Genomic DNA, 104,536 nt, shown 5'->3' on the forward strand with positions numbered 1-104,536 from the left:
AGACACTACAGGTCCCAGAACAGCAACCAGTGACAATGACAAAATACGAAATATGGACTACACACTGTTAACATCTGAAGTGTTACTAACATGGAGAGAGAGAGTTTGGGAAGTATTTGTACAATCGGTGCAAAAAAAATTAACTGGGATTAACTTTTTTGTAGATAACAAAGTGTGGAGCTGGATGAACACAGCAGGCCAAGCAGCATCTCAGGAGCACAAAAGCTGACTTTTCGGGCCTAGACCCTTCATCAGAGAGAACTTTTTTGTAGTTTTTTTTACATTTTAAACAAGTATATATGAATGATAGATATTGTTCTTATAATTTTTTTATTCCTCCATATATACGTGTGATTACCTTGTCAACTGTAGGAGAGGTCTCCAGACTGGGTCTCATAAAATTCTATCTGCAGTGTGTTTTGCATATACTTGTGGAGCAAACTGCTGATGTTATTCAATGAACAAATATTTCATGTAGGAACCACAGACTGAACACGGAACCACAGGTCCACTGATAGTAGTTATGAAGGCTGGTGTTTGTTATCACACACTCAGCTGAGACCTGGTCAAAGTTCGTAGGGTCTTTGGAAGTCCCTTGATTTGCAGGGAATTATTTATCGCCTGTTACTTCAAGATTATGCACTATGACAAGATTTTTCCTCAAAAGGTAGAAGTTCCTTTCATCATCCTCGGGAATATAGGGTGTTGGACAGCAAAAACATGCTAAAATCTTTGAGGGTCGACAAACCTGAACCCCTAACACACTTCACCCCCCAAATGGCAACCTGGTATTTGACTTGATCGATCTTATTGTCACATGTACAAAAATGCAGTGAAAAGCTTTGTTTATGACCCCGTACAGGCAGATCACAGCAAGCAAAGGATATACAGATCAAAAAGACTTAGAGACATGCAGGTTACATTGCAGGTTACATTATTTGAGGCGAGAGTCCATTCAACAGTTTGATAACAGCCCGAAAGATGCTGTTCCTGGACCTGCTTGTGCATGTGTTCAGGCTTTTGCCTCTTTTGCCTGAAGGATGAGGTTGTAGGAAAGCATTATCAGGCTGTGATGGGTCTTTGATGATATTGGCAGCCTTTCTGTGGCAACAAGCCTTGTAAATAAAGTACATGGACAGAAGGTTGGCTTCCTTGATGATCTGAGCAGTGCACACTACCTTCTGTAGTTTCTTACAGTCCTGGGCAGAGCAGTTGCCATTCCAGACCGTTATGTACCCGGACAGTATGCTTTCAATGGTGCATCTGTAGAAGTTGGTGAGGGATGTTATGGACATGCCAAATTTCCTGACCCACCTGAGGAGGAAGAGGTGTTTTTGTGCCTTCTTGACTGTCGCATTTACGTGTGAAGTCCAGGACAGGTTGTTGGTTACCATCATTCCAAGGAGCTTGATGATCTCCACCCTTGCAACCTCAACTCCGTTGATGTAGATGGGGACATGTTCTCTTCCTTTCTTTCTGAAGTCGATGATCAGTGCTTTAGTTTTGCCGATGTTGAGAGACAGATTGTTTTCATTGTAGCATGTCACCGAGCCCTCTATCTCCTTCTGTATTTTGCCTCATGTGTTCAGGCTTTTGCCTCTTTTGCCTGAGGGATGAGGTTGTAGGTAAGCATTATCAGGGTGTGATGGGTCCCACTAGGGTGACGTTGTCAGCAAACTTGTAGATGGTGTTCACTTGGAATTGGGGAACACAGTCGTAGGTGTAAAGGGAGTACAGTAGGGGGCTGAGGATGCATCTTTGGGGGCTCCAGTGTTCAGTGTTATTGTGCAGGAGGTACAGCTACCCATCATTTCTGATTGTGGCCTATGGGTCAGAAAGCTGAGGATCCAGTTGCAGAGGGTGGAGCCGAGACCAAGGTCACAGTGTTTTGAGATCAGTTTGGAGGGGCTTATGTTGTTGAAGGTGGAGCTGTAGTTAATGAGCAAGAGTCTGACATACATGTCTTTGGCGTCCAGATGTTCCAGGGATGAGTGCAGGGCTGTGGATATGGCATCTTCTGTGGATCTGTTACGTTGGTAGGCAATCTGCAGGGGATGAAGGCAGGTTGGGAGACTGGAGTTGATGTGACCCATGACCAGCCTCTCGAAGCACTTCATGATAATTGAGGTCAGAGCTATTAGGTGGTAGCCATTAAGACACACTGTATGTGTCTTCTTGGGTACGGGGATAATGGTGGTCTTCTTGAAGCAAGTGGGGACTTTGCTTTGTAGGAGGAGAGGTTTAAGATGTTGGTGCACAGTTGATCCGCACAGGATCTGAGTGCTCGACCAGAGACACCGTCTGGATGTATCACTTTCCTTGGGTTGACTCCAAGGGAGTCTAATCCGACTTCTGAAGCGTTGACAGAGGGAACAGGTGTGTCTGGGGCTGTTGGGGCAGGTGTTGCCATGCTGGTGGTATTTAGCCCCAAACAAGCATAGAAAGCATTGAGTGTATCAGGGAGGGATGTGTATCAGGGAAGGTGAGAGGGCAAGTTGAAGGAGATTGGACAATAGTCTCCTGAGACTACAAAGATAGTGAGGGGCTAACCACTTCCTGCTCAACAGCAAGCCATCCACTGTGGTCTGTGTCCTTAACTGAAGACACATTTTGATTTTTGTCCCCCTTGAATGAATAAGAATAGGGATTTTTTCTAAAAAGCCAGTTTCAACTCTTTTTGGAATATGCTGGTGGTACTGAACATTCTCTTGTGTACCAATGTGAGTTTAAACATTAGGTGCTATGAAGGGCACAGTTGAAGATCTGTACCCTGGTCATTCCAATGTTGCAGTTAAAAGAACAAAGCAACTCTCTCTCTCTCACTATTAACCTGAATACTGGAGTTCAGTTGAAAAAAAGTCAAAAGAACATAGAGCTACAGAATCCCAACCAATCTGTAAAATTAAGAATCTTGAAATGGACTGTTTGACTCAATGGCTGTTGCCAAACTCCACTACTATCACTGCAAAATTCAACCATCTACTCTTCACCAACAATTTATTCAAATTTCAGTTGGGTTTTTACCTTCAATTTTTTTGGATTTGCCACTTATTTCTATCCTGTATGATTGTGTGTTGAATCACTAATTCTTTCCATGTTTAGTAATTAATAAACTCACTCATGGTTAACTCAAGAAAGTATGGTTAAATTGTTTTAAAATATCTTTTAATTTGGATTGGGAGAAAAGCATCCACAAGTGAAGCAATTTGTATTTCACTTAACGGTTAACTGAAGGAAAGGTAAGTCAAGAAGAGGAGCCAATTCATCCCTCCTCACCTGATATGATATCCTATCTGGAACTGTATAATTAGAGGACCTTGCCTGGGACCTGGATAATGGCAAATATCCAGGCAAGGACATTGAAAGTCTACTTACATATCTTGTCTGTATTCTTCAGCTTTTCACTCCTTTTACTCAGTTCTCCTTTCATCACTCTTTCACCGTTACATTACTGTGGTTGCACTCAGTCCCTCTGTTGCATTTTAGAGCTCATTTCATATATTCCACCTGAGGAAGCCCCTTTGACTTGTTTCATGTCTGTTCACAATTTGGAAAAAATGTACAAAGTTTCTTATAACAAGGTGTGGAGTTGGATGAACACAGCAGGCCAAGCAGCATCGCAGGAGCAGGAAAGCTGATGTTTCGGGCCTAGACCCTTCTTCAGAAAATTTCTAGGCATAAAACGTCAGCTTTCCTGCTCCTATGACTCTGCTTGGCCTGTGGTGCTCATCCAGCTCTACATCCTTGTTATCTCAGATTCTCCCACATCTGCAGTTCCTACTATCTCTGAAAGATATTTTCTTATAATTTATCTTTTGGAATTTGAGCATTGTTAGCTAGGCCAGTATTAATTGCCAAATCTGATTGACCTAGAGAAGATGGTGGTGGGCTGCATCTGAGAAAAGTAATTACTCCTCAACTTTGTTTTAAATTTGCCAGCCCTGAGCCCAAAATTACAACCTTCTTCTAGATTGGCCCACAAAGGGAAACATCTGCACTATGTTTACTTTGTCAATTCTTTTTAGTATTCTACATACCACAGTTAGACTTGCTCTCATCCTTATAAATCCTACTAAATATAGACATAAATTGCTCAATTTCTCCCCAGAACTCAAGCTTTCATGTCTGGAATTAATCAAGTAAACATTCTCTGAACGGCCTCCAATGCAATTACATCTTTTCTCAAGTGAGGAGATTAAAAATGCATGCAGTACTACAAGTGCCGTCCCATAAATGCCTTGTACAGTTGCAGCAATACGTCCCTACTTTTATATGTTATCCTTGTAGGAATAAATGCCAAAATTTAATGTGTCTTCTTTATTTTCTGCTGCACCTGAATTTTAACTTGCTGAAATTCATGCCTGGGGACACCCAGAACCCTCTGAACTGATGCATTTTGAAGTTTCCCTCTATTTACATATTAAGTTGCCTTTTTAATTCATCCAACCAAAATGGATAACACCCAATTATCCACTTAAAACTTAAAATGCCAAATTTTGGCATTTTCAATTATCTACATCCATTCATAAATTCCTTACTTCTTCATTGGAACTTACTTCCCCACCTATTTTAGTGGCTTCTGCTAAACTGGCTATCATACATTCTATCCCTGCATCCAAGTCATTAATGTAGATTTTAAATCGTTGGAACCTGAGGACCAAATCATTTCGCATCACACTAGTTACAGCTTGTCAGCCAGAAAAAAAGACACATTTATCCCAACTCTCTCCTTTTGGCTGGTTAGCTCCTCCTTCCCAGTATATTGTCCCTAAGCTAGTGTCATTTTACCTGTGTACTAAGTTTGCGTTTCGTACCTTGTCAAATGTCTTCTGGAAATCCAGTATTTCTACATCTACAAGTCATCCATTATCCACTTTGCTAGTCGCAACTTTAAAGAAATCTAGCAAATTATTCAAAAACAGTTTACCTTTCATAGAAGCATTCCAACTCTGATGGATCATAGAACATAGAACAGTACAGCACAGAACAGGCCCTTCAGCCCACGATGCTGTGCCGACCATTGATCCTCATGTACGCACCCTCAAATTTCTGTGACCATATGCATGTCCAGCAGTCTCTTAAATGTCCCCAATGACTTTGCTTCCACAACTGCTGGCAACGCATTCCATGCTTTCACAACACTGTGTAAAGAACCCGCCTCTGACATCCCCTCTATACTTTCCTTCAACCAGCTTAAAATTATGACCCCTCGTTTTAGCCATTTCTGCCCTGGGAAATAGTCTCTGGCTATCAACTCTATCTATGCCTCTCATTATCTTGCATACCTCAATTAGGTCCCCTCTCGTCCTCCTTTCTTCCAATGAAAAAAGTCCGAGCTCAGTCAACCTCTTTTCATAAGATAAGCCCTCCAGTCCAGGCAGCATCCTGGTAAACCTCCTCTGAACCCTCTCCAAAGCATCCACATCTTTCCTATGATAGGGCGACCAGAACTGGACGCAGTATTCCAAGTGCGGTCTAACCAAAGTTTTATAGAGCTGCAACAAGATCTCACGACTCTTAAACTCAATCCCCCTGCTAATGAAAGCCAAAACACCATATACTTTCTTAACAACCCTGTCCACTTGGGTGGCCATTTTAAGGGATCTATGTATCTGCACGCCAAGATCCCTCTGTTCCTCCACACTGCCAAGAATCCTATCCTTAATCCTGTACTCAGCTTTCAAATTCGACCTTCCAAAATGCATCACCTCGCATTTATCCAGGTTGAACTCCATCTGCCACCTCTCAGCCCATCTCTGCATCATGTCAATGTCCCGCTGCAGCCTACAACAGCCCTCTATACTGTCAACGACACCTCCAACCTTCGTGTCATCTGCAAACCTGCTGACCCATCCTTCAATCCCCTCATCCAAGTCGTTAATAAAAATTACAAACAGTAGAGGCCCAAGGACAGAGCCCTGTGGAACACCACTCACCACTGACTTCCAGGCAGAATATTTTCCTTCTACTACCACTCGCTGTCTTCTGTTGGCCAGCCAATTCTGTATCCAGACAGCTAAGTTCCCCTGTATCCCATTCCTCCTGACCTTCTGAATGAGCCTACCATGGCGAACCTTATCAAATACCTTGCTGAAGTCCATATACACCACATCCACAGCTCGACCCTCATCAACTTTTCTAGTCACATCCTCAAAGAACTCGATAAGATTTGTGAGGCATGACCTGCCCCTCACAAAGCCGTGTTGACTGCATTTAATCAAGCCATGCTCTTCCAGATGGTCATAAATCCTATCCCTCAAAATCCTTTCTAACACCTTGCACACGACAGACGTGAGACTTACCGGTCTGTAATTGCCGGGGATTTCCCTATTTCCTTTCTTGAAGAGAGGAATTACATTTGCCTCTCTCCAGTCCTCAGGTACAACTCCAGTGGAGAGCGAGGATGCAAAGATCTTCGCAAGTGGCGAAGCAATTGCATTTCTCATTTCCCAAAGCAGCCGAGGACAAATCTGGTCCGGGCCTGGCGACTTGTCAATCTTGATGTTTGACAAAATTTTCAGCACATCAGCTTCCTCTATCTTTATCCATTCCAGCATGCCCACCTGCTCTTCAAAGGTTTCATTCACATGTTTTCACTTTACAAATGTCCCATCGCTACTTCATTAATAATGCATTCCAGCAATTTCCCAAAGATAGACATTAAAGTAACTAGTCTATAGTTTCCTACCTTTTGCCTCTCTCTCTTTTCAAACAAGAATATTACATCAGCATTGTGTTGTGTCTAGAATTGAAGCATTGATAGAGATGTTCTCGAGACAGTGGTAACTGCTAATGCTGGAGAATCTGAGATAACAAGGAGTAGAGCTGGATGAACAGAGAAGGCCAAGCAGCGTCAGAGGAGCAGGAAAGTTGACATTTCAGGTCTGGAACCTTCTTCAGAAAAGGGCGAGGGGAAGGAGATTCTGAAATAATTAGAGAGAGAGGGAAGGTGGATGGAAGATGCATGAAGGAGCAGATAGGTGGGGAGGAGACAGACAGGTCAAAGTGGTGGGGATGGAGCCAGTAAAGGTGAGTGTAGGTGGGGAGTTAGGGTGGGTATACATCAGTCCAGGGAGGACGGACAGGTCAAGGAAGCAGGATGAGGCTGTTAGGTAGGAGGTGGGGCTGGGGCTTGAGGTGGAAGGAGTGGGCTGGACAGGTTAGGGAGATGGGGATGAGCTGGGCTGGTTTTGGGATGAGGTTGGGGATGGGAAGATTTTGAAGCCTGTGAAGTCCTCATTGATACCATTGGGCTGCAGGGTTCCCAAGTGAAATATGAGGTGCTGTTCCTGCAACCTTCGGGTGGCATCATTTTGGCACTGGAGGAGGCCCAGGATAGACGTGTCTTCCAAGGAGTGGAAGGGGGAGTTGAAATGATTCGCAACTGGGAGGTGCAGTTGTTTATTGCATACCGAGCATAGGTGTTCCACAAAGCGGTCTCAAAGCCTCCAGCTGGTTCCCGATGTAGAGGAGGCCACAATGGGAACAGCAGATGCAGTATATCACATTAACAGATGGCAGGTCTTCTTGCAGCCCGGGATGGGATTGAGGGGGGGAGGTGTAGGGGCAGGTGTAGCACTTCCTGCGGTTGCAGGGAAAAGAGCCGGGTGTGGTGGGGCTGGTGGGGAGTGTGGAATCGACAAGGGAGTCCTGGAGAGAGTGGTCCCTCTAGAAAACAGATAAGGGTGGGGAGGGAAATGTCTTTGGTTGTGGGGTCAGATTGCAGATGGCAGAACTGCCAGAGGGTGATGCGTTGGATCTAGAGGTTGGTGGGGTGGTACGTGAGGACAAGGGGGATTCTGTTTTGGTTGTTATTGCAGGGAGTGGGTGTGAGGGATGAGTTGGGGGAAATGCGAGAGACATGGTTGAGGGTGTTTTCGACCACTGTGGAGGGGAAGTTGTGGTCCTAGAAAATGTGGTCATCTGGGATGTCCAGGAGTGGAATGCATCATCTCGGGAGCAGATGCGGCGGAGGCGAAGGAATTGGGAATAAGGGATGACATTTTTGCAAAAAGGTGGGTGAGAGGAAATGTATTCTTGGTAGCTGTGGGAGTTGGTAGGCTTGAAATGGGTATCAGTTTCCAGGTGGTTGCCAGAGATGGAAACAGAGAGGTCCGGGAAGGAGAGAGAGGAGATAACAAGGTGGAGAGTTGGATGAACACAGCAGACCAAGCAGCATCAGAGGAGCAGGAAAGCTGACGTTTCAGACGTAGTAGGAGCTGCAGATGCTGGAGAATCTGAGATAACAAGGTGTAGAGCTGGACTCCCCACTAGCCCCACCACCCCCAGCACTATTCTATACAACTGCAGGAAGTGCTACACCTGCCCCAACACCTCCCCACTCACCCCCATCCCAGGCCCCAAGAAGACCTTCCACATCAAACAGATGTTCAACTGCACATCTGCTAATGTGGTATACTGTATCTGCTGTTCCAGATGTGGCCTCCTCTACATCGGGGAAACCAAGCGGAGGCTTGGAGACCGCTTTGCGGAACAGCTATGCTTGGTTCACAACAAATGACTGCACCTCCCAGTCACAAACCATTTCAACTCCCCCGCCCACTCCTTGGACGACATGTCCATCCTGGGCCTCCTGCAGTGCCACAACAATGCCACCTGAAGGTTGCAGGAACAGCAATTCATATTTCACTTGAGAACCCTGGAGCCCAATGTTTACAATGTGGACTGCACAAGCTTCAAAATCCCCCCACCCCTGGCTACATCCCAAGACCAGCTCAGCTCATCCCTGCTTCCCTAGCCTGTCCTTCCTTCCGACCTATCCCCTCCTCCCACCTCAAGCCCCACCCCCAACTCCTACCTACTCATCTCCTCCTGCACTCTTGACCTGTCCTTCCTCCATGGACTGACCTATCCCCTCCCCACCTATACTCTCCTCTTCACCTATCTTCTTTTCTCTCCATCTTCAGTCCGCCTCCCCCTCTCTCCCTATTTATTCCAGAACCCTCACCCCGTACCCCTCTCTGATGAAGGGTCTAGGCCCGAAACGTCAGCTTTTGTGCTCCTGAGATGCTGCTGGGCCTGCTGTGTTCATCCAGCTTCACGCTTCCAGGAAATGATTGAGAGCAGAAGAAACTGAAACACCACAGAACAACACGTGTGCCTGACTGATCACTCATTGGTTTGTTTTCTTTTAAACAGCCAATGAAATAGCTAACAAAACAGAGTCTGAAAGGTTGTTGCGTTCGGTCTGTGAGGTAACTAATTTTGTTGATTTTGTTCAGTTACAATCGGACGTTGCTTTCCAGAGCTCCATAGTGTTGGCCTGGGCTGTCCGATGAGCTTTTGGCCACGTCATTGAGACTGAAGCAGTGAAATAGGACTATGGAAGATGTTCCAGAGAAGAGTTATGATCCCAGCGACAGCACTTTGAAATTTGTGAAGAGAAAGGACGAGATCACTGGTAAAATATTCATGAAATATTCATTAGAGTTACAAACTGAAAAGTAAAGACAGATTTTATTTGAAGCAATTACAGCATTAATGAACAACACTTTCGAATGGTGTAGCATCTTGAACAAAATGTAACATTTAACACAGAACAAACTCACGCGGCACTTTAAGGCACCGAGCCAGTCACGGAAGGAGAATTGAGTCAGAGTGTCAAAAGATTTGTCAAAAAGTTTTAACGTGTGCCTTAAGCGGAGGACATAAAAATTTTCGAGAGAGGCTGAAGTATTAGGGAGTATAGACCCTCGAGCCCGGCCAATTGAAACAATTAAAAACTAGATTGAACAAGAGGCCAGAATGAGAGAACGGAGTATTTCGGGGTAATACTGAAGGAGACTAAATAAAAACCGGCAGAACTGCGGACACTGTAAATCAGAAACAAAAACAGAAGTTGCTGGAAAAGTTTAGCAAGTCTGGCAGCATTTGTGCAGGGAAATCGTTTCGGGTTCGGTGACTCTGACTCAGAACTGCAGTTTCTGTTTTTGTTTGTGTTTAATACTGGAGGAGGTGAGCTGGTGATGCACTGGTTTTCTTTGCATTGGCAAAATAACATAGTTGCAAATGACAAAAAGATTATGGGTTACAATTATATTTTAGGTGATGATATTTTAAAGTGGTATTGCTTTCATGTAAAGTATTCGGCAGTTTTTGGTAGGATGTAAGACAGAGTGCGTTCATCATGATGATAGCTCCGACTATTTTCTGCCCCATTTACATCAAATTTGCAGCATTTCAGGCTTTAATTTGCTTTTTTTAAAAAAAAGTAGACTTTTAAAGAAATTCTGGGCAGTAATTACTTTGGTCCATATTTTGCAGTGAGAAATGGCAGGGAATCTAAAATAAAAACAGGAAGTGCTGGAAACATGCCGCCGAAAGAGTCATATCAGAGTTGAAACATTAACTGTTCTTTCTTACTTAAGTCATCATTCCTCCAGTAAAAGTAGCATTAATTTATAGAATCCACAGATGCTCACAATTCATGACGCAATCCAGAACATGCTATCACTGACTGTATGCTTCTCCGGAAGTTATCTGATTGAAGCACTGACACTCCACTAGCACTAGACTAACAATATTGGAAATTACTTAAATTAACAAGAACTTTTACATTGTTGGTCTTACCATGTCACAAACCTTAGAAAAGGTCACTCCTTAAAAGAGGGATAATGAGTTTTCAGCTATGCAGTAAGTTAATTATTACTTGAAAACCATTTACTAATCCTGACAGACTAATTTTATATTTATAAAATGTGAAATTTCCCATGATGACAAGGAAATCCACATTTAAAATCTTTTTCAGGATGTCTGCTTACTTAATTTTAGCTTTTATTGCAATCCAAGTATGATCGTTAGATTATCTGAAGATATGAATTAAAAGTGAACAATAATAAGTGCTTTTTAAAAATTTTATGCTCTGAATGAATATTTTAACATGATTGTACACTTCCCTGCTTGCTGACAACACTGCTGCTTCATTCCAAGGCATTAACTCTATCTGGCTCAAGATTAAACTTGCTGTCTGCACGGAGGAAAATCAAGTGACGGATAATACTACGTCTTTGTGGGAAGCTTTCTTTATGGTTAACAGTAATGTCCGTGTTTGGCAATTGACAGCAGAACTGGTCTTCTTTCGACTTTATTGGTCAGAATTTGAATCAAAGTTTTCCATTTCAGGAGATGACACCCCAGATGTTCTGAGAGTAGAAATGTCGTGTGGACATGCTGTGGACCCTAATTCACTTACTGCATGGTGTCGGAGCCTGATGGATCAGGTCAGCGCCTCAGACACTTCATTTGTACATATCTGTATGGACTATTTTCTAATTGGGGAGTCAGTTCATAAATGTGAAGTGCAAAGGGACTTGGGAGCCAGGTCCAGTTTTCTGTTAAGGTAAATTTGCAGCTTGAGTCGGTAGTTAAGGGGACAAATACAATGTTGGCATTTATCTCAAGAGGACTAGAATATGAAAGCAGGGATGTACTTCAGAGGCTTTATAAAGTTCTGGTCAGACCACATTTAGAATATTGTGAGCAATTTTGGTCCCCAAACCTCAGGAAGGATGTACTGCCCCTGGAGTGGGTCCAGGGGATGTTCACAAGAATAATCCTAGGAATGAGAAGTTTAACATATGAGGAACATTTAAGGACTCTGCGTCTATACTCAGTGGAATTTAGAAGGATGAGTTGGATCTAACTGAAACTTACAGATTACAGAATGGCCTGGACAGAGTGAACATTGGGAAGATTATTAGAAGAGACTAGGATCCTATGGCACAGCCTTATATTAACGGGAAGACCCTTTAGAACAGAGATAAAGAAGAAACGTCTTCAGCCAGAGAGTGGTGACTCATGGAATTCACTGCCATAGAAGGCTGTGGGGGCTAGCTTGTCATGAATGTTTAAGACAAAGATAGATAGGTTTCTTGATTGTCAAGACGATCAAGGGTTATAGGGAGAAAGCAGGAGAATGGGGTTATGGGGTTGAGAAATATATCAGCCATGATTGAATAGCAGACCAAACTCGATGGGCCAAATGGCCTAATTTCTGCTCTTATATCTTATGGTCTTATTTCTGTTTTATTTCACTTCTTGTTTGATTTATTTAACATTTTAAATCTCTCCTGTAGGGTCATTTCATATTTCACTGTCCTGCTGAGATGGAAGGCACTGAAGAGAAATGCAACAAGCAATGGTCTTATGTGGAGGTTCGCAGACATGCACTTCTGACTGATGAAGAACAGCAATATTTTGAAAAGAAAATTGCCATACTTGCTGCCCAACAGTATTGTGAATGCAAATGGGTAATTAAAATTCATACTTAGTATTTAATATGGAATATTACAGGAATGGAGACTATTCAAAAGCAGGGACCAACTTTTTTTCTTGAATGCCTGTCATATGTGCAAACTGGATTTGAAAGAATTAATCGTCACTCCTCCATTAACTCTTAACTTCTTAGACACTCACATTATGTAAATTGACACAAGACAACAGGGATAAGTTAACAATAAACTTGCTTCAAAATACTCAACACACATGTTTACACACAAAAAAAACACCCCTAAACACTCCTTCCATGAACTAGTGATGTTCCAGCTGATGGGATTGCATCATATACAAACAAAGCAGGAAGACTTATACAAGATAGTTAACATCATTTTTACTCAATGTTAATCGCAGATTTAAATTAAACAATTTACCTTACGTTGATTTTGATCAACATCAATTGCTTTTTGAAGAACAGTGTTTCAACCTTCTACCACTCTTTGTGTGGAAGATTTTCCTAATTTCTCACTTGAAAGATTGGATTCTAATTTTTAGCAAAATGCTCTGTTGTCTTGAATGTAGGTGGGGAGTCCTACATTCACCTTCACTGGGTCTAACCCCACCTCTTGGACCTGTCTATCTCCTCCCACCCTATCTTCTCCTTTATCCACCTTCTATCCACCTCCCCTTGTCTCCCTATTTATTTCAGAATCCCCTTCCCCTCCCCCCATTTCTGAAGAAGGGTCCCGACCTGAAACGTCAAGCTTTCCAGCTCCTCTGATGTTGCTTGTCCTGCTGTGTTCATCCACCTTCACACCGTGTTATCTAGGGTTTAGAGGGATATGGTCCAAATATGACAAATGGGACTAGATTTATTTAGGATATTTGGTTGGCAGGATGACTTGGACCGAAGCATCCGTTTCAATGCTGTATAGCTCTATGACTAAACTGTTCATTACTGTTGGGGATCTTAATAAATATAAAACGGTTATGTTTGCCTCAAACACAGTCACTACACCACATAATTCAGAGTGCATGAAATGCTTTGATACCCACAAATGCAAATCTTTCTTGTGAAATAAAACTGCTCAGTATTAAGTTATCCAATTAGCACGGTATTGATTACAACAGCATCCCAATACATTGTCCTCCATTTAGCAGCCCCTGAATTTATACAGCCTTAAGATAGAGATTCCAAATTAATTTATAAGCAATTCATTATTTTAAAGACTTAAAGGTCTCCTGGCTCCCACTTGCTAACATATTCCTCTGGTGACAGGTTTAAAAACTGTTCTCTCCCTTTTGCAGCCTGCCTCTCCCATTTTCAGTTTCTCACTTACCACCCAACATATACTGATTCCCCCATTCCAAGATAAATGTGGACTCACTTCCTCTCCTGGCCTGGCAGAGACTTGATTCACACTAGCCTTTCCAGCCTTCCTCATTGCCATCACTCACCTTCCACAGTTTATTGTTCCACATGGGAGAGAGGGAGAGAAACAGCCAGTGATTGATGGAACAGATTTGGTCAGTTCCCATACAGGCAGTGAGGTTGGTGGGGGGTGGGGATTTAGGCAGCAACCTTTTTCTGATTGGTAGCTCTCATGATTTCATTTTCCAGTTGGTTTGAGGTGTTTGAAAGCGAAATCACCTGCCACCTCTGTGTATTTTGAATACTGCCCAAAATTCAGAATGGGCTTGAATATGGAAGAGTAAGACAATCAGAATTTAACAAAAGAGAACTGTGGATGCTGAAGAACATAAATAAAAACAAATCGTTGGAGAAACTCAGTAGGTCTGGCAGCATTCCCTGCAGGGAGAAAGCAGAGTTAATATTTGAGTTCATAACTGTACTGAAGAAGGGTCGCTGGATTCTAAATGCTTTCTCTCCACAGATGCTGCCAGACCTGCTGAGTTTCTGCAGCACCTTCTGTTTTTATTTAAGGCATTTACCAATACTGATTCAATCATGATAGCAGCGTTATCTGATTTTAAGAATAGTTTTTTTTAAGGCAAAGGACTTAGCTTTATGCCCTTAAACCTTCATGTCAAGAAATTTGATGCTTAGATCTTCTAACATGGCCTTCACCTCTATGCACATTTATTTGGCAATGAATCCTGTTCTAGATCAGCAGACCCTTTCACCTGATCCCCAAAATTCTCCTTCTGCCTTGATCTTTTTTATCCACTTGTGGGATTTGGGCACTGCTGCTGGCCTGTATTTATTGCCCATCCTGAGTTGCCCTTGCCAAAGTGGTGAGCTGACTTTTTGCGCCAATGCAGTCAATATGCTGTAGGTAGACCCACATTAGCATTATGGAAAGAATTCCAGGATTTGACGCAGCAACAATGAAGGAATGGCAATTTATTTGCAAATCAGGGTGGTGAAGGGCTTGGAGGGGAACTTGCAGCTGGTGGTGATCCCATCTGTCTGTTGCCCTTGTCCTTCTAGATAGAATCAGTTGTGGATTTGGAAGGTGTTGTCTAAGGAACTTTAGTAAATTCCTGCAGTGCACCTTGTAGGTGGAACACACTGCTGCCACTGAGCATTGGTGGTGAAGGGAATGGACACTTGGGAATATAGTGTCAGTCAATGGGCTGCATCGACTTGGATGGTGTCAAGCTTGTTGAGTGGTGCTGGAACTACACCCATCCAAACAAGGGGGAAGTATTCCACCACACTTTTGATTTATGATTTGTAGATGGTGTGCAGGTTTTGGGAAGCCAGGAGGTGAGTTAATCACTGCGGTATTCCTAGTCCTTGACCTATTGTTAGCCTATTGTGTTGATGTGACAAGTCCAGCTGAGTTTCTGGTCAATGGTAACCATAAGGATGTAATGATGGGGATTCAGTGATGGTTACAACGTTTAATGTCAAAGATGGTAGTTCGACTGTCATTTATTGGAGACAGTCATTGCCTGGCATTTGTGGCACAAATGTTTTTTGCCACTTGTCAGCCCAAGGCTAGATATTGTCCCAACCTGATTGTATTTGTACATGGACTGCTTGAGTATCTCATGCTGAACATTGTGCAATCATTGGCAAACATCCCCACTTCTAATCTTATGATGTAGTGAAGGCTATTGATTTCTGATGTACCCGAATGTCAGACCAACAGTCTTCTGAACAATCTACAGCTTGTCTTTCTTTTCCCATGTAGAATTAAAACTATTGGACAATGTGTTCCTTTGCCAAAGTAACTATGCGTGCGTGTTTGTTTAAATGGATAACCAGTTATATTTTCAAACTTTCAAAACCAGTATGCAATTCCATCAAATAATTTTTAAATAAAAAAATGACTAATTTGAGTTTATTAAATGTATCAATGTATCCTTTCATCTTAAGCCTTAGAGGAGGCGTATAATTAGCCACGTCAGGAGCTGGACAAAACATTTAACTTTATGTTGTGTCTCATGGAGTAGTGAAACAGACAAAGGCAATGCACGCCTCCTATCTCAACCATAATATGAATGCAAAGATGTTTGTGATATCAAAGAATACTTGCAGCAGTATACTTGTTTAAGTGATCCTTTCATTATTTGTCTTTATTTAGTGTTCTAGATGTAAAAGTTACGTATTTTCAACACATTCTGTCTCAAAATTTATGTAATTATTTTTGTATTTCGTTTCTAAAGTGCCCTGGATGTGGAACTTGCGTTGAAAGAAACAATCTAACAAACCTGTGTGTTTTATGTACCATCTGTTTGAGAGAGAAAGGAAAATGTTATCAATTCTGCTGGCAATGTATGAAGGAATGGAAGGGACTTGCACCACGCTCTGATCGATGTGACAATGTAGGTTGCACCAACATCCAGCTGGAAACCCTGCAAAACTGTGACACCAAGACTTTACCCTTCAGCAATATTCCAAATTGTCCCAAAATTCGTGCCTGTCCTACATGTGGGGTTCTCATAGAGCATAAAGAAATGTGCAAATATGTCATCTGTACCAGATGTCATATAGAATTTTGTTTTGCTTGCCTGCAGGCTAAAAGAATTTGCAGCATAACATCCGGATATTCTCGGGCTTGTACTGTAGCTCCAAGACAAACAAGAATTCCTGTGTGGAGTCGTAGTTCAGATTCAAAATGATCAGACTCATCAAATTCTTCAAGTACTGATTCTTCTTCCGAGTGCATAATCATTTAAATAAATAATCAGAGTCTAAGATTGCGTGAAATATGAAAATAATAGTAAGTAAGTCAGTCACAGTGCCTGCCATTTACTTCTGCTGATCAACATAATTATATTCTACAAATTATCATGGTCAGGGTTAGGATTAGGATGTCTAAGTGTGTGACAGAACCCCCAGGCTTCTTGTGCTATTCTTCATTGATAAATATAAATAGATGCGGTTATAGCTTTATAGTTGTTTGACACCATTACATATGCAATTGAGGTATGTTTTTCAATTATGGCCTAGTTCTTACATGAAAACTTAATGTGTTTTTGTCACATCACTGTAAGTGATTCTTAATGTTTACTTAAAATAAATAATTCATTTCACAAGCAATAAGATGTACATTAAACAACTGAAGACCAGTTACTGTACAGCAATGTCTGAATAGTTTGTTGGTGTGCTTATTTATAAAAGGGATCACAATATATAGCAGTGGCTATCAATGTATTTGAAGACCAAAAAAAATCACATTGTTTTAGTATTCATGTAATATCTAAGCTGCTAAACATTTATCATTATATCGTTCTGACTTTTGTTCAATAATTTTTAAAAGTTTGATTTCTTGAAATAAAATATATTAGAGGAAGACATTTGATTCAAATATGCTAAATATTTTATATCAGCAGTTCCTATACTATAGATGAAGAACTTCGTTCTTTCTGGGAGAAATTGTGAATGTTGAGAGGAGACAGCGAGGCTGGTTGGCAGCAGAGACTTGTGATCAGTGTAGACAAACAGTAACTACTGGACAGTGATCCTAAAGTGCTGTTTAACCTCACTTCAGAATACACATGTTTGGTAGCAAGTGCTGAGTGAGCCCAGAACTGTTATATGCCAACTTTGTGTAGGCATAAGCTTGCAAGCACAACCTTGATAGAGAGTAAAACCGGGCCATGATAGAAAGGTGAGTGGCAGTTTCAAAATTTACAGTGGGCACAGTTTTCCAAAAATGTGGCTAAGTATCAATTTCAGGAAGTTTCATGAATACAAACAGACCTCCTCACTCAATTTTATGCTGCTCATGTCTATTATTACACGTCAATTGTGGTAGCTCACTGGAAATCAAGCCTTACTTTTCCCAAAGCCATCATGAAAGTTAAAGACTTTATCAACATCAGCAAAATTCCCCAATTTATCTGGCATTTCTGAACCAGGCTGAAAGAGCATATAGCAGGTTTCTATAATTAACAAGCACTACAATTTGTTGGAAATAAATAGATTCTAGTTCCAGGCCAACTATTGGTAGGTAATTCTATTTTTTAAATTTTTAACTACTTTATAAAACTCCCCTTACATACACATACAGAGTGACACAGACAAATAAGAAAAAAAAAATTGGTGTTGCAGATGGAAGGAAAATACTGTGCACAGTGCTTACTGAGATGATCCTCATTACTTGCCAGGATTTGCTATTCTGCGATTTCTCACTTCCTCAAGTTCTTAAACTGCAAGAAGCACACAGTAACTGGTTCACAAGTTTACAGTCTCTGACTTGTTGATTAAAAACAATAGCTTACAGGAGCTGGTGAGGGAAAATAAACTTACTTTCTTTAGACTGTATCAGTGATAATGGGAACTGCAGAACTCTGATGAAGGGTCTAGGTCCAAAACGTCAGCTTTTGTGCTCCCGAGATGCTACTTGGCCTGCTGTGTTCATCCAGCTCCACACTTTGTTATCTTCTTCAGACTAGGTGTTTTTTTAAATTCAGAGACAGAAACAGCACCTTCCACTCTGGAGATGCAAAAGACTTTTACCGTCTTGTTCACACTCATAAGCTATTCAGCTACCTCAGAGCCAATCATATAATTGTTGACAGGCAGCAGGCCTTTGTCATCATTCCACAAAGCAGAGAAGATGAGCAAACATGATAGAGGGAAGAGAAAAAAGAAATGTAGTTGTGATCAGGGATAGTATACTGAGGGGAAAGAGGCTGCCCTCTGTGATTAAAGAGGTAAAGTGTGGCTCAAAGATTGGTGTGGGAGAAACAGGTTCAAATTCATGGGGTATTGGTGCCTCTACTAGAGAAGGAGAGATTCAGGTGGAGCCCATCACAAAGGGACCACCGTCTTGGCAAATCGACCAAATGGGGTTGTGCATAGGGCTTTGAACTAAATTTTTGAGGGGGTCAGGTGAGATGGGGTATGCCTAGAGCTGCTCCTGGTACGCCTTCCTGCATTCTCTAGTGAACTACAGTTGAACCCCTGGTTTGATGGTAATGTTCAAGTGCCAGGCCATGAGGTTGCAGATTATACTGGAGAAAAATCCTGCTGCTGTTGATGGCCCACTGCACCTTATGCAGTTGGTAGATCTGTTTGAAGTCTGTCCCATTTAGCACGGCGATAGTACCTCCCCAATCCAAATGAAGTTATTCCCAATGTGAAGGCAGGACCACTTCTCCACAAGGACAGTGCAGTGGTCCCACTGACATTGTCATGGACAGTTGGCAGATTGGTAAGGAGGAAATCAAGTGTGTTTTCTCCTCTTGTTTGTTTCCTCACAACCAGCTGATAGACTGGGCCTACAGCAATGTACTTTAGGACTTGACGAGCTCAATCAGTGGTGCTGCTGCTGTTACACTCTTGGTGGTGGAATTTGAACTCTCCTACCCAGAGTACATTTTGTGCCATTGCCATTCTCAGTGCTTCCTCTGAGTGTTGTTCAAGACGGAGGAGTACTGATTCATCAGTATGGACGATGGTATGTGATAATCAGCAAGAGGTTTCCTTACTCATGTTTAACCTGAAGCCAAAAGATTTCATGGGGTCCAGCATCAAGATTGAGGACTCCCAGTGTAACACCTGCCAGACTGTATACCACCTCTGCTGGGCCTGTCCTGCTGATGAGACAGGACATATCCAGGGATGGTGATGGTGGTGTCTGGGCCATTATTGGTAGGGTATGATTCCGTGGCAATGACTATACAAGGTTGTTGCTTGAGTAGCCTGAGAGACAGCTCTCCAAATTTGGCACTAACTCCCAGATATTAGTAACATGGGCTTTGCAGGGTCAACAGGGCTGGTACAGCCATGATCTTTTCCAGTGACTGTGCTAATGCCAGGTGATCTATCTGGTTTCATTTCTTTGTTGAGACTTTTTAGCAATTGAACACAACTGAGCGGCTCGCTCGGACATTTCAGAGGGCAGTTGAGAGCCTTGGATGTGGAGTCAGATGTGAGGATGGCAGATTTCCTACCCTTAAGGGGATTAGTAAGCCTCATGGGTTAGTACCACATCCACAAGCATCCACTCCAGCCTCCACAAATGCTCAGTTGCAACATGTGCCATCTACAGATGTAGATGCAGAATTTCACCAAAGATCCTTAGACAGCATCTTCCAAACATGCAACCACCACCATTTAAAAGGACAAGGGCAGCAGACACATGAGAACACCACCTGCAAGTCTCCTCCAATCCATTCACCATTCTCACTTAGAAATATTTTGCCATTTGTTCATGGTCACTGGGTCACACTATCCTGGAATTTCTTCCCTAATGGCATTGCCAGTCTACCTACAGCAAATGGATTGTAATGCTTCAAAGGTCACCAGCACCAGTTCACAGCCACCACCTTCTCAAGGCCAACTAAGACAGGCCAGAAATGCTGGCCCAGCCACCAATGACCAGTTCCCATGAGTGAATGAAGTGACACTTCTTACACACATCAGCAGTATACTCACATGATACTGTATAGGAGAGCCTACTGCTCCAAGATGTACCATCAATTTACAACACTCATGGTTTTTGGTTTGGCTTTGCATCCTATGCACTTTGTCAGGCTGTGAAAGGTCAATGAAGTACTTTCTTCAATGGACCCAAGTACAGTTCACCACAACAACAAAAACAAAGTTGCTGGAAAAGCTCAGCAGGTCTGGCAGCATCTGTGAAGGAGAATACAGAGTTAACATTTCGGGTCTGGTGATCCTTCCTCAGACCCTCCCAGTTCACCGCGCTAGGGCTGCAGGCATCTTCAATGACCTCCAACGATGCCTTCATCGTTGGCCTGGTAGGCCTTATCATTCTCATTCCCAGAAAGAAAAATATGCATCTTGGCTTGGATTGCATTAATGTGGCTTATTATGGGAGGAATAGCTGAATTTTGGAGTTGCACTACCCACAACCAATTGCTATGTAAAACTGAAAATCTGCTGTCTGGGAATCACACTGTCTGATTGTATCTGCTTTGAAAGCTTTTTAAACAGAGCTGTTCAGTTTTTTTCCCTCATTGGTGGACAGAATCCGTTAATTGGTTTCCTCCCAAACGTTGAGACGGTTCACATTTAACCTCCAGCATGATGAGCTGCTGGAAGTGGTCCCAAAAACACATTGCCAACAATCTCAGGAAAATCCAGCCTCTTCGTAGACCTGGAATTAAAACTCTTCTCTACTCTGCTGGTAAATTTGATTGCTATATGAGTGCATGCCAAGAGAGAAAAGATGCTTTTATATTTGACTTTCTTCAAAAAAATTTGTGATCCCTTCCAAGGCAATCCAACTTTGTATCAGGACAGCGGACAAACAAAGTTCAGTTCCATGCCCACATGTCGGTTTCTAAATAACAGTGCAACAATTCCTTAGAGCTAAAACTTTTGTGGTTCAATATCTAAATTCGTTTGGTAATGCTCCTGCAATGTGCCTTACAACATTTTATTAATCTTATGACTGGGTGAGGAAGAATGAATCAATGTTCCTCTTTTCAAATGCCACAGATTTAACTTATTTTTGTCATGTGAATATACCTTTCTCCAAATAAAAAGGGGTTAATTGTTTCTACTGTAAGAAATAAGGTGTTTATGATTTCTTCTTAAAAGAAAGATCAATTTTGTCATTTGTTAACACTGAGAAAAATTATTAAAATGCGACACCAAGCATGCAGCCATCAAGCACAGACAAAGGACATACACAATTTCAAGACAGAATTGGAGCCTCCTATAAAGAAAGATAAATTTTTAAAAATCAGTTTGGGTTGCCTTTCGTCCAATTCACATTGGTCAAATTTCATAAAAACAGTCTGTGAGAGTCAGGCGATCATCATATAGAACCATAGAATCCCTACATTTTGGAAGCAGGCCATTTGGTCTATTGAGTCCACACCGACCCTTTGAAGAGCATCCTATCCAGGCCAGTTAACAGTGGAGCGGATACAGTGAGCTGAATGGCCTCCTCTGCTCCTACGTCTTTTATTCTGGTATTTCTTAAGTAATATAGCAATGAAAGACTAAGTACTTTACTGAAAGTGAGACAAGCAAGGAATCACATATGACTTTGTAAATATATTCATTTATGATTTTAGAAATAGTTTAAAATGTGTAGTCTTATCCTCGAAATGATTTAGTCAGCTCCTTAAATCATGCTTTCAAAGACATTCTATCAGCTTACTCCAAACAATGTTGTTAATTCAATTTTTATCCAATTTATGTAATGGAATCCATAAATCTTCCTCTTCTCTCCCCATTGAGTGGATGTCCTGCCTACTTGCACTTCAGATTGAAATTCCAGAGCCGTAGGCTGACAATATATAACCATGATGTGTCTCTCTCTCTCTCTGACATTGACACTGGCAATAAAACTATGTGAGATAATTTGTTTTATTGAAAGGAAAATTAAATAACTCAGCTCACAGTCATTTTACTGTTGAAGAAAAGTGTGATCACATTATTGCATCATTCTCGTTGTAGATGACATTGGTGACTTATTTTACGAAATAATTGCTTTCAAATTACATTGGCAATCCTCTACGCAATTTGTATATTCCGCTTCACAATCCAATTTTTACAAAAGATTATCTGCAGAATGGACAAAGCAGAACAATTCAAGGCAATTATTGATGATTTAAACATTTAAACTAAAAGATGATACACTCAAATCTGTTGCTGATGGCTCATTCCTGAATTATTGTGTAAATCCAGAAAGAAATAAACAGTGATTGACATAATTAATCTTAAGTCAACTCAAACACTACTTTTATATTTTTAATGTAATGATTGTTCAGGCTGGTTTTCCCTTTTGTCCACTGTTCCCAAAAAACAAAAATACTAAATTTCACTTGCTTATTATTTTTTAGATCTTTCATTCTGAACACATGCTAAACAAACAAGAAAAGCTGCCAGCAGTACTTTTTTTTAAACTAACTAACCTAACATCTTCTGTCTTAGTTGCTCTGAATCATTCTTCCATTTTAGCATTACTTTCATAAATGTTTGCTCTGGATATTTTGTCTTCCTTTAAGCCTGTTAAAAAATTGTTTAAGTGATGCACTTGGCTTTTGTTTTCACATATAATTTAATTCATTTCACTCTCTGAAAGGTATTCATTTCTTTCCTTATTTATTAGCTCCTCACAATGTTGGCATTAGGTGACATGTTGGCAACTTGTAGGCCATTGCTTTGATTTGTAAAATTCATCGACTTTTCTTGTGTGTTATTTTACCTCTTCTGTTTTTGTTCGTGAACTGTACTTTCATCTATTTTTTACTTTCACCTATGTTTCTGTTCCGTTCCATGTATCCCTTTAATATGTTTTGCATCTGCATTGATGTCGATTAACTCATCTGTTAATTTTTAATGATTTAACACAGATTCACCCAGGTTTGATTTATTTTCTTCTCGACTGCTATTTGAGTAAAATGCCAGTTTCACTTTCATCTTAACTATTATTTTATTCCATTGTTTCCACCTCACTGTTCCTTAGTTATTCAAAACGCTCTTATCTACTTTCCTTTCTGTCTAGTACTGGAATCTTTGTGTTTTCTTAGTTGCCAACATTTCAACAGTTCCAGCATCCTTTTCTTTTACAACTTGCACTCCATCTTTTCCAGTTGTTTCTGGCGTGCCCTTCCATTCAGTTGTGCCACCAGCCCACTGTCCATCATCGCCTTTCATTACTGTTGCAAAATCTTTTGGTGGATCTTCTATATTTTCGTTAAAAGGTGGATTGTTTTGTCCAAGATCTTGATTGTTCACTCCATTTTCATTTTCACTGAAATCTCTTCTTCTGATTGGTTCACTTGATTGATTTTTTTGATCTGTGGTCTCTCCTTTGATAATTTTTAAAAAAATACGATTATATGCAACATAGATAATCTGATGTATGACAGAAGCAGTTAAAAGTCTAAGTATGATGTATTTTTAAGGTTGTCAAAGAGAGAACACTGTTGATTTTGAACAATCTTGGCTTGCAAAATAAAGGACACCAGTCATAACCCCAGTGCTAACTGGGCAGATGGATAGGTAAATCTCAGCAGGATTCCTGGCTTTCTTTCTGCCTTTGCCATTAACTTGAAAATCTCTGCAGGCTTAATATACCTGTCTAAGGCAAGTTGGAGCAAGAATTTTAATTTAAATTGGTCCTATTGTTTCAATTTGTAAAGATTTCCCTCCATCCAAGTTAGGAAGAGGAATTCATAACAGTTGAAAACAGATTTGAATGTTGTCCGATAGAGTGAAGAGATCCTCTAAGGTAATGCAAATACTTGTAGAGGCCCAGCCTGAAGGAGCACAGAATCCTCTACTGAATCCTCTCATATTCATTTCCCGATGTCATAAGAGCTTTCTAATAGCCTTCCTTGCCAACTGATCATGTGAAGGCTCTCTCTAACCTGCAGGTCAGTAGTCACTTTGTACCATATGAGGACAAGTAGCTAATGGGTGTGTAGTGAGACCATATAACTGTCACACATGGCCAATGAATTTGGCTAATAATTACATTTTTCTTGCAAAACATTGTGGTTTGAAGTTAACCTCCGTCAGGAGATTAATAGCAGAAAAACTGAGTGAGATACTAAATCTCCCTGTACAATTGTACGTGTTATCATAATTAATAGGATGTCTAACAAATCATGATGCTGCTGTCTGTAAATGTTTCTCTCATAAAAACTACCTGGACCTGTTCTGCTGCTGAAAATATTAAGTGGAATGCTGAGGAATTGAAACAAACAATTCTCGATACTTCTGTTTACTCACTCCTTACAAACCAAAGTATTATTTTCTGATGATAAATGCCTATTTGTGTTCATTAACTCACCCTTTAAAAAAATCAATGATTTCTTCTGTAGATTAGCCCATTTTTGATCAGTTCTCCTCCATCCTATTGTATCTTTGAATGAAATGCCAATTTGCCTTTCTAATGCCTATTATTTTGTTTATAGTTTTCCACTTCATTCGACTTGATCCTTTCCCATATTTTCCTTCTTACCAGTGGTGTCTGCATTTTTTCCATTGTAAGCATTTCAACTACATCAGTTCTTCCTCATTTATAACCTACATACCTTCTTTCCAATCGGTTTCTTCTGCCTCTTTTCCGTTTTCATTCAGGTCACATGTTTTTTCAATGTTTTCCATTGTTGCATTTGTCTCTTTCCTTACTGCACCCACCCTATCAGAATAATATTCTACGTTTTGCTTAGAAGGTGGATTGTCTTGTCCAATGTCATGATTAATTGCTCCACTTCCAATTTCACTGGATTTTCTCATTTTCGTTTGTTCATTCCATTGCTCATCTGCAACTGCCTTCCAACCTTTATAAAAATGACAAAAGTAAGGTTGTAAATGATCTGATTGTTAACAGCTATCTTGGTCATAGGCATTTCAATCATGTCATTATCTTCCTCATTCATAAGCTACATGCCTTCTTTCCAGTCCATTTCCTCTGCCTGTGTTCTCTTGTCTTTCAGTTCACTTGTTTGTTCAATGTTTTCCATTGTACCAGTTTCCTCTTTCATTTCTGCATCAATCCTTTCTGAAGAATCTTCTGCATCTTGCTTAGAAGGTAGATTGGAATTTCCAATTCCACCAGATTTTCTCATTCTCTTTTGTTTATTCCATTGCTCATCTGCATCTGCATTCTCACCTTTGTCACGTTTTGTAAAAATGACAAAAATAAAACTATAAATTATCTGATTGTTAACAGCAATAGTTTAAATCAAAGTGCAGCGTTATGTTGAAAGCAAAATACTGCAGATGCTGGAAACAGGAATTAAAAACAGAAGATGCATGCTGGAAACAGGAATTAAAAACAGAAGATGCTCAAGAAATTAAGCAGATCTGGCAGCATCTGTGGACAGAGAAACAGAACTAACAGAATAGGAACATTAACGCTGAGGTTCTACTGCATTTTCTGCTGCTGTTATGGTGTTAATTTCAGTTGGTCAGCAAAATAGGGAATACTGTTAATTGTGAACTAATTCAGCTGGCTCAACGAAGGGCACCAGTTTCCATCCACAACATTGGCTGAGCAGATTGGTGTTCAAAATTGCTGATGAGCAGGTTTATACACCCAAAGCTCCTTTCTAAACATTGTTCTTTTAGCTTTCATCTCTGCGATATTCACACAAGTTTTCTCTTCTGTACCATTTGCCCCCTTAATGTTCTTTCAATCTGTTCTGCTGTCGATGATTTCCTCCTAAAACTGTTCATTATTTTCTATCACAGTGTCAAGTTCCATTGATCTTGTCCCAGTTTCTGTTTATTTAGGTCAAATGTCAGTGCTTTTGCGACACATCTTATCTTGTCAATACTCATTCTATGCTCTCACTGTTCCTTAGCTACTTCATATTGTCCTTTATCCTGTTTACCAACGGTGTCTTTGTGTTTTCTTGGCCGTTAGCATCAAAACTGCATCAGCAGCTTCATCATTTATAAGCTACATATCTTCTTTCTCATCTGTTTCTTCTGTCTGTCTTTCTTTTACTTTCACTTCATACCATTTAGTCATGCTTTCTCGTCAATGATTTCTCCCTCTCATTACTGCATCAACCCTTTCTGGAGAAACTTCTGTATTTTGGTCAGAAGGTGGACTGCTTTGTGCAAGGTCATGATCACTTGCTTTATTTCCACTGAATCCTCTCATTCTCATGGTGTTCATTCAGTTGTTTTTCTTGATTTGCAATCATTCATTGATTTGTTCATTTTGAACAATCTTTGCAAATTAAGGGACTCCAGTCACAAATTTCAAAACTAAATGCACAGGCTCAGAATTTATTGCTTTCTGTCTGCCTTTGGCCTTAACCTGAAATTCTCTGCCAGCTTAAAGTACCTGCCTAAGGCAATTTAGAGCTGAATTTTACTTGATGTTGGTACTGTTGCTTCAATTTTTAACGACTACCTTTCATCTAAGTCAGGAAGAGCTAAAACCTCTTACAATAATTTAAACCAGCTCTTTTTTGATTGTTGTAACAAAGACCTGTGATATCTCCCAAGGCAATGGAAATGCTTGCTTAGTCAGAGCCTCAACCAGAGGGAACACCCAAGAAGGACCTCTCATATCCATTTCCCTGTGTCACAACTGCTTTCTAATCAGCCTTCCTTGGCTACTGGCCATGTGAAGGTTCTCTCTAACCTCCAGGTCAGCACTCACTTTATACCATTGGAGGTTGGGTAGCTGATATGTGTGTCATGTAGTGGGACCATGTAATTGCTGTACATGGCCATTAAATTTGGGCCAGCAATTGCATGTTTCCTACAGAACATTGAGCTTCGAAATTAACCTCAACCACAAGATTACTAGCAGAATATCTAGACAAGTGCTAAATCTCCCTGTACAAATGTACAAGCTGCCATAATTTAATTGGCTGTTTAACACACCATGATGCTACTGTCTGTAAATATTTCCCTCACAAGAACCACATGTACCCGTTCTACTGCTGATAATGTCACGTGGAAGACATCTTCTAGGGCCAGAAAAATACTCACTTGCGTGCTGCCTAACGTTGCAAGTTTTCCTCATTTAATGTCCCATCTTATCCACTACCCTGTGTCATTGATTCTTTTTGATGAACCTCCCTTGGCTGTTGGCCCCCTGAAGGTCCTCTCCGAAGAACAGAAATCACTGTACACCATTTGACGTGGCTGTCAACTGGTGTGTAGATGAATCCACACAAATATCATATATGGGTGTTAAACCTGGGCCAACAATTACAATTTACATTTGCCCGTTGTCCAGCCATGGATTCAATTTAACCTCAATCCAGTGGCAGTGAACAGAATATCCGGTTACAAACCAGTCTTATTATACAGAGTTCAATTAAACAGAGACTTGGTAAAAACAAGTTGTTGGACTGGAAGTGGTGAAACAAATTCATACAGAGGGTTGATTTTATTTTATGAAATGACATGGCAGGTTCAAAAATATTAACCTCATCAAGGGTAGTAGAACAACCCAAGGAGGTAAAAGGAACTGAAATATTACAAGACTAACATCCTGGATTCTTTCCTGACTGTGTTGTGACTAGATCTCAGGCCCATAAAAGGAAGAAGAGGAGGATACTGGATACATTTTTTTGAAAGTTTAATGAAAATTGATGAGTCCTTTCACAACATAAGGAGAAGCTTGCTATATTTTCTAACTCAGTTCCAAACTTGGAGATGAGCGTCTTGCTCGGCAGCAGCAAGTTTTCTATTAATATGGACTATTACTTTTTATTGGATTGTTATTGGGCTCATTAACAGTACACCTTGCATTATTTATATATGGCTTCCTACTATACAATGCACTGAAAGGAAACAAGACACCAAATACTCTCAACAATATTTCAGGGCATGCTCCAATGCAATGGCGACACTTCCACCATGTCCACAATGTTAGCATCTGAGAGTTTTACAGAGATGGGGTGGGATGTTCTTTGGTGGCTCGAGGTGCACTTGATGGGACAAATGGCCTGCTTCCACACTGTATTCTATGACACTTTCCAGTTCTTAGGGCTCCATGTTACCTTTCCGATCCATTTATTTCTGCAATTTAAAACTGCACTTCAAAGCAATGGCTTCAAGCATTGAAACACTGCTGCTAGGATACTTGGGGCACAGACATGGACAAAGGCCCAGCTCATGGACTGGGCCAGGTTGCAATTCTGGAATGCATATATACACTCTTGGAGCTCACTTGCCTTGAGGCTTACCTCAATGTTTAACATCACTGCCTTGTCTTGCCTTTTTGCATCCACCAACGTGGCTGCCCACAATATGGTGCATCAATATCCACTTTTCTATTGTGAATATGACCTGCTACAAACCATGCAGGCTAGTCCAGATGGACAGTACTTTCCTGGGTGTACTACAGCCAGTTGAAGATGTCAGGCATTGCTAGGATGTCCAGGCAGCTGAAAATGCATAGCATCCCTTCAATATGGAAACAGGCCATTCAGCCCTACGAGTCCACACCAAATCTCAGAAGACCATCCCACGCAGAATCTACCTCCAACCCTATTCCTGTAACCCTGCATTTCCTACGGCTAATCCTCATACCCTACACATCCTGGGACTCAATGGGCAATTTAGCATGGCCAATCCACCTTACCTGCGTATCTTTGGATTGTGGGAGGAAACTGGAACACCCAGAGGGAATGCACACAGAGACAGGGAGAATGTGCAAACACCAGACAGACAGTTGCTCAAGGCTGGCATTGCACCCAGGTCCCTGGCATTGTGAGACAGCAGTGCAAACCACCAAGCCACCACGTCACCCCTTCTTCTGGTCACAGTGAGTGGTAGAATAGGGCTAGGATTGGACCTACTGGGTGGCGTAGGTAGTGAATGAGGTGAGTATGAGACGATAATATGAGAAATCTCACTGAGCATCTTGGAGATAAAACACCGTTGAAACTTATTATCATTGACACAAAGTCAAAAAAGTTTCAGCCACAATCCTTTAACAATAATGAATGTTTCATACGATTTCCTGAAGCAGTACTTCTAGTGAAAATTACTGTGAAAATGGTAATTGACAATTTAGTTCAATTTTTTTTTACAAGATATGGATTATCCTCGATTGAAATAATTACACTTCTAATCTATGTTTTGAATTTAAGGCTGAAGCTGAACAAAGCATGTAAATTGACTAAAAAGATTTGAAGGCAGTCCAGCAAACAAAAATTAAAACAGATAAAAAGGCCAAAATTTCAAAGTTCTGTTGTGCATGACTATGTGCTTCAGCAATTATCTGGCTCAGGGAACCACAAAAAGCATGGTTCACAGGACTTTACAAAATCAAAAAGAAACTCAATATTGTGAATCATGTTGTCAGTGCTCCAGACAGGAGAAAGAATCAGTGAGTGTGCCATGTTAACATGTTAAAGATATCATGACAGTGTTAACAATCAGGAAGAAAACATACTTACACCAGTGGAAGTAGCAAAATAGAAATATCAGAATAATTGGAGAATGAGAATAATTGGAGAATGTGATCATCCTGCAATCTGATTTGAAGGTATGGAGGTGCTCAAAAATTAGATAGTATCGATGTTTTATCTTCCAGAAAATTACTGAAGTGGCTTGTATTAAGTTAGGTTATTAAAGAGTTCTAAATCAACATGTGTGAATAAGCCAGGACAACACTTTGTCTGTTGATGATGTTAATATGGAGTAATATATTATCTCTCAAACGCCTTTACAGACTCAATCCAGACAGATTAGCTCAAGTGAGTGAAGGAATTAAATTTATGATGGACATTGTTGAACTGAGTCATAATAGATGGAGCTCACTACCATAATGGGGGTGAAACCAGATAGACCATAATGATTTTGCAACAATCAATACAGAGTCACTGTGGTTACAACAGTTGACTCATACTCTGTTCCAAGTTTGGAAAACTACATTGAACAGTTTGGGCATTGTCACAAAAAACAAAATTCAACAATAGTAAGAGGTAATGCAAAGGTTAAAGAAAGGGAGGAACTTAGAACAATTACCTTTGTCAATAGGGAGAAAGTACTGAACAGTTGAAGGCAATGAACATGTACAAGACCGCAGTGCCTGATGGCCTATATGATAGGATATTAAAAGTGGCAAGAAAGACAGTGGATCCGTTGGTTACAATGTTCCAAAATCCATGGATGTGGAAAGGGTTCCAGTGGATCAGAACTGCTAATATAATACCCTTGCTTAAGAAGACAGGGTAACAGAAATCAGGAAACTACAGACCAGTTAGTTTAACGTTTGTTGTCAGAAAATTGTCAGAATGTATTATGAAGGAATTAATGACAGGACATTTGGAAAGTCAAAATGCTATCCAACAGTGGTCAGCATAGTTTTATGAAGTGCAAATCATGTTTAACAATTTGCTAGAATTCTTCAAATATGTGTATTCGGACTTTCAGAAGACATTTGATAAGGTGTCACATCAAAAGTTAATACACGAGTTAACATCACATGTGTTTGGTGGGGGATAATTTATTAGCTTTGAGAGAGGATTGGCTAACCCAACAGAAAACAAAGTGTTGGGACGAATGGGTCTTTTTCTGGTTGGCAAGATGTAGCCAGTGGGTCCTTGGACTGCTCCTGCACACAATCTATGTTAATGACTTGGATGCGGGGATTGAAGCTATTATAGCCAATTTTCCAGAGGGCACAAAAATATGTGAAAATAAGTTGCAATAAACAAGAAATTTATGAATTGGTTCAGATAGGTGGAGTTTAACCTGGATAAATGTAAGGTTGCCCATTTTGGTGTGAAGATTTGATAAACAACTTATTATTACCTGAATGAAGAGAAACTTCAGAGTGCTTCAATACAGAGTACTTAAGCATGAATCTCATAAAACTAGTTTGCAAGCACAGCAGGTAATAAGGAAGGCAAATGGAAATGTGACATTTATCGCTAATGTATTAGCATATAAAAGTAGGAAGTATTGCTGTAATTGCATCATGCACTCATAAGAAAGCACATGGAGTATTACATTTAATTTTGGTTCCCTTGTTTGAGGTGGGATGCAGTTGCACTTGAAACATTTCAGGTGAGGCTCTCCAGATTAATTCCAGAGGTAAGGGGTTTGTTTGATAAAAAAATACTGTTTGGCTTTGGCCGATGTTTCCTTGGGTTGAGAAGAATGAGAGGAGTCCAATTGAGGTATGCAAGATGCTAAATGGGATTGACAAAGTAAAGAGGATGTTTCCTCTTGTGGGGCAATTTAAAATAAGTTTAGGATGTAGGGTAGCAGATTTGAAGTAGAAATGAAGAGAAATTACTTCTTTCAAATGATTGTGAAACCGAGGAATTCACTACCCCAGAGAGCCCTGGATATTGGAGCATTGAGTAAATTCAATGAGGAGATTGATTTTCTAATTCATAATGGTTGAAGGATTATGTGGGCAGGAAAGTGCAGTTGCGGGCAAACTGAGATCAGCCATGATTATTTTAACACTTGGAACAGGCTTGAGGGGCTGAATTGTTTATTTCTGTTCCAAGTACTTCTGTTTTTATGTTTAAAATATCAACCTTAAGTTTAACAACTGCACTTTGCCTGCTGCCCACCTGCATAAAATATGCTGTGGATTTAATTGATCCTCAGTGACTGGATCATGGCTGTTTTGTGTTATTTAAGGGCTTTAGGACCCTGTAGTAACAGTGCAATGATCCATTTCTCACAAGGCATCAATAGCACAATGTGGGCAGAGTTATGGGAGAGAGGAGAGAACTACATGGAGATCTAGCCAGGACCTTGACGTCTAGCCATGTTAAAGTTAAAAATATATATGCAGAGAAGCATTTCAACAACTAACATTTGGCAGTGGAGTTTGTGGATTAGTTTTTCAACAAGGTAACAATAAAATTATAGCCTGGTATATCGCTGAATACCATGTATTTTGTTATTTAGTCTTAACAGGTAATAATGACAATGATAAAGAAGACCAAGCCGAAAGATAAGTCTTGGCATTTCCTCTTCTTAGATCAGTCTGTCTTGAATCTAAACTGATGGGAGTGGGCATAAAACTACACAATTAAAGAATGAGCAGAATATCTGAGGAAGCACTAAATCTACATTTACAATAGAACATCCTGTCATAATTAAATAATTCAAAGTCTGTTTAACCAACTCCTATATAAATATGTGCAAATATTTTCCTCACACAAGGTACCTGGAATTTTTCTGCTGCTGATAATTCAAAGTGAAATGCTGAGCAACTGACATGATCAATTAAAGATACTTCTGTCTTTATTCATTCCTTTTAATCCCAAAGTGACAATTAAAGTCAAAATTATTCAAGTAACTCGGAAAATATCCTTTTGTAGTTTAATTCTTGCTGGCCAGTGTTGAATAATTTTACAAATTGCTAAAGATACATTTCATTTAGCCCACTCTATGGAAGATGTGTTATCAAAACCTTTAAAATCAACATTTTGAGGAAAGAAATTTTAAATGCAAAGCATGTAAATGGACCTAATTTACATTGTAGTTTGGATATTTAGCTTCTGTAAATATATTTCATGCATACAATTAAATACGAATAAATGGCTGCAAACTGCAGCATGTAAGCTGTCCACTGCATAACTAACAAAATATATTGGAGTAACACTTAACAGTACCTAGAATGCAAAGTGTAAATTATGTTTGTGCATAAATCATCCTCACTTTTAATCCATTATTTGAACAACACAAGCCTGGAGCTGTAATAGAGCAAGCATTTGAATGAAACACATCTTCAGGTTTGAAAATTTCTGAGAGAAGTATGGATGTACCTATTTGCTTGCTGAATATAAACTGATAGAAACAGAAAACAAGACAGGAATAGTCCATTCAGTCCTTTGAGCCTGCTGTGTCATTCAACATGATCATAGTTGATCATCCTACTCAATATCCTGTTCGTTTTCTCTAAAAATCCTATGATCACTTTAGCCCTAAGAACTATATCTACTTCTTTCTCGGAAACATTCAATGTCTTGTTTTCAATCACATTCTGTGCCGGAGAATCCCACAGGTTCACCACTCTCTGAGTGAAGAAGTTTCTTCTCATCTCAGTTGTAAATGTCTTTCCCCATATCCTTAGACTGTTCTGGAGACTCTGTCATCAGGAACATCCTTCCTGTTAATATTTTATAGCTTTCTGTGAGATCCTCCCTCTTATTCCTCTAAACTCTGGCAAACATAATCCTAATCAACTTGACCTCTTGTATGTCAGTCCTGCCATCCCAAGAGTCAGTCTGGAAAATTTTCATTCCACTCCCTCCATAGCCAGAACACTTTTTCTCAGATCAGGAGACCAAAACTGCACACAATACCCCAGGTGAGTCTCACCAAGGCACTGTACAATTGCAGCCCTACTCTTGTACTTAAGCCCTCTTGCCGTGAAGATCAATTTACCACTTGCTTCTTCACTGCCTGCTGCTCCTCCACACTCACTTCCAGCGACTAATGTACAAGGGCACCCAGTTCTAGTTGAACGTCCTGTTTTCCAAACTATCAGCATTCAGATAATAATCCACCTTCCTGCTTTTGCTACCAAAGTGGATAAACTCACATTCACCCACGTTGTATCAATTATTAATATCACATTAGAATGGAGGGCTTGATTTACCTTGAATACTGTTTACCTCCTCCTTCCTGTACATTAGCATGTATGCTGTGGACGATCTATAGTTAAAAGCATGGATATGATATCAAAAATTAGCTCTTTTCTTAAATTTGGCGTTCTGAAAGTTTTAGAATTAATTTAGCATTCAAACTAGAGAATAATCAAGAAGATTTAATTAGAAACTCAATTACATAACACAATTACCTGATAGATGGTATGTCTGAAGCGCTGCTAGCATCACAGGATTCTTCAGAAATGATGTCTGTCTGCTGTGAAATAAATAATTTGATGAAAGTCTGACTGAATTGAAGATAAAAGATATTGCATTTTGCTGAGAAAGAGATTTACAAAAAAGTGAAGCTTTGCTGTCTAATGTTATTAGCACAAACTGAAGAATGCCAAATTTCAAAAGGAACAGCAATCTTAGTGCCTGAGGAAAGAACTCTGGCAAGTTGACTCTCATTGATTAAGGTGTTGCCATGAAACTAACGCTCCCCAAGCTGGCACAAGGTCCTTTTGCCTGCAGATGATAGGTGCCTGCAATCAAAGATTAGTCATTTTGTGACCCTAACAAACAATTTTAAATTGATTGTTTGGTATAAGTCTTAGCACACCATGAAGAACTCACTTTCTCAATCTCTCTCCCTACCTAAGGCCTGATTACCCTCAGGTTAAACCACCACCAGTCATCTCTTTCTCTTATAAGAGCAACCCTATGGCCTGTCAAAACTGCAGTGACTTTACCTTTAATTCTTAGCATTATCGGAATGGAAATTATATTCTTGGCTTTGTAAGCACAGTTAGTATTCTACCTGCAGCAATTCGCAGCATGGGCATCGTCGATAACATAGCCAGCAAGTTGTTGGTTATATTGCCAACATACCTTTCATCATATCAGCTGCACCACAATTAAAAATTGTGCATAGGAAGGTTGTCTAACAAACAATGATGCAAATACTTACTTAACAAAAGGTACCTGGAACTATTCTGCTGCTCAAAATTCAAAACAAGGTGCTGAACAAATGAGACAACCAGTTAAAGATACTTATGTTTATTCATTCCTTTCAAATCCCATGTGACATTGTAAGCTAAAGTTATTCAAGTAGCTCAGAAAAGCTTTTTGATGTCTAATTTTTATAGCCCAGTAATTAATAAGTTTACAAATTGCTAAAGATATATTTAATTTAACTTGTTCTGAAGCTGTATTATCAAAACCTATATCATCAAGACTTCAAGCAAAGAGAAGAATCAGGCATCACACAAGCAAATCAGACAAATGGGGATGGTACATGGAAATTATGGCAGAATCTGAGACCTCAGTGCTTCGCAACCTTCCATGATGCCTTGACAAATTCTGAGCCAGAGTCTCTGGCACTTTTTCTGTCTGAAGTTATATCTTTTGGCAGCAATTTTGGAAAGCACCTAATGGCACACTCCTTGGAAATGTACCAAATATGCAGCTGAATTGTATAACAATCACCAAAAGTAGATGTAGGCTCCCTATTCAGAAGAATGAGGCCCATAGAAATATGTCTGTACTCAATAATTGAAGCCAGAGTGGTTAATTCTAATTGGAACGGTGACCCAACATCATAGGCAAAACGGTTCAGTGATCATTTTAACCCTGGTTCTAATTGGCCTGTTACTTCCTTTTTGTAATGGCAGGGTGGCATTCCAAGATTATACTATCTCCGATGGATATGAATAGCTGCTGCCCTCTGATAAAACCTAATTAGTGGACTTTGGAATTCAGAGCTGTGCCAAATTAAAACAAGAACGTGTATTTTCTCCCTCGAAATTAATCGTGATGCTTTCTGGAAATCATTTTGAAATGAAGTTTTACATTATATATAATTTATGATTAAAATTACAATTTTACCTACAGCATAATGTCTAGGAACTTATACAAGTGCATTTCTAAAATATATTTGGATTACGTAAAATATTTGACAAATTATCCTGGAAAATCTAAAACACATGCTCTGAAAGTCTCAGTAACGAGAATAATATTTACCTCACAGACAAGTGCATCATTAAAACAATACCATTTATGGGAAGAAATTGGTTTAATGTATGCAACATAATGGCCACTGTTATATACTCCAGTATGATCACAGATTGCAAACAGCTCATATGTAGCATAGACCTAGAAAGAAATTGAAACACAATATGAAAACATAACTACATCACCCTTTAAAATTAAGACAAAATACTTTATATAATCCTCATAAGGACTTTGAAATTTTCTACTAGTGTAATGCTGTAGTGTTGTCAAACCCGTTCGTAATGCTGAACATATTAAAAACTTTGAAAAATGAATGAAAATGATGTTTGACTCCATCTTTGTAAATCCAAGAGGAAACAGCTCTATAATCTGTGAAATTTTGTGCAACCAGTAAATTGGAAAAAGGAAATTAGCCATTTTTCCCTCCACAATTCACAGAGCAATTTCCTAATGAAAAGCTGAGTGATACACACATCAATCCATATATTTCCATTTGAACAAGAGGCAAAATAGTTTTTTTCTTATTTGTTCTTGGAATGGAGTAATTCAGCCTACAACCTTCCTTTAGAGATCCCCACCATTACAGCTGCTAGTCTTCAGCTAATTTGATTCGCACCTCATCATAGCTGGATCTTGCAAAGGTAATAAGCCCTGGTGTCTACCTAGCAATGTGGGAAAAATGGCAAGGTGTGGCCTTTATACAGAAATCAGGACAAATTCAGTCCAGCCATTAGTCTGCTGTCAATGATCAGTAAGGTGATGGAACGTGATGTCAGCAGTGCAATCAATCAGCACTTCTTAGCAATAGTCTGTCGCTGATGCCCAATTTAGGTTCCTCTATCATAAAGTCAGAAATGTGGAATTGTGCTGATGATTGCACATTGTTCAGACCATTTGTGACAACTCAGATAAAAAAAAATCCGTATCCAAATGCAGCAGGATCTGGGTATCATCTAGGTTTGAGCTGATAAGTAACAATCAAACTAATGTCAAGCAATAAGTATCGCCAACAAGAGAGAACCAAACCACCACCCCATGGCATAACTATCATTAAATCCCCTGCTATCAATATCCTGAGGGTTATTCTGTGCTAAGGGAGGCACTAAAACTTGGGGCAGCTGCCGCCAAGGCACAGAGGGGAAAGATCACAGTTTGAGGTCTTTCTGCCAATATACAATGGTGTCTGTTCAGTTATTAAACCCTCCCGATGCCTCAGATGCATGTAAATAGGTCCTAGTAACTAGCATAATTAAGAAATGTCTTTAGATTAATTGTAACAATTGAGAAAGCCAAACGCCAATGTTTGTTTTCTTCACTGAATGCAACAAACTATATAGATCTGAACTGTTTTAGTAGTTGCGTATGTGCATAAAGATTTCCACTTTTATGAATAAAGTACTTTTTTTTGCAAAATAAAATTAGTCAGAAACTGAACTGGACTAGCCATATAAATACAGCGGCTACAAGAGCAGGTCAGGGCCGAGGGGTCTTGCAGTGAGTAACTTAACTCCTGACTACTCAAAACCTGTTCCGCAAGTCAGGAATGTCATGGAGTATTCCACACTTGCCTGGATGAGAGCAATGAGATCACAGGAACATGAAACAGATATTTCTCATGTGTCTGTCTTTAAAGTAAAAAAGAAACAATATGACACGCCAACAATACAGGGTAAGATATACGGCTGAGATGTGATGGGGTAGGTGGCAGGATGGCAAATTCAGCAGGCAGGTTGGTACCAGAGATTAAAGACATTTAACAGACTATAAACTGGCAAATCCACAGGAGCAGATGGTACATATATGAAGATTCAAAAAGAACTAGTCACACAGACACTGGAAAAACAGACTATAATTTTTCAAAACACCTGGACTGTAGAATGGTCCCAGCAGATTAGAATTCAATATGTCTTAGGCTACTATTTGAAAAGGAAGAGAAAGAGCAAACAGTGAACGAGAGGCCAGTTAACCTGACCGTAATCATGAGAAGATGTTGCTATCTATTATTGAGGAAGTGTTACCTAAAAAAAGTTATATTTTCTCCAAGCTTTTCACGTTGCACTCATCAGGACATTTTACAAGAATACACATTCAAGGGGAAAACTACTATTTGTACTATGTGCTATCCTTGGGCAATGGGATTTTAAGGGACATTTGGTAGGGGTGTGCAAAATCCTGATAGGTCTATGCAGAGTCGTGGTTCTAAAGAAGGGTCACTGGATGCAAAACCTTAACTCTGCTTTGTCTCCACAGATGATATCAGGCCTGCTGAGTTTCTCCAGCAATTTCTGCTTTTGTTAGTACAAATGTATCCTGTTTATGGAAGGGTCAAATGAAAGCAGATATATGGTGAAATGTCAACATCCAAACAAAACAACTATTTTCGGAAGCAATAAGTTAGGATCTCTAGCATGGAGTCAGATTCAGTTGAGGCTTTCAATAAGTATTTGGATAATCTCCTGAAGGAAACTAATCTTCAGAGCTATGGGGAAACAATGTGGCAGAGTGAATTTTACAGAGATTCATCTGAGACTCTTGAGCTGAAAGGCTTCCTTTTGCATGCTCACTATTCTATAACTTACTGTTAAAAAATAGCAAGTGGTGTAATGGTCAGTGCGAGGGCCTCTGATATTCATAATCTACATGAGTGACTTGGACTAAGAATGACAATTATGAAAGAGGTGAAAATTTAAGCTGGATGAACAACATAAGATGCTGCAAAGAGAGATTGGCAGATAAGTAAGTGAGCAACAAGACAATCGAGTGGCAAAACATTAGCTTATTCACTTTGGTAGTAAAAACACAAAAGCAGAAGTTGTTTCAAAGGTATGAAACTTCTAAACATTAACAGTCAGATAACTTGTGAGTACTCATGCAAGAAACACTGAAAGTTTATATTAAATTGGGAAGGTCATAGAATTATACAGCATGGAAACAGACCCTTCATTCCAACTTGTCCACACTGACCTGATATCCAAGTCTGACCTAGTCCCATTTTCCATTAATTTTGCCCTTATTACTCTAAACTCTCCCTATTCATATACCCATCCAGATGCCTTTTAAATGTTACAATTGTGCCTGCTTCCACTAATTACTCTGGCAGCTTGTTTGATACATGCACCCCTCTGTGTTAAGAAATTACCCACTAGGTCTTCCATAAATCTCAAGTGATCACTAATTCAAATGTTGTGTTTTACATTTATGAAACTTTTATTATCCTTGTTCCCAGAAAACCCAAGTACAAAATACATCGTTTTAATATCTACCTTCATTTGCGCTAGCTGTTGTTGAGGCTGCGGTTGCTGTAAACATCTCAACGGTTCTTGTTGCTGTTGTTGTATGGACTCTTGTTTCTGCAGCTCTTTATCTCGTTCTACATCTTTGCATTTCTGTTTCTCCTCTTCTCGATGATTCTTCTTCTGCATTCGCAGGAGATCATCTTCTTCCATTTGACGCCAAGATCCTTCCACCTCCATCCCCAACTGCGCTGCCTCTTCATCTTTAGGCCATCGCTGCTCTTCTTCCTGTTTTTGAAGGGTCTTAAATGGCATGTTGACATTTATTGAAAGGTATTTGGAACTTAATGTTAATGGCATTTAAGATCGGGGTGTTGGGGAGACCAAACATGAAGCATTGCGCTTTCCATATCAAAGGAATGATTAACTAACTTTAGAAATAGTACTGCAAACGTTTACTAAATTGGTTTTTGGACTGAGAGAGTTATCCTTTGTTAAAAGATTTGAATAATTGTGTTTATGCTCTCTGGAGCTTCAAAGCAAGAGGCAAATAAGATACTGAAGAGACTTGACAGGATGTTCATTGAGTTGTTATTTCTCTGCACTGGGGCATCACCGGTATGATCTTCAATTTAGGGGGCCACCATTTAAGACTTAGATAAGCAAAATGCTCACAATTGAGAAAGAAAAACTATAAAAGAATCCAAAAGACTAAGTCATCTTAAAAGTTTTGATCCCTAAATTAAAGTTGACCTGACGAGGTTCCATCATTTTTAAGTATTCATTTTTAGCGCCGCAGAGTATGTTTTGTGCCAATTAACATAGAACATAGAACATTACAGCACAGTACAGGCCCTTCAGCCCTCGATGTGCCGACCTGTCATACCGATCTCAAGCCCATCTAACCTACACTATTCCGTGTATGTCCATATGCTTGTCCAATGACAACTTAAACGTACCTAAAGTTGGCGAATCTACTACCGTTGCAGGCAAAGCGTTCCATTCCATTACTACTCCCTGAGTAAAGAAACTACCTCTGACATCTGTCCTATATCTTTCATCCCTCAATTTAAAGCTATGCCCCCTCATGCTCGCCATCACCATCCTAGGAAAAAGGCTCTCCCTATCCACCCTATCTAACCCTCTGATTATTTTATATGTTTCAATTAAGTCACCTCTCAACCTTCTTCTCTCTAATGAAAACAGCCTCAAGTCCCTCAGCCTTTCCTCGTAAGACCTTCCCTCCATACCAGGCAACATCCTAGTAAATCCCCTCTGCACCCTTTCCAAAGCTTCCACATCCTTCTTATAATGCGGTGACCAGAACTGTACACAATACCCCAAGTGTGGCCGCACCAGAGTTTTGTACAGCTTCACCATAACCTCTTGGTTCCGGAACTCGATCCCTCTATTAATAAAAGCTAAAACACTGTATGCCTTCTTAAGAGCCCTGTCAACCTGGGTGGCAACTTTCAAGGATCTGTGTACATGGACACCGAGATCTCTCTGCTCATCTACACTACTAAGAATCTTACCATTAGCCCTGTACTTTGCCTTCCGGTTACTCCTACCAAAGTGCATCACCTCACACTTGTCTGCATTAAACTCCATTTGCCACCTCTCAGCCCAGCTCTGCAGCTTATCTATGTCTCTCTGCAACCTACAGCATCCTTTGTCACTATCCACAACTCCACCGACCTTAGTGTCGTCTGCAAATTTACTCACCCATCTTTCTACGCCCTCATCCAGGTCATTTATAAAAATGACAAACAGCAGTGGACCCAACACCGACCCTTGTGGTACACCACGAGTAACTGGTCTCCAGGATGAACATTTCCCATCAACTACCACCCTCTTTCAGGAAGCCAATTTCCAATCCAAACTGCTATATCTCCCACAATTCCATTAAGATTTATAATGTTGGTAAAAGAATACTTAAAGTGCATGGGTGTGCCCATTTTTTTAATGGTGAATTTGACACATTGCTAGGATGTCAGTACAGCAACTTCGTAGTATTCAATACATTTGACTGGGAAGCTAGAGACCAAGATAGAACTCATGGTCAACAAATTACAAGCTTTCACATTAAATTGCTCATCTGCACTCACCTGACTCTGTATTCAATTTTGCACATTAAAGATAATTAGCCATTAAACAAACTGTAATTTGTGAGATAAATTTGGCCCATTACAAATTGAAATCAACACAGCAATATTCAATCTATCTACAGTCTGACTTTTCCCGATTGACTATTTTACTTAAATTTCATTGGTACCATCCAAAGTCTCTGATTTAAATGTGTGGAGACACTGTCTAAAAGAAAATTCACTTTCGTGGGCAAATCCTTCAGATTCTGCTATGATGGGAAATGTGCAGGGGTCCAATTCACAACTCCAGTCAACACTGGAATAACAACTGTCAGGCCAATGGAAAATCTGGGCCAAAATGTGATGAGCACCAATGGATAACATTTGAACAAAGCAAAGAAACATTTCTCTCTTCTCGAATACTGGCTCATTATGAGCTAGATCTTCCTGACTTTGTGTCAGAAGATGCTTTGCACATTGGCCAATGGAAAATGCTGTTCCAGGCCGACAGAGATGATACTCACTGACCCAATTGCATTGATTTCTGGCACTGACAGAGATACAGGAGTATGTGGTGTATTCCACAGACACCTGCATAGTTCAAGGACAGGAAAACAGAAAGCAGATGCAGAGTGTCAGCAGGGGTAGGTGATGTCCTGGTGGTATTATCACTAGATAATCTAGCAATCCAAATAACATTCTGGGGACCTGGATTCAAATCCCACCAGGGCAGATCTTGAGAGGGAATCAGAAGAGATTCTGGTTGGATTTCTAAATTTTTGGAACACAGTTCATGACAGTGCGGCAGAATCTCCACACCATCGAAGAAAACACTTCCAATGCTGAACTGTCAAGATGCACAATGACAAAGAACAATGACAACAAAGTGCCAGTACACAGTGTTTTCCAACAGATCAAATTCCTAAATACTAATGTGCCTCAGACAGACCTTGATCCTGGTTTGATCTATCACGTTGAGCACTACATACCTCCTGGCCCTTATCTTTAAGTAGCTTCTCTCTTTCATCAGTTTCATCATTTCTGCCTGCTTGTGATGACTGTGGTTCCTGCTCTGTTACACTTGTCATTGTTGCATCCATGGTTTCCTATGGAAGAAGTTCAATTTAAATCTGTGCAGTGGACAGTAATGGTGCTTAACTTCCTTGGCAAGAACTTATGCCTGAAATATTCATAATCCACGTTAGAAATAAATCTGTGATTTGATTAATTGCCACATACATGTTGTTACGAAAACAATGAAAAGTGCTACTCAGTATCACCACAATCTGGTGCCATCTTAAAACACAGAAAAACAAAATAAAACACAGACTATAACGGCAGGAATACAAAGAAATAAAGTTGAACTTTACAGTCAGAGATAGCAAGAACTAAAGATGTTGGGGTCAGAGATAACAAAGTGTGGGGCTGGGGGATCACAGCAGGTTAGGTAGCATCAGAGCAGCAAGAAAGTTGACGTTTCGAGTCAGGACCCTTCTTCAGAAACGGAGGAGGGGGAAGGAAACTCAGAAATAAATAGTGAGAGGAGAGGTGGGGCTGGGAAAAGTAGGTGAGATGGTGATAGGTGAGTGCAGGTAGAGAGTGGTGGGGATTGGTCAGCGAGGTGGGAGGGATGGATAGGTGGAAGAGAAGATGGACAGGTTGTGTCAGGTCAAGCAGGCAGGAATGAGAGCGGGGATGGGAAGGTTTTGAAGTTGGTGACTTCCATGTTTAGGCCATCAGGCTGGAGGTATCCAAGGCACAATATAAGATGCGACTCCTCCAGTTTGCGGGTGGCATCACTGTGACACTGGAGGAGGCCCAGGATGGACATGTCACCCAGGGAATGACTGGGGGAGTTAAAATGGTTCGCGGATGGAAGATGTTGCCGTTTGTCATGTATGGAGTGCATGTGCTCGACAATACAGTCTCTGAGTCTCCAGTTGGTTTTACCAATGTAGAGGAGGCCACTTCGGGAGCAGTGGATGCAGTAGACCCAAGGAGGTGGATGTGCAGGTGAAGCCTTGTCTGATATAAAAGGTTTGTATTGCGCCTTGAATGGAGGTAAGTGGGAGGTGTAGGAGCAGGTGTCGCGGTTGCAGGGAAAGGTGCCGGGTGTGGTGGGGCTGGGGGGAGTGTGGAGCAGACAGGGAAGTCACAAAAAGTGCGGTTGCTACAAAAGGCAGATGGAGTGGGAAGGAAATATCTCTTGGTTGTGGAGTCAGATTGGAGGTGCGGAAGTGGCGGAGAACGATACACTGGAAGCAGATGTTGGTGTTGTGATAGGTGAGGCCACGGGGGATTCTGTCTTTAATTTTGTTGGTGGGAGGGGATGTGAGGGCAAAGGTGTGGGAAATGCAAGAGATACATTTGAGTGCATTTTCAATGACCAGAGGGGAATGTTACGGTCCTTGAAATAAGACGACATCTGGGATGTATGGGAATGGATTTCCCCATCTTGGAAGCAGACGTGGCAGAATCGGAGGAATTGGAAGTAGGAGATTGCATTTTTGCAGGAAGGTGAGTGAGTGGAGGTGTAGTCCAGGTAGCTGTGGGAGTCAATGGTCTTGAATTACAGTCCTTCCTGTTAAAAGCTCAGCTATGCAATGGCTAGCCACAAGTGGTCTCGTTGTGACTTTGGAACAAGAGTCAATGTACTGAATGTTCTGACAAATATATACGATGTTTGAAGTCATTCAGAGTTCTTTAGTGAATACACTGCTGGAGGACTGTCTGTTGAGAAGGCGCTGGGTGGGTTTTGATGCAGGAGCAAAGGGGGGCTCCTCACCAAAACGATGGACAAAGCTGGAGGGGGAAAAGCGGCAGCAATTGTTGAAGTGGGGATAAACTTAAAGATGGATGAAAAGTTAAGTTACAAGAAAGGGTGTCAGTGAAAAGGCAGCACAGGGCTTGGTAGGCCAAAGTAGCGGCAGGGGGGAGGATTATTTAGGAGAGACCATCGCTGGTGCCTCCATGGAGAGTGAAAGAAACAGTGGTCGGGGACATCAATGAGGTGTAATATCCCATGATAAGGAGGGCCATTGGAGACAAAGGTCAATGTGTTGTGTCTCCATATACAGGACTTTGTAGAAATGACTTGGCAGTGTAGTGTTATGATGTTAGCTGAAGTTATTACTAGACAAGTCAGATCTTTGAATGAAACTAGCTTGACTGATTATTGAAATCAAGGTGTAGAGTTGGATGTACACAGCAGGCCAAGCAGCATCAGAGGAGCAGGAAGGTAGGTAGGAAGAAGATAGGTGGAGAGGAGACAGACAGGTCAAAGAGGCAGGGTTGGAGCCAGTAAAGGTGAATGTATGTGGGGAGTTAGGGAGAGCTTAGGTCGGTCCAGGGAGGATGGACAGGTCTAGGAGGTGGGATGAGGCTTATAGGTAGGAGATGGGGATTGGGCTTAAGGTGGGAGGATCGGATAGGTGGGAGGACAGGTTAGGGAGGCGGGTACGAGCTGAGCTAGTTTTGGGATGTGGTCGGGGAGGGGAGATTTTGAAGCTTGTGAAGTTCACATTGATACCATTCCCAACTCCCCACCTACACTCAACTTTACTGGCTTCAACCCCACCTCCTTGACCAGTGTCTCCTCTCCACCTATCTTCTCCTTTATCCATCTTCTATCCACCCCCGCCCCCTTCCTTATTTATTTCAGAATCCTTTTCCCCTCCCCCATTGCAGAAGAAGGGTCTAGGCCTGAAAGGTCAGCCTTCCTGCTCCTCTGATGCTGCTTGGTCTGCTGTGTTCATCCAGCTCTACACCTTGTTATCTCCGATTCTCCAGCATCTGCAGTTCCTGCTATCTTTGATTGATTATATATTTTGTTTATTTTTGGCTTCAACAAGGTAGTCTCTCAATGAAACATAAGCATATGATGTTATAGAATTTGTTTTTACAATAAAGTTTTATAAACCTTATTAATGAAAAGAAGAAGATAAAATGGAATAAACCAAAATAATAATTTACAATAAAACTCAGTTTGAAACACACAGTAGAAGTATAATGCGGTAGTGTGGCTCAGTGGTTTACACTGATTCCTCACAGTTGCGGGGACTGTGGTTTGAATGCACCCTCAGGCAATACTCCATGTGGAGTTTGTGCATTCTTCCCGTGTGTGTGTGTGTTTCCTCCGGTGCTCTGGTTTCCTCCCACAGTCCAAAGATGTGCAGATTAGGTGGACTGGCCATGCTAAATTGCCGGTGGTGTCCAGAAATGTACAGATTTGGTAGGTTAGCCATGAGAAATGTAGGGTTACAGCAATAAGGCAGGGGAATGGATTAGGTTGGGATGATCTTCGGAGCGTGGGTGTGTCTTGATGGGCCAAATGGCTCACTACCTCAATGTAGGGATCCTATTTTAATATATAACTCTCCTTAACAATTTCCAATGCATCCCTTCAACAATACCCAAAGACATTCTTTTACAGAAGTCATACCAGAGGAAAATATCTTTTTCTGATACCCCACAGATGGACAGAAACCTCCTAAACTGGAAATGCTCATAGTTTCTTCCTAGCGCTATGATACACTTCATCTTAAACATACTCAGCTTCAAATCATGTGTTCAGGGTTTTATACCATTATTTCTCATTTGGGACTAACAAAAGCTCCTTACTCTAAAGAAAATCTAGATTGCACATTGTAAATAAGCCGACTCTGCTCTGTATAACATTCACCAACTAAAGACTTGACACAATGGCCCAAAATAAAGTAATCATGAAAAAACATCTCTCTCCGTTAAAGCTATTGGTATTTACCCGAGCTTAACAAAAATCTAAGTCCAGAAATTTCTAAATGATCCTGTAGCATTTTGATTTAACTTCTAGTGTTTAAAACATCCTCAGGCAACAAAATACAACAGCAGTTGCCAATGTCACTCTCACCAACTGCTTTAAAAGAAATCACAACAGCGACAGAATAGATAAAAACTTCAGGCACACAAAAAGTCCATGTCACACTAACTGAAAAACCAGAACAAAACTTAAAATAATTGTTATTAAAAATGTGTATAAATCAGAACGTTTACTTCACTGTACTGCAAGATAAACATGACATGGAGGTTCTGGGGAGATAACTGGTGATCAGGAGGGGCACAGTGTCCACAGCATGCACTGTGAGCAGTGGGCCTTTCCATCACTCACTATTCAGTAGATGCTTAGTGCAATTGGAAAATGTCTGGGACAGAACTCTGGTGGATACAGTCAGTACCAGTTTAATGGACGACAGCATGGGATCAATGTCTGCTGGATGCTAGGGCAATGAACGGGTTAATACATGAAGCATGCATTTGCAAAATGCACTTATATTTAATTTGTAATCATTTAACTTTCCATCCACAATGCATACAGTGTGAGCATGTGGTCAAAGACAATTTGCACCTTGCCATTGGTCCTTGTAAATTGAACATTGGCATCTCAATGATACAGCACAACTGATTTAAAAAAAAATAGCAAATGTTGGCAAAAACCATGGATAACGTGCGACACTAGCAAATATGCTGTGGAAAAAGGCAATGATCACTTCATCATCTATCATGCAGAAATTACGATGGGTCTACTGAATGTCACGAAAAATTTTGTAGTTGATGTGGGTTTGGGATGGGAAAGGATTGAAGCACAGCAGGCAGTCCCTTGTAAATGTAATATGTTGGTCACTTTATTGGCGCAGAACCTTCATGAGTTTGGTACACAATCGGAAGCTGAATGTGAATCAATGATGAAGACAATGACCTTGTTACTGCGATGCTGTACGTCTCACTGTCTGGAGGAGGAATGTGTGTAGTCTTCATCTGTAGGGTGTACCACCATTGACTGTTTTCAGAGCTAAGAATCTGCTTTGTTCCTTAAGTTCCCAACTTTGGTCATTACCAGCAAGATTCACGTGCCGTGTCACTGGTGGGATGTTGGTCACTGTGGCTGCCTACCTAAGGTGAACGGGATGCTGAATGACCAGGGCTGAAGCCAAACCCAGGAGCAGCAGCAAGCTGGCATGGAGGATGAGAAGCAAAATAACTGTCACAGGGTCTCTCAGGGGCTGAAGAGGGACCAGATTTATTCACCTTTGCTTCTATTGGTTGGAGATGAGCAAAGCACAGTATTGATACAAACTCCAGATGCCTCAGGATATAGTGATGGAACGGTGCCAGGTGCTGAGGTGGGACATATAGGTCTGGCTGACCATTCCCATCCCAGTGACTGAGAAAATCACAGCTCCATATCTACAACTAGTTCCTCCTAGGGAGTGGAGTGATCTGTGTCAAATCTTTCAGTCAGGCAGCCACAACTGAAATCAGGACATGGATCAATTTTATCTGCACCAGGTCACACTAGTTCATTTTGTTTCACTAATGATGAAGTCAGTTGCATTCCGGACAATGAGATTTGGAAACATGGCTGACTTCTGCCGAGGTGCAGGGTGCCATCACCTGCACTAAGGTGGCAGTGGGAAGGCTCTATCATAACACTGGGTTTTGGGTAATGCAAGATAGATGACAGGAAAAAACATTGTGAGATCTGCTCTGATCTGAGGCATTTTTCATGTTGGAGCTGAATTCCTCGAATAGTTGGAGCAGTAACTGCAGCTTTACAAACTGTTGTATTGTTCTGGAACTTCAGGAAAAAATGGTCAAACCAATGGTCCTTTAAAAAGGAGGAAGAGAGGCAAAGGTAGTGAACATATGGGAAGTGATTCAAACAAGAAAAAAACCTACACTGCCGTCTGACCCAGTAGTAACTAGTGCAAGTATCTCTGGACATTGGAGTTCATTCTGAGAAAAACAGACCAACAGTGAAATTCGCAGCTGACCTTGGAAAAACCTGTGTGTGGGAGCTCACAGCACGGGAGCAGCTAAGTGGCTTTTTAAAGTGTAACTTTATTGTGAGGTTAAGGATGCAGTAATACAGGGAGAATCTGGGCTTTCCACCATCAAATAGCACCATATATTCATGCTCTGGTGTGCCGTACAATCATACAGCTGTTCTTAATGTTAGTGCAAGCACACAAGAATTGAAAGATCTCCCCGCAAATGCTAGAACAAATCGCACATTTCAAGCTAGATATAATGCAACAAATATAACTTAAAAAATGAAAATCCTTACGTTAGAGAGGAAACACCACTCTGTTCTATCATGATCTTTAACCTATGGGGGATAAAACATATTAAGTTAAAACTTGCTTATAAATCCAATTCATCTTCCAAGTTTTTAAATTGTACAATGCCCAAAGAAAGCTATGTTATGTTACAAAATGTTTTAACTCAATAAATCAACAATATATTTGTATGTAGTCAATGATCCAAATAGCCTCCTGGTTACCCATTAGCCCCTCAGAAGCCCATTTCACTCCTGTGTGCCCTCAATGACCTGCATGATCCCAGGCCTGAGACATATTAGATTAGATTAGATCCCCTACAGTGTAGAAACAGGCCCTTTGGCCCAACAAGTCCACACCGCCCCTTGAAGCATCCCACCCAGAGCCATCCCCATCCCCATATAACCCACACACCCCTGAAAACTACGGGCAATTTAGCATGACCGATCCACCTAGCCTGCACATCTTTGGACTGTGGGAGGAAACTGGAGTACCCGGAGGAAACCCATGCAGACACGGGGAGAATGTGCAAACTCCACACAGTCACCCGAGGCTGGAATTGAACCCTGGTCCCTGGCACTGTGAGGCTGCAGTGCTAACCACTGAGCCACCGTGCCGCCCATCACCTCATAGATTAAAGACATTGTTCCTATAAATGAAGGGGGTTCACCCACTACCTGCAGCTAAGAATCAATCATCCCAGAGAACATAGGAGTGATGAATACTTTCTCCTCTTGATCCTCCAGTAACACCACATGACCCCAAGCAGAGGCTGAGGCCGGTGAGATGCCAACTTCACCTCACAGAATCAATAAATTATTTTCCAGAACTATTCCCAAGAACAAAAGGAAATTAACCACCACAGCCACTAAAACATATTGTCTTTAGTGTTGTCATTTCTCCTCTTGCCATCTTGATACTAGGTGACACAAAACCTGAGTTCTGTGGGACACCAGTTTCACTTCATGACCTTTGCTTTTACAGGAATTATCAATATTCAAATCCAATGGGAACGTCCAGTTAAAGAAAAGTGATACTTGACCAGCTACACCAGATTTTGATTTTTGAAGCATAAGGGATGAATCAGACTAGTAGGCAACATTCACAAGTTTTGATCATAGAAACTCTACAGTGTGGAACAGGCCCTTTGACCCAACAAGTTACACTGAACCTGAGAGCATCCCACCCAGACCCATCCCCCTGTAGCCCACCTAATCTACACATCCCTGAACACTGTGGGCAATTTAGCACAACCAAACCACCTAGCCTGCACATCTTTAGACTGTGGGAAGAAACCAGAGCACACGGAGGGGACCTATACAGACATGGGGAGAATGTGTAAACTCCACACAGACAGTTGCCTGAGGGTGGAATTGAACCTGGGTCCCTGAAGCTGTGAGGCAACAGTGCTAACCACTGTGCCACCATGCCGCCCCTTAAATTCAATTTGCCACTGTTCAATCTATCTGGCTAACCCTCTATATCCTCCTGTAATCTGGAGCGATCCTTCTCACTGTTTACCATCTCATCAATTTTTGTACCGTCTATGATCTTACAGATCATATCTCCCACCTTCACATCTAGATCATTGTCATAGAATCTCTTACAGTGTGGAAACAGGCCATTTGGCCCAATGGGTCCATACCAACCCTCCGAAGAACATTCCACCCAGATCCATCCCCATCCCCATCCCCCTACCCTATTCCTGTAACCCTTAACTTTCCATGGTTAACAAATTCAGCCTGCACAGCCCTAAATACTATGGATAATTTAGCATGGCAAATCCATCTAACCTGCACATCTTCGGACTGTGGGAGGAAACTGGTGCACCCAGAGGAAACCCACGCAGACACAGGTGTGAATGTGCAAGCTCCATGCAGATAGTTGCCTGAGGGTGGAATCGAACCCAGGTCCCTGGAGCTGTGAGGCAGCAGTGCTAACCACTGTCCTTTTTCCTCTTCCGGTAAGGCAATTCAGTTACTATCAAGTGTTTTTTGTTTTGAAAAAGTCCTTTAAGGAAGGAAATCTGCTATCTTCAGCTGGTCTGACTTTACTGTAACTCCAGACCCACAGCAATGTGGTTGACTCTCAGCAATTAGGCTTGGGCAGCAAATACTGGCCTAGCCAATGATGCCCATATCCAGTGAATGCAGGCACCTAATCACAATTGGAGAAGGTGTTCCTCAATAGCAGGCAGCTGGTCAGATATGAACTCAACCTGTAATGTCCACAGTCATGAAGCCTCTACTAAGAGGTTTGCACTCTGCAGGAAGCCATCTTTAAGGCATTTAAATAAATAGTTTATTCTGACCACGCTGCTGCCCTGTGGACACACCTTGATTGAAAAGTGTGAATTTGAAAGAACTGACATTAAAATTTTGGGACATACAAAGCAAAAGTGATTACGGTAGACCTTTGAGAAATTAAAGCCATGCAGTGACTTTCCCTAACATGTTAATGATATCAGTGGCTCCTTTGAACGTTAAGGATATTCACACCAAACCTAGTTACAATCACTGCAACTCAGAAACCTTTTGCAAAATGATCAATAGTAATTTTGGAGTATTGAGCAACCACAGCAATTCAGAAGAAAAAGTAAATGCTCAGCCCTTGAGACATATTGATTCGATGTAGATCCTGGTTTGTTCATGATGGTGGCTGCAGGTTCATCTGTAACAGATTTGGGAGCTATCCTGGCCCGGCAGATACAACAGGAAGGTAGCAGAAAACCAGTCTACTTTGCATCTAGCACAATCAAAATAATGTTATGTGATTACAGACAGACATATTGGCAAAGTTCAGGCACTTGACTGAATCTGGTTTGTTTGATGAGATTGAAATTTCAAGTTGAGACAGATCTCAAACTGCTAATTACACATTCAGATTCCAAATTTTCTGGTATTTTTCTGGTGTTTTTTTTCCCAGAAACCAGAAAAACAGATTATCTTTCTCAGACGCACTTATTGCATGCTGACTTTCCTTGTGGCAGGAGATGGAGATTTTCTGACCAAAAGCAGAGCAGAAGGACAGATGTTGGTTACGAGACATATCATGGAATGCATGAAGTTCATTTGTTTCGTTATGATATGGCTGCAGAAATAATATTGGTGGGCACCATCCCAAACTTCAGTCCTGAAGTCATACTGGGCTCACAACACAAAATCTTCCTCTCGTCACAGACACAGGCAGGCCTGTAAAATTTCCCCAGAATTTTCTGTGTTTGTTTTAAGCTTCGCCCCATCCTCCATGTCTGGGGCCTACTCCCCCACATCCCCAACTCTTGGACCTGACGCCTTTCGTCCCCACTCTGGACCCAATGTGCCCCCCCACTGCCCCAGAACCAATCCCCACCTCAGGCACATACACCCTCTCGCCCAGATTCAAAACCCCTTCCCCCACTGCCAGGACAAACAGCGCCTTCCTCTGCCATTGGAGCTGCCTCATTGGAGCCAACAGCCCAGGAACTGACATCATTCCTTCCACCCTGCTGCCTGCTATTCATCCCAACCTACCACAAATGCTTCATCATCTACCTGGCCCTTTGCTACCTTGCTCCCTTACACCTGGCAGCATAACTCCTAGCACCTCCAATACCTTTCCTACCGGGTACTTCACACCTCCTACTCATATGGCACTCTACTCCTCCAGCACCCTAATCTCACACCTGCACTGCATACTTACCTTTTCACAACAGCTGCTGTCAAAGTGGTTGTATATGATTCTGAATCTTGAAATTCCATAACATGGCAACAGGCTGTCATGAAAAGGAGCCATGTTTTCTGTATTCTTAAGAAGCTGGCATTATGAGGGGCCTATCAGAATGGAAGTACAGCTCCTCATTCCTGAAGGGGCACCAAGTGGAGCCTTTTGCCTGAAATAAAAATTTTTCTCGTGGATTGAAAAGGAAGTGAATTGGCAATCTGCGTGAGATTCCACTGCTTAGGAAATTCTGCCCAATATTTCTGGGAAGTTACTTCAAATTGCCAGTTTGTTTTTGCAGCTATGAAATGACAGGCCTTCACAATGTCAAAGCAAAAAATTTAAAAGGCAACAGTGACCCATGGAGTGAAATGCCAACTCTTACAGTAAGCTATCTGGATAATTTAGATTAAGAAAGTCATAGAAAAGAGGCTAAGAAAAAGTAAAAAAAGAATCTGACATTTTTGTGCCCTTTAACAACAATTCACTACTTGAAATATTGATACTCCATTTTTTTCTGTGCCAGAGTCTCATTGTTTTAACAATTTAAATGAAGCACAGACATGACTTTCTGTGTTACCTTTAATAGATAATTAATATGCAAATCCAATAATTACTCAGAATCATACAGGCTCAAATTGCCCCTTAATTTAAACACTGAAATGAAGTCTGTGATGTTTTATCATTACTCCCACCCCAAGAAGCTAAATTTATTTTTTTAAAAATAGGTAAAATACAAAAATAACTAGAATAAAACAGCTGCATACCTTCTTCTGAAACTTTAACTTCTGTGGAATCTTTATAGAGGCGTGCAGCTTTTTGAAACGCATTTGAAAATAGTCAAACTCAAATCTTTTTAGCTGCAGAGCCAATACCTGCGGGAGACTTTCAAAGTAGTATCTCTGAAAATGGGAAAGGAACAAACAAACATTTGTACATGTTGATTTATACTGGGACAGGATCATGTAGAACTGATTTCTGTGTACTTAATACCCTAAGTGCAGATACTTTTACAGGGGGTCCCTAATTTACGAGCATCTAATTTATGAATGCTTGGACCTACAAATGTGGTCCCATACCAGGATACAATTTTTAGGACCGGATATTCAAACAGTTCCTGTACTTAGAAACAGCTGTCCTGCATTGTGTTCTGACTTGCATAAAATTAAATTGCAAACTGAGTCTAAGGGACCGCTCAGTAGACAGTGGTAGAGGATAAAAGGTGTCTTAATAAGACATAGTTTATTGATGGTAACAATTGGTACAATTACAATGATTAATTGGGCACAATTTCAAGATTCTCAGGAGCCAGAGGTGACATTGTTGACACAGTTGGCATTTGTAACTGAAAACAGCAAAAGCTGGACAACACAGCAGGTCAGGCAACATCCACGGAAAAACAACAAGTTAATGTTTCAAGCCTTGATGACTCTTGATCAGAGCTGACATGAAGTGTTGCTGGGGAGACGGCAGCATTTGTGCTATAGTTGGGGAGGTGAGATTGGAGTGGGGAGTGCTGGGGGAGAAAGGATGTTTATAGTTTAGATTAAGTGATTAGAATGTGGGAATGCTAGAACGATGGTGTGTCTGACTGCCAGACGAGAAGCAACAGACAGTCTCACTGGAGTGGGGGAAGGGAAAAGAGGACAGGGTGACAGAGAATGCAACAAGTAAAGCAAAAAGAAAGGAATGGGAGTGGGTTCACAATTTGAATTTAATGTTGAACTCAACATTAAGTCCATAAGGTTGTAAAGTGCCTAGTCTGAATTTGTGGAGGTGCTGGTGTTGAACTGGGGTGGACTGCATCAGAAGTCACACAACACCAGGTCAGAGTCCAACAGGTTTGTTTAAAATCACCAGCTTTCCAAGTGCTTCCCTTCATCAGTTAAAATGCAGAGAGGCACAAAATTTACAGCAGATATCAAAAGATTATACAAATGACGTGATTACAGTGTTGACAAGTTTAATAGTAAGTCTCTGCAGGTGATCAAAAGTGTCAGATGGTGTGAGTAAAGTGTCAATACCTGAATAGCTAGTGAAGGGATGACACATAATCCACTGAACTGAGACAGCGAGTCAAAAATAAGGTGGTGCTGGGGACAAACCAAATGGTTGGAATATCATGATAGGTATAACAGTCACAAGCCGAGGGTCTAACTAAATTAACAAGTCTGAAGATGGGATGTTTTTTCTCCCGTTTTCACTGTCATTCACTGGAGTACTGCAGCATGCCAACAATAGACAAGCGGGAATGCGAGCAGTTAAAATAGCCAGCTATGGGAAGGTCGAAGTCATGTTTGCATTCAGACCAGGGGTGTTCTGTAAAGCAGTCACCCAGACTGCGTTTGCTTTCTCCAATACACAGTAGGCCACATTGGGTGCAGCAAATACAATATGCAAGATTGGAGGAGGTACAAGTGAAATGCTGCTTCATCTGAAAAGACTATTTAGATCCTTGGATGTGAGCAGGGAGTTGGTGAATGGGCAGGTGTTGTAGCCTCAACAGTTACATGGGAAGGTGCCATGGGAAGTAGGGGTGGTGTTAGTGGTAGGTGAATGGACTAGAGAATCCGGGAGGGAATGGTCCCTGCAAAATGCAGAGAGGGGAGAGACGGGAAGATGTGTTTGTTGGTGACATTCAGCTGGAGTTGTCTGAAATGGCAGCGAAGGATCCTTTGAATGAGGAGCCTTGTGGGATGATAAGTAAGGACGGTGGGACCCGATCACACTGCTGTGAGTGATGGGAAAGTGCAAGGGTGGATGCACAGGTGATAGGTTGGATGTGGTTGAGAGCCCTGTCAACCACAGTGGGTGAGAAACCACGGTTATGGGAGAAGCAAGCCATGTCACCAGGGCTGTTTTGGAAGGTGGCATCATCCAAACAAATATGATACAGGCAAAGGAACTGGGAGAATGGGGTGGAATCCTTCAGGGCGTGGGGTATGATGAGCTGTAGTGAAGGTAGCTATGGGAATCAATGGCTTTGTAAAGTGACAGTGACCTTCCTGTCTCTGTTTTGGAGACAGGAAGGTCACGGAGAGGAAGGGAAGTGTCAGAAATAGATAATGTGAAAGTTACAGATAGCTGGAAATTGGAGACAAAATGAACAAATTTTTCAAGGTCTAGGAGGGAGCATGAAATGGCACCAAAACAGTCATTAATGTTCAGAAGACAGAATGGGGGTGTGATCCAGTGTAGGACTGGAACAAGAATTATTCCACATACCTCATAAAGAGGCAAGCAAAGCTGAGACCTATCCGGATACCCGTAGCCACTCCTTTGGCTTCGCAGAAGTCAGAGGAATTAATGGAGAAATTGTTCAGTGAGGCAACAAGTTCAGCCAAGCAGAGGAGAGTAGTGGTGAATGGGAAGTGCTCAGGCCTCTGGTCAAGGAAGAAGCTGAGAACTGGCTGACCATCCTGATGGGGAACGGAAGCACAGAGTGATTGCACATCCAAGATGAACAGGAGGCAGTTATTGCCAAGCAAGTGGAAATTATCAATATGGTGGAGGGCATCAGAAGAATCATGGATGTAGGTGGGCGAGGTCTGGAAAAGTGCAGAGAGGATGGATCCAAGTTAGGAGGAAATGAGCTTGGTGGGGCAAGAACAGGCTGATATGATGGGCTTACTGGCGCAGTCTGTTTTGCGGATTTATAGCTGTACTCTTCAACTCTTTATTCAGAAATACATGATAACTTCAGATTTCATGACCTAATATTCTTTCAGAACTAGTACTGTATTCAGCATCTTCTCCTGAGAACTCAATACTTCTGAACCACCCCCCACCCTCCAACATAGTTAATAATTATACATTCAGGGGTATAACTTCACATCGACGTACCACCACCTCATGCTACCTCATCTCCAACTTCATAAATCCAGACAGTCTAAAGGTTTTACAATTCCTACACAACGTGTTCTGTTCTGACTTGACAGATTGGTGGGTCTTTCGGAAAAGGCCTGTAGACCTTGAATCTGATCACATGTAAATTGTTTCTCCACTGAAAGATCTTTTATGCTCTAGATGTCCTTTGCAGATGATTTTCTTTCAACTAAAGACGATGTTGATCCATTACCTTATCTAGAGTATCCTGAATTATTTTCACAGATGAACTTTTCTCTGATAATTCATGTAAATGGTATATAACATCATCTGGATGACCGCTCGTCTCAATAATGTCATTGTGAAAAGTAGCCAGTGTCTCGGAATTTTCAGATCAGGTCATTTCTCTGTTGCAAAAGCCTGAATTGTCAGACTAGGCAACTTCTTCTTTATTATGACCTGTATCTGTGGATACTGTTCTAGTTTCCATGGTGTTACAAACAGATTTACCTTAATTTAGAGTTATTAAGTTATACAGCATGGAAGTAGATCCTACGGTCCAACTCGGCTATGCTGACCAGATATCCTAAGTAAATCTAGTCCCATTTGCTCGCATTTAGCCCATATCCCTCTAAACTGCTCCTAATCATGTACCCATCCAGATGCCTTGTAATTGTACCAGCCTCCATCACTTCCTCTGGCAGCTCATTCCATACACCCACCCCATAGCTCCCTTTTAAATCTTTCTCCTCTCACCTTAAACAACTGCCATCAGGTTTTGGACTCCCCTAACGAGGAAACAACCTTTGGCTATTCACCCTATCCATGCCCCTCATGATTTTATAAACCTCTACAAGGTCACCCCTCAGCCTCTGATGCTCCAGGAAAAATAATTTGTTGAAGTCAATCTTTATTATCAGTCAACTGATTCACCTGAAGTATATAAAGTTGCTGAGACTGTGCAGTGAATCAGGCATGTGGCGGGCTTCTTTCAACATCCAGTAGCACAGTACTTACTGTATGGAACACGTGGCCTGTCCTAATTAGTGCATACATTCGAGGAGGAGAAAATTAACTCACTGTCTCAGTCTCTGTCTTCTTCTCACATGTTTTGCAATAACATGAATTGTCTCTGCTCAGAGTTACAACCTTCAAAAATTCTTCAAGTGATTCATTCTAAGAAACAATTAGAAAGTACACTTTACGTTAGTTTCCAGGAGATTATTTTGTTGCAAAAATTGATAATAACCAAAAGTAGATTTTTTTTGTCTGCCGCAATTTTACCAGTTTAATCCCTTTCCACATGATCATTTGTAGCACTGTAACTATGTTTGCATTTTCATTTCAGCTACAAATAAAATAATTGTTTCATTCCATGGAAATATCAGTGGCTGAGTTCAAATGTAAATGGGTGTGAATGAAGTTCTCTAATCTAGTTTTGGACTACAGTAAAGGGTGTGGATAGATATTGGGGGAGCACATTGACTTCAAGCACTGACTTGTCACTCTTCACTCTTCCTTCTGACTCAAGGAAGAGGCTTGACCAATTAAAACACACTCACAGGTCTGCCAGCCAATTGATGATGTGTCTCACTCTCTCCAGTCACCAGGTCAGATAATTTCAAATCAGTGACAGACTGCATATTTGAAGATTGAGAGTCTCAAGTTGAGTATATTGGGTGACACCATGACTCAGTGGTTAGCACTGCTACTTTGCAACACCAGGGACCTGGGTTCCATCCCAGCCTTGGGTGACTGTTGGTGGGAAATTTGCACATTCTCACCCATCTGTGTGGGTTTCTATCAGGTGATCTGACTTCCTCTCACAGTCCAAAGATGTGCTGGTTTAGTGGATTGGCCATGCTAATTTATCCTTTAGGGTCTAGAGATGTGCAAGCTAAGTGGATTAGTCATGAGAAAATGTGGTGTATCGGGAATGGGGTAGGAGGCTGCGTCAGGATGCAATGCTCATTGGAGGGTCATTGCAGTCTTGGTGGATGAAATGGCCTCTTTCCGCGCTGTCAGGTTTTTATGATTCTCGCATCATACAGTTGCTAGAACAGAAGCTGGAGCCTATAACACTTTGATACTTAGAAAGGTGAGTGAGCACTGTCAATGATGACTGTCACACTGATCAAAAGTCACCAAAGCCAACAATAAAGGAGCTGCTGAATGTAGAGCAGGAGGTGTATGAAGATACTGGTTGCAACTGATTCTCTGCAAAGGATAGTGAAGGAGTCCATTGAAGCCGTGAGTGCTGTAGTCACCTTGTTGTGCACAGTCATGGCTTCCTTTGTTGAGAACATAATCAGTCACATTCAGCAGACCTATCAGTGCCTGTACGAGATAATACTGACATACATAACATTGCTTTGCTGCTGGGCTCAAGCAGCACCACTATAAGAGGGAAATGAAGTAACTGAACTCTCTGACAACAGAGAGGTACAAGTGGCACTAATGATGGAGGGTGCCCAGAAGTTGTCAGCATTTGGCATCTGCTCTCAGGGCATTTCTGATGTTGTCATCTTGTGGTATATTCCTCTACATCACTGTTTCAGTGAGCTGCAGCATTACAGGAGATGCCTGTTATTTTGCAAGGCTTTCACTGTAAATGATACAAGTAACTTTCTAGAAATAGTTGTAAATCAAAAAGGAGAAGCAGAGGAGGAACACAAGAAAATTATAATTGTCAGGGAAGTGATACTGAGCAAACTGTTGTGAGTGCTGGCTGACCAGTATCTGGGGCCAGATGGACTTCGGCCTGGGTTTTTTTAAAATAAAATTACCTCATAGTTGATGTATTATTTTATTTTTCCAAAATTTCCTGGATTTTGGGATGATTGGTTACTTTAGGAAATGGTGAATGTGACTCTTATATTCAAAAGAAATTGAGCCAGAAAGCTAGAAACAGGGCAGTTAACATCTACAATGGGGATTTAGAAACTATTGTTGAAAATGTTATAGTGGGACAATTAAAGAAAAAAAAAGTCAAGGCAAGCAGGCAAAGTCAACTCTGTTTTATGAAAGGGAAGTCATCTCTGACCAATTTATCTCTGTTCTCTGAGGAACTATTGTATCAAAGATAAAGGGGAGCTGTTGATGTATTGTACTTAGATTTCCAGAAAGTATTTGATAAGTGGTACGTTAAAGGCTACTGCAGAAAATTAAGGCACATGTTGTTGGGGGCACCATATTATTATGAATAGAAGATTGGCTAGCTAACATAAAACAGAGAGTAGGCATCAATGAGTCATTTTGTAGTTGGCAAGGTGAAATGGATACAAGCCTCAGTGCCAGGACCTCAACTTTGCACTGTTTATGTAAATAAATTAGATGAGATCACCAATAAGATAGATGCTAAATTTGCTGATGAAAAACATAGGTAGAAAAGCAAGTTACAGACAGAAGCCGCAAAAAGACATTGATAAGTTGAGTGAGCAAATATCTGGTGAATAGAGTATAATGCAGAAAAATGTGAAATTTTGCAAGAAGAATGTATGAAAAAAAACTATGGTGCGAGATCTCAGAGCTCTGAGATGAAAGGGTATCTGTGTGCCCTTGTGCATGAATAACAAAAGGATTAGTATGCAGACACAGCAAGTAATTAGGAAAACTGATGAAATGTTATCACTTATTTTGAAGGAAATTGAATACAGAAGTAGAGAGGTAATGCTTCAGTTATTCAATTATACCAGCAAGACTACAGCTGGAGTTATGTGCACAGTATTGGTCTACTTATTTAAGGATGGATGTTAATGCATTGGAAGCAATTCAGAGAAGGTTTACTGGACTTATGGCAAATTATGGGCAGATTGTCTTATGAGGATCAGTTGGGCAGGAGTCCAATGGTTGGATGTCTGCTGGAATTTAGAAGAGTAAAAAAAAGAGATATCCAAGTTCCTGAACTGATGAGACAGGACGGATATATAAAGTGTGTTCCCTCCTGTGGGAGAATACGGAACCAGAGGGTCACTATTTCAAAATAATAGTCACCCTTTAAGACAGAGATCAGGACAATATTTCTTATCTGTGGAACTAACTTCATCAAAAGACAGTGGAACAGAGAGTTAAAATTCTTCCTAAGACAGAGATAGATTCTTGATGAACATGGAATTGCACGATGATCAGGGGAAAGGTAGGAATGGGGAGACATAGGATTAGTTCATTTGGCTGCTGGGGTGGTGACCTCAGCCTGAACCTAATTTTTTTTTGTATTTGTATGTTCATGTGCATTACTGAAAAAAATGTCACATCCATGTAACTAGAATTGATGCCAAGGCCATTCAAGGTTAAAGGGCACAGAACACCTTGATAGTAACGGAGACCTTTGCAATTATTAGATTTATCTGGTGCTCCAAGTTTTAACTCAAACTTAAACTATTAATATGGCCTGAAATTGCCTGATGAAATCCAAATGAAAATGTAGAATCTAGGCTGGTGAGACAAATTTGGCAAATGCTTGATTATTGCAATATTTTTCTCCCTTTACTTTCCAGCAAAACTCCCCTGGAACGGGTACTGCCGTTCTGGATAATTGTCTTTAAAATGAACACAGTAAAACAATGGAATGGATGCCGGTCCTACAAGTTTAAGTGCCAGAATGAGCTAGGGTCAAGAACAAGACTAATAGCAGAAAACAGATCTGATTTTGACGAATATCTATCATCAAGATGTCAGGACAGCAATTTCTAGCCTACTACAGCACTCTTTACAATTTAACGTTGCTCCGCTCCCCCCACCCCCACTATGACCTATTAATAAGTAGTTGTTAGGATTGTAATTAAGAACTTGGATTTATAACTTACCACACTGTTGAAATACCTCCCTGTTAAATGATCAGGAGAAGAAAGGGACAAGGGAATGTCCAAAAAAATACATTCTTCTTGGGATTCAGTCTTGCATTCCAAACACTTCAGGGAATTAATCATTTTATTCCGGTAGATCTAGAAAAAGATATTAAATCAAACTTTTCTCCATTTTCATGCTTTTCTCTACCCTCCATCCTTCAAACTTTTGTGGCTTTTCCCATTTTCTCAATAACTGAAATGGCAAACAAGCTTCTACTTTATTCTTTCAATGTTCATCCTTTTCTCTTAGATCCTTCAGAGAATGTATACCATGGTTTGGTTCCATAGCCATCAACATCCTTTTGGGCTTGAGCTACTCTTCATCTGTCTATGCAGGTAGCTATTTTGATCATTAAGGCCACATCAGAATCATATCTGGTTCTGTTTTCATCCAAATTCAACACGTATACAATTTCCAGTCATTGGAACTGGGCCTCTTGACTAGTTTCATTTTATTCATGCTTCATCCAGAGATCCTAAGCCTCGCTGCATTCCCCACGAATGTATTCATGTTGGGTACTATCTGGTAGTACTAACTAAAGAATTGGTACAGCTCTGTCTTAGTGCCAGTTGGGAGCTATTCTCAAAACAAATGAGCTGGAACTATGGCTAAAAGGCGGCAGCAGCAAATTTCCAATCTGTCTTGGTTTCAAATACAGCAATCCATAGACACTTGTAAGAGTCCTGAATCTGTCCTAGGGTGCACTGAATTCTTAGCAAGTTATTACAGAAGGAATTCATGTCTTTACTGCATTCTGTTGTGTTCAAGGGGTGGAACCAACATTGAATTGGCAGCATCCTAAGATCATCCTTAAAACTTAGATTAATAAACAATAACATGCCGATAACTGCAATGTTGCATTCAAAGGCAGCAACTATATCCAAACAGTAGATTGTGATAACAGTAAGAAAGACAAGACGTACTTGCTAATAAGATATAGAAACTGAAGGATGATCAAACTTGCTTATAGATCAACTTTACTGATGTAAGAATTGGGTTTGAAATTTCTTCTCCATTATAAGCTCACCTGCAATACTTTACAAGATCCCCTACTTTCTCCATCAATTTTATTCAACAGCAGTCGGAAATATTCTTCTACATCCTGTTGTTCGAATACTTAAATATAATGCAGAAGTAATAGTTATATTTTATTCTTCAATTAGTTGGAATAAAAGGTATTACTTATTGTTAAATATTCTTGAAACAACAGTAATGTTACAAATATAGTTGCAACATAGACAATAGCATCAGAATATTACCATTACAAAACTGGATGCTTCTCAGAGATCAACAGTTATATTCTTGATCAAGTTATTTATTCAGGTATAAAAGGATTCGTAAAAATCATACTATATGAAAAAACACCCTTTCAATTCTCTCTGAGGACTTGATTATTACAACTTCTGGCAAGCAGAATTTCATTATCGAGGAATTAAGGAACACTACGGCTTAGGGTAACTAGCTCGGTGCTTCAATTCTCCCATATTTACTACAGAAAAAAATATTTTTCGGTACATGGTCTGAGAAATGTTTGTTGAGTAGTTGTGCAATATGTTTTCTATTACAGCTTTAATGTCCTTCAAATCATGCTGTCATATACCTGAATGCAATTGCTTCATGCATTTCATCCCTTTGTTGAATCAATTTTAAATACTGTAGAGTGGTAGTTTGACATAACTGAGTGGTTTGCTACACCAGAGGACAGTTATGATTCAACCACATTTCTGTGGATCTGAGCCGCATATAGACCAGACCAGGCAACAATGGTGGATTTATCTCTCTAAATATTATTGATCAAATGTTCAGATGTGTTACTAAGTACCTCTGGAGTAGATGGGATTTGTACCCATGTCTCCTGGGTCAGAGGTAGGGATATTATCACAACACCCAAGAACCCAAAATTCCTTCCCAGAAAAATCTTTAATGATAAGCAGCAGCGGTTGCATGATCATTATAAGGGTGGATTTTAATTCCTTATGTTTTTAAATTAAATTCAGATTTCAACATTTGCTGTAATCACCCAGTACTGCAACAATTTAACATTGCCCCTCTGACAGTACATTTCAAGCCCATAACCAACATCTCAAAGGAAAAGGGCAGCAGATGCAGGGAACACCATCATTTGCGAATTCCCCTCCAAGCCACACATCACCCTCACTTGGAAATATGTCACCCTTTCTTCGCAGTTATTGGATCAACATTCTGGAATGCCCTTCCTAACACCAGTAGGTAAAAAGGACTATAGCAATTCAAGAGGTCAGCACACTATTGCTTCCTCCAGCATAATTAGAGATGGGCAATAAATTCTGACATTATCAGTGATGCCCTCAAATTTTTAGAAAAACTAGTCCAACATAAAAAAAAACTCAATTTTCTTCCACACCATCATGTTCAGCCTAATTTTCAGTGTGTAAGAAATGGTCTGTTGATATTAGGAGTCAACCTCAATTTTTCAGCTCAGAAATGCACGCTTTACTCATCGTCTACATCAGCACAAAGAATCATGCACGTAACACAAGCCTTGAAGAGCTTAAGACATGTTCAGACATTGCAGACTGCACTTGGTGATCAATGAACAGAAATGGGTCCTCCAGCAAAAAGGAACACAACTTGAAGCTCGTTTCAAGCAAAAGGTTCAAGCAAAAGTGAAACACTGATGCAAAAAAAATGGAAGAATGAGAAACCTGTCCCAAAGAATGTGTCCAAGACCAAATGTGTCATGAGCTCTGGATCAGCCACTGACTGGCCTGATCTTGAGAATGATTCATTGGAATGGGTCTTCAAAAATCCTCTGGATGCCTATATCAGCACCAGACTCACTAACCTCACTTCAGTGGGTGAATGAAAGCCTCAGTCTTACAACAATGTCAGAACAAAGCCTGTTGTGTAGTTGCTTTAAAGAACTAAGAGGCAGAATCTTCACAGCCTTGAATGACTAGGGGCCATTTGAAGGTGATTCGGGAAAATCATGTGAGACTGTCAGCGAGAGTTTTTCAGTATTGAGACAAAAAAGTTCAATTTTCCAACCAAGTGTTTAACTCCAAGTTGAGATTTTTGCTTATAAGTGGTGAGATGCATACTGCATGTGTTAGCATGCACCAATGTGTCGTGGGTACTTAATTTAATCTCATCTCATTAGTATGCAGTTTCCTATTTTCCTCTCTGCCTCACAGAAACTAGATGGTGACAGTTCCTGACACACAAGTCAGAGTGGGTAACTGGTGACTCCAGCTTGCCACTTTCTTCTCTGGATGTTCATCTTGGAGCCACCACATCAAAATTTCAGGGTATGCTCCATGGACAGTCACAGCACATATCCTACATCCATGGACATTAACATTACATTTGTGCCAGCCCCGCTGAATTACTGTGGCATTTCTTCAATCCAACCACACTTCCACACTGCATTATGGAGATCACTGGCGGCTTATGCTGCTGAAAGGACATTTTGGAGGGACAGGCAGCCATTTCATAAATTGGGCCAAATATCACCTCACGGATGATTGCTCACTACCTTGTGGCAACTTAGATGCTCACCACAACCCTGCCTTGTTTTGCCTCCAACACTTTGCCTCCTCGGCTATAGCTGAGAAGCTCATAGAACTCTTATCTTGACTTAGCTTCTAGTGTTGAGTCAAAGCCAGGGTCTTGTCATGGTTAGCAGCAGTGCTCAGTGAATGGAGTGGACATGTTGCTGTACAGCATTCTGCCATGTCAATCTCATACCAGCACCAAAAGCCAGCCACATAAGGGCCAACAGCATTGCTTATAATTCAAGCAAATGGTCTAGTATCAAAGTCTTAAGTGGAGGCTAGTCCTCAGTCAAATCAAAGGAAAAAACTTTTAGTCAGAAAACTGAAGGATACAGAGATCTTGTTCTGAAGTTGTTGAATTCAATATTGAATCTTTGGCCTTAAACATGCTTACAATCTGTTCCATGTGATCATTCTTCCCCGCTCTCTACGGCCTTAAAAAAAAAACACAACTTTCCAGCTCCTTTCTGTTCTGAAGAACAGCTATATCATGGTTGAAACATTAACTTTGCTTCTATCTCCACAGATGCTGGGAGGCCCGCTGGTTTCCTCCAGACATTTCTGTTTTATTTTAGATAATACCAGGAGACAGTGAAGCAGAAGCAGGCCATTCAGTCCATCGCCATTCAATGAGATCATGGTTATCTGACAATCGTTAACTCCACTTTCCCTTGGTAACCCTTAGTAATGCTGTTTAAATATATGTCTATCTCAGTCTTAAATATACTTAACGAACAAGTTTCAATAGCCCTCTGCAGTAAAATCCAAACAGGTTCAACACTGCACAATAAAAATAAGCCTCATCTGTTTTGAATGGGTGAACCCTTATTCTGAGGTTACGCCCTCTGGTTCTAGACTCTACCAGAAGGGAGAAACAACCTCTCCCTGCTTACCCTGTCAAGTGATCTAAGAATCTTGCATGTTTCAATAAGATCCTAAACCTCAATGAATAGGCCCAAACTACAGATATGAAAACAGACATTCCTGGAGAAGTTCAGCAGGTCTGGCAGCATCTGTGGAGAGAAATCAGAGTTAACATTTCAAATCCAGCGACCCTTGTTCAGAACTATTCTCAATAGTGGTGAAGATGAGCCCATAATGTGCTCCAAACTATAGTTAGTTCAAATGCTCCTCAAGGTGCCAGCATCTGAGCAGCTGGCAGATGCAGTAAGTAGCTTTTCCAATGTTTCATCTGAGGCTTCTTCCTCAGATAGAGTCAAGGAGATGTTTTGTGGGGCTTTCCTCTTGGCTATGGAGACTGTACTAATAACACTCTTGCCTGCAAGAGCATAGTAAAGAAAGTGTGAAGCTGGATGAACACAGCAGGCCAAGCAGCATCTCAGGAGCAGAAAAGCTGATGTTTCGGGCCTAGACCATGCTGCTTGGCCTGCTGTGTTCATCCACCTTCACACTTTATTATCTTGGATTCTCCAGCATCTGCAGTTCCCATTATCACCCATCGTAAAGAAAGTGTCTAGTTTCTGGCACATTAAGACACTATTCCCATTGCGAATAATGTGAGAGTAGCAATGAACAATTCTTCTTACTTGGATGCCAATGATTCATCATCAGTGGCAAAAACATGAGTAGCAACATGAATAGAGATAATGGGAACTGCAGATGCTGGAGAATCCGAGATAACAAAGTGTGAAGCTGGATGAACACAGCAGGCCAAGCAGCATCTCAGGAGCACAAAAGCTGACGTTTCGGGCCTAGATCCTTTTCTGCTGAAGTGTCCAGGCACGAAACGTCAGCTTTTGTGCTCCTAAGATGCTACTTGGCCTGCTGTGTTCACCCAGCTACACACTTTGTGACCTAGCAACATGAATAAATTTCCAACTGCAGAACAATGGAGTGGAAGTGTTCAAAACTAGATCTCATAAACACCACAGACATGAGAGGAGAAAACTTACATTGCACTGAGCGTGCATGGCCAACTCACTGAAAGACTAGGGTAATTTTCAAATGTAAACCCATAATGAAAATCAAGTTCTCTGCAGGCATTCCTTTGTGCATGTCCATGACAACAGTTGGATTGTGTGAAATTCTGGATCAAAGCAATGAAGTTATAAAATGAATATCCTGATGATGTAGACAAAGAACAGTGTGGTAGATTGCCAAATCTCTCAGAACTAATAAGATAAAGAGGTACCTGTGAAGAAATAATGCCTACACTGCAGTTATAACTGCGTACAAATTGGGGAGTCTGCTCCAACAAACTACTCAAGTGAAAACCATCATGTTCTCTCCAAATGGAATATGTGAATGATTGACAGGGGAGAAAATCTTCACAAACCATGAAAATCATATATGTGGTTACTGCACAAATTGTTATCAGATCATTAAAAAAATGCAGAATATCTAATACAATAGAGGGACAGAAAGATGAATTGTTGTCTGAAACTGAAAATGTAGAATCTCATCCTGAGTAGAATTCTTATAGTGATGTATAGTTTGCCATAAGATGCTGAAAACAATTGACGTGTCCATTTATAATTTTTAAATGTTTACGTTATGGCTAAAGGCATGTTTCTAGACTAATTCATTGATTAAAACATGTCACATTGATGTCCCCTGATTTGCGCAGTGTTAAGTTCTGTTCATGTTTCAAAATGGTGAGCAAAACACAAACACTAGCTGTTCATTTTATGGTCAGCATGTAAATCGCACCCCTCTGCACACTCCAACCCGCCCCCTTTTTGGGAAGAATTTTTCAACCTTTTACAGGTCATTTTACGTGCCATGATCTAACAGTATAGACTTTCTGAAAAAAAAGGCAGAAAAAGAAATTTCACATCAAGATTTATGTTGCTGATCGTAAGTATATGGCATTTTACATGATATTCCAGTTTTCATATTTTATGACATTCACCTTTCTTGCTCAAGCCCAGGTTCCTTGTAATTCCATATGTACGTGCGCTACCATTTTCTAAGTTTGCAAATAGTTCTTTAAGTTGGCAGCAAATGCTAGCATTCTTATTGATGGGTTCATCTGTCTCTTCGACATATCTGACAGGAGGATTAATTGTTTCACAACATTAGGCATTTTCAGTGTGTAATATGACATGCACATAATGCATTATTTGCTTTTTATACGTAAATATTTCAACCTAAAACATATTGCACTTCCAAGTAATTAGATAACATGTTACTGACATATATTCAGACCTCATTATTATTTATATTATTTACAAACCTAATAATCGCGTTCTTCACTTCAGGAGTCATGTACAGAGTCTGAAGTAATGTGTTCAAGTAGCAAGTGGATCCTTGGTTATATAATCCAAAATACCCTAATCATAAATAAAATCATAAATGTAAATTGTAGTAAATTAACAGACAATAAATAATTGAGTTCCAATTTTACATTCATGTGCACAACGCAAGGTTTCCTGTAGCTATAAAGTTCAGTTGCAACTTTTATACTAATTTTCAAGAATGTTGAATTCTTAATACACAGATAAAACATTTGGTTGTGATAATTGTAAACAAATATTGACAAGCAAACTTACATTCATACTTATCATAAGGCTGAGTATTTTGAAATCAAAATAAAAATGTCACCAAATGTTTTCCTCTTTTCTGTAGTCAATTCCAAGATCCATACTAAACAGAAATAGTGCTGTAAATAGTGCATTTTAATAGTGTGAACACATCTGGTTGCAATGCTGTATATGCCTTTCTTGAATGTCAGAGGAAACTGTGACTGTGAATTTTTGAGCAGAGACAATGTTGCATCAATCTGAATGAGATTAAGAACTAGTTACCAAATTATCACAGAATACAAAGTTGTGCTCCAAAACCAATTGTGCAGTCATTCAGCTGCTGTAATTTTAATACATATTACACTAGTGTAGCATGAGCTACCTTGGACAGGAGTGCAGGGAAGGCCCTGCACAAAGACCTCCAATTAGATACAATCAATGTGCAGGTTGTTCAGCAAGTAATTAAACAAAATATCAGATTTACCCAGCCATGTGGTAATGGAAAAATGATGATTCTGACAACAGCCTGCTCTCTCTGCATCTGGCAGCTTACCGTTCCTGGCTAGTTAACCACTCTCTGTGGTGAAAATGTAAAGAACCATATTACGAGTCATCTTATGGAGCCCAGATCATGAAATATCAAAATATTTCTAAACAACAATACATGTCCATTATACAGAACAGCCCTCAGAGTGAAAATGCTTGACCGGTACTACATTGACCTAATCAAGTCTCAACTTGAGGAGGCTGAAGCACATTATATACATTCTACCGGAAAAGCACAATGACAGCCTCGACAGGCAGGCATAGGCTTTACCATTCGATCTGAGCTGGGATGTGAGAGCAACTGATGGCTCCTCATTTGAATCTTCCAAGTAACAAACATGTACTATTCAATAGTGTTGCTCTGCTCTAACAACGATGCATAGAGATAAAATAAAAATGCAAGACAACTAGTAGCATGTCCCACATTGACAAACTCGTTATTATTGGTTAGATGTATTAGCACGGACTGCAACTTGTGGAGAGGACCACCACGATATCACAGTGCTGACAGACAAAACTCCTGTAGCCAGCTACTTCTCTCTAAATGCAGAGAGTCACAAAAAGACTCCTTGTTCTAAATAGTATGTAGGAAAATGATGGCCTTGTGGTGGATTGTTGACCCAGAGACCCAGGTAATGTTCTGGGGACCCGAGTTTGAATCCTGCCATGGCAGATGGTGAAATCTGAATTCAATAATAATCTGGAATATGAGTCGAATGATGACCGTCTATCCACAGTTGATTGTAGGAGGAAAGACTGGGCATTCATGAGGCATTGTGCCATCAGCAGCAGCAACAGATAAGGGAATATAGTCCAACACAATAGCCACATCACGGCCCAACATATCTTCCACTCTTCCAATGCTATCAAGCCAGGGGATCAACCATGGTTCAAAGAAGGGTACTTTAGGGCATGCCAGGAGCAGCACCAGACATACCTGGAAATGAGTTGTCCATCTTCTGAAGGAAACAAACAGGACTATTTTTGTGACAAACAGCTTAAGCAAAAAAATGATAGACAGAGCTAAGTGATTGCATTACTAATGAATCAGTTTTAAACTTTGCAGTCCTGCCACATCCAGTTGTGAATGGTGGTGGAAAAATAAACATCTCAATGGAGGCGGGGTTTCCATAAATATCCTATCCGGAAGCTCAGTACTTTAGTGCAAAAGATAAACTTGAAGGATTTGCAAAAAACTTCAGCCATAAGTGTCAGGTAGATGATCCATCTCAGCCTCCTCCAGTGGTCCTCAGCATCACAGATGCCAGTCTTCAGTCAATGTGATTCGCTCCATATGGTGTCAAGAAATGGTTGCAAGCACTGAATATTGCTAAGGCTGTGGGCTATGATAACATTCCAGCAATTGATTTATATTTCAGATCTTGCCACTCCTCTAATAAGCTGATCTAGTACAACTCCAATACTGACATCTACCCATCAATGTGGATTTTATGCAAAAAGCAGGATAAATCCAACCTGGCCAATTATCACCCTTTCAGTCTACTCTCAATCATCAATAAAGTGATGAAAGTTATCATCAGCAGGGCTATAAACAGCATTTGCTCAGTAATAACTTGCTCACTGACATCCAGTTTGGTTTCTGCCAGGGCCACTCTGATCTTGACCTCATTACAGCCTTAGTTCAAACATGAACATAAAAGCTGAACTCCAGAGGTGAGACAAAAGTGACTGCCTTTGATACCATGGCTGCATTTGATCAAGGGTAATGTCAAGGAGTTATCATCGAGCAAAACTGGAGCTAATGGGAATCAAGGGGAAAACTCTTCACTCTTTGGACTCATACACAGCATATAGGAAGACAGTTGTAGTTGTTGAAGGTGAGTCAGCTCAGCTCCTGCATCTGTGCAGGAGCTCCTCAGGGTCGTGGCCTTTGCCCAACCATTTCAGCTGCTTCATCAGTGACCTTCCCTCTATCATAAGGTTAGAAGTGGGGATGTTCACTGATGATTGCACAATGCTCAGCGCCATTCATGGCTCCTCAGTCCCTGTCCAAATGCAGCAAAATCTAGAAAATATCCAGGCTTGAGCTGATTAGTGGCAAGCAACATTCCTCTACACAGAGATAATGGGAGCTGCAGATACTAGAAAATCTGAGATAACAAAGTGTAGAGCTGGATAAACACAGCAGGCCAAGCAGCATCTTAGGAGCACAAAAGCTGACATTTTGGGCCTAGACCCTTCATCAGAAAAGATTCCTGCTAGATAAATTCCAGGCAATGAAACTTTCCAACAAGAGATCATCTAAGCACCAATTCACTGACATTGAACAGCTTTGTCATCACTGAGTCTCCCACTAGCAACATCGTGGGCATTACCCACTGATCAGAAACTGAACTGTTCTAGCCATATAATTACACTGGCTCCAAAAGCAGGACAGAGGTTAGGAATATTGTGGTGAAAAACTCACCTCCTGACTCCACAAAGCCTGTTTACTACCTACAAGGCACAAGTCAGAAGTGTGATAGACTACAAGATAATAAAGTGTGAAGCTGGATGAACACAGCAGGCCAAGCAGCATCTCAGGAGCACAAAAGCTGACGTTTCGGGCCTAGACCCTTCATCAGATAGACTACTCCCCACTTGCCTGGATGACCCTGCATCTCCAACAATACTCAAAAAGCTTGACATCATAAAGGACAAAGTGGCCTGCATGATTGGCACCACATCTGCATTCAATTCCTCGATCACCCATCTTCAGCAGCAGCAATGTACACTTATCTATAAGACGCATTGCTTAGATTCACCAAAGCTTTTTAGAAAACACCTCCCAAATCCACAACCACCACCATCTAAAAGAAAATGGCAGCAGTTATATTGAAACTTCACCATCTGCAAGCTCCCCTTGAAGTGACTCACCATCCTGACTTGTGAATATATCTCCATCCCTTCTGACATAGCAAGAAATGCAGTTGCTGGAATCAGAGTCAATACAGTGTGGAACTGAAGGAACACGGCAGGTCAGGCAACATTAGAGGAGCAGGAGAATTGGCACTTCAGGTTTTTGTCCTTCATCAGGAACATTCACCCATTCCTTCAGTGTTTCTGGGCACATAATACCAGAATCCTCTCCCTAATAGCATTGAGAAAGCACCTACACTACATGAAATGCAGCAACTCATGAAGGCAGCTCACCACAAATGAATGCTGATGCAACCAGTGATGTTGATATATCATGAGTGTTTTTTTTATATAAAGGTGCCCCATCAGATAGAAGATGACGTAGATGGGCAATGCATTTATTATGAGTGTGAGGTTCTATTTCCAAGTAAGTTAGCTTCAATTCCCTCCCACTACATATACAATGAAGAATTATCCCTGGGTCCCACCGCAGCAAGCACCTCTACCATTAGTGGGTGAATGATGGTGCAAATGTGATTGCATAAGTGGCATGAAATAACGCATGGAAAGAAACTTCTCAATTTTTAAAAAATTCATTTTGTGGGATAAGGGTGTCGCTGGCTGGCCAGCATTTATTGCCCATCCCTGGTTGCCCTTGAGAAGGTGGTAGTGATCTGCCTTCTTGAACCACCGCAGTTCACTTGCTGTGGGTTGACCCACAATGCCATTGATGTAGCCAATTTTTGGTAAAATTTAGCCTTAAGCTCTAATATCCCCCCTTCCAAGCTTTTTCCCCGGCTATCTCTCCCCTGTTTATTGGCATATTCCCTGAATCTTTCACTGGCTCTAAAATGTTACACACTTTTCTAACTGAGTCCAATATCTAATTTTGGGTCAGCAGGCAGTTCTTCCCAAGGAAGGCTGAAATTATTACCCTTCCTCCTCACAAATTCCGTTCCGTAGCCACCAAATCCACCCTCTCCTTGAGGCAGCCGATTACGATGTTAGTGATACATTTGACTCTGAGCCGTGTATCCATTAAATACTGTCGCTAACACCGCCTATTTCTGCATTCGTAGCGTTACCTGAATCCACACAACTTTAATTCATTGACTGAGACCCCCTTTCATATTTATATTATCTTTAGTGCTAATAATTGCAACTGCTTTTGGGCTACTTTTTAAAACATGGATTTCATTCAGAACTCGACTAGTTTGCTAAATCGCGCTGTCCTAAACCTTCGTCAACTCTGTTGCCCTCGAGTTCTCAACTAAACAATGTCATAACTTTCACCCCATGGTCTCAGCCCGTCCTGTCTCTTTACCTTACTCTAATCCTACATCCCTCAGAGAAATCTGGTTGAACTCGTGACACCTACACCCACATGATTTCAATCTCTTCGCCATCGGTGTCCTTGCTTTCGGCTACTTTTATTTCAAGCTCGGGGGTTCCTTCGCCTCGCCACCCGACTCTCCCTCTAAGGTTTTTGGATCTGTAACCACATTGTTTTAATAATCCCAGTTTGTATTGGATTATGGTCTTCCTTAGCCCGCTTTACTGTATTAATTGAGTCACGTAAATGCAAAAGTGCCTGTCAATTATTAAAATGCTTAGCTATCTTATGACAGTAACTACGTGCAGTTAGATGCATGACAGATCATTTTGCCACAGATTCAGCAATCCCCACCCCCAAGGTTATTGAGATTAATTATTAAACCATTTTCAAGCACTTTTGTTACTTACCTTCATGAGGGTTGTTTGTTTGTTGTCGCGACATTTGCTCAGAACTTGTTTCTACTGGTATTTTTTCCCTTATGAAATTAGTCAAACAGTGCCAGTTCTTTCTCAACTTTAATATTTCCTACCGTCTTTACACTTAAATTACTACTTTTCCACGTTGGAAAAGTGTCTCCCGAATCAGCTCTCTCTCACTCTGACACACTTAAGAACCGTTAAACCGGGAGCCGCGATCAGCGTTTGAGTCTCTGGATGAGCCCCAGCTCTTGCCTTAAGATTCGAGGCAGTCTTTCATCATTCACTCGACAGCCCATTTCACTTTCGGCAGAAGCCGCAACTTTCAGTTTCATTTTACAATAATCAGCCATTCGCAGCAACACTGAAAAACTGATGAACGAAAACGTCTTTCGTAATTTAATGTGCAGTGGCAAGCCTGAATGTTAAGATCACTTAGTTTAAGTTTTGAACTCAGTGCTGAGCGGACAGCACCCGGTGGTACACTTAGTCGTTTGATAAATTGGTGTGTGTACAACATCTGGGTCCCATTTGAACAAGACAGACGCAAAACGAGAGCCTAGTGACCTTGCTAATTCAAACAGTTGGATACATTCTTCCAATGGGTGTGTCTTATCTCCATTTTAAAATTGTACTGTTTGCTTTCTATCAAGATTAGTCAGTTCACAATCCTCTGCTTTTCTTTAACACCCATAACCATGCGGTTATAAGCACTCTGCACTACCTCCTTTTCCTAATCAATCTGTTCAGCGATGTTCTTACACACCTCTGAAGCAGGTGGAAATTGAACCTGGGCCTCCCGGTCTAGGGATAGGGACACTACCACTGTGCCACAAGAAGTTCCCGCTCTTCTGCTTATCTGTCCAATTCTAGCAATTTCCATTTAGCAGTCAGTTAGTTTCCCTCACTTATGTCTGAGTTTTGTTTCATCTTCAATCTTTGAAAATATGCCCCACATTCCCAAGTGTAGATCGTTCAAGTATCTGAGGTTGTTGACTTATTCTTGGCTTATTCTTCTTCAGCTGTTTCGGCACCATGCTAGGTGACTTCATCAGTGGAGCCTCCAATGAAGCAATGTTATTCTACTCTGCTTGGAACTTATGCTGTCCAGTCGGTTATAGTGAGTAGGATTAAAGACCCCATTCCCACAACATGCAGAACAAACACGGTTTACAAAATACCATGCAACGACTGCCACAAACATTACATTGGACAGACAAGAGGGAAACTAGCCATCAGAATACATGAACATCAATTAGCAGCAAAACGGCATGACAAACTTTCCTTAATATCGGTACATTCGGGCAATAGAGGCCATCAGTTTAACGGTAACCATAGTTGCCCAATCCAATTATCGACACACACGGGCATTCCTAGAAGCATGGTTCTCCACCCATAATGCAATGAACAAACATATAGAATTGGACAAACCCATCCAGATCAAAACCGGAAATGACACCACTCACCATAATGGGTCAGACAGTATAAGTTCCAAGTGGAATAGAACAATATCACTTCATTGGAGGCTCTACTAATGATGTCACCTCTCATGGTGACGAAACGTCTGAACAAGAACAAACCAGCTCCGTGAGCAAGTCAACAACCTCATCCACAACCCGAGCTACAGATCCTTCCCAAAACTCTAATAAAGTATCTGTATCAAAGTTAACATTTTTCCTAACCCTGAAATTTGGGCGCTACTCTACTCTCTGTTTCTGTCCCTTAGGTATCTTTATTTTGTGCTACCAATGCTCTTTTAGAGCCATGAGCTCTGACTTTTTTGTCCGTGTACTTTCTCAACCAGCATCCCAAAGTTCTCTTTTAGCAAACAATGTATTGTTATCACCAACCATTCTCACTTCCTTGTCAAAAAAACATGCATGCTGGTTTTCATTTACTAATAATATTTTTTCTAAGTGCTAATAAATTTTATCCCAGAATTGTTGTCAGTTGAAGTTTTCCCATTAGGTTGTCCATTCTGTAGTTGCTGAATTTTTCCTGCTCCCCTTTAGCAAGCAACAATATCCAGGGTGACTCTATAAGGAACACCTTTACCTCTGAGTAAGAAGGGTGCAGTTCAAGTTCCAGTACTTGAGTACAAAACTCTAGGCTGACACTCTGGTGCACAACTGAGGGGACACTATCCTTCAGATGGGAGACTAAACCTATGTTTTGCTTGCTATTTCAGGTGAATCCCATGATGCTGCTCTAAAGAGGAGCAGGAGTCTTAACCACCGTGTCTTAGTCAACACTTATCCCTCAACTGACATTGCAAACAATGATTATTTGGGCATTATCGCATTGCTGTTAGGGAGCCTTCTGTGCGCAACTTGGCTGCCACATGTCTGACATTTAAGATGGTAACTGTGTTTAAAGTGGTACCTCCTTATTGGATGGTGAGCCTACTCAATGCTTAACTGTTCTTCTCTCTCTTGGGACCTTATACTCACCTATCAATTACTCGTTAACATCTCCCCCCACCGTACCTTCTCCATACAAACTGTCACTTTCCTCACTACCATCAGTCCTAAGGAAGATCACTGGATCTACTAAGGCCACTAACTGTCCAGGACAGCCAAATCAAAGTCCGATAGCCGCCCCAACAGTACACAGAGTAAGATTCCGGACTTGATGCCATTGGAGGTCCAACCCAGTTTAGAAAATTCTTTTCCTCAATCTTGAAGGATAAAGCATGAGTTTGTCGCCCCCTTGTGACTTGAGGCAATCTCACACTTCAGCAATGAAATAAGAAAAACCAAGTACTGATAATGTTCCATTTCAAAACGAAGTTCGTACTTCTGGATTTAGGTTTCAAATACATCGGAAAGGTTCGTTCATAAAAACTGAAAGAACTGTGGATGCTGTAAATCAGAAACTAAAACAGAAATTGCTGGGAAATCTCAGCAGGACTGGCAGCATCCATGGTGAGAAATCAGAGTGGATGTTTCATGTCCAGTGATCTTCCTTAGGACTGATGGTAGTGAGGAAAGTGACAGTTTGTATGGAGAAGGTACGGTGGGGGGAGATGTTAACGAGTAATTGATAGGTGAGTATAAGGTCCCAAGAGAGAGAAGAACAGTTAAGCAGACAATGGAGTGGATAATGATCTGGCTAGGAGGTTGAATAGCTATTAATGGGGACTGTTAGTGGCTAACAATGGGTAGTGTGTAATGGGAGACTGTGATAACAAGGAGTGGTGTATGGAGATAGGGGCAAGGACATGGGAGAGTTCAAGCCCTAAAGTTATTGAACTTGATGTTGAGTCCAGAAGGCTGTAGGGTTCCCAAGCAGAAAATGAGGTGAAGTTCTGCCAGCTTGCGTTGAGCTTCACTGGAACATTGCAGTAAGCCTCAGACAGAGATATTGGCTAGGGAACAGGGTAGTATGTTGAACTGGCAGGCGACTGGAAACTCAGGGTTTTTTTTGCAGGCAGAACATAGATGTTCTGTGAAGCAGTCACCCAGTCTATCCTTCATTTCTCCAATATAATGGAAACCACGTTGTGAGCAGCGAATGCAGTACTCTATTGTCTGAAGTTCAAGTAAAGTGCTGCTTCACCTGGAAGGTAGGTTTGGGCCCCTGGCTACCGGGGAGGGAGGAGCTAAGTGGGCAGATGTTATACCTTCAGCAGTTGCGAGGCCTGTTGGGGAGGTTGTTGGGAGTGAAGGAAGAATGAACTAGGGTGTCCTGGAGAGACCAGTCCCTGTGAAAGGCAGACAAGGGAGGGGAGGGGAGTATGTGTCTGGTGGTGACATCTTGAAGGAGGTGGAGGAAATGATAGCTAATGATCCTCTGAATGGGGTGGTAGGTGAGGACATGGGGAACCCTATCGCTGTTGTGGGAGGGAAGAGAGGGGGTGAAGGCCTACGTGGAGGAGATGGATTGAACCCGGTTCAGGGCTCTGTCAACAAAGGTGCTGGGAAACTCTCAGTTGAGGAAGAAGGTAGACATTTTGGAGGCACCCTTGCTGAAGCTGGCCTCATTGGAACAGATGCAACAGAGATGGAGGAACTGTGAGAATGGAATAGAGCCTTCACAGGAAGTTGGGTGTGAGGATGTATAGCCGAGGAAGCTGTGGGAGTCGGTTGGTTTGAAGTAAATATTACTGGCCAGTCTACCTCCAGAAATGGAAACTGGTGGTGAGGAAGGAAAGGGAGGAGTTAGAGACCGACCAAGTGAAAGTGAAGACAGAGTGGAAATTAGGAGCAAAATCTATAAACGTTGCTAATTCCAGACAACAGAGGGAAGTAGCACTGATAATATCATCTATATGCCAGTGAAAGAGTTGCGAGTGGGGGCTGGAACAGGACTGGAACAAGAATGTTCCGTGTACCTCATAAAGAGACAGGCATAACTGGGGCCCTGCAGTTATCCATGGCCACCTCTCTGACCTGAAGATCAATGAGAGAAGTTGTTCAGGGTGAGGATAAGCTCAGCCAGGCAGAGGAAGTTGGCAGTGGATGGGGTTGATTCAGGCATTTGTTCCAGAAGAAGTAGAAAGTCCTGAGGCCATCCTGGTGGGGGATAGATGTGTAAAAGGATTCCATGTCCATGGTAAAGAGGAGACGGCTGGAGCAGACATACGGAAATTCTGAAACTAGTGTAAAGCATCAGAAGAATCACAGATGTAAGTGGACATGGACTGGACTAGGGATTAAAAATCTGAGTCAAGGCAGGAAGAGATGAGTTCTGTGGGCAGGAGAAACAAGCAGTCCTGTTTGTGGTCAGAGATATATACTGTATCCACTGTAACCGTTGTGGCTTCCTCTACACTGGGGAAACCAAGCGGAGGCTTGGGGACTGCTTTGCAGAACACCTCCGCTCGGTTTGCAATAAACAACTGCACCTCCCAGTCGTGAACCATTTTAACTCCCTTTCCCTTTCCTCAGACGACATGTCCATCCTGGGCCTCCTGCAGTGCCACAATGATGCCACCCAAAGGTTGCAGGAACAGCAACTCATATTCCGCTTGGGAACTCTGCAGCCCAATGGTATCAATGTGGACTTCACAAGCTTCAAAATCTCCCCTTCCCCCACTGCATCCCAAAACCAGCCCAGCTCGTCCCCGCCTCCCTAACCTGATCTTCCTCTCACCCATCCCTTCCTCCCAACTCATTCTGCACCTCCATTTCTCACCTACTAACCCCATCCCACCTTCTTGACCTGTCCGTCCTCCCCGGACTGACCTATCCCCTCCCTACCTCCCCACCTACACTCTCCTCTCCACCTATCTTCTCCTCTATCCATCTTTGGTCCGCCTCCCCCCTCTCACTATTTATTTCAGAACCATCTCCCCATCCCCCTCTCTGATGAAGGGTCTAGGCCCGAAACGTCAGCTTTTGTGCTCCTAAGATGCTGCTTGGCCTGCTGTGTTCATCCAGCTTCACACTTTGTAGTCCTGTTTGTGGATTCTGGGAAGGAGTTAGAAGTGAGCTGTGTGGGGTTGGGATATTATCAGCTTGGAAGCAGTGGGGGAAAGATCACCCATTGAAATGAGGCTGGTGACCGTAGATGGTTGCTTCATTGGGAACAATTGGGAATTGTTTTAATAATAGATGACTTTAGATAGAAATAGAGAAAAAGCCTATTTTATCACTATAGTAGAAGAGGCCTGAGGGACCCATCTAAGTGGCTTCAGCTAAGAAAGTCCCATTTAATTTGTATCTAGAGAGAAGTTTATGGTAACCATGTCTTAGGCTATTACGGCTAAGTTTATGTATTGTCCTTCTTATACAGAGTCCTGCCTCCTGATTGTCCCTTCATGGATTCTATAGTCCTTTGGTTCTCTAGGACATTAGATATTTACACTCACCCTCTTTATAGGCTCCACTGTCTTACCAGATCTATCGGTTTGCATTCCTTGCTTCCCTAGTTTATCCTTAACTTAGAGTGAATTACTGTAAGCTAAGGACAGTAATCCAGTAAATGCTTTATTTGCACTATGATGTACTTATATGTTTCACTTCTGCTCCTCTTCATGCCATGGTCACATTTCTGTCTGCTATACCAATGTGACAGTTTCATCACATTTGATATCATGAACATATTCACTTCCCATTATACTACAATTTGGTTAATATGTGTTTTTATCACAGTATGAAGTATTGCAGTGTCATAGAATACTCTGGTTTGTTTTCAGACATTGTACAGACTATAATGACTAAATATTCAAAATCTACCTGTACTTTATAATAAAATCACCCTGTTATCTTATTCAGGAAGTTTGTATTTTCTTGCATGTTTACTTTAAGTTCACGGTAGCTTATGGACCTGTTTTGTGAACCAGTTTCGCTGCATTTTTGAATGAATTAGGGAAGCTGGTATTCCCCTCTATTACCACACAAAACATGCAAAAGTCTAGCGACCCACAGCCTGAAACCAAGTTTTCTCAATTTGATGAGGTTTTACAGCACGTCTTTGTAGTTATTTAGGGAAGTTAATGCAAAATCTTTAACATGTGAACATACATCTTTGCAATAAATGAAGTTCCACAACAGTAGCTGATGCCAACTGCTCAATTCAAATTATCTGTTGTATTGATGAAGGTATTAAACACATTTTAAATTGTGGTAGCTGCTGTAAGGATTACAGATTTTATTTGGAAATATAACCTGGAAAATGGCTTTTTTGTTTATTGCTTTTTTTAACAACTAGAACTTGGTGGTGCTCATCTATCGGTTACATGAGGATGTTACCTTTTTCAAAGTGTTGGATCTGACATTTTTTAGGTACCCTCAGGTTTTTTTAAAAAAAATAAACTTCCTGGCAACAATATTTGGATTTGTTTAAAGTTGCAGTTTTCTGAAGTGGACTGAGAGGGCAGCAGTGGAATCCCGAGCTCCGAAAGCCTGCAAACTAATCTCTCTCACTCACTCCCTCTGGGAATGGAAAGAAACCAGCATTAAAACATCCTGAAAAATAAATGTCTAATTCAAGCAAAATCCCCAGGTCTAACTGATTGATTGACTCCTGAATTGAAAGCAAGTGCAGTTGACAATGCACTATCGTTGTCAGTAAGAGGGGCTGTGAGCAAATCACCTCACTCCAGCCTTATGGTTTGGACTCTTGATCTTTTAAGCAGCTGCACAGTTGCTGGGAAGCTCTGGAAATGTCAACTGTGTGGAACTGCATGGCTTCTGCTTTCAGAAGCCACTGTCACATATATACTCAAAGGTTCATGCAACAGCAAGAAAAGTTATACGGAACGTTAATCTCGATCCATCGAATTACTGATTTATCTGGCTACTTACCTGGTAATGTTACGCCAGTTATTTCTTGGTCAGAGATTAGCCAGTTGAGTACTACAATCAATACACCCCCAAGTCTCACCCAACTTGATTCCTTCTGAACTCTGTTTACCCACCAAACTCTCAGCCAGACCACCTCTGACCTGACTGACCCAACCCAATTTTCTATATCACAATCATCCCCAATCAAAATACCTACCCCGACTTGGTTTGGCTCTGTTTCACCACCTTCCCTCGATCCAACCACCAACCCGTCTGATCTGACACAACCAAACTTCATCTTCTACCACCACCCCCTTACTGGACTCAACAAAAATAATAAATTTTGATCGGGTGCAGGAAGCTTCAAAGGCAGTGGCAATGTACACATCATTGTTGGCTGGAAGATCTGCAGAATAATGTCAAATAAAACATTATCACAAAGACTTAGAGGAACAGCGAGTATCCCTGCATAAAAAGTGATGCTGTTGAGCCGTTGATTCAAGACTTGCTAGAAGAGTAATTCTCTCTATCTCTTGTTTAGAAGATCAATGAGGGAAAAGTATGTGTGCCTGGGAAATGAGTGGAGCTGTGCACTAGAGGCATTTAGTTTAAAGGGATGTGGTTTCAATGCCAGAATCAATTCTTCAACATCAACAAGAGATCCAAAATAGCTACTGTATAATACTCACTCTTATTTTTCAAGTGCTACCAATGACATGTGTACATCTACCACTGAAACATTCATTCCTGTCTTTCTGCATCTTCTTGTCCAGGGTGTTTTCTAGACCTCATTTGCCATATCTCAGATCTTTCTGCATAAGGATGTCCATGTCAGAACAATCCACTACTAACTCCTTGTCTGCATATATGTACTCCAAGTTTCTGTCCTCACAAACCCAACAGTTACGTCTTAGCACATGGGTCAGGAAGGAGTCTTTGGGAGGAATCTTATCGGAGCCTTAAAGACAATGAGAGATGAGAAATGTGACCAATCATGGAAGTCAATGTCCAGAGAAACACACTGCATGCTTTTGGCTGTCACAGCAAGATTCTTGCTAGGAAAAGGTGAGTTAACAATTAAAAGGATTATTGCTTGTCAAGTACAGTATTAAGTGCACATCTTGCCCCATTAATATGCAACTTCATACAGCAGCTCGAGGCCATGAGTGACCTTGACACCAAGGATTCTTGACATGTAAGTCAGAGTCAGGACCCGGTGACTCTTGTCACTGACACTGTGGTCACCAGGCAACAGCATCTCAGAGCATGTTACATTGATTCAGAGGCATTGATAGCCAATATCTGTCATCCCTAAAGATGTTCATGGCACCTTTTTAATCAAATTGCAGAATGCATTGAAAGTGCAGGGTTGCATTGCTGGGTGCACCAGCAACCAACGTTGAAAGCCTCCTGCAAGGGCACAATGCACATAGGGGTGAGCACCCAGCTCATGGATTGGATCAGGCCGCTCGCTAGCTCTCTTAGCACTTTCACTCACTTAATGCCAACCTGCATGCTCACAGCAGGCCTCTCTTGCCACGCCTAGTAGTACATTGGCACTTCAGCCAGTACCTGAAGGCTATCAGTATGCTGTCTGGGCCTGCTGTTTTGTGACACTCACAGACAGGCTGCGTGACATTAACGATCTGCCTGGGGTGGCGGGGAGGGACATTTTGCTGTGTGGCGCTCTGAGATGTTAATGTGACACTTGCAGTACATGCTAGCTGCCTGCACAGAAAACACCTTATTTATTTAACCAAATTGTCATATTGGAAAGTGGGTGGCAGCTAGTTCTCAGTCTAGTCAATGGAGGGCAACTACCGGTCAGGGCATCCCTGTATCATCAGTTATTACTGAATTTAATACTCAGTCCAAGGTCTTGACCACAGTGAGGGGTCTGCTCGGGCCAGTCAGAGTTAGGGCATCTGTTCAGTTACAGTCCAGGGGATTGGGGAATGGACAGTTTTGTAGGGGATCACAAACAGTCAGGAAACTTACTGTCAGTCAGGGAATTGCAAATACAGCACCCAAGGGTCTAGTCACTCTTGTCTAGGGGCTGCTCATCAAAGACAGTCAGAGGTCTGGGTAAATACAGTCCTGGGCATTATGCATTCATCATCAAGGAGGGTGATAGAGATGGTTTTGGGGCAATTGGGGGATCACTGCCATAAGTTAGTGGACAATTAAGGCTGTGCAGGAGAAGCAGAGGCATGTGTTGAGGTAGGAATATGCTCAGTGATGGTGGGAGGTGGGAGCAAGTCAAGGTATAAGGAGGGTTTGTGGCACAGTGGAAATGGATGGAAATGAGTTGTCACAGTCATGCAAGGTGAAACAGAGACAGTGAGGCTTTGGTTAGGGGTGTACCTAATCATTCGGCAAAGCCTGAAACTGACAGTTTCCACTGAGATTGCCATCGCTTGTTCACTAAACAGTAACTGCAACTGGAAAATGGCTGGGACAAAGCCCAGAATGGGCAGACTCAACGTCAGTTCAATGAATTAAAGCTTGGGATCCATATCTACGGGACACTATGACATTGAAGGGGCAAATACATGCAGCAGCCATTTGCACATTATCACTCCATCTAATTTGCACCTGAAATTATTTCATCACCCGTAAGCAACGTGTATAGAATGACTGTACTCAGGGTTCAAATGCTGGTCATAGGCAATTTTCACAATCAACAACAAAAGCTAATAAAATAAGGAATTGCAGATGCTGGAGATCGGAAACAGAATTTTGTGGAAAAACACAACAGGTCTGGCAACATCTGTGGTGAGAGAAGAAAATTTTCACCATGCCATTGATGCTTACAGATTGAACACCATCATTTCAATGATGCACACATTAGTGGCAATGACTTTAAAAGCCGACTGCTGACCAAAAGCGACTTAATTTAAGTAAATGTAAGGTGCTGCATTTTGGTAAGGCAAACCAAGGCAGGACTTATACACTAAATGGTAGGGCCCCAGGGAGTGTTGCTGAACAAAGAGACCTCAGGGTGCACATGCGTGGTTCTTTAACGTGGACTCACAGGTAGACAGGATGGTAACGGTGTTTGGCATGCTGCCCTCATTGGTCAGAATATTGAGTACAGGAGGTAAGAGGTCATTTGTTGGCTGTACGGGCATTGTTGAGGCCACTTTTGGAATATTGCATAAAATTCTGGTCACCCTTCTATAGGAAGGATGTTGTTAAACTTGAGAGGGTGCAGAAAAGATTTACGAGGATGTTGCCAGGACTGGAGGGTTTGAGTTACAGGGAGATGCTAAATAACCTGAGGCTTTTTACCCTGGGGCATCGAAGACTAAGGGGTGACCTTAAAGAAGTTTATAAAATCATGAGGGTTATGAATGGTTGAACAGTCAAGGTCTTTTTCCTAGGGTGGGGAGTCCAAACTAGAAGCCATAGGTGGGGGAAAATTTAAGAGGATCTTAGGGTTAATGTGTTCATGCGGAAGGTGCTGTGTGTATGGAACAATCAGCCTGAGGAACTAGTGGAAGTACAGTTACAACATTTAAAAGTCATCTGGGTGAGTATATGAATAGGAAGTGTTTGGAGGGATATAGGCCAAATATTGGCAAATGGGAATGGGTCAGATTGGGATGTCTCATTGATGTGGACGAGTTGGACTGAAGAGTCTGGTTCCATGCAAACACTATATTGACTCTTGCCTGAGTACAATTCTAAATGCAGTGATCACCTTCCAATAACTTTAGTGCCATAATAGTAATGTCATTGTGCTAGTGAGTCAGGCGTACCGCCAGGCTAATGTCCTGTGGGCATGGGTTTGAGTTCCATCATGGCAGATTGTTAAGATAGTGATTAATACCAAAAGTCTGGAATAAAATGCTAGCCTAATGGTAACCATTACTGATTGTCATGAAAGCCCATCTGGTTCACTAATATCTTCCAGGGAGGAAATCTGTCATCCTTAACAGCCTGAAATGACATGTGACTCCAGGTGCACAGCAATGTGGTTGGCTCAAAACTGCCTTCTGGGCAATTTGGATAGGCCATAAATGTGTGCCTAGCCAGTGATGCCCTCATCCCATGAATGAAAAATAAATTGCCAAAAGCATTATTCTTCCATGAACCTCATTGGTGGATCTCACCGCATAATTTCCTGATGGTGAAAGCTATGTAAGATGATGGTGTGATTAGTGTGACTGAAATTATCTGAATTTCATTTAGGTGATTATTTTACATTCTTAAATTCTTAAGAACAATATAAAATTGGTTTCATTTTATAGCTCGTTGCAAGAATAGTTGAATTTCTGTCTTAAAAATGGAGAACTTGAGAAAGTGTTTCAGACAATTTTTCACACAATTGAGGGCAATCCAAAGTTTACATTGTTCAGCAAATTATCCTGTTACTATAATCAGGAAGACACATGCTTCAGTTTTAAAGAATTTTCTCTCTTGCTTACCTTGGAAAAATACTGCAAACATTGCCTTAATGCTTAAATTTTCATTCAACTACCCCATGTCGCAATGTTGTCTTCTTCACAGCTATTCTATGGAGAGCCACTTTACATCAAGTTAAGCATTAACCAGTACAACCTACTAAAAATAATGGTATTTAATCATTGCTGAACCACTCATCTGCGTTCAAAATGATGAAAGATTTTATTCATCAGTGAGTCAATTTCCAGAAGGAACGAAGTAGGAATAGATTCATCAAGTCTCTCAGGTTACAGAGGTTCAGCGAAAGCGGGTGGCAAACTGGGAGATGTGGTGAACACTGCCTGCTCTATTTGAGGGGAAAAACAGATGCATTAAAATATATTACCACAACCACTTTCAGAGCCACTGGTATCCCTAACTGAAGTCAACTTCCTGCAGTTGCAGCATGTGGCACGTTCTAATAGGATGCTTACTCGTAAATTGAAAATGTCTGGTGCACTGCTGATTCATGACCCAATATTGCATTGTGATATCTCATCCTTTTAACATTTTTACCTGCATATTTTTGGGGAGTAAGTGTGGCAACCCCAGGGACAGCAGCAATTCCCATAGCAAACCTGGGGTCCCAAAAAAAGTAGGATCAGGGTGTCTTGGATAACAGCATGTATCCAAGTGGTTCTTTTGAATTTGGTTAAATATAGTTAAGAGAAGACTTGACAACAGCAATTTGCTTAAATATGAATGTTTATTAAATAATAATATGAATATTATACTGATAATCAGAAATGGAAAAGAGAAAAAGAAACAAGTCTCACGTCCTCAGAGATCTGACGTCCTTCTGTCCATTGGGGAGCATTTGATCAATGGCTGGTCTGGAGGCTTAGGTTCATTCCTGGCACCGTTCATGATTCCGAGCAGAGGGGATGTCCAGCAACTTGGAAAGAAACTCTCTCTTTCTCTCTCTCTCTCTCTCTCTCTCTCCCTCTCTCTATCTTATACAGTACAACAAACAGCCAGCACAGAGACAGAAGATTAAACTACTAGCTAGTACAGAAAACACAGCTTCAGAGAAACAAGGTGCCGGTGCCATCTTCATTCCATAGAGGAATGCTCACAGGACTCATTCAAGGTCATGTAGCTTGTCGAGTACCATCATTAACTTTCCCAGCCTATTTTCCCACCCTATGCAATCGAATTTCTCATGCAGCTGTCAAATATCATCATTACCTTTTCGCTCTTTGGCCCATCCTATACAATCCACCCCGATGTTATTTAACAGCGCATGTTACAATTGTAAATACAGGCATAATCAGCGATAGACACATGAGAACATATGACAAATATATGTAACCTATACCAATAAATTAAAACTTACATGAAAATAACCAACACCATTATGAATAACATAACAACAGAATGTATCATCAAATCAATGATTGCAGTGGTCTTTTTCATGAGATTAGGTACGGCAGCTGCCAACTGATGAATCATCTGCAGTTATGTCTCTCCATAATAAATTTGCATGGTTCTGAGAAGAAATCATATCTTATCAGTCTGCAATTTGACAACTCACTCTCTTTTTGTTAATTTCCCTCTGTTATACATTCTGGTGCTTCCTGCCTCACTATCAATACCCAATAGGTATCACCTTGTCCGTGGGCAAGTATCTCACTAGGCTTAGGCAGGTGCTGTGGGTTGAGTAACCTCACTTTTCTCCCTGTGCACAGGTTGTCAGATGTTGTAAATTCATTGGGAGGATGTAACTGGCCAACCCCTTGAAACATTCATCTCATGGGTGTCGTACCTTTCAGAGGCCAATTACTCAGATTATACAATGCCTGTAGAAGCACTTTGAGCAACCCCCTCTCCCCCTGCTTAATGTATGAGAAGGGTTAATAATTTAACTTGCTGCTTTAAAAACCCATTCATTCATCCTACAAGGCCAGCTGCTTGAGGGTAGTAGGGAATGTGAAACAAATAATGTATCCCATTATCTGCAGCCCAAAGCTGCACCTGTTGGCCTGTAAAGTGTGAGCCATTATCTCATCGCATTTCTGATGGTTCACCATATAGAATATCAACTATTCTAGGCCCTTGATAGTGTTACTCTGATTCACTTTGGCTGTCAGGAAAGCTAGCATTAGCACAGAGTATGCTTTCACTATGGATAACAGATATTGATATCGTTGTTGGAACAGTAATGGGCTAACGTAGTCAATCTGCCAGGTTTGAGCAGGCGGATCTCTCACTTGATGTGTGCCATTAGTTTTTTTTCAGCAGTAAGACACGTTTTACCTTTCGATAGATTTCACACTTGCCAATGACTTCTTTCACCGGATCGGTGGATAAATGTAAACCTCGATCACTTGGCCATGGCACAGTGCCGTGATACCCTAAGTGTCCTGATTTTTCATGAGCCCATTTTCCAGTGTGTTACTCTTCTGATGCATCTTCAACTATTATGGCTTTTACCATTTCCATCCATGGTATTGTTGTGATCAGCAGATTCTGAACCATCCTTCATATCTGCATCAACATGGTACACAGTGACTTTCATGTGCTGTACTTTTGCCCATATTTGATTCCATAGTTCTGTTCCCCACAGGGGGTTACCAGCAATCTTCCAGTCATGTGGCTGCCAAGTTGGCATCCATTGGCCACTGCCCATGAGCCAGTATAAATGTGCAGACACTGACTCTCTTCTTCCAGGGCTAGGAGTACAGCTGCCAATTCAGCATACTGACTCGATCCCCCATCTCTTTCACTATGGATAATCGTCTATGTGGAGGGATTAAATGCAGCTGTTCACCACCATCTTTGGACATTCTTCCAGGTAGCTGATCCATCAGTGAACCAAGCACAGTGATGAGTATCTTCAGGTAGTTTGAATGAGAGATGCAGGTATGGTGCAATCAGGACCTAGAGTTTGTCCATCTGATGGGTATTCAGTTACTTGTTCACGGAGTTTCCAAAAACCTTCCTTCCCCTTCTTGGCTCAATCAGCTATGTACCATTTTATTTTATAATGGAACTTTGTTGGGTTCTCCTGGTCTTATGGCTCATAACATCAGGTAAAATCCACGTCAAAATTGGTACCTTAGGTTTGAGAAGAACTTTACCTTGCCTGTTCCACCCATCAGTACATGGCACTAATTACATTTACTAATAATTATGTAAACATTAAATAGAATCAGTTACATCTTTTTCTCTTCAGAGACAGTTAAATCATATTAATTATTCTATCTTACCAGTAAGTAATCATTAAATACCCCATTTGCACAAAACAATTAAATTATGCAGAACAGTCAAATATAGCTATATACTTGTTTCTGTCACTTCTTTGGTATTCTTGAAAGTATTCTGAATGCCATTTTAAGGCCATTGCATGATTACTTCTAACATTTCTCATTAAGAAATGTATGGGCTTGAGCATCTTAATTTTTGTACAAAACGTGGCCTTCCATTGATTTGTGTTTCTCAGAATGGAGGCCTTTCTTAAGTGAGCTGCACTGCTGCCAGATTGAATCACTTCTAATAATGCAATTCGTACCTCTTCTACACTCGCAGCAGATTCAGTAGTGAACTTCTCTGTTTTTGGAAAATCTGGAGAAGGAGCAGGAGGAGGAGCACAAGATGCAGTGGCCGGTTATCTTGTTTGAGAACATTCTTTTACATCCTGTAGCTCTGTTGATTACTGCAGAAGTTGTCTTTTTCAGTTTTGTAATTCCACTGTGGGCTCTAATTGATGCCAAATGTGCAAAGAGTTCATACATTGCAATAAATGAATCTTTTTTAAGGTTACCATTTATCACCATATCAGACATCTTTCTAAGCCATTCTTTGTTTTGCCCTGATTGGATAGCTTCCACTAAGGAACTATGTAAGCACTCATCCTTCTGTACAGGCTTCTGAACGATGGGTTTGAATTTCTTGACAGGTCCAAACATGTTGGTATTGAGTTTGATATTAAAGCAATCTGTGTGGTAGGAAGGTGAAACTTCTGACTGCATCACAAATACTGTTTCAGTAGCTGGGCAGGATACAATAGATATTGTAGGCAGATTAGAAACACACAAATTATGTGAGATGCAATCATCTTGTTTCATAGCAGTAACATGACTTTTAACAGAATCTGATAATAAAGTTGAAATTAGATTGATTGCAAGATCACAGATGCGTTAAGTGACTGATCACATGGAGCACTGGAAATCACATCTTTCACAAAAAATTAATGCATTTTACTTTCTGGAATCTGCCTATTTGCAGTAGGGCATTGTTTGTCAGTAGAAAAGGCATATTATATGAGTAATTGAGAAGGCTGTGATTGGGATTTAACTTTGTTGAGTGAGTTTGTTTCATTTGACATATCTTTAATGAATGAGACATAGTAACTGCTGATGCTGCAGTCTGAGATAACAAGGTGTAGAGCTGGATGAACACAGCAGGCCAAGCAGCATCAGATGAGCAGAAAAGCTGACGTTTTGGGTCTGGACCCTTCTTCAGAAGTGGGGGAAGGGAAGGGGGCTTCGAAATAAATAGAGAGGGGGGAGGTGATGTTGGAATGTGAATAGAGGAGCAGATAGGTGGAGAGAAGACGGACAGGCCAAGGAGGAGGGGATGAAGCCAGTAAAGGTCAGTGTAGGTAGGGAGTTGGGATGCGGGTTGGTCAGTGAGGAGAGAAGGGCAGGTAGGTGGGATGGAAGATGGACAGACATGGAGGCGAGGATGAGGTTAGTAGGTCAGAAGTGGGGTGGGAGTTGGTCAGGGAGGAAGGAGGAGTGGATAGATGGGAGAAAAGACAGACAGGTCAAGGAGGCTGGGACAAGATGGGCTGGTCTTGGAATGAGGTTGGGGGTGGGGAGATTTTGAAGCTTGTAAAGTCCACATTGAGACCATTGGGCTGCAGGGTTACCAAGCAGAATATGAGGTGCTGTTCCTCCAGCCTGCGGGTGGCATAGTTGTGGCACTGGAGGAGGCCCAGGGTGGACATGTCATCCAAGGAGTGGGAGGGGGAGTTGAAGTGGTTCGCGACTGGGAGGTGTTGTCATTTGTCGCGAACCGAGGGTAGGTATTCCACAAAGCAGTTTCCAAGCCTCCGCTTGGTTTCCCCAACGTAGAGGAGGCCACATTGGGAACAGCTGATACAATGTACCTGATTAGCAGATGTGCAGGTGAATATCTGTTTAATGTGGAAGGTTTTCTTGGGGCCTTGTATGGAGGTGAGGGGAGAGGTGTAGGGGCAGGTGTAGCACCTCGTGCGGTTGCATGGAAAAGTGCCAGGGGAGGTGGGCCTAGTGGAGAGTGTGGAGCAGACGAGGGAGTCATGGAGAGAGTGGTCCCTCCAGAAGGCTGATAAGGGTGGGGAGGGAAATATATCCTTGGTAGTGGGGTCAGATTGCAGGTGGCAGAAGTGGTGGAGAATGATGTGTCGAATCCGGAGGTTGATGGGGTGATATGTGAGGACAAGGGGAATTCTGTCCTTGTTTTTATTGCGAGGAGTGGGTGTGAGGACTGAGGTGCAGGAAACACAAGAGATGCAGTTGAGGGCATTTTTGACCACTGTGGAGGGGAAATTGCAGTCCTTGTAGAACAAGGACATCTGGGATGTCCAGGAATGGAATGCCTCATTCTGGGAGCAGATGCAGTGGACGCAAACAAATTGGGAATAGGGGATGGCATTCTTGCAGGAAGGTAGGCGAAAGGAGGTGTTTTCTAGGTAGCTGTGGGAGTTGGTGGTCTTGAAATAGATATCAATTTCCAGCCAGCTACCAGGGATAGAGACAGAGAAGTCCAGGAAGGAAAGAGAGGTATCAGAGATGGTCCAAGTGAACTTAAGGTTGGGGTGGAAGGTGTTAGTAAAGTGGATGGACTGTTTGAGCTCCTCTTGGGAGCACGAGGTGCGCCAATACAGTCATCGATATAATGGAGAAACAGGTGGGGTTTAGGGCCAGTGTAGCTGTGGAAGAGGGATTGTTCCATATACCTTACAAAGAGGCAGGCATAGCTTGGGCCCATGCGGCTATCTATGGCCACCCTTTTTGTCTGAGGACCAGGGAATCGGAAGTTTTGGAGGAGGTGGAGGGGGTGTGTGGTGTCACAGACGTAGGTGGGGAGTTCTTGGATCCGTGGGGACAAAATGGAGTTGAGGTAAGTGGAGATAGGTTTGGTGGGGCTAGAGCAGGCAGAGACAATGGGTCAACCAGGGCAGTCCGGTGTATGGCTTTTGGAAAGGAGATAGAAATGGGCAGTGCGGGGTTGGGGAACAATAAGACTGGAGGCTGTGGGTGGGAGGTCATCTGAGGTAATGACGTTATGGATGGTCTGGGGGATGATGCTATGGCTGTTAGGAGTGGGGTCATGATCAAGGGGACGGTACGAGGAGGTGTCAGAGAGTTGGCGCCTGGTCTTGGCGACGTAGAGGTCAGTGTGCCATACCACAACTGTGCCTCCCTTGTCCACAGGTTTTTTGGTGAGGTTAAAGTTGGACCGGAGGGCTGAACGTTCTGTGGGGGAGGGGCTGAACTGGGTGAGAGGGGTGGGATGGGTGAATTGTGTTTTGGAACAGCTTTGCCTTCCTAATGTATTGTCATCTTTTTCAACATTTCGTGTGTTGGAGTGGAGTACAAACCCTGTCTTCTGTTGGTTTTCCTATCCTCCCTCCACATCTGATTTGATCTCTCCCATTTCCTTACCCTTTGGAGAGCAGTGCATTCTCCACTATTTTACATGGCATCTGTAGATATTCTGTCTGTCTTACTCCTCTCTATTTCTGCTTTTACTAATGCCACAAACATTTCACTTCTGGTTATCTTTTGTTTCACCTTTGAACCCACCCCATCTACAACTTGTTGACCGTGTTTGTCACTTACTCAGGTGGGCCTCAGTCTTCACTTACTAGTGCACTTTGACTGGGTCAACTTTCTAATTGCGCAGTTTGCTCTTTTCTGCTGTTGTACTGCTAACAGACGGCATGCTATCTGCCTCTGTTTCTCGTCCACTTTCTTGGCTCTGTCCTGCACTGTCTGAACTGCTTCTGTTAGGATAATGTTACGCTGTTCTGTCACTGTCAATGCAGCATCAAGCTGCCTGTTTTTAGCCTAGCATTCTTCTAATTCCCTACACATAGAATACAAAGTTGTTGTCAACATCCATCAAATTTGTGATATGTTTTCCTTGCTTCTGGGGAAGCCTGCTTCTCACAAGCACTCATATACAGCAGCCTGTAAGAATAATCCTCCTTTCTCTCTTTTTGCATTATAACCATTTGCCATTCTTGCAGGGGTCCTAACAGATTAGCTACGGACCCAAATCCAGAGTCTGCCACATTTCATCCTGGAATATGGAAGGTCTCCAAAGCATCAGGTTGCCTCTCCATTCTCTTAAACGTTTTCCCGAATCCGATCCTCATCGCCAAAAATGTTTTGGATTGTAACATGTACCCAAGCGGTTCTTTTGGATTCAGTTAAATATAATTAACAGAAAACTTTACAACAACAATTTGCTTAAATATGAATGCTAATTAAGTAATAATAATAATTATAGTGATAATGATAGGTGGAAAAGCAAAGAGAAAAAGCAACAAGTCTCACACCCTTTTGCCCATCAGGGACCCCTCGACTGATGGTTGGTTGAGTGTCTTTGACTTGTTCCTGGCACCGTTCACAATTCTGATCCACGGCGAAGTCTAATGACTTGGAATAAAAACCTCTCTCTCTTTTAAACAGTGTAACAAACAGCCAGCACAGAGATAGAAGACAAAACTGATGGCTAGTACAGAAATCACAGCCACAGAAAAACAAGCTGCTGGTGTCATCTTCGGCCCATAGAGGAATGTTCACAGGACTCATTCTAGGTCATGCAGCTTGTCGAGTATCATCATTAACTTTCTCAGTCTATTTTCCCATCCTACACAATTTTTTTTCTCATACAGCTGTCAAACATCATCATTACCTTTTCGCTCTTTCGCCCATCCCATACACAGGGATCACTGGGTCCAATCAGGCAGGCCCTAGTAAATGGGCTGGGGCTTTACAACAGGGGTAGAGCTTGCAATAGGAAGCCCTTAGTGGGTACCCAAAGAGGTGGAACTGATCCCCTGGAATCTCAAGAGGCTGCTAGTTTTACAGGGCACCATGGGCAAGGAGCATGGTGGTGAGCAGGAGGTTCAGGAAGGGAAGAGATCAGTGAGTAGGCAAAAGTCAGAGTATGTGGAAGAGTTGGTAAGTGGAAGAGAGTCAGTGAGTGAGAGACAGTCAGGGGAACCATACAGATTTACTGAGAAGAGTGGGAAAGAACTGGTATATGAATAGAGAGACAAGGTGTGGGAGAGGATCAGGGATCAGAAAAGAGAAAATTGGAGAGCAGGGGAATGTTGGCAAGTGAACGAGGGTCAGACAGCAGGAGAGAGTTGTTGAGCAGGAGAGAGTTAATGGTGTCCAGATGTAATTAGAGAACTGGAGAGAATTGGTAAGTTAGAGGTAATTAATGAGTGATAGGGAATCAATGAACAGGAGAGGCAGTGAATGGGGGAAAGTCAGGGGGACAGTTTATTCAGTGAGAGAGAGGCAGGGAGTGGGAAAGACTAATTGAGCGGGAGTGAGTTGACAGTAAGAGAAATCCGTGAGCAGCAAAGGGCCAGTGAGCAGTGTGAGAGTCACCAAGAAGGAGAATGTTGGCAAGCAGGAGAGTCATGGGAACAGAAGAAAAACAGAAAATGAAGACAATCATTGAGCCAAGGGTGTCAGAGAGAAGCACAGAGTTTGTGTGTGTGTGTGTGTGTGTGTGTGTGTGTGTGTGTGTGTGTGTGTGTGTGTTTTTGTGTCTGTTTGTGTGTGTGTGTGTGTTTGTGTGTGTGTGTGTGTGTGTGTTTGTGTTTGTGTTTGTGTGTGTGTGGTGTGTGTGTGTGTTTGTGTCTGTTTGTGTGTGTGTGTGTGTGTGTGTGTTTGTGTTTGTGTTTGTGTGTGTGTTTGTGTTTGTGTGTGTGTGTGTGTGTGTGTGTTGGCGGGGGGAAGCAGTCAGAGAACGGGAGAGTGGGACAGAGTCTGAGAGGGGTTAAAAAGTAAGGAAGAGTTAGGGGGAGAAGAGAAAGACAGTTGGGGCAAGAGGAAAGGTTAGAGAGTAAATGTCAGAAAGTGGGAAAGCAGAGAGATGTTGTGAATGTGAAAAGGCCAGACAGTGAGTGAACAGGACAAAGTGTTTGTGAGCAGGAGGAATTTGGGAGTGAGAGACAGAATCACTTAGTGCAAGTGAGCTGGAGAGCAGTAAGAGTTGCTGGAGCAGGAGAGAGTTGACGAGCAGATTACAGTCAGAGAGAAGGAACAGGTCAGTGAGTGCAAGGATGTCAGCAGTGGGAGAGTATTGACACACAGACAGAACTCGGGAATAGAGAGGAAAAATGAGCAGGAGAGAGCTGGGGATAGATAGGATAAACGAGCTGGACAGAGTTGGGGAATAGAGAGGGGTTTAGTGTAGGACTGAGTGGGACAGCAGAAGAGACTCAGAGTAGAGGAAGGGAGCAGGAGAATTTGGGATGTGGGAGAATCCAAGGTCAGGTGACAGTCTATTGTATTCATAGGAAACAACATTTAATGGAAACCCTGATGCTAAGAACACTGTCTTACGATATTCCCAACATTAAAGTAGAACATCGACAACTTAAAAACAGACTGAAAAAAAGTGCTAAAAATCACAGCAGGTCAGGCAGCATCTATGGAGAAAGAGCAACCTAATGTTTTGAGTCTAGATGATTCCTCCTCAGAGCCGATGTGAAGTACAGATGGAGGCAGTATTTGTACAACTATAGGGGTAGGGGGGTGGTTAGGGTGGTGGGAGAGAAAGGATATTGATCAGATTAAGTGATCAGAACGTAAGAATGGCAGAACAATTGTGTGTCTAACTGCAAAATGGGAAAGAGCAGACAGTTTCACTGGGGTGGGGTAGGGGAGAGCAGACATAGTAACAGAGAATGCAACAAGTAAAGCGAAAAGAAAGGGAAGGAATGGGAGTGAGTTCATAATTTGAAGGTGTTGAACTCAATATTAATTCCAGAAGGTTGTAGAGTACCTAGTCCGAAAATGAGATGTCGTTCCTCCAGTTTTCTCTGTGATTCACTGGAGCAGTGCAGCATACGGGAGGACAGACAAGTGGACTCATGAGCAGGACGCAGTTATAAAATGACTGGCTACGGAGAGGTCAGGGTTATGCTTGCATGCGGACCGAAGGTGTTCCGCAAAGCAGTCATCCAGTCTGCGTTTGGTTTCTCCAATGCAGAGTAGGTCACATTGGGTGCAGCGAATACAATATTCAAGGCTGGAGGAGGTACAGATGAAATGCCGCTTCATCTGGAAAGACTGTTTAGGCCCTAGGATGGTGAGCAGGGCAGCAGTGGTGAAGGGACAGGTGCTACAACTTCTGTAGTTACATGCCATGAGAAGGGGGGATGGTGTTAGCAGTCATCGAAGAATAGACTAAGGTGTCCCAGAGGGAACGATCCCTGTGAAATGCAGAGAGGGGAGTGAGGGGTGGTGGCATTCTGCTTGAGTTTTCTGAAATGGAGGAGGATGATCGTTTGAATGCGCAGCCTTGTGGGATGAAAAGTGAGGACAAGGGGGACCCAATCATCATCTGCTGTGAGTAATCGGAAGGGGCTAGGGAGCATACACAGGTGATAGGTCAGATGCAGTTGCCAGCCTGTCAACCACAATGAATGGGAAACCATGGTTATGGAAGAAGGAAGCCGTATGAGCAGCACAGTTTTGAAGGTGGCATTATCCATACAGGTACAACATTTATTCTCTGAAATGGAGATGGAGAGGTCAAGGAAATTGTTGGAGATCGACTATGTGAAAGTTATAGAGGGATGGAAATTGGAGGCAAAATGAACATTTTTTTAAGGTCTAGTTGGGAGCATGAAGTGGCACTGAAACAATCATCAATGTACAGAAGACAAAATGGGGATAGGGTTCAGTGTAGGACTGATACAAGGACTGTCCCACATACCCCATAAAGAGGCACATATAACTGAGATCCATGCAGATGCGCATAGGTGTCCTTTCACTTGGCAGAAGTGAGATGAATTAAAGGAGAAATTATTTGGTGAGAGAATAAGTTCAGCCAGACGGAGGAGAGTGGTGGTGGATGGAGATTGTTCAAACCTCTGGTCAAGGAAGAAGCTGCGAGCTCTCAGACCATCCTGGTGAGGAATGGAGGTATAGAGGGATTGGATATAAATGGCGAACAGGAGGCAGTCAGGGCCAAGGACATGGAAATAGTCAATATGGTAGAGGGCATCAGAAGAATCGTGGATGTAAGTGGGCAGGGTCTGGACAAGCGGAAGGAGAATGGAGTCAAGGTAGGAGGAAATAAACTCAGTGGGGCAGGAACAGGCTGATAGAATGGGCCTACAGGGCCAGACTGGTTTGTGGATTTTGGGAAGGAGGTAGGAGTGGGCTGTCTGGGGTTGGAAGACTGTCAGGTTGGAGGCAGTGGGAGAAAGATCTCCAGAGATATTGAGGTTGGTGACAGTCCTAGCACCAAAGCCTTCATGTTCAGATGTGGGTTCATGGTCCGGCGGCAGTAACAAGTAGTGTCCAAGAGCTGGCATTGAGGCTCTGAAAGGTAAAGATCAGTGTGCCAGACTACAACAGCAGCACCTTTCTTGGTGGGTTTGATAACAAAGTTAGAGTTGGACCTGAGAGAGCAAAGTGCAGCAATTTCAGAAGGGGATAGGTTAGAGCTGGCGAGAGGAGCAGAGAAATGGCGATGGCTGATGTCACGCTGAGAGTTTTCAATGAAAGGTTTGAGGGCAGGCAAGAGGCCAGGGGAAGGGGTCCAAGTGGAGGGTGAATACTGAGGCGGGTGAAGGGATCAGTGGGTCGGTGGGGGGGGGGGGGGGTGGGATCCTGCCCGAAGTGAGCACCAAGACGGAGGCAGCAAAAAAAATGTTCAACATCACGACCAGCCTGAAATTCATTAAGGTGGGGGCATAAGGGTGTGAAGCCGAGTCCTTTGCCAAGGGCAGCCTCAGAGAGGAGAAGGTCAGGAGGTATGGGGTGAACGCAGGGCAAGGACTGGGGCTGGGGTGGGTGTGACATCAGGGGGAACAGAAAGAGGTGGCATCTGACGACTGGGAAGGCGCTAAAGGACTGTAAGTGACTGAGTGACAGGAGAGTGGCACAGGGCAGGTGTGGGAGCCCAATAGTTGCCTGAGCTTGCACGCCTTGATGCCTGAAGGAAAGGGTCTTTTGGTCAGGTGAGGGATGAAACGAACCACTATAATTTAAAGGCTGCCCCCTCCACAGTTCACATCATCTCTGATGAAGAGACATCTAAACTGGAAACATTAGCTCGCTCTCTCTCCACCGATGCTGCCTGACCCGCTGTGAGCTCCAGCATTTGCTGCTTTCAGGACAGATTCCAGCATCTGTAGGAATTTGCTCCCAACAAAAACAGAGACTGAATTGTCTGTTAATTCAAAAAAAACGAGAGGGGTTCTTGTAACTTTGAACAAACGTAAACCGATAAAAACGGTTTTTTATTTGATCATTCACGCAATGTGGTATTTTTTAAAAAAGCCCGAACGAGGAAGTTTATGTTTAAGATCTCGATTTGCTGATGCATTTTCTATCTTAGAGCAGCGTGAACAGAACGCGTGTAACGTCCGAACCGCACGCAACAAACATGAACCAGACCGTGAAGAGCCGTAAGTCTTTTTTCCCTTGATGTTTGCAAGGTTTTAATTGATTGGTGTATTATTGAATTAACTTGGAAGGAATTTGCTTATCATTTATAATGCCAAAATATTAGGAACATTTAAACAAAAAAAGAGGAGCCGGGTCTACTTTTGGGGAGTAGAAATGAAAAAGAGTTGTAACCAGTTCGAAGGAGATCCGCTTGGAATGAGGATTCACACCTTCATTCTGTTCTATTTCAGTGGCGACTTGTACAGGAAACCGAACGTTAACAGATTCTGTCAAGAGTGTCCAAGTCGTGGTTAATGCCCCGACATTTGTTTTCGGGTTGTTTCTCAACGTTGGCGCTTTGTGTCTACTTTGCGTCCAGGTTAGGAAGTGGACAGTGTCCACCATCTATATGACAAACCTGATCGTCTCGGACATATTGCTGCTGTTCTCGCTGCCGTTTAAGATCTATGCCTACCAGAGCGAAACATGGTCCCTCGGCGCAGGATTCTGCAAGTTCCTGGAGTCCCTGTACTATGTGAACACCTACGCCAGCATTCTCATTATCACACTGATCAGCCTGGACCGCTACATCACCATCAAACATCCCTTCCTCGCCCGTACCTTCAGATCCACAAAGAAAACCGTGCTCGCCTGCTCCTTGGTCTGGATTGTTGTCTGGTCCTGCTGCCTCGGCATGTTTTTCAAACGAGGCATGAATTCCACCACGAACTGCTTCTTCAACTATTCTGACTCTGTTTGGAGTAGGACCGTTGTCTCCTTCCTGCAATGTATATTCCTAGTCTCCGCTTTCATCATGGTCTTCTGCTCGATCCAGATCATCAGGACTCTGCAGAAAAGTGGGAACCAGAAACCGGAGGACAAATCCAATAGTAAATCTGTGAAAATCGTCCTTTCCAATCTGTTAACGTTTCTCGTCTGTTTCACGCCGTATCATGTGGGCATGCTCGTATACTTTTTAGCTCGGAATTGCTGGATAGCAGATAGTTATCTGCTGCCTGTGCGCAACTTTCTCCAGATATGCCTGTGTCTCGCCAATATAAACTGCGTCCTGGATGCTATCTACTACTATTTTGTTGTTAAAGAGTTCTGGAAGAGAAACAGAAAAAGTCTGAAATCCATCAATTTAGCTGAGGTATAATCTTTCAAGGCACTAAAGTATTTTTACGGTTGCAGATTCAGTACATTTAAAAAAAATGCAAAAACTTAACAGAATATGTTGTGGGTGCAGTAAATGGAGAATGAAATGGAAAAACGGTGGAAATACCCGGTTGCATTTGTGGGGAGAGCATCCAGTCTGTGATGTCTCATCAGAGCTGGGAAATGTTCCACTTGAACAAGTTTTAAGGACAGACCTAGAAATAGCAGAACATGGTCAGAATGAGAAGGCTGCAGGAGAAGGGCAGTGAAATGACTAAAGGGTTACATGGTAAAAGGTCATCATAATGAGGTGGACGTAGATACAAAAGATGGAACACCAGGAGGCATAAGTTGCAATGGAACGGATGAACTATGGAAGATAATTTAAGTTTATCTCTGTTTAAGAAATTAAGGTGGAAGCTGAGGTAGGGCCTGGCTTTTCAAACATGAAGGGGTTTGAATCACAAAATGGCCATAGCACAAAGGAAGGCATTTGGCTGGCTGTCTCTGTGCTAACTCTTGTTAGTGTTAGGTCTCCTCACTCGGCGCCACACTCCAGCCTTTGGAAACTGGTCAGGGAATGTAGAAACTTTCTCACATTTAAAATGGCAAAATGTGAGAGGTGTCTCATCAAATCACTGGCTGCAGAGGATGTACTTTGAATTTCAGAAGTGAGTTTGTTCAGAGAAGTTTCTTTTGGACTATAATGACACCAGACTTTCCTTAATATCTTTTGCTCACTGCTGTAAGGCCTAAAAGAACAGCTGCTAGCCAAGAGACATCCCATTACATCAGACTGAATAGCCTGTAAAATGCTGGTTTTGCAAACACCATGTTAGTTATTTAACTGTACAAAAATATGTTCTGAAGATGATTTAATTGCTTTTGATTTCGTCTCCGAGTTCCAACCTATTTATAGCATGAAGATCTTAATGCATTTTATTGTTGCCGCACATGTATCCTGCTCATTTGAATGAAAAGGGGATGTTACGGTTAAGATTCTGCTTTACATGTTCTTACAGAAAAAAAAGCTGGTTACACAAATGAGTGGCTGTAAATGTCATGTCGTGCAAAGGTCTAACTGCAACAAAGCATATTCTCTTGACATCTGAACTGAATACCATGACCTTAAATTTCCTTTAAACTTCTACAGAACAATGAAGTGATACTTTACCTTTGAAAAGATTGAGAAACTTTTTGCGCAAAGTGTAAAACTGGGTTGGTCACTTCACCGAAGCTCTTTGTCATTTTTTAATGTAACTTTGACCAATGCAAAAGTACAAACCATACAAATTTCCTTAAATTATTTAAAGGGTATTTCCATTTTCGTTTTCAAAGAAAAACTTGTTTAAAAATCACCACAGAGAGGGACCTAGAGTACACTTTATGTACCTTTTCTTTCTTAATGGCATAGAATAACTTAGCTTAAAATTTTTGCAATAATAATTTTCAGAAGTAATGATGTAATGACCCCAAATATATTGAATATTGTTGCTCCTCGATTGAGAAGATTCTCATCTCTACCTCTGAGGCAGAAGCTCCAGCTTCAAGTATCACTCCAATACATAGTGCCCAAGGAAGTGGCCTTCATAATGGGGGCAGGTAACTTGTAAAATATCAGGTGGTAAGAGCACGAGGGATATCTGGTAAGCCATGTGATGAAGAAATTGGAATTCCCACCATCATAACCATTGCTCCAAGCCACAACATGCAAGTTGAAGTGTTTGGGACCTCTGATTACTTGAGGGGCCAGTTGGCACATTGGCAGGATGGGTGGTATCAATCAGATTGGTACTAGCAATAGGGGTTTCAATCCCCTTCTGGCTAGGATGGATTTTTTTTCTCCCTTGGGTAAGACTGTAGCACTGTGGTTTGGACATACCTTAACAAGACTATAAGAAATAGGAAGAGGAGTAGGCCATTCAGTCATGGAGTCATACAGTCATATAGATGCTACAGTCCGAACAAGTTCATGCCGACCATGTTCCCAAACTAAGTTGGTCCCACCTCCTGTGCTTGGCCCATAACCCTCCAAACCTTTCCTATTCATGTTCTGAGGAAGGGTCACTCATTCTAAAGTGTTAACTTTAATTTCTCAACACAGATGCTACCAGACCTGCTGAGCTTTTCCAGCAATTTCTTTTTTTGTTTCTGATTTACAGTATCCACAGTTCGTTCTGCTTTTCTTTCTTATTCATGAACTTATCAAAATGTCTTTTAAACATTGTAACTGTACCTGCATCCATTGCTTTCTCTGGCAATTCATTCCACACATGAATCACTCTCTGTTAAATCATTGCCCCTCATGTCCTTTTAAAATCGTCCCCCTCTCACCTTAAAAGTAAATCCCCTAGTTTTGACAAAGATGAAGACCCTTATCATTCACCCTATCCATGCTCATCATGATTTTATAAACAACAATAAGGTCACTCCTCAATCTCACACACTCCAGTGAAAAAATAGTCCCAGCCTTTCTCGTGATAATGGGAACTGCAGACGCTGGAGAATCCAAGATAACAAAGAGTGAAGCTGAATGAACACAGCAGGCCAATCAGCATCTCAGGAGCACAAAAGCTGATGTTTTGGGCCTAGATCCTTCATCAGAGGGTCTAGGCCCGAAACATCAGCTTTTGTGCTCCTGAGATGTTGCTTGGCCTGCTGTGTTCATCCAGCTCCACACTTTGTTATCCCAGCCTTTCTCATCTATTTTTACATCTCAAACCCTCCACTCCCTCAGGCCTGCATCGCCATTCAATAGGATCACTGCTGATCCAACATTCCTCACATCCACTTTCCTATTCTTTCCCCATATCCATTAATTGGCTCGCTGATCAAGGGGAAACTCCTCCAGCAGTAGCATTTGAGCTACTGGTGATGCCTTTGCCATTGTGCTTTCTCCATGGCGATGGAACTTTTCATTTCAATGGCGTCTTAGTCTGCTGCTGTGGTAGCCTAGGGTGGGGTGGTTCTGTCACAAAATCTCAACATTAGCTGATGTAAAATAAAACTATCTTATTTCCTATTTGTAGCATCCCTGCATACATCTGCTGCATTTTGTCTTTGCATTTCCTTCTAACTCATTCACAGGATATGGGGACTGCTGGCTGACTCAGCATTTATTGTGCCTTCCTTATTGCCCTCAATCGCCTTCATTCATGTGGCATACATAATCCAACAACACTGATAGGGAGAGAGTTCCAGGATCTTCAACTCAGTGATAGTGACGGGACAGTAATATGTTTCCACATCAGGATGGCGAGTGGATTGGAGGGGAGTTTGTGGTTATTGGTGTCTGTGTATTTGCAATGGTTGTGGATTTTGAGATCACATGAGGACTTGTGAGGGAAGCAGTGAGAAGGGGGAAGCGAGTAATGGTGTGAGAGGAATAGTGAGTGAGAGGTTTACAACAGGAAGTGGCGAATGGTAGAATAGAGCAAGGGAAGTGAGAAGTGAAAGAAAGTCCGCAGGAGGAGAGTTGGTCAGTGGGAAAGAGAGTTTCCAAGTCATAAGCAGAGAGAGTTAGTTCTCAGCGGTTCTTTTATATTTTAAAGTTTTATATCTTAGAAGTTATTTATTAATATAGGAATTTAAGAAGACAAAGTTTTTCAACTGACTTTTTTAATGAGGAAGGTCCTTCAGAATATAGCTACTACATTAATTTTAATAGGAGAATATGATTTACTATAGTCATTTCACTTTTGAACTATGACTTCAAATAATGTAGCTACAACTCTGTACAATGTTGAATATTTTAGTTTAAGGACTGACCAGTTTGGAATAAGTTTTACCTTAAGACAGAACAGCCTCCTTAATGCTGACCCGAATATACCCTTCTGTTGGACATTGTCTCAGCACATGTAGTGCTGTTTGAACTGAAAGGTGTTGGAAAAGGTCTAACTTCTGACGCATGCCAGAAGGCATATGTTACATTTGCTATGTAATTATAAAGTCAGCAAACCTCAATTTTATGCCTGTCTCCAGCCAACTGGTGAGTTGTCAGGCAAAAAAACTGAGTGTAAATTTTGAACTTCAGATTTTGATAAAAGTAAACCTTATTTTTGAAAGGACACAAGAAATAGGAGCAGGGTGAGGCCATTCTGTCCCTCAAACGTGTTCCAATGGAATCATGGTTGATTGCTGACACAGACACCATTTTCCTCCAATATCTCATCTGTTGATGTTTTCAGTTTGTAAAAGCTGATCGATCTCAGTCCTGAATATGCTCAGTGACTGACCTCCACAGCCATGTTGTGGCAGCAAATTCCAAAGATTTGCCACCCTCCGAATGAAGGAATGATACTGACCTTGAATTTCCTCTGACTATCATCGACTTCAGGTGTCAGAGGAAAAGAAGAAAGAGGACAGAGAGGAATTCTTTGAAATAATCTCAGCCACTAAATATCTCATCAGAATGTTCCTGCACTAAACCCCACAATGAATACACATGTCTAGCCTGACACCAGCGCAATTCCATTGCCAAGTGCAGATTGCTTAAAACAGCATCACCTGAAGATTCGTCCCACTTCCTAGGCCATGGGTACCCGCATAGGCCCAAGCTATGCCTGCCTCTTTGTAGTCCCTCTTCGCACCTACACAGGCCCCAAACCCCACCGCTTCCTCCGGTACATTGATGACTGTATCGGTGCTGCCTCTTGCTCCCCAGAGGAGCTCAAGCAGTTCATCGACTTCACCAACACCTTCCACCCCAACCTCAAGTTCACCTGGACCATCTCCAACACATCCCTCACCTTCCTGGACCTCTCAGTCTCCATCTCAGGCAACCAGCTAGTTACTGATGTCCATTTCAAGCCCACTGACTCCCACAGCTACCTAGAATACACCTCCTCCCACCCACCCTCCTGAAAAAATTCCATCCCCTATTCCCAATTCCTCCGCCTCCGCCGCATCTGGTCCCAGGATGAGGCATTCCACTCCCGCACATCCCAGATGTCCAAGTTCTTCAAGGACCGCAACTTTCCCCCTACAGTGGACGAGAACGCCCTTGATTGCGTTTCCCGCATTTCCCTCAACACATCCCTCACAACCCCCAAAGAGGATCCCTCTCATTCTCACACACCACCCCACCAACCTCTGGATACAACACATCATCCTCCGACTCTTCCGCCATCTACAATCCGACCCTACCACCCAAGACATTTTTCCATCCCCACCCTTGTTTGCCTTCCGGAGAGACCACTCTCTCCGTGACCCCCTTGTTCGCTCCACACTCCCCTCCATCCCCACCACACCCGGCACCTTCCCCTGCAACAGCAGGAAATGCTACACTTGCCCCACACCTCCTCCCTCAACTCCATCCCAGGCTGCAAGACGACTTTCCATATTGGCAGATGTGCAGGTGAACAGCTGCTTAATGTGGTATACTGTATCCATTGCACCCGGTGTGGCTTCCTCTACACTGGGGAAATCAAGCGGAGGCTTGGGGACCGCTTTGCAGAACACCTCCGCTCGGTTCGCAACAAACAACTGCACCTCCCAGTCGCAAACCATTTTAGCTCCCCCTCCCATTCCTTAGACGACATGTCCATCATGGGCCTCCTGCAGTGCCACAATAATGTCACCCGAAGGTTGCAGGAACAGCAACTCATATTCCGCTTGGGAACCCTGCAGCCCAATGGTATCAATGTGGACTTCACAAGCTTCAAAATCTCCCCTCCCCCCACTGCATCCCAAAACCAGTCCAGCCTGTCTCTGCCTCCCTAACCTGTTCTTCCTCTCACCCATCCCTTCCTCTCACCTCAAGCCGCACCTCCATCTCCTACCCACTAACCTCATCCCGCCTCCTTGACCTGTCCGTCTTCCCTGGACTGACCTATCCCCTCCCTACCTCCCCACCTATACTCTCCTCTCCACCTATCTTCTTTTCTCTCCATCTTCAGTCCGCCTCCCCCTCTCTCCCTATTTATTCCAGAACCCTCACCCCATCCCCCTCTCTGATGAAGGGTCTAGGCCTGAAACGTCAGCTTTTGTGTTCCTGAGATGCTGCTGGGCCTGCTGTGTTCATCCAGCTCCACACTTTGTTATCACCTTAAGACAAGTTGTCAGGAACAGGAGCGAGTCCCAGAGCATCAGAACAATTTGCAGGCCTCTGCTGAGCATGCAGATGCGTATCGAAATGTGAAATAGATTAAGACTGACTGAACCTGTTGAGATCTTCACCAGTATAATTCCTTTTCGTGGAACCTGTGAATTTTCTTTCAGAAACGCTCCCTTTCATCTGCTTTGAGGAAGATGATATCAAGAGGTGAGGAGAATGGAAGCCATGTCAGCCTTCCAGAAAAGCTGTTCGTATGTACCCATGTCAACTGGTAGACTGATCAGAAGAAGAGGTACGAAAACAGAAGCTGCTGCAGAAGAAACAAAAACTCAGCAGGTCTGGCAGC

General features: G+C 41.8%; 3 protein-coding genes across 3 annotated transcripts; 2 read left to right on the plus strand and 1 right to left on the minus strand.

The window, feature by feature from the left end:
• Positions 1-9,201: 9,201 nt before the first annotated feature.
• Positions 9,202-16,938, plus strand: si:ch211-212k18.15 (uncharacterized protein LOC563681 homolog). The gene is made up of 4 exons (XM_048542510.2): positions 9,202-9,421; positions 11,143-11,240; positions 12,096-12,269; positions 15,871-16,938. The coding sequence occupies exons 1-4, from the start codon at positions 9,343-9,345 to the stop codon at positions 16,324-16,326; spliced, it is 807 nt and encodes a 268-aa protein (XP_048398467.1). The 5' UTR covers positions 9,202-9,342; the 3' UTR covers positions 16,327-16,938.
• A 5,110-nt stretch (positions 16,939-22,048) lies between these two features.
• Positions 22,049-72,895, minus strand: LOC125457889 (ubiquitin carboxyl-terminal hydrolase 47). The gene is made up of 16 exons (XM_048542630.1): positions 72,653-72,895; positions 67,216-67,312; positions 66,892-67,028; positions 61,514-61,602; positions 60,444-60,581; positions 56,719-56,814; positions 52,581-52,715; positions 48,123-48,164; positions 42,010-42,126; positions 38,964-39,236; positions 35,710-35,841; positions 33,900-33,964; positions 33,699-33,754; positions 25,038-25,259; positions 24,679-24,927; positions 22,049-23,448 (listed from the first exon to the last, which is right to left on the minus strand). The coding sequence occupies exons 1-16, from the start codon at positions 72,684-72,686 to the stop codon at positions 23,138-23,140; spliced, it is 2,193 nt and encodes a 730-aa protein (XP_048398587.1). The 5' UTR covers positions 72,687-72,895; the 3' UTR covers positions 22,049-23,137.
• A 19,534-nt stretch (positions 72,896-92,429) lies between these two features.
• Positions 92,430-98,176, plus strand: LOC125457722 (lysophosphatidic acid receptor 6-like). Its single transcript, XM_059650818.1, has 3 exons — positions 92,430-92,516; positions 96,928-96,997; positions 97,229-98,176. The coding sequence occupies exons 1-3, from the start codon at positions 92,430-92,432 to the stop codon at positions 98,134-98,136; spliced, it is 1,065 nt and encodes a 354-aa protein (XP_059506801.1). The 3' UTR covers positions 98,137-98,176.
• Positions 98,177-104,536: the final 6,360 nt, after the last annotated feature.

This window comes from Stegostoma tigrinum, chromosome 14, assembly GCF_030684315.1.
Source record: "Stegostoma tigrinum isolate sSteTig4 chromosome 14, sSteTig4.hap1, whole genome shotgun sequence".
NCBI lineage: Eukaryota > Metazoa > Chordata > Chondrichthyes > Orectolobiformes > Stegostomatidae > Stegostoma > Stegostoma tigrinum.

Bases quoted from the DNA above. Each gene is read 5' to 3' on its own strand.
- si:ch211-212k18.15 (XM_048542510.2), top strand. From the start codon at position 9,343: ATGGAAGATGTTCCAGAGAAGAGTTATGATCCCAGCGACAGCACTTTG. The intron at 9,422-11,142 runs GTAAAATATTCA...TTTCCATTTCAG, and splicing joins GAGAAAGGACGAGATCACTG to GAGATGACACCCCAGATGTT. The intron at 11,241-12,095 runs GTCAGCGCCTCA...TCTCTCCTGTAG, and splicing joins GTCGGAGCCTGATGGATCAG to GGTCATTTCATATTTCACTG.
- LOC125457889 (XM_048542630.1), bottom strand. From the start codon at position 72,686: ATGTCGCGACAACAAACAAACAACCCTCATGAAG. The intron at 61,603-66,891 runs GTGAATGTCATA...ATTATATTTAAG, and splicing joins CCTGGGCTTGAGCAAGAAAG to TATTCGAACAACAGGATGTA. The intron at 42,127-48,122 runs GTAAGGATTTTC...CTTCTTCCATAG, and splicing joins AGTGGTGTTTCCTCTCTAAC to GAAACCATGGATGCAACAAT.
- LOC125457722 (XM_059650818.1), top strand. From the start codon at position 92,430: ATGGGCAAGGAGCATGGTGGTGAGCAGGAGGTTCAGGAAGGGAAGAGA. The intron at 92,517-96,927 runs GTAAGTGGAAGA...TTTCTATCTTAG, and splicing joins CAGAGTATGTGGAAGAGTTG to AGCAGCGTGAACAGAACGCG. The intron at 96,998-97,228 runs GTAAGTCTTTTT...GTTCTATTTCAG, and splicing joins GAACCAGACCGTGAAGAGCC to TGGCGACTTGTACAGGAAAC.